Source organism: Oryx dammah, unplaced genomic scaffold (genome assembly GCF_014754425.2).
Source record: "Oryx dammah isolate SB20612 unplaced genomic scaffold, SCBI_Odam_1.1 HiC_scaffold_26, whole genome shotgun sequence".
NCBI classification, from domain to species: Eukaryota; Metazoa; Chordata; class Mammalia; order Artiodactyla; family Bovidae; genus Oryx; species Oryx dammah.
In genome coordinates this window covers 84,533,819-84,669,741 of record NW_024070210.1, presented here as the reverse complement: position 1 = coordinate 84,669,741, position 135,923 = coordinate 84,533,819, and the positions used below count along the sequence as shown (strand labels likewise).

The window sequence follows — 135,923 nt, the reverse complement described above, 5'->3', positions numbered from 1 at the left end:
CAGACTTTGCAGTTTAAGCACAATGTGCACATGTTAGTTTTATATACAGCAAAACTTGATTTTTTGCAGATGGAAAGGTATTTTGTTTCTATACAAAGTAAATGGATTGTTTGTGCTTAATGTAAAGCTGCTTTATATAATTGTAAAATAAAGTTTTTATCTTAAAAGGACTATACCTGGATGTTTCTCTTCTCTGTTTATTCTAAGATTACTTGAGCCCAGCAAGCAGATTTCTGACCATTTTCAGTTCGGCTGGAGGCAACTAGTCACACAATAAATGTTCGTGAAAGGTGTATGAGACCCTTAAAGACAAATTGGGGAATATCATATGGGCTTTCACCCTAAGGAGGTTTAGTCCTGGGTGGGGCAGTGGAGAACACAGTATCCACAAAGAGTTTCAGAAAAATAAAATGCCAAATGATATAATCAGTCAGGGAGGGTGTTACAGAGGAGATGGAGCTAAGCAGGGGCTTTAGGTCTGGGTACCAGCTGGAAGAAGAAGAGGTAATGTGAGTGAAAGCAGGGTGCCATGACAGTGGTGAGGATTCCTTTTCCCATGCTAATTCAGGCTGGTAATCATTTTTGACTCATTCTGATTTAATTGAAAATTTGTTCTTGTATTTTCCATGTTACCCTCTTCTCCAGAACAAAAAGCGTTACTTAATCTTTTCCCCTCTTCCTTTCAGAGAGTAATGATTTAGGCTCCCAAGTATGTATGAAATCAGAGACCAGTCTGGCTTTCTGTTATGTTTCATTGCACATTATTTTTTAGATTATAAATATTCTGCACCATTTGTATATTGGAATTCCAGTTGATCACCAGTCAACTTTTTCTAGCTGATGAGTGTGTATCCTTTGACAGGCTGCTAATCAGCATTGTTGGCATTTCTTCCTTCTCTGTCATCCTTAGTTGGCAAACAGCCATCAGGATGCAAGCAGTCCTTGGTCTGAATGAGGTCTCAGGCTGCTCTTGCCTTAATTTTGCTATTTGTAGCCAAACTGTTAATACATCAACCGTTCCACTTCAGCATACTGAGCATCACATATTAGCCTCCCTATAGCCCTTGAGGTGGGTCAGACCCTCCATGCTACAGAGAACCTATTTCATGGTCTGGTGAGCTCTGCTTTCCTGAGAATGCTTCCTCTGTCTCCAGAGGGCTCTGATGGCCACTGTGTGCCTGTAATTCTGCCTCTTCTGGCATGACTGTAGACAGGGTGAGTCCCTCACTCAATCTGGGCCAGTCAATCTCTTCCCAGGAACTGGAAATTGGGATGAATTGAAAAAACTGAAGCAGATACACGATGAAAAGCAGAGATGAGAACAGAATCTTGGCCACGCTCCAGGCCCTGGACCCAGTGCACTTCTGAGGCCTGCTGGCTTCTGCTCTGGTTCCATAAGCTACCACTGTATCCTTAAGATAAATGAATCCTTCTTAACAACATAGTGTTTCTATTACAAACAAAAACAGAATGTGAGTTCTGCATTTTCCTTTGGTCTGGACCACTGTATTTGCTCGGGCTGCCATTTTTTAAAATGCCACAGAAATGTGTGGCTTAAATAGTGGGGGTTTACTTCTTTGCAGTTCTGGAGGCTGTAAGTCCAAAATCCAGATGTCATCAGGGGTGGTTTCTTCTGAGGCCTCTTCCCTTGGCATGCAGATGGCCACCTTCTTGCTGTGTCCTCACGTGGTAGTACCTGTGTTCTAACCTGTCATACTAAATCGGGGCCCATTAATTCACAAACCTCATTTTACCTTAGCTACCTCTGTAAGAGGCTTCCCTCAAAGCTCAATTGGTAAAGAATCTGCCTGCAATGCAGGAGACATGGGTTCAATCCCTGGGTCAGGAAGATCTGCTGGAGAGGGAAATGGCAACCCACTCCAGTATTCTTGCCAGGAGAATCCCATGGACAGAGGAGCCTGGCAGGCTACAGTCCATGGGGTTACAAGAGTTGGACAGGACTTAGCGACAAAACCATCACCACCTCTTGAAAGGTCCTCTCTCCAAATACAGTCACAATCTGAGGTCCTAGTGGTTAGGACTTCACCATGGAATTGGGACACAATTCAGCCCATTAGCAACCACTTTACTCATTAAGTGCGCTAAAACCGAACTAGCCAGAGTTGCCATTTAATTTGTTGACCCCAGCTAAGGCCAAAACTCAAGAGATCTTTAGGGCATGTTCAATGAGCTGAAATCTAGACCTGAGACTCAGAAAACAGGGCTCTCTGGCTCTGCTGTTATCATGTCAGGAACTTACTCCACCCCTGGGCATCAGCTGCTTCATAATATAGTCCAGTAAGAGAGAACTGGTTGATCTTAAAGTTTTTTAAATAAACTACCAAAAAGTAATCACTAAACTTAAGCAGTGGTGCTAGAAAAATATATGGACACCATCATCAGCTGCTAGGTTTTTATCCTTCCTGCCATGTGCTATTTCTATTAGCCCATTCTGAATATAGAACTCTGAAGTGTTGCAAAAAGTATATTCAGATGCAGAATATATCAAAATTGTAGGTTATGGTGAGATTTTTTTCATGACAATTTAAAAAATATCAAGTCTGCATTATTGTAGCTATTACAAATAGTGAACAATATAGGGATAAAATACTGGCTTCCATTATACCAGCTTATTAAGGATGTCAAATCAAAAATGGGTGTGAATTTAAATGTACTAGTGATGAGTTTCAGTATTTGCTGCTCACTTTCTGGTGGAAAAGATACAGTTACCATCTGGTAAGTATGATTGGTAACTTGTGTGTGGATGCTGCGTTTCCTGAATGTTAAGTAGCAGCCACACTGTGTAATTTTGCTAATCCTTTTTCAGGAGTAGGATTTTGTGAAATGACAGGACTGCAAAGTAAACCATCAAGGAGGAGCTGTAGCCAAGAAAACAGCAAAAGAAGAAAAAAGTCCTGTGAAGGATCAGAAATAGAGCAACCCACAAACTGGGTAAACACACAGTTCAGGTAGGATATTATCAGGCAACCCCACACACATTGCCTCTAAGCCGAGCACCTGGAAGAGCCAGTGCCTTCCTGGGATTTTGCTCTGTTCTTATCGGCACCCGGAGGTAAGAATGACTGCTCCGTTTCAGTTTAGAAAATCTAGTAGTGTTAATTTTGGGTGGGACTAGTGTGCTTAGTTGCTCAGTTGTGTCCGACCGACTCTGCAACTCCACGGGCTGTAGCCCACCAAGCTCCTCTGTCCATGGAATTCTCCAGGCAAGAATACTGGAGTGGGTTGCCATTTCCTCCTCTAGAGGATCTTCCCGACCCAAGGATCAAACCTGGGTCTCCTGTGTCTCTTGCATTGAAGGTGGATTCTTTACTCAAAGTTCCTGAGATCCGGTGGGGGTGGAGGGGTCTTTGGCAAAAGTGCCTGATCTTAATTTAATGCCTGTTATTCTGCCTTTGCATTTTTAATACCGGTGAAGTGAAATCTCGGCAATTCAATGGAATATAGGGTGGGAGGCCCCAAACTCATTCCCAAATTCCATCGATGGTGTGGCAAGGTAATCAGGAGAAGAGCGCATCATCTCCACTCTTGTGCGCACAAAAAGAGATACTGCCTCCATCTGGAAACACCCACCAGAAGGTGTTACCCAGGTAGCTTATCAGCTAGAGTAAATATTCAGAGCTCTGAGCGTCAGGGTACAGCAAACCATGGTTCTGGATTGGTGTTTCTAGATCATTTTTGCTCGGGAATAAGTACCACTGTTGTCCCCCAAACTCAGCCTCGTGTACAGCCCAGCCTAACTCGGATGGTGGATGAGAAAACAGAACACTGCTTAAGCAGCTCTCTCAAGGCCATGCAGCTCTTTTCACGTGTTCCCAGTCTCAGGGCAGCAAAGGCAAGAAGATGCTGTGCCTGCCCTGAGCCACAGCTGGAGGTGCTCTTCCTCCGATGGGCTGTGCGTGGCCTCCCCCTCCCCACATCAGAGCCAAGCAGTCGTGGGCTCAGGCAAAAAGACTCCATGTGCGCGCCTTTTAAGTCTTTTGTCAGTCTCAGGAGGAAGTACTATGTGAGCTTCACAGATGAAAAAACGCACTCGCAGAAGTCAAACAATTTGCCAGAAGTCACTCAGTAATTTAACGCTGTGGTACGTCTGCCCCCAGGTTCCATGGTCCAAACCATCACCCCCAGGCAATAGCCATGATCCACTATCTCCTGACTCCACCCCAGGGGGCTCGACTAGGGATGCAGGTCACGGCCCCAGAGTTGGCCCAAGATGGGGAAATGAGCCCATTTCATCTGTGGATGCTATCAGAACTGCTGTAATGGATACTTGCTCTACTAAATGATTAGAAGAGCCCAGAAAAAGGAGGTTTCTTCAGCGATCAGGTCTCCTTGATATGTGCCCTGCTTATTTTGCATCCCTGGACTATTTACATTAGATTTTAGATGACAGCATTGCAGCCCTTCCAAGCCTCTCCAACACTCTCCTGCTGTTTACTGTCTTCCATAATGGACTTTCAAAACTCTATATGCTACAGAGTAAGATCTAAGTAGAGTGTGTTTGTGTGTGCATGTGCACACACACATATGAAAATGCACAGGAGACATCTGAAAGGATTCATAGCAGCCAGTTACCAGGCACTGCCAGCTGCTGGGGAGACAGTGATGAGTGAGAATGTGTCCCTGCCCTCTATAATCAGTGAGGTAATAGATTCAGGAGGCACACGTATTGTATTGTCTGCTATGAAAACAAAATAATTTAAAATATTACAAATTCCAAATCAGAATTCGCATTAATGAAATTCTAAAGCAATTTGCTACATTTAACTTTTTAGCATCTTTCCATTCATTTAGTTTATCCTTAGGGTGGTCCTAGGGGACCAGTGGAGTGGGTATCCCCTTTAACGGCAGAATGCAGGCCTCCCTGCAGCTTCTCATTTACTCCATCCCCTAAAACAAACCAGTTCCCCAGAGTCCTCAGCACTGAATTCTCTGGGAGATGGGTCAGGGTCACAGTGAGCCCCAGACCCATGTGTGTGAGCGTGTACACACAAACACACACGCAGTGCAGCCTGCCCACCGCGTTGGGAAATTCAGAAAGCCCAGGCCTGGTGGGCCCAGCAGATCCTGAGGGCAAAAGCTACAGAGAAATAAGGTTAACAGAAAACCCAAAGAAGTCAGGGAAACCACACACAGCTGCTGTCTTTTCAGTGGGAAGGAGACTCTCTCCCCACGCTGGAACCACCCAGAAGAAATGCCCCGGCTGTCTTGTGGTTCAAAGAATAATTGCAATTCTCAGTTTAGGAAAAGGAGTTTAAGGCCAGGACCCCTTGCCCATTCCCCTAAGCCCCACCTCACAGACACCTCCCCAAAGTTATCTCCCACCCTTCTCTCACCCCCAGCAAGCTACCCTTGAAATCAGAGACTTGGGCTAAACTGTGATTCCTGTCAAAATGTAAACTAAATTGTAAGCTGTTAGTTACATCAGGTATACCTTGTTATAAATGGAGTGACCACATCCTTTTTAAGAGTGTTTTGCTGGGGGCTTCTCTGGTGGTCCAGTGGTTGGGAATCCACATGCCAGTGCAAGGGACATGGGTTCAATTCCTGGGACCTGGAAGATTCCACATGCCTCAGGGCAACTAAGCCTGTGTGCCACAGCCACTGAAGGCCATGCAAATAGAGTCCACGCTCCACAGCAAGAGAAGCCCCCACACACAACCAGAGAGTAGCCCCCACCGGCTGCAACTAGAGAAAGCCCACACTCAGCGACAGAGATCCAGCACAGCCAAAAAATAACTTTTTAAAAAAGGAAAAAAACCTTAATTTTTTACTAGATGAACCAAACAGAACACATGTTTAAACTAGATTTAACTCATGGGTGACCAAACGTATTGGGCTCCTGCCCAGGAGGAGACACCAGGAGACACTGGTTTGATCCCTGGGTGGGGAAGATTCCCTGGAGAAGAAAATGACAACCCACTCCAGTATTCTTGCCTGGGAAATCCCATGGACAGAGGAGCCTGGTGGGCTACAGTCCATGGGGGTTACAAAGAGTTAGACACGAGTTGGCAACTAAACAGTAACTAAACCTGGCATTATCTTAGGATTTCCTAAGTATTTATACAGGCCTTTACCCCCAGTTGATAATGAGATCTACCCATTATCTAACCCCCATTGTTCCTACTGGAGCATTAGCATTTCTCAATTTTACATGATAAGAGTTATCTCAGTTCTCCTCTGTGCTGTGACAGTTCTTCCAAGGCTCTGCTCAGCTCCAAGATCCAAAGTAAAGCCGCACTTCAGCCATGAAGCATCTCTGACAGCCTGAACTGCATCCCTCTTCCCTCCAGCTCCTGTGGGCATTCTGAAGGGACACATGATGAGCTATATTGTAATGCCTGAGCCCTTTGACTCAGTTGTCAACACCCATTCTCTAAACCAGTGGTTCTCAGTAGGGCAATGTCTGCCCCCTAGGGGACATTTGGCATTGTCGGGAGATATTTGGGGCTTTCCAGGTGGCGCTAGTGGTAAAGAACCTGCCTGCCAATGCAGGAGACCTAAGAGATACTAGTTTGATTCCTCGGTTGGGAAGATCCCCTGGAGGACAGCATAGCAATCCACTCCAGTATTCTTGCCTGGAGAATCCCATGGACCAAGGAACCTGGTGGTAGATATTTTCATGGCCAAAGTTTGGGGGAGGCATCTAGTGCGTAGAGGCTAGGAGTTTACTGAACATCCTACAACACATGGGATGGCCACCCACAACAAAGAATTATCCAGCCCAGATGTCAATAGTCCTGAGGCTGAGAAAAACTGCCCTCAGCTGGCCCTGAATAAGCTGCTTGAGGTCAGGTCTATGACTTGTTTAATGCTGTGCCTGAGGGTCTATGCCCCAGGGGCTGGCAGGCAGGAGGTACTCAAGTACTCAAGAGGGTCTAAAGAGAAAGAGACAGTCTCAGCGCAGGAACACACAGCTGAGTCAAGGAAGAGACCACGTGGTCACTGGCTTTCCTCCGCACTGACAATTCAACTGGGGCAGGACAACCATGACATGGATTGCTTCATGAGAGTGGGGAGAGGGCCTTAGAATTGTTTAGTTGGGCTCTTAAGGTTGCAAGAACAGAAATCCAGGGAGACAGATGAAACATTCACTGTGGAGATAAGTGAATGGAAACCAAGCCTTGAGAAAAACAGAGCAGCTGCAAGAAGGCTGGGCTGGGAGCTGTCACACTGGCAACTTCCGTGAAGATGAAAGTAAAGCCCCGTCTCCTACACCCAGGCTCATCCAGACTTTCCTGCTTACCCTTGACCAGGGCCCCTACCACAGCCAACTTATCCAGTAGCCACAGTGCCTAAGGCTCACCGTGCTTTTTAGGAACCCACACAAGTGCTTTAATATTAATTTCTTCTAATATCAAAAGAAAAAATGAATAGAATAATAGTGAATATAAAACAGCGAATCCAGTCTGGATTATATTTGTCTTAATACCAACGCAGTACATTTTTATGGAGAAAAGGCTCTGCCCACACTCTCCAAGTCCCTCTACACCTACGCTGTGACCTCTCAAGTGCAACCTCCGTGGGCCACCTGTTCTAGTCTCTAAATGAAAATTCCACAGAGAATCTACTGGAGACATTTTAAATACAAAGATATAGCAAGGAAGTACACTGACTTTGATGAATTTTCCTTGGGAAAGGGCTTTCCGGAAAGGACTCCATTAAGTCAATTTAATTCCTTGATCAATTTTCTATAAAGCCCAGTTAAGCCATTTCCAATTTTTTCGCTTTTTTCATTTCGAGTTGACTGAAACTATTTTCATGAGGACTAATTCTTTTTCACACAAGTTTCATGTCAGAAATTTGGTTCATAGATCACAATTTGGTCAGCACTAGATTTCACTGATGATAGATTCTGTCACGGCAAGTTCACTTCTGTGACCTTATTTCTACCAAGTCCACTTTCCAGGGTCAAATTTTGTTCTAAATTTGATCAGGAATATTTGATTCTTTCATGTAGAAGATAACAACCTGTCTAATTTAGCCATCTTGGTTTTTCTCTGTGTTAGATAAAAGACTTACAAGTCTCTAACGATTTCTTAGCTTATGCCACAGACAGTTGAGACTACATTTATGAGATAGAGAGTTAGGGTGGGGCCAGAGAGGAGGCAGAGTAGAGAGAATTAGCAGTCCTCCTGAGTTGCTGAGTGCACACGGGATGTCCTGGGGAGGGGAGAGAATTGATGGGAGGATGGAAATATTCTCTGATCCGGCTCATCTTTGTCTACTCTTAAGTTGTAGGTCACCTGAACACCCTTGGATCAACTGGGCATAAGAGGAAGAAGCCTGTGGTATTAAATACCATGGCCTAGATCTTTCACTGAGTCAACTGCTGGGACAAGCCAGTCCATAGGAAGGAGGTAAGGCATGAAACCAGTGCTCTTGGGCAAAAGTTTCCACCTGGAGAATTGTCTCCGTGTCAAGAAGCACTTCCACTTATAATTATGTCCCATGATTTCTAAACAGCGCTGTGAGGCAGCCCGTGTTGCTGCTGATTCATGAATCAGGAATGAAAATAAGTCCAGTAAGGTGGGTCCTCTGGTTCTGCACTCAGGAGCTCCCTGTTATGCCTTACAGCCTCTCTGAAGAAGGATCTTCAGGAGGTCTCCTAACCTTTCTGGGGCCTGGAACACGAGTGCAAATGGAGGCCCACCTATCACATGACTAAATCTTTGAAAGTCCTCAATCAGGCACACAGGTTCTTTAAAGAAAATTGTTTTCAACTCCTACCTTAACAAATATACCTTAATAATGGCAAAATTGAAAAACAGTGTTTTTCATGGGACTGAAAACTGGTTGTTTTTTTCTTAACTTTTTATTTTATATTGGAGTATAGTTGATTAACAATGTTGTGCTGGGAAAGCTGGTTTTTATATGGCTGAAAGTCAGTAAAATATCAAAGGTGACTGAATTTAATCATTACCATGTACATCTGGGGCTTCCCTGGTGGCGCAGTGGTAAAGAACCTGCCTGTAATGCAATAGATGTAAGAGATGCTCGTTCGATCCCTGGGTTGGGAAGATCCCCCGGAGAAGGAAATGGCAACCTACCCCAGTATTCTGCCTGGAGAATCTTATGGACAGGGAGCCTGGCGGGCTACAGTCCAGAGGGTCACAAAGAGTCAGACACAAGTCAGGCAACTTAGCACACATGTACATCTGAGTGTTCTGTTAATGGGCTAATAATATGTGAAAGACTGTTGAGGGCAGGAGGAGAAGAGGGCAACAGAGGATGAAATGGTTGGCTGGCATCGTCGACTCAATGGACGTGAGTTTGAGCAAACTCTGGGAGATGGTGAAGTACAGGGAAGCCTGGCATGCTGCACTCCAGGGGGTCGCAAAGGGTCAGACATGACTGAGCGACTGGACAACAACAACAAATACATTATTCATTTAGTGCATAAATTTTCTCTTCTTTTATTTCAGCAAAATCAGTATGTTAAATAATTGGTAACAAAATCGTGTTCTACTGCCAGAAATGACAAGCTAGACAACCTTTCTTTGAGTTCTTAGTTTTTCTTTAAGTTCTGTGTGGAGACACTCAATTTTCTGAGACAACAGCTACTGGAATTAGTTGTATATTCCTTAAAGTAGTCCTTAGATTCAGAAGTGACTCATAAATTTTACATGTTTGAATCATGTAACAAGCTTATTCAGTTCTGTTCAGTCACTCAGTCATGTCCGACTCTTTGCAGCCCCATGGACTGCAGCACGCCAGGCCTCCCTGTCTATCACCAACTCCCGGAGCCTACTCAAACTCATCTCCATTGTGTTGGTGGTGCCATCCAACCATCTCATCCTCTGTTGTTCCCTTCTCCTCCTCCCTTCAACCTTTCCCAGCATCAGGGTCTTTTCAAATGAGTCAGTTCTTCACATCAGGTGGCCAAACTGGAGTTTCAGCATCAGCATCAGTTCTTCCAGTGAATATTCAGGACTAATTTCCTTCAATATTGACTAGTTGGATCTCCTTGCAGTCCAAGGGACTCTCAAGAGTGTTCTCCAACACCACAGTTCAAAAGCATCAATTCTTTGACACTCAGCCTTCTTTATAGTCCAGCTCTCACATCCATATATGACTAATGGGAAAACTGTAGCTTTGACTAGACAGACCATTCATTGTTGGTAAAGTAATGTCTCTGCTTTTTAATATGCTGTCTAGGTTGGTCATAACTTTTCTTCTAAGGAGCAAGCATCTTTTAATTTCATGGCTGCAGTCACCATCTAAAGTGATCTTAGAGCCCCCAAAATTAAAGTTTCTCACTGTTTCCATTGTTTCCCCATCTATTTGCCATGAAGTAATGGGACCAGATGCCATGATCTTAGTTTTGTGAATGTTGAGTTTTAAGCCAACTTTTTCACTCATCTATTATAACAGGAAATAATGATGATAATAATATTTTATATAATATTCTAATTTTCCCCTATAAATTTCTCTCATTATAGATTTCAACATCTCTTGGGGACTTCTTGACTGTCCAGTGGTTAAGACTCTGAGCTTCCAATGCAGGGGCGTCACAGTTCAATTCCCGATCAGGAACTAAGATCCCACATGCCATGCAGCATGGTCAAAAAATATGTATATACGTTTCAACACCTCCTAAATCAGTATCTAGTTTGGTGCTGCCCCAAATGCCAGACCATAAAGAATTTGTTGCAGGTCTGTGATGAGGCACGGAGGTTGTGATAGACTGTGCCCAAGCACACTCTTAAATTGCGCTGGTATTTTTTCATAGACAAGTTTCTGATAAAGGCAGCAGTATGTTAATTTACATTCCTTGATTAGCATGAAGAATCCATGCAGTATTTCTTAAGTTCTTTTATATTTTTCAACACTGGGACATTATAAAGAAAGCAAAAAATACCAGTATTTTGCTCATTTGTCTAAATCTCACAGTTGAGATTCTGCCTTAATGCACAATGGCCAGAAAATAGACTCTATAAACTGGATTTTGTGGATGTGAATCTTCTCTTTTACAGTCATATGAGTGTTTTATTTCTGCCTTCTAGTTTCCTTACATTTTATTAGTTTTATTACATATTGTATATGAAGGTTCTACTTACAAAAACTTTTTTCTCTAAACACTTAAAAATATTTTTAGTCCTTTAAAATATGACACAGCCAATTTAAATTTGTTTGTTTTTTAAAAATAACCTTTTGCTAACATTATTAGTGGCAAGTACATAATTAACAAACTTTTAAAGATACCTTCATATTCTGCCAAAGTCCGTGGTTTGCTCTTTATTTGAGGATCATCTGGTGTTTCATTGAATTCTTCCAGTGACGGCTGCATTTTGTCCAGATTATAAGACAAGTTTAAAAACAGCTTGTTGGCATTCCCACCAAGTCTGTGAGTCAAATAGGTGTTTCATCAAGATGTTCTACCTTGGGACAGATACATAAAATGTCATATATTATTGTTGAATTGACCAAAGAATGCTATGCACTGGCACAGTTGAAACCACACGCTCTCCAATGAATTGAAACCGTGAGCTGTACATAACACAAAGCTTGCTTCGCATTTTGGGTGAAAATTCTGGCTCAGACCCCTTTTTTCTTTATGATCATGTCAGTGGCATCATTGTAGATTTACCCTTGACAATTTTTAAAAAGCCATGCCTAATTTGAAGGCAGTTTATTCAGTTTGTTACTTTAATCAAAAGCTTTACTCTTGGGAACTCCCTGGTGGTCTTTCTATAAAAGGTGTAAAATCAATGAAATTCTCCTTAATTTTTACTTTGTTTTGTTTTGCTGTAGATCACAATTCACATAATAGGGACTTCTCTGGTGGTCCAGTGGTTAAGAATCCACTTTGCAATGCAGGGGACATGGGTTTGATCCCTGGTCGGGGAACTGAGATCCCAAGTGCCATGGAGCAACTAAGCCCACACACCACAAGTACTGAGCCCTCGTGCTCCGGAATCCATGCTGCTGCTGCTAAGTCACTTCAGTAGTGTCTGACTCTGTGCAACCCCATAGACGGCAGCCCACCAGGCTCCCCCGTCCCTGGGATTCTCCAGGCAAGAACACTGGAGTGGGATGCCATTTCCTTCTCCAATGAATGAAAGTGAAAAGGGAAAGTGAAGTCGCTCAGTCGTGCCCGACTCTCAGCGACCCCATGGACTCCAGCCTGCCAGGCTCCTCTGTCCATGGGATTTTCCAGGCAAGAGTACTGGAGTGGGGTGCCATTGCCTTCTCCCCAGAATCCATGAGCCACAACTAAACCGTCTGTGTGCCACAAGGAGAGACGCTGCCTGCAGCCGCTGAGACCCAACACAGCCAAATAAACAATATTTAAAAAAAACTCACACAGTGAATGTTAGTCATTCAAATGTGACCTTTTCCCTGATACAGTCTAATGGAGCTGAGTAATAATTACTTCAAAAAAGTATGTTCAATTTCATTTTTCATTTCTTACCCTCCAAGTTAATGATTTCATTTTGAATTTGATGTCCTAGGTAATTATTTTGCCTTATTTTTTAAAAAATCCATCTTACCTGTCTATTTTGGCATCAAGATTCTAGTCATTTCTACTAAACCTAGACTTTATTATTTTGGTCTCTATATATACTAGTGGCTTTCTCCACCCCGAATAAAACATGATGTTTGGCTGAATATAAGCACATAAGTTTATTCTTTTAGGAACATCCCATCCACTTTTCTTATTATCTTTATTGAAAACTATCCACGGTTGGCAGCTTACTCCTCTCCTTTTTCATTTCTAGTGTTATAAGTGGGTTTGTTTGGGAGGAGGGGTACAGTGAAATCTGCTCACTTGATTTTGGCAATGTTTTACATTTTGAGCAGACTGTCTCTTTCAAGATTTTTCTGTTTCTTTGTGCCTTTTTGGGTCTGAGTTCCACTTCCGTAATTGCTCTTTCTATCATAATGTCTATTTGCACTCCTTCTCAATGATCCAAAGGATTAAAAAGAAGATGAATTACACCCAGAGTATAAAATTTGAATACATTTTCATCATAGAAATGTAAATTAAGTCAGTTGTAAAAATTAACTTTTTAAAAAATGTATGTGAAAAATTTATTTTTTCTAAAATATTAAAACATATCTATTAAACTTTAAAGGCCAAATGCAAATGATAACTAATGGATATCAAAGCTTAAAATCAAAGTTACTTAAACCTGGAATTTCCAATTTAGTTTTGAGATTGTAATTAAATTTTCTTTAATATTTTCTAAAACTAAGACCACTGTGATTCTATCATTCAGGATCCATCTAGTTGGCAGTATAACCTTTCCTGAAGCTTTGATACATCATGTCTGTTGAATAACAACATTGCTAACATCTGTTAAGTGCTTATTAGGTGTTCTGACAGCCTAACGAAGGAGGAGGGGTCATTTGCCTCTTCGGGCGGGAAACAGACACTAAGGGAGCGCCTGAGTGTCCTCAGGCGGCGAGGGGCAGAGTGAAGGTTTGTGCTGGGTTTTCCCAAGTCAGCACACACTTTGTGCTACTCTAGCAGAGGCACACAGGATGGGGCCCCTGAGCTGTTTTGGGCAGATCAGCAGCCCCAAACCCAGAGTTTTCTCCTTCTTCACATTGAAGCCACAGCAGCTACTTCTGGTTCACTCAGGCCTGAGGCCTGGGGTTCTGCAACCCCTAGCCTGAGGCCCCGTGGGCACAAGGTGGGGACCACACTGGCAGATGGGGGACCTCGTGCGTGACCGCCTTACTGCCAAATTCAGACTTAAATTGAAGAAAGAAGGTAAAACCGACCATTCAGGTATGACCTAAATCAGATCCCTTATGATTATACTGTGGAAGTGACAAACAGATTCAAGGGATTAGATCTGATAGACAGAGTACCTGAAGAAATATGGACGGAGGTCGTGACATTGTACAGGAGGCAGGAATCAAGACCATCCCCAAAGAAAAGAAATGCAAAAAGGCAAAATGGTTGTCTGAGGAGGCCTTACAAATAGCTGTGAATAGAAGAGAAGTGAAAGGCAAAGGAGAAAAGGAAAGATATACCCATCTGAATGCAGAGTTCCAAAGAATAGCAAGGAGAGATAAGAAAGCCTTCCTCAGTAATCAATGCAAAGAAATCAAAAAGAAAACAATAGAATGAAAAAGACTAGAGATCTCTTCAAGAAAATTAGAGATACCAAGGGAACATTTCATGCAAAGATGGTCTCAATAAAGGACAGAAATGGCATGGACCTAACAGAAGCAGAAGATATTAAAAAGAGGTGGCAAGAATACACAGAAGAACGTACAAAAAGGATCTTCACAACCCAGATAATCACGATGGTGTGATCACTCACCTAGAGCCAGACATCCTGAAATGCGAAGTCAAGTGGGCCTTAGGAAGCATCACTACAAACAAAGCTAGTGGAGGTGATGGAATTCCAGTTGAGCTATTTCAAATCCTAAAAGATGATGCTGTGAAAGTGCTGCACTCAATATGCCAGCCAATTGGGAAAACTCAGCAGTGGCCACAGGACTGGAAAAGGTGTTTTCATTCCAACACCAAAGAAAGGCAATGCCAAAGAATGCTCAAACTACTGCATTTTCATTAGAGATGCTGTTAACTTATATTAAGTGTGTATACATACATGCCCAAATCCCCAGTGTGGGATTGGACCAACATAGTCCAATATAGAATTGGACTATAAAGAAAGCTGAGTCCTGAAGAATTGATGCTTCTGCAGTGTGGTGTTGGAGAAGACTCTTGTTGGAGAAGTCCCTTGGACTGCAAGGAGATCCAACTAGTCCATCCTAAAGGAAATCAGTCCCGAATATTCATTGGAAGGACTGATGCTGAAGCTGAAACTCCAGTACTTTGGCCACATGATGCGAAGAACTGACTCATTTGAAAAGACCCTGATGCTGGGAAAGATTGGAGGAGGAGAAGGGGACGACAGAGGATAAGATGGTTGGATGGCATCACCGATTCAATGGACATAAGTTTGAGTAAACTCCGGGAGATGGTGATGGACAGGGAGGCCTGGCGTGCTGCAGTCCATGGGGTCACAAAGAGTCGGACAGGACTGAGCCACTGAACTGAACTAAACTGAAGCAGAGCTGGGTACTTGCTCGGCCAGCACAAGGGCGCCACCTGCAGGGCAGCAAGACCTTTCTCCAGCAAACTGCCTGCATCAGAAGTAGTGAAGTGAAGTCGCTCAGTCGTGTCCGACTCTTTGCGACCCCATAGACGGTAGCCTACCAGGCTCCTCCGTCCATGGGACTTTCCAGGCAAGAGTACTGGAGTGGACTGCCATTTCGCAAGACCCAAACATGAAGAGGCCTTGCTGGATCCCACAAGGAAGGAAGTCTGGAGAGATGCAATCAGGAAAGACCCATGCTACTCCCCACACCATTAACTCAGTTACCCATTTTCACTTTTTCCTCTGTTGGAGGGAAACTTCTTCCTGATGGTTAACCTCAATCCCTCAGACTGCAGTGGAAGCCCTTTTCACTATAGGAAAACAAAGAATAGAGCAAACTCCAGGCAGTTTTTTGTAGCTGCTTCTCAGGGTTTGCTGAGATAATGGCTCACTAGAAATCTATCAAGAATTCTTGTCCCACGTGATTGATGGGAATGTAAATTGGTACAGCCACTATGGAGAACAGTATAGAGATTCCTTAAAAAACTGAAGATAGAACTACCATATGATCCAACAATCTCACTCCTGGGCATATATATCTGGAGAAAACTCTAATTCAAAAAGAGATATGCACCCCAATGTTCATAGCATCACTATTTACCATAACCAAGACATGAAACCAACCTAAGTGTCCACTGACAGATGAATGGGTAAAGAAGGTGTGGTACAGACACATAATGGAACAGCTGCTGCTGCTGCTGCTAAGTCGCTTCAGTCGTGTCCGACTCTTAGCGACCCCATCCCTGGGATTTTCCAGGCAAGAGAACTGGAGTGGGGTGCCATTGCCCTCTCTGAATGGAATAGCACTCAGCCATAAAAAAGAATGAACTATTGTCGTTTTCAGCAACACGGATGGACGTAGAGACAATCAACTAAGTGAAGGAAGTCAGACCGAGAAAGAGAAAGACCATGTTATCACTTATAGGTGAGACTTTTTTAAATGATACAAGTGAACTTATTTACAAAACAAAAATAGACTCACAGACATAGAAAACAAACTATGTTGCCAAAGTGGGTAGAGTGAGGGGAGAGATAAATTAGGAGTTTGGGATTATCGTACAGGCACTGCTGCTGCTAAGTCACTTCAGTCGTGTCTGACTCTGTGCGACCCCATAGACTATATGTAAAATAGATAAACAGCAAGGACCTACTGTGTAGCACAAGGAACAATATCATAATCAATATTGGAAAAGAATCTGAAAAAAATATATGTGTGTGTGTGTGAGACTGAATCACTTTGCTGCATACTTGAAACTAACACATGTAAATTAACTATATTTCAATTTTAAAATGCATAAAAATGGATTTAAAAAAGAACACCTGTCCCATTCAAGCCAACCCTGTCCCTCCACCCCAAACTGTCACTCAGACCCATCTTCTTGCCTGATAAAGTTCCTCAGTGTGTGTGTGTGTGTCTAGAATCCTGCTTCCAAGTCATACCTCCACAGCCTCACAACAACCCAGTGAGGTCAGGATTGTTACTGCCATGTTCAGATGGTAAGACCCAGGCCCAGGAAGATGGTGTAACTTCTTTTCCAGAGTCGGGAGGCTGGAAACACAGTACAGATCTGATCCCAACCTGAGGGCACTTCTTGCGAAGCGCAGTCTCCCCTGATGTGGGAGTGGGGTGCAAAGGCAACTTCCTGTGTCCATGCTGTGTGTAAACGGGAATACGTCAGCCCCAGGTTGCATACTCATGTGCTTTGTATGAATGCATGAGTGATTGAGACAATTCGACATATATTGGCAAGATAAAAAGAGAAGAGAGACCTCACATACTCTGTATCATATACAACGTTAACTACAAAATGAATCATAGTTCTAAATGTAAAATGCAAACCTATAGAACTTGTAGAAGATACGGGAGAAAACATTTGTGACCTTGGGTTAGGTAAAGAGTTCTCAGATATCAAAAGCATAATCTTTAAAAGAAAAAAGAATTGATAAATTGTACTTCATCAGGTCATCATTAAAACCCATTGCTCTTATACAGAGTGAAGTAAGTCAGAAAGAAAAACACCAATGCAGTATATTAACGCATATACATGGAATTTAGAAAGACGGTAACAATGACCTTATACGCGAGGCAGCAAAAGAGACACAGATGTAAAGAACAGACTTTTGGACTCTGTGGGAGAAGGCGAGGGTGGGATGATTTGAGAGAATAGCACTGAAACATGTATATTACCATATGTGAAACAGATCACCAGTCCAGGTTCGATGCATGAAACAGGGCACTCAAAGCCAGGGCACTGGGACAACCCAGAGGGATGGGATGAGGAGGGAGGTGGGAGGGGGTTTCGGTAATGCGGACACGTGTACAACCTTGGCTGATTCATGTCAATGTATGGCAAAAACCACCACAATATTGTAAATTAAAATAATTAAAATTAATTAATTTTTTAAAATTAAAAAAAAAAAACACTGCTCTACAAAAGACACTGAATATGAAAACACAGACTTGGAGGAAATATTTACAAATCACATCTGTGACAAAGGACTTATGCTCAGAATATATAAAGGACTCAGCAATAGGAAAAGAAATAATCCAATCCAAAAACAGGCAAAAGATTTCAGCAGACGCTTTGCCAAAGAAGAAATAAGGCAAATAAACACATGAAAGATGCTGAGCCTTCTTTGCCTTAAGGTGATTCAAATGTAAACCACAGTGCAGCAACTTAGAAACTCAAAAACAAGGGTACGATTAGGTTACAGAGCATATGTGCCAAGGCATTATATCCACTCTTCAAAATTATATTTTCCTCTTCCAAATAACATGGGAAATACTTATGGGACAATGTATTAAGTAAAAGAAACAGGATTTAAACATACAAACAGTCTATATCCCAATGTGAAGGAAAAGTGTGTGTGTTACGTACATGTATTTGATAAAGATGGAAATGCAAAAAAATGTGACCAGGGCTCATTTCTGAGTATGACAGTGATAAGAGATTTCAGTTTTTTTTATTTACTTGGCTTAGCTGTGGGACTCGGGATCTTCGTTACTGCAACGTGGAATCTTTCGTTTTGGCCCACTCACTCTCTAGTTGTGGTGAGCCAGCTCTGGAGGACTGGGGTTCAGGAGTTGGGGCATGTGGGCTTAGATGCTCTGCGCACATGGGGTCTTAGTACCACAGATCAAACACGCGTCACCTGCGTTGCAAAGCTGATTCTTTGCAATGGACCACCAAGGAAGAAGTCCCCTGTCCTCCAGGCACTCCCCTTCCACTGTGGATACTCGTGCTACCCTCTCCTATGATGGGGTCCTCACAGACCCCTCCCACCCGCTTTTCCTTCCTGATCTTCATTCTGTCCCCCTAGGGTTTCATTCACCCCGTGGCAACAGCAAGGGCACCCAGGACACCTACATCACCATGTCTGGCCTAAACTGCTCCGGTGAGCTCCAAACCCTTGCTCACCCACCCATCCTAACAGCAGATGTTTATCACATAGCTCTTAGCAGGCCCTGCTCTAACAGCAGCGGTAGAGGTGCTGCTTCTACAGATCTACATTCTAAAGAGTTCAGGCAATAGACATAGCAACAGACAGATGAGCAAATTAACTTCAGAACCTGCAGTGTTAACGAGGTCCCCAGGACAGCTGAATGCACATTAAAACCTGAGGACGTCTGTTGTACACCAGAGGTCCTCAAAGTGTGTTTCCCTAGCCAGGGGCCTCAGCATCTCCTGGGAGCTTGTCAGAGTGCAAACTCTCACTACACCCCACAGTGTAGTGGGGTGATTTCAGTGATTTCTACTGAATCAGGAACTCTGTGAGTAGGGCCCAGGAACTGTGTTTAACAAGCCCTCCAACTTTACTTCCTTACCTCCTCTGCCTCTCTGTACCATCAAAGACACCTGCATCCAGACCCTGATTAGATGGCACTCTAGGACTCTAAGTGCAAGTGAAAGTCACTCAGTCATGTCCGACTCTGCCATAGCATAGACTGTAGCCCCCCAGGCTCCTCTGTCCATGGGGTTCTCCAGGCAAGAATACAGGAGCGGGCTGCCTTTCCATTCTCCAGGGGATCTTCCCAACCAAGAGATCGAATCCTGGAAAGGAACCCAGGCCTCCTCCTATGCAGGCAGATTCTTTACCATCTGACCCTTCTCCAATCTGCCATCTTCTCAGATGCCCAACTTTCTGAATAAAGTCACTATTCCTGCCTCAAAACAAAACAAACAAACAAAAACAAGCCCTGCGGGGGATTCTGCACAGCCCCATAAAGGACTCCTAGAGGTAAGGGACCACATCTCATTTAGCTTGGTATCTATATTAGTTTCCTAATGCAGCCATAGGGCTTCCTGAGTGGCTCAATGGTAAAGAACCATCTGCCAAGCAGGAGAGTTGGGTTCGATCCTTGAGTTGGGAAGATCCCCTGGAGGAGGGTATGGCAACCCCTTCCAGTATTCTTACCTGGAGAATCCCCATGAACAGAGGAGCCTGGTGGGCTACAGTCTACAGGGTCGCAAAGAGCTGGATACAACTGAGGAACTAAACACAGTAACGACAGGGCAGCTAAAACAAATCTCCACAAACACAAAGGCTTAGAACAATTCAGAGTTATTGTCTTATGGTTCTGGAGATCAGAAGTCCAAAAGCAGTCTCCTGGGCTAAGATCAGAGTGTTGGGACAGATGTGCTCTTTCTGGAGGCTCTAGAGAATAACCACTTTCCTTGCCTTCTCTGGCTTTCAGAGGCTGCTCACATTCCTCGGCTTGTGGCTGCATTCCCTCTGACCTCTAGTTTCACTGTCACACTCTTCCTCTGACCTCTGACCCTCCTGCCTCCCGCTTGTAAGACCCCTTGCGATTACAAGGGACCCGCTCTGATAATCCAGGACAATCTTCCCATCTTGAGATCCTTAACTTAATCACATCTACAAAATCCTTTTCACTGTGCAAGGTAAACATATCCGCAGGATCTGGGACCAGGACAGGAGCATCTTTGAGGTACCATTGTTCAGCCTCCCACACCATCTCTCCCAGAGCAGATGGTCAGCAAGGATCTGAAGAAAGAATAAATAAAGCATCTGACCTGGTCCCAAGATGATGCGACCTCACAGTGATTCACAGCACCTGGAGATGGACAGGTGCAGTGTATGCTGGGCAGGGGAGGCTCAGATTTGAGGATGGAGCCCGGCCGGCCGCCCTCACCAAATGCTGGGGAAAGCAGACCTACGATCCAAAGGAGGGCTATTAGAGGAAGACTGGGGGCCATCTCGGAGAAGGCAATGGCACCCCACTCCAGTACTCTTGCCTGGAGAATCCCAGGGATGAGGGAGCCTGCTGGGCTGCCGTCTATGGGGTCGCACAGAATCAGACACGACTGAAGCGACTTGCAGCAGCAGCAGCAGCAGCAGCAGCAGCAGCAGCAGCAGCAGGGGGCCATCTGGAGAGCTTGGCGTCTGCAGAACATGCTCTTTGGGGTCAAGTCCTGACTCAGTCACCTGTCAAGTGTGTAACCTTGACCGAGCCACCTCCCCACTCTGCGCCTCCCCAGTGACTTGATCTGCACCGTGGGCTGGCAAAGCCAGCCTTACCAGGTTGTCGGGCTGTCAGGCTGTCATGAGAGAACCAGCGGTAAGGCATGAAGTTCCAGGCCCTGGAGGGGTGAGTGAGGGCAGGGGTGGATGGTGTGGGAGGGGAGCTGCCGCCAGGGCCTGGGCTGCAGGGGCGGGCCAGTGCTGACTGTCTGATTGCCTGGCACTTACCCAAAGGGCCCTGGCCCCAGCCCTGGCAGTCCTGGGTGAGGCTTTAGGTCTTACAGGGCCCTTTCTCTCTGTGCAATTTGCTGACTTGATTTAGTCATTCATTACAGGGAATGGAACTCAGAGAGGGGAGGAGTTGTGGAGACCCCAGGGGTCTCGGGGGCCTCACTATGGGCCCGAGGTAGAAGCAGAAAAAACTCAGGATCTGGGTGAGAAGACCTGAGCTCTCTCAGCTTCCCTGAGCCTTTAAGCCTCACTTTCCCCATCTGTAAGCAGAGGTTCAATCCATCCCATTTGGCCCTGGGTGGGGAGGACATGCCAGGAAGGTGGAGGTTAACACTGGCCAGGGCTAGGAGGATGGAGGGGATGGAGCATGCAAGTAACAGGAAGTGGCTTTGCCTGGTGTCTTCTGACCAGGGTCTTGAAGTGAGCCTGAGAAAGGGCTGTTTGTCATTAGCTAGACTTGGGAATATTATGATAAACACATCGATGTTCTGTAATTAAGGATACCAGTTTGGGGCTAAATTAAATATTTACACAGCCCTCAGTGATCTTCTCCCTCTCTTTAGCAGCTCCCTCCCCATGCTAAAATATTGAGCAGGGGTTCCAGGAGTATTTGCAAACCCAACTGTGGTGCAGAAAGTTACTTGAGAGGGAGGGCGTAGGTGACCACTTGCTTTTAGCAGATTCCCAGATTGCCATGTTAAAAGATGTTGCACTTAAACCTTTAAAAGGCAAACACAACAAATGATGCAGGATAGGTCTGACGCAGGCTGGACCCAAATGGACCTTTAAGTATTTATTCAGAAACCACCTCAAAAATAGTTGTACAACAACCTCTGAGGAGGAAGCTCCAGCAGGGCAGATGGCAATCTAATGCAGATTCAGCCTTATTTCATGGAAGTAACTTGCCCTCTTGGGAGCTCACTGTTCCTACAACAGTTAATAGATCCCTACAGCTCTGTTTTCTAATGTAGGAAACTGACTCCAATACACCCTATTTCCTGTAAGTGGACCATTTCCCAAAGGCTTGATCCTGTGAAAGCCTCAAGATTGGTTGGCTAGTGTGAATAAGTCGTATTTTCAGTGTACCTGTAGGGTACATGCTGTGATGAACCTCAGAGCTGACATGTTCCAGGAAAAATGGTACATATATTTCGTTTCTGGAAATTGAAATGCACCCTCTGATCCTCAAGGAAGACAGTGTAGCACAGAAATTGATGGCACAAACTTTGGACCAGTCCTGAGTCCCAGCTGTGCGACCTTGTATAAGTCACTACCTTAACTTTCCAGTCCACGAAATGGGGACAAAGATAGTCATGGCTCTTAGTGAGCATTAAATGAGATTCCATGTCTATAGAGCTCTGGGTACCTAGTCTGTATTAAGAGCTTGGTAAACAGTGGTTATGACTATCTCTTGAAATCCTCCTGTCATATCCCCTCCCTCTTGAATCTCCCTCCCTCACCAACTCCATCCCTCCCCCACCAACTCCATCCCTCCCCTCTGGGTCATCACAGAGGACTGAGCTGATCTCCCTGTGCTATAGAGCAACTTCCCACTGGCTGTTTTACGCATGGCAGTACATTTCTTTTATAACCAGACATACACACTGATTTAGAAAGTTGGGATTACGTTAGTATTATCTATTTCAACCTGTTTGCTTAAAGATAGTATTGTATGATCATTATTTCACATCATTAAAAATTCTAAACACTTGGGGTGGGGGGGAAGTCCTCCTGTCAAAGTAAAGACTTTTTGCTCTGCTGAATGTTTTGTGTAAACCTGGATGTCCAGGCCTTGAGTGGCAGGGTACTTCACAGGGCTCATCAGCTGTCTGGCGCCGCCCTGCCCAGCTTCAAGCCCCAGGAGAACACAGGGGAACTTTTCTGCCCCCACCTCTCACTGCTCCTGAGCTGGGTGGGGACAGAGGACACAGCAAGGCTTCTCTGGCCTTTCCTGAGAACAGACTTCAAAAGGCCCACACCCAGACTTGAAGAAAGCCTCGGGCCCAGGGCCAACTCCCCTCCTCCCCCGGGTCAGCCCTCTGTCCCAGTCCTACTCCCACAAGTGTCCCTGCCCATCCAGGCTGCTGGTGGCTCTAGATAGCCCTGGGTCCCCTCCCCTCCTCAGGGGAAGACCTGGAAGTGGAGGGGAGGAGGCCCCTTGCCCTTGGCTGAGACCCACCTGGGCTCAGCTCTCCCACTAGCTTTGAACCTAGCCAGGGTGTTCCTGTTTGACCCCACAGTTATTCTTATTGTTGTGCAGAGCAGGTAAAGCTCAGAGGCTGGGTAACTTGTAAGTTCTTCCTTCTCCCATTGCCCCATAAAGGGGGCACACTGACTGAGAAGGCTGCCTACCTGTGAGAGTGGGTGTTCGATCACAGGTGAGGGCTGTGGGGCCTTGCCCTGCCTGTAAAATAGCTCTGCCGCCCCAGGCTGAAGACTACTGTTTGCCTGAAACTTCAGCTTCTTTCAAATGCAAATATGCCACAGAGGCAGCCCACGTGAGGACCTGTGCTCATTTACACCTGCTTTGAATAAGCGCCTTCAGAAGCCTTTCCTGAACTCAAGACTAATAATAAGTATTATTATTATATACTCATATTTTTTGCACAAACAATATTACAACAGTACTAGAAGTCAGAAAAAGAATCATCCAGAATCCCAAACCTAGTAAGTGGGTGTTTCGGTTTTCTTTTTTCCCCCCAATTCCTCTCCAGCCCTCTACAGGCACATAAAACAACATTTGCACAGCTGGTCTCCTGCCCAGTGCGATTTTGCGTGCAACACGGCTTTCGCATGTTGCAACGATCTACCCAAATAGCTCTTAAAAGGGGTGTGCTGCTTACCACTGCTCAAGAGCTAGATTCGTAGGTTCCTTCATTTCCTGCTGTTAGATAGAACGCAGAAACTTTTGTTCAAGAGCTTTTTCATTCTTTGAGGTTTATTCCCTTAGGATGCATTCTCAGGTATGGGATTGTGGGGTTAAAGGTGATGTATATTTGTGTGACTCTTGAAGGAGAGCTGAGTCCAGGTTTTGCCCAGAGCCTGCAGACAGCTAGTGCCTGGGAGGCTGAGAGAGAGCAGGAGTCAGGGAGGGGGTCTCTGGGTTCACTGGGGCAGTCAACATTTTGTTTTAATATATATATTTTATTGAAGTACAGTTGACTTACAACGTTTCAGGTGCACACCAAAGTGGTTCAGTTATACATATACACATACATTATTTTAAACATTATTTTCCATTATAGGTTATTACAACATATTGACTATTATTCCCTGTGCTATACAGTAAACTTTTGTTGCTTATTGCATATCTATTTTTTAAAATTAGAAATCTAGCATTCTATTCATACTAAGTCAAACACGTGAAATCAAAATGTCATAAATTTTTTCATTAGGCAAAAATTCATGTTTCTAAAATATATATATTATATATACTATCTATATATATGTATACAAAAGCTTTTCTACTATGCTTGATAAAGGCTTGAGAAAGAACATCAAAAAGAAAAGAGATGGAGAAATTGGAAAACATAAACTAAATAAAATGGGAGTACTGAATATGAAAAAGAAAAAGTGAAACAAACTAGTTAAAAGTAAGAAATCATCATATTGTCCAGTTGTTTTTAAACATGGCTGGAGAAGGCAATGGCTCCCCACTCCAGTACTCTTGCCTGGAAAATCCCATGGATGGAAGAGCCTGGTGGGCTGCAGTCCATGGAGTCGCTAGGAGTCGGACACGACTGAGCAGCTTCACTTTCACTTTTCACTTTCATGCATTGGAGAAGGAAATGGCAACCCACTCCAGTGTTCTTGCCTGGAGAATCCCAGGGATGGGGGAGCCTGGTGGGCTTCCGTCTATGGGGTCACACAGAGTCGGACACGACTGAAGCAACTTAGCAGCAGCAGCAGCAGCAGTTCATTAGAAACATATCTGGAGCTTTGGAGAAGAAAAAGCAATACCTAGACATTTGTATTTTTCAAAAAAAAATCCAAGATAATTCTGATATACATCTGGATTTTTAAAAATGATTACAGGTTTGTTTGTTTATTAAATGGTAGTTTTGATGATATAGAATTCTATTACTTTTCTGCTGACCGTTCCTGATACAATGGTATTAAGTGAGTAATAATTACATAATCACAATTGTAAAAAATGTTTGTCAGCTTTACAATCAGTAACCAGACAAAAAAATAAAGATAATTGTAATTGCAAGCCATAATGGGACTAGGATTAATGTAACAATATAAAATAATTACATACAGTTTGGAGGGTCAAGCAGAATGATGTGGTAAGTGGAAGTGCATAAATGCACGTGTTTTCATCTGCCCAGCCAGTCTATATCTTTTGGTTGGTGCATTTAATCCATTTATATTTAAGGTAATTATTGATATGTCTGGGCTTCCCTGGTGGCTCAGGCGGAAGAATCCACCTGCAATGTGGGAGGCCTGGGTTCGATCCCTAGGTTGGGAAGATCCCCTGGAGGAGGGCTTGGTAACCCACTCCAGTGTTCTGGCCTGGAGAATTCCATGGACAGAGGAGCCTGGTGGGCTGCAGTCCATGAGGTTGCAAAGAATTAGACACTACTGAGTGACTTAAACTTTCACCTTTCATTGATATGTATGATCCTATTGCCATTTTCTTAATTATTGTGGGTTTATTTTCTGTAGATCTTTTCCTTCTCTTGTGTTTCCTACCTAGAGAAGTTCCTTTAGCATTTGGTGTGGAGCTGGTTTGGTGGTGCTGAATCCTCTTAACTTTTGCTTGCCTGGAAAGCTTTGATTTTGATTTTCCCATCAAATCTGAATAAGAGTCTCGCTGGGTAGAGTATTCTTGGTTGTGGGTTCTTCCCTTTCATCATTTTAAATATATCGTGCCATTCCCTTCTGGTTTATGGAGTTTCTGTTGAGAAATCAGCTGATACCCTGATGGGACTTCCCTTGTATATTATTTGTCATTTTTCCCTTGTTGGTTTTAATATTTTATCTTTGCCTTTAATTTCTGTCAGTTGGATTACTATGAGTCTCAGTGTGTTCCTCTTGGGGTTTATCCTGCCTAGGACTCTCTGTGCTTCCTGGACTTGACTATTTCCTTTCCCATGTTAGAGAACTTTTTAGCTATTACCTCTTCAAATATTTTCTCAGGTCCTTTTTCTCTCTCTTCTCTTTCTGGAACCCCTAGAGTGCAAATGTCCGTGTGTTTAATGTTGTCCCAGAGGTCTCTTAGGCTGTCTTTTTTTTCCTCTCCATTCTTTTTTCTGTATTCTGTTCTGCATTCTGTCCTCTAGGTTATTTATCTGTACTTCTGCCTCAGTTATTCTGCTATTGATTCCTTCTAGTATATTATTCATCTCTGTCTGGCCAGGGTTCAGAACCACTGGACCACGTGTTACATTTCCTTATTAGGGCATTTTTGGATGCAGTCACAGAGAACCTTGGAGGATAGGTGGGGAACAGGGGTAACTTGGGGCCTGCAGGGGGAGGGTGGGCTAAACCCCGTTCATAATCTCTGATTGCCCATCCCCAGGCCACCCCAAATAAAGCCCCACTCAACAAAAACAGTGCACTTCTTTGCTAACAAAGCTTGAAGACCAGTTCTCTAGCTCTCCCCTAGCAAGCAGGGGGCTCCCTCAAGCCCCGTGTGGAGGCCTTCAGCTACTGTAAAGATACTGCCTGGGCCTGGGAAGCTGGCATCCAAAGCAGAGTTGGCTTCTGGACACCACGAGTCTGCTGACCCCTCTCACAACATCTCTGTTTCAATCTGAGCATCTTTACTTGGGTCAAATGACCTTGAAGGCCTTTCTGGATTCTCTGGATCTTGATGTAGACCATCCTCATGAGGAGCCCATCTGGCACAAGGCGGGCCTGTGGCTTCCTTCAGGTCCTTGGGATAACAGACTCATCAGTTTTCATTCCAATCCCAAAGAAGGGCAATGCCAAAGAATGTTCAAACTACCACACGATTGCACTCACATGCTAGCAAGGTAATACTCAAAATCCTTCAAGCTAGGCTTCAACAGTATATGAACCAAGAACTTTCAGATCTACAAGCTGGATTTAGAAAAGGCAGAAGAACCAGAGATCAAATTGGTAACATCCGTTGGATCACAGAAAAAGCAAGAGAATTCCAGACCAACATTTCCTTCTGTTTCATTGACTACATTAAAGCCTTTAACTGTGTAGATCAAAAAAACTGGAAAATTCAAAGAGATGGGAATACCAGACCAGCTTACCTGCCTCCTGAGAAACCTGTATGCAGGTCAAGAAGCAACAATAAGAACCAGACATGGAACAACAGACTGTTACAGAATTGGGAAAAGAATACATCAAGGCTGTATATTGTCACCCTGCTTATTTAACATCTATGCAGAGAACATGGTGTGAAATGCCAGACTTGATGAAGCAGAAGTCGAATCAAGATTGCTGGGAGAAATATCGATAACCTCAGATATGCAGATAACACCACCCTTATGGCAGAAAGCAAAGAACTAAAGAGCCTCTTGATAAAGGTGAAAGAGGAGAGTGAAAAAGGTGGCTTAAAATTCAACAGGAAACAATGGAAGTAGTGACAGACTTTATTTTCTTGGACTCCAAAACCACTGCAGATAGTGACTGCAATCATGGAGTTAAAAGACACTTGCTCTTTGAAAGAATAGCTATGACAAACCTAGACAGCGTATTAAAAAGCAGAGACATAACTTTGCCAACAAAGGCCCATCTAGTCAAAGCTATGGTTTTTCCAGTAGTCGTGTATGGATTTAGAGTTGGACCATAACGAAGGCTAAGCACCAAAGAATTGATGCTTTCAAACTGTGGTGTTGGAGAAGATGCTTGAGAGTCTCTTGGACTGTAAAGAGACCAAAGTAGTCAATGCTAAAGGAAATCAATGCTAAATATTCACTGGAAGGACTGATGCTAAAGCTGCAGCTCCAATACTTTGGTCACCTGATGCAAAGAACTGACTCATTGGAAAAGACCCTGATGCTGGGAAAGACTGAAGGCAGGAGGAGAAGTAGACGGCAGAGGATGAGATGGTTGGATGGCATCACTGACTCAGTGGACATGAGTTTGAGCAAACTCTTGGAGATGGTGATGGACAGGGAAGCCTGACACGCTGCAGTCCATGGGGTCACAATAAGTTGGACATGACTGAGTGACTGAACAACAACATATCTCTCCCTAGGGAGGCTCTCTGACCTAGCCTTGACCAAGGTGAGTGCCAGACAAGGTGGGTCCCCTTCGCTCTCAGCATCTTACCTGCTTCACACATATTCTTCATGGTTCAGCCTTTCATGTTCCACTCTCCTCAATCCTGCTCTGAAGACAGCATCCACACCTGGAGAGAGATGGTGCAGACCCTAGGGTGGTCTGCCTGGGAGTCTGTGCTCTCTGCTCAGAATGCCAAATTTTGTTGCTTCCTGGCAATGGGCTGTCAGCTCCTGGGTATCAGAAGAGGAGCTGAGGCTCAGGGTTGGGTGAGCACATGTCCCCCGTGATGAAAAGGTGTTAGAGGAAGCAGCTCAGAGGGTGCTGTTGAAACACCACAGTCAGACTAAGAGGTGGTGGGGAGGAAGTGAAAAGAAAGTGAGCCCCCCAGCTGCATACTCCCAGCAAGTCCCCTTTCTCCTTTTAACATGACCAGATCGGAGAAGATGCTGTAGGAGGGGGTGAGATGAGGTAGAAATTGAAGGAAGAAGGAAAAGAGACTGATCTCAAGGGGCTACCAGGTGCCAGCAGTGGGAGGAAAGACAATTCAAGTGGGTTGAATTGTGTCCCCTAAAAAGATGAGTCCACATCCTAACCTCCAGTCACTGTGACTGTGACTTTATTTGGAAAGGGGTCTTTGTATATGTAATTAGGGATCTCTCAAGATGAGGTCTGGAGAAGGCAATGGCACCCTATTCCAGTACTCTTGCCTGGAAAAATCCCAGGGACGGAGGAGCCTGGTAGGCTGCAGTCCATGGGGTCGCAAAGAGTCAGACACGACTGAGCAACTTCACTTTCACTTTTCACTTTCATGCACTGGAGAAGGAAAGGACAACCCACTCCAGTGTTCTTGCCTGGAGAATCCCAGGGACAGGGGAGCCTGATGGGCTGCCATCTATGGGGTTGCACAGAGTCGGACACGACTGAAGCGACTTAGCAGCAGCATGGGAACTTACTGAAGCAATTTAGCAGCAGCAGCAAGATGAGGTCATCCTGAATGCAATGGCTGGTGTCCTTACACAAGGAAGAGAGGACACAGAGACGGAGGAGAGGGCCATGGGAAGATGCAGGCAGAGGCTGGAGCGATGCCGCCACAGGCCAGGAACTCCAAGAGCCACCAGAAGCTGGCAGGGACGTGGACACAGCCTCCCATGGAAGCTTCAGAGGAAGCGTGGTTCTGCTGACACCTGAATTCAGGGCTTCCAGCCTCCAGGGCTGTGGGGAAATAAGCTTGTGTTTTTTTGTGGTTGTTTGTTGCAGCAGCCTCGGGAAACTAATACTGGGGCTGCCCACTTGTGTGAACACAGTGACTGAAAGGAAAGCTCTTTTAGAAGTTCCCGTCAACCACATGCTCTCCCTGATTGGCCATTTCTGCCTCTGTAAAAGGAGGCAAGTGTTTCCAGCCCTGATGAGATGATGGCTGGAAAAGGGCCTTGTCAGCAGGGCGGCTCTGGTGGGATGGGGGAGGAGCTGTTACAGATCCCCACGGCTGGTTGAATCCTGGCACCTCTCCCGGCCTCAGTTTTCTCAAAGCGGAGCTGGAAGCCCTGCCCTCATTAGAAGGGGGAGGGCTCTGATGGGTAAAGTTAGGGATGCATGCAAGAGAGCTGAGAACACACAAGGGCCCTGAGTACTGCTATTAAGTGGAGGTGAGAGTTTCTTTTGCACTGTTGTTTTTTTTTAATGGTTTTATTTATTTTTAAGTGGAGTATAATTGCTTTACAATATTGTGTCCATTTCTACTGTACAACAACGTGAATCACCTATATGTATACATATATCCCCTCCTGTTTGGATCTCCCTCCCAGCCCTGCCAATCCCACCCATCTATGTCACTCACAAGAGAGCACCAAGCTGAGCTCCCTGTTCCATACAGCAGCTTCCCACCAGCTATCTATTTTATGTATGGTACTATATATATGTCACCCGACCCTCTCCTTCCCCTGCTATGTCCACAGGTCCATTTTCTACATTTGTATCTCTATTCTTGCCCTACAAATAGGCTCTCTGTACCATTTTTCTAGATTCCATACTGACTGATATATATGCATTAATATATGATATTTGTTTTTCTCTTTCTGACTTACTTCACTCTGTATGACAGAGTCTAGAACCATCCCTGTCACTACAAATGACCTCTTTTGCACTCTTCAGCCATTGGACAGCCTTTTGATCAAAGAGGATGGTCTGGGCCCACCCAGAAGGAGCTAGCTGGCTCCCTGAGAAATAGGCATCTGGTTGGGAAAAGTAAGTTCCTATACCTGCACCCTAAAAGTGCAGGCTCCAGGGAGGGACAGAGGGAGAGAAGCGAGACTCCAGGTCATATGGATGGGGTGGAGCTAGGTTCCCAAAAAGGATGATTTGACTTATGGTTTACAAGGCGTCTGAAAGAGAAGTGACATTTATGACTGTCCTCTCCTTTCTTTCTGGTCTCCCTTTTATCCACCTGTTGCCACAGAGAGACATGCTGAGCGAAATCCAACATGGGCAATTCCACAAATGGAGGCACTTGAAAAGAAACAAAAAAACCCAAAACATCATGTTCAGTCTACATTCTGCAGGTTACAGACCACTTCCAAATGTACTTGTGGTCACCACAATACTTGGAAAGGAAAGAGGTTATCATCCTGGCTCTGTAGATAAAAAAACAAGAGTCAGAGAGGAGAAGCAACTGCTCAGGGCCATTTGACTCCTGGCGCTCTTTTTCTCTTCTTTTTTTTGTGTGGGAGGTGGGGGGCTCAAGTCACATGGCTTGTGGGACCTTTCCCTGACTGGTTGGTGAAAGCAGAGTCTTAACCCTTGGACTTCCAGGGAATTCCCTGCTTGTGCTCTTTCCATGATTCCTCATGCCTTCCTGCTGCTTCACTGGGTAAATGGGGGCCTGTGTATCTCCAGGAACACCCCACGGCTCACAGAGCCCAACAGATGTGCCCTCAAAATCCTCCAAGGTCTCCAGGTGTCAGCCAGGCTTTCCAGCCCCTCCTCTCTGCTTGTCCCCACCTCTGCAACTGGGTGCAGCTTCTCTTCCTGCCTAGAATGCTTGTCCTAGGCACTAGTGCACGTCCGTGTCCTTCCCAGGCTTCCCATTTCCTTGGGAGGCCCAAACCCAGTACAGAGTCCTGAGGTCCTTGTTCAAGTTCCAGCTCTGCTAACTCATTGCTGTGTGACATTGGGCAGGTCACTTCCCCTCTCTGGGCCTCCATTTCCTCGCTTATGAAACAGGGGAATTGAACCCAATATTTCCTAAGTTCTTCATATGGTCTAAGTCTAAGCCTTCTAGCCCCTCTCCCCCTGCTCTGCTCTCCCAGAGTCTCACCATCCCCAGGAGCCTCTCATTCCTCCACATCCTTCTCCAAAGGGCTCCCGTTTAATCATTCAGCTAGACCTTAATCTCCCTAACAGCAGAGGTGGGAATTTGTGGCATTTGCTGCCCAGCTCTTCTGCCAAGACATTCTGATTGATTAATCAGTAATCCACTGACCATGTCTGTTTACCTTAGTAAACTCTTATTATTCATCTTCCCTCTTTAGTTTCCCAAGCTGTAAACCAGAGGCCTGCAGTGACTGGGAGTCTGGTGGGTCACTGCATCTCTATTCACCCTTCCTGCTGTCTATGTATGACTGTGGGGTGGGGTGGGGTGGGTGCCTGTGCCTGCTGCAGTGTCTACAGGGTGGGGATGAGGCCAGCTCTAGGCTTCAAATGCCTCATAACCCATTCTGTCTGTGAAGCCCATCACTGCCATGGCCATCCAAACAAAACAGCACACACCCTGTGCCTTCCCCCTTCAAAGAACTTCATATCTCTTTTGGTCCCTTTGTAAGGCAAAGCCAGGATTGTTTACAAGGGACCTGTTCGAGGCCACTCTGAATTCAACAAAAGCTAGGACTGGCTCTTTGTCAAGCTCTGGTTTGTACAGGATGACTGCCTGCCTGGTTGTACAGTCACATCACTTTCCCTTCAAGAACTTAAGTCTGAGAGGCCAAGTTAGTACACATCCACCCACCCCCCCACCCTCTTACAATGTATGTAGCCACAGGAAAACCTAATAAGCCAGATGATCAATAGTGTGGTTAAGGATCCATAAAATGGGCCTTGAGCTTCCCGGGTAGCTCAGTTCGTAAAGTATCCACCTGCAGGAGACCTCAGTTCCATTTCTGGGTCAGGAAGTTCCCCTGGAGAAGGAATAGGCTACCCATGCCAGTATTCTTGGGCTTCCCTGGTGGCTCAGATGGTGAAGAATCCGCCTGCAGTACCAGAGACTTGAACGATCCCTGTGTTGGGAAGATCCCCTGGAAGAGGGCATGGCAACCCACTCCAGTATTCTTGCCTGGAGAATCCCCATGGACAGAGGAGCCTGGTGGGCTACAGTCCATGGGGTTGCAAAGAGTCAGACACAACTGAGAGATGAAGCACAAAAAAGGCCTTAGAGACCATCAACTGCAACCCACTCACCATAAACTGAGACTCAGAAAGGACAGCAACTTGCCCCAGGTTACAGAGCTAAAAGGAGGCTAGAGCCCAGGTCTCTGGACTCCAGGTCCAGTGCTCTTGCCGCTGCTTGCACAGTTAGCAAGCATGGCAAGGAAGGGAGCAGAAGGAGCTCGGAGAGCCTGGGGCCACAGGTGGGCTGCTCCTCCTCATTAGTCTGGAGTTCAGAGCTCCTCTGGGAGGAGGAGGGCTGAGGCCGGAAGTGGCTGCAACCTGGGACCAGCCAGGGAGTCTGGGTGGTGAAGGTGGTCATGGGATGGGTGGTGTGTGTGGCTCTGTGTTGTTTTTTCTCTGCCCTGTGTGTCCCTTTTGGAGAAGGAAATGGCACCCCACTCCAGTGTTCTTGCCTGGAGAATCCCAGGGACGGCGGAGCCTGGTGGGCTGCCCTCCCTGGGGTCGCGCAGAGTCGGACACGACTGAAGCGACTCAGCAGCAGCAGCATGTGTCCCTTTGACTCCTCTCACCGTGTCCGCTGAGTGGCAGAGGTCCAGGTCGAACACCTCCCAGACCTGAGAAATGGGGGCCTGGGGAAAGGGTGAGGGTGGCAACCCCCCTCTCGCTCGGGCACTCCTAAGACAGCTGGGTGGAACTGACCACAGGGGCTGCGAACGGCCCAGAAACCCTCCCACGGGGGAGAGGACATTGGTGGGGTGGGGCTGCGGATGCCCAGTTGTTTTTTCCCTGTGCTCCACCCCATGCATTCTTCTGAAGGGCAGGCTCAGTGGCTCTGCCCTCCAGGAGGCCTCGGGGCTCCCAGGCCTCTGTTCCTAGAAGTGGAGGTGGGCGTGGAAGCGGCAGGGGAGATGGGGCCCATGGACACCTCCGACTCCACTTGGGTGCGGGGCTTGGCTCGCACCTCAGGCTGGCGAGTGGCGGGGCGACCCCTGGGAGGTCACGGAGTCCGGCGCGGGTGGCTCGCTCTTAGGTGCAGGCCCGGAGATGCCAGCGGTGCCCCGCCTCGGCTCCGCCCCCGCCCGCCCGGCCCGGCCTGGCCCGGCGCGGGCGGGGTGGGCGGGGCCCGCGGGGAGGCGCGCCGACAGCCCAGCCAGGTGCAGCGAGCCGGCGGTCCAGCGGCACACGCGGCCGCGAGGACTCCAGGTCTCCTCCTGCGAGTGCTGCGTCCCTGCGCCCTTTCTGCCGGATGCCCGGGACCCTCGGAGCCCAGGTAACCCAGGGCAGGACTGCCCCCACGACGCGCGTCCTTCCGCCTCCCCGTCCACGCGCACCCCACTTCGGCCGCCGCCCCCTGGGGCTCCCTGGAGCCCGGCGGCGGCTCCCCGGGCGGCTCTTGAAAAGTTTACTCCGGGACGGCCCTGCACCAGGCGGCCGTGAAATGCAGCCTCTTTTGCCCCCACTCCTCCGCCCAGGAGCCGATGCCAAGGTGGGACGGCCGCTACCCTGTCACAGGGTCCCTGCTAAGATCCGAGTGAAGTTTGCTTTCTAGCTTTTCCCATCTCTCGCTCTTCTGAGCGTTTGAGTCCCTCCCCCTTGTCCCTCGATTCCTTAAGAAAAATATATACCCTTAGATGGGAACGGCAGAGTTGGCGATTTCTTAAGGGATGTTTACGTTTGTGCTTCCCGCCTCCCCCGGCCAAGATGTATGATAGGAGACTCGGCTGAGCCAGACCCGGTGCGGGTGAGGGGGCAGCCCTCTGCCCGGTTAGGGTGGGGTGGGGGTCACCGTCAGGGCCCTGAATAACTGGGTGCCCAGCCACGAGGAGTTCCGGGCTTCTATCTTGCCTCCCTCAGGCCACAGCCCTCCTGGGCATCCTCCACGGCCCTCCTCCCCCACCCCTCCCTTCCCCCCCCCCCCACCCGGCTCCTCAAGATGATCACTAAGGAGAGAGGGTAGGCAGAGGGATAGAGGGTGGACAGAGGCAGGGATTAAAGCGAGCTCTATAACCCTTGACGATTTGAACAGAATGGGCTTCCTCTTGCTTAGGCTTCGAGGGGCGCTCAGCTGTGTGTGAGGAAGAGGGTGAAAGATGGTCCTAACTATGCGGAGGCAGAGAGAACAGGTGCAGGCGGCCAGAGGATCAGAGAGGAGCTAACAGCACTCACATGGGCGCTTCCCTGAATTCACACACCCCCACCACCCCCGCCCCTTTAACCAGTGAGGAAGTAGGTCTTTTTCCATTGTCAGATGAGCAAAAATGGAGGCTCCAAGAGGTTAAGTAATTTGCTGGAGAAAAGTGGTGGACTTGGACCACAAACCACAGTCAGATTGTTAGTTCTCCATTTTGCTGGGCCCCTGATCAACAAGGGTTCATTTCTTCTCTCCCTCCCTTGATGTTCTTCCCCTGAAAGGGGTAGGCCCAGAGAAGCACACCTCCAGGAAGAAATAAAATCCGGTCGGGAAGCTCTTCCAAGAGAGGGCAAGCTCCTTGCTAAGCTACAAGGTCTGCAGGAGGCAGAGACCTGTTTTGCTCACAGCTATAGCCGGGGTGGCGCTAGTGGTAAAGAACCCACCTGCCAGTGCAGGAGACTTAAGAAAGCGGGTTGGATCCCTGGTTCGGGAAGATCCCCTGGAGGAGGGCATGGCAACCCACTGCAGTATTCTTGCCTGGAGAATCCCATGAACAGAGGAGTCTGGCAGGCTACAGTCCATGGGGTCACAAAGAGTCAGACATGACTAAAGTGACTTAGCATCCACACACAGCCATACCTGAAAGGTGCCCCCACAAGAATGGAATGAATTAACCTGAAATAGCAAAGACTCTTTTCCAGCTGATGGATCTTTGCCCTTGTGGAACAGAAAGGGCATTCTGATAAGTCAGACCAGAAAGGTGTCCAGTGCCCTTCCTGAAGGCCCTTGAAATCTTTACCCAACTTGTTTTTTTTTAAAAAAAAACCAGGGAGCATGTCCATAATCCCATCTGTCTTTCCAGACAGCTGGGCTTTCACTTTACCCTCTGTCCACTTCTGTTTAGGCTAGGAGAAGTAGCAGGTGGTGGGATACATGTCCAACATAGCCTTGCTCTAGGTCGGAGGCAGAGGGCCTTTGGCCCATCTATACCAAATCTTACCCATTTCTCCAGGAAATCTTATTTGGAAATGCTAGTCTTCATTCCCTTCTTCCTCTCCTTGCCATTCCATGGGGCAACCATGTATTTAGGGAAGAGGATTCAATTTCTTCATCTGTAAAATGGGAACAATAGACTCTGCATGGTTTCATGCAAGAGTATGTAGTCCAAATGGCTCTGTGAGCTGCAGATCAAACAGGTATTTCCTCACGTTTGCCTTTTAGCCTGACCTCCGCGGGTGGACTGTAAATTCTTTCTGGGAAGTGATCACTCATCTTGATGTCCCTCTAAGAGCACTCCTCATAATGAGCACACAGTAGGTTCTCATGAAGTACTTATCAATCAAAAATAATCTCTAGAGGAAGAGAAATGGCTAAAAATTGGTGAAAAATCACCCCTCTCTAGCCATGTAAGGAGAAGGGATACTCTACAACACAGGGGAGAGTCTAGGAGGGACAGGAGGGGTCTGAGATCCAAGTCTAGCATCGAGTGGAAAGGCAGGGTGTAGCAGACTTTCTATCGCAGTGCCCTGAAGACATGTGAAGCTCTGCCAGGAACCCTATAACCTTGGATTCCTTAGCAGATGTGGTGTCCGCTTTGGCCTGAGAACAGACCAGAATACCCAGAGCTGGCCAGTTCTGCTCCTTGGAGAAGGCCACTGAGAGCATAGCTGGGATTCAAGGCCCCGCACTTGGCCTCCCCCCCACCCACCCTTCACACACACACACCAGTGGTTCCTACACTCATAGGCCCTGCCGGCTTCCTACTGCCATTCCTGGCTCTTAATGAGAACCCAATGGAGTAAGAGCCTCAGACCCAGAATATCTCAGCTGGAATAAGCCTTAGATTTCACGGTCTTACACCTCTTCTGTGTTTTCCTTTCCACAGCACTTATTACCGTCTAATATCCTGTATGTTGTTCATTGTTATTTGCTAAGTCGTGTCTGACTCTTTGTGACCCCATGAACTGCAGCACCCCAAGCTTCCCTGTCCTTCACTATCTCCCAGAGGTTGCTAAAACTCACGTCCATTGAGTCAGTGCTGCCATCCAACCATCTCATCCTCTGTCACCCCCTTGTCCTCTTGCCCTCAACCTTTCCCAGCATCAGGGTCTTTTCCAATGAGTCAGCTCTTTGAATCAGGTGGCCAAAGTATTGGCACTTCAGCACCAGTCCTTCCAGTGAATGTTCAGGGTTGATTTCCTTTAGAATCGACTGATTTGATATCCTGTATATTTCACCTAAAAATCTTGTTCATCAGCTGTCTTCCCTGTTAGATGATCGGTTCCATGAGGGCAGGGCTTTTAGGCTGTTTTATTCACTGCGCTCTTTCCAGGAGCGAGAGCAGTACCCTGTGTGCCGTGGGTGCTTATTTCATATATGTTGAATAAATGAACCCAGCCAGGCTGCCCTTCTTCATTGTACAGCTGGGGAGACTGAGGCCCAGAGATGCGTGACCTCTTTTTCTTTTTAATTTTTTATTGGAGTAGAGTTGCTTTTCAATGTTGTGTTAACTTCTGCCATACAGCAAAGTGAATCAGCTATAGTTTTATATATATCCCCTCTTTTTTGGATTTCCTTCCCATTTAGGTCACCACAGAGCAGGGTTTCCTGTACCACACAGTAGGTTCTCAGTACTTACCTATTTTATACCTGTGTGTGTGCTAAGTCACTTCAGTCTTGTTTGACTTTTTGTGACCCCATGGACTGTAGCCTGCGAGGCTCCTCTGTCCATGGGATTCTCCAGGCAAGCCATGCTCTCGTCCAGGAGATCTTCCCCACCCAGGGATCGAATCTCCACGTCTCCTGCATTGGCAGGTAGGTTCTTTACCACTAGTACCACCTGGGAAGCCCATTTTATACATAGTAGTGTGTATATGTCCGGAGAAGGAAATGGCACCCCACTCCAGTACTCTTGCCTGGAAAATCCCATGGACGGAGGAGCCTGGTGGGCTGCTGTCTATGGGGTCGCACAGAGTCGGACATGACTGAAGCGACTTAGCAACAGCAGCAGCAGTGTATATATGTCAATCTCAGTCTCCCAATTCATCCCAGCCTCCCCCTTCCTCCCATACATTTGTTCTCTATATCTGTGTCTCTCTTTCTGCTTTGCAAAATAAGATTGTCTAATACCATTTTCCTAAATTCTCTCTATATATGCATTAATATGTGGTTTGTTTTCCTGACTTCACTCTGTGTGATGTCTCTAGGTTCATCCACATCTCTGCAAATGGCACAATTGTGTTCCTTTTTATGGCTGCGTAATATTCCATCGTGTATATGTACCACATCTTCTTTATCCATTCCTCTGTTGACGGATAAGGAGTGACCTCTTGAAGGCAGAAGTGGAGCTTTTCTTGGTTGGATTCGAGTCTATTCTAAGTTGGGTCTCTGTCCCAGGCACCAGGTTGCTAGAGGTGCTTAGGAGCTGCCTCAGCAAGAACCTTCAGGCCAACTGCCTCCAGTTACTCAGAGGGGAGCTCCTAGCCAAATATATCACCATTCATATAGAGTGATTCGAGAGAGCCAGATGGGGAGCACTCCCCATCAGACCCCCATCCCCAAAAGAAACTGCTGCTCTCCAGAGGTAGGCTATGGCTCTGTTAGTGGTGAAAGCAGTACCCTTTCCAGGCAACCTTTTCAAATTCCCCAGGGCCCTAGAGAACCCAAGAGGACCAAAGTCAAGTCCCTGATGGCCCTGGGGAAAGAGATGAAGCCTCAGGTCTGCTGGGGAAGGCTCACAGACCAGTCTGAGAAGGTGCAACCAGACACGTGGGCCCGGAAGAGTGAGGACATCGTTCTGCTCAGGGCGCCTGGCTCCAAGGCCTCCCTTAGGAATCCAATGAGTGGTTTGCCGGAGGCTCCAAGAGCTTGAATTTCCAGGATACTGTGTTGGGACAAGCAGGTTGGAGAAGCTTGGGTGTGTGTGGGTGGGGGTGGGTAGGGTGGAAGCTGGAACTTTTTATGGGATAGAAAATATGGGAGATACACCACACATTCACAAGCACCGAGCAATTTAAACGTCCTGTGCCCCGCCTCATTCTTCCAGCCACTGTTGTTTCTGCAAAGGACTTTGTCTGTGTTCTAAGGGAAGACTCAAGGCCATGTGGTATTTATTGGAGGAAAAGACACGGATGGCGAGAAACCCTCCCAGAGAGGTTATTGCAGGAACAGGAGATGAGGTACCTAGAGGTGGCTCTCCTCTGCACACTCACTGGAAATGTAGACCCTGCCTTTCCTAACTGCTTGGACAAGCAGGGCTGCATTTTTAGTAATAAGCATTCACTAAATGCTATTTGGGTGCCAGACACCCAACTAGTTCTAAGTGTTCCAAGTGCTTGTCCTAGGTAATCCTTACAACAACCATGAGGTTGAAACTATATCATCTCCATTTTATAGATGAGGAAACTGAGCCTCAGCAAGGAGATATAACTTTGGCTAAGATGACAGTTGCTGGGATCGGGGACTGTTGACACTATGGACCGCATACTTCTATGCTGCCAGGCTGTCCCGTGCTTTGAGAGCAGCCTCTACCTTCTAGATGCCGGTAACCACCTCTCGCTTCTTTCTTGACAAACGTAAATGTCTCCAGATGTTGCCAATTGACCCCTGGCAGCAGAATCACCTCTAATTGAGAACCATGGGGTTAGATGATCTCTGAAGACCCTCCCAATGATTACCCTCAGGACCAGGAGGACACCGTTCTCTTTCAGCCCCGTTCTGAAAGTGAGGACTGTGTGTATGTGAGGAACCTGTGTGTGGGGTCTCCAAGGCTTATGGGGGCCGTGTGAGCTCTGAGAGCAGGAAAGGCGCTGGGCCCACTGGTCCTCTTGCTGGGATCCAAGGCCAAGGTCTCTTTGCCTCCCAGACCTTGGGCTCCATAAGGAGGCAGGGGTGGGAGAAGAAGGCCTATGGTCGGTCCAGGTACTAAGGTCAGCAGCCTTCCAGCCAGTGACTAATCATCTCTGCATGCCCTGAGGAGTTGGCTCCTCCACGTCCCCTTTCCTGCTGCCCTGGAAGGGGTCACAGGAAGTGAATCAGTGGCCACCCGCTGTGCAGAGGAGGGAAAGGCAGAGCACCGGGTGTCAGACCCAAGGTTCCATGCACTCTTACCCCAACCCAGCCCTGGTTTTATTTTGTTTATTCCTCCTGAGTTAGTTGTTTATTAACCGTCCATGGAAGCCCCTTCTGACCTTTTTGCTTCATGGAAGGGTGAAGATTTATCTTCTCTAGGAACGGGAGGAGTTTGTCAATGAGCCTTAGCAGTAAATCACTGTTCTGAGGGCAACAGGCTGTGAAATTTGGGGTAGTATGAACCCAGAATGATCGGTTTGGGTTGTTCATTCTTCTAATTCTCACTGAAGGATGAGAGACTGCTCTAGATACTGCAGAAGGAGCAGGGAGTCCGACACAGCCCTCTGCAGCAGAAGCCTTCAGTCTGGGAGGGCAGAGGTCAGTCTGTAATTGCAGTGCACAAAGGAGGGTCTGGTCAGCTCCACCCAGGGTGTGAGGTAGGGAATCGGGGATGCTGGGTGGGGCTGTGCCTGGATTTGGGGAGTTAATGGTGGCGTACAGGGGATTTCAACAAGAAGAGCTTGGGTGTGAGTTTTGGTTTTTGCCTTTTTTGTGTGTGGTAAAATATACACAACATACAGCTTAATTTACCATTTTAATCATTTCAAAGTGTGCAGTTCAATGTCATTAAATACATTCACATTATTGTACAATCCTCATCATCATCCAACTCCAGAACTCTTTTCACTTTACAGAATCAAAACTCTGTACCTGGTAAGCACTAACCACCCTTTCCCTCCTCCCACTCTGCCTCTGGTAACCACCATGCTGCTTTCTGGGTACCTCATGTAAGTAGAGTCTTTTTATTTTTTTTTTTTTAGCAGAATCTTACAACATAAGGGGTTTGTGTCTGGCTTCTTTCACTTAGTATTGTGTTTTAAGGTTTATTGGTGTGGTATACATCAGATTTTCTTTCCTTTTGAAGGTAGAATGAGATTCCAGTGTTCAATATACCATATTTTGTTTATCAAAAGACATGGGTCGCTTCCACCTTTAGGCTCTTGACAGTACAGCTGCCATAAACATGAGCAGACAAATATCTGTTTGGGTCCCTGCTTTTAGTTCTTTGAGGTATGTCCCCAGAAGTGGAATTGCTCGATTCAATGGAAGTGGTACATTTCATTTTTTAAGGAACCACCATACCATTGAGGAAGAAGAGTTAGAACTAGATCTTAAGGATGAACATGAGCTTTTCAGGCATCTAAGTAGAGGAAGAGGAAGGGAGGGGGACAGGAAGGGGAAGAGGGAGGGGAGGGGGAAGGGCCTGGACTGCAGCAGGAGACAAGAGGCGCAGCGGTGTTTGTGCTCGGGGCTGGATACGGACCGCGGAGGGTGAAGGGTCTGGGACCAGGCAAGAAACTTGGGCTCCACGCTGTGGGTCGCGAGAAGCACTGAAGGGGGTTTCAATCAGGAAGTGATACAGGTCTGTTGTCATCTGAGAAGGGCAGAGCTGAAAGTGATGTCACAGAGGGCCTGGCAGTGAAGGAGGCTCAAGGCAAGCACTGGAGCCTGGTGATTGAGCTGGGTGGAGGGAGCAGGTCTGGAGAGTGGGTGGGCTACACAGGGCACCTGGGTCTGTGCTGGGTGAGTAGTGGTGAGGCTGCTAGATGAACTTAACAGGAGGCACGCCTGGTTTGACAGGATGATGAGGGCATATCCATTGGCTTGAAGGGGCCTGTGGAACCACGTGGGTGGAGACAGGATTTGAGGGGTGTGCAAAGCTATGCAGAGCTAGGTGCTGCAGCAAAGTGGCAGAAGCTGGTCCAGGGCAGGGAAAGGACTACCATCAGGTGGCACAGAGGATCCCACGAAGTTGGAGGCCAAGACACGGGGAGAGTGCTCTGCTCAGTACTGCCCATCCCTGCCCTGAGTATTTCATATCTCTCCATAGGTTTTCTCTACCAAACTCAAGGCTCTGAGCTTGAGGCTGGGCATGGGAGTTGGAGACATAGTGATAAACCCAAGCCAGTGACTTTATTTATTCCTCTCATAAGGCTTAGAAGATGGAACTTGGCCAATACCTTTGCACAGTTAAATATTGACACGATGGTGATAGGCACTCTTTAAAAGAAATGGAGCATGCTATGAAAGTATGTCATGGGGACATGATTTAACCTAGGGCAGGAGCTCTCACATCTCCACTCCCAACATTCTGGATCTGATAACTCTTTGTTGTGGGGACCGTCCGGAGTGTTGTAAGATGTTTAGCAGCATCCCTGGCCTCTCCCCACATACCCCAACCCCAGCTGTGATCATCAAAAACATCTCTAGACGTTGCCAAATGTCCCCTGGAAAAAATCACCCTCATTCGAGAGTCATTGGCCTAGGGACTAGGAAAGGCCTCTTGAAGAAGTGGTGTTAATCTGAGTTCTAGAAGATAGATAAGAATCAAGATAGAGCAGGGATGAGGAGTGGAGGAGAATATTCAAGGCAGAGGTAACTGGAGTGCAGAGGCCCTGAGGGGGGATGGCTTCCATTAGATGGACGGGAGTAGAGGAGGTGAAGAGGGGCCAGGTTCAAGGGGTATGCAGGAGGGAACACAGGCAAGGAACCCATCCAGGTGTGGAGGATGAAACTTGCTGGAAGCTGGTGAGTTACATTTGGGGCCTGTTGTGTGGGAAACCCCAGGGAGTCATCCAAATGGGGCCCTGAGCTCAGAAGACAGGTCCAGCTGGAGATGCATGTTTGGGAGTGACAAGCTTAGCCTTGGGTAGACCAGGTGCCCCAGGGGGAGCTTGGCCCACAAAGAGCAGAGCAGAGAGGAGGACCTAGAAGTGAGCTCCAGGGGTGCTGGCATTCAGAGACTGGGCCTGGGGAGGCAGCCCAGAGACAGAGCAGGGGCCTGGGGAGTGGGGTGCTGGGGGAGCCCGAGGATGAAGAAGATGGGACCTGGCCTGCATTGAGTCTCTGGAGCCTTCAAGTAAGGTGAGGACTGGGGCACGGCCACTGGATTTAGGGACCAGTGACTCGGTCATTCTGGGGTCACGGAGGATGGGCCAGGAGGGGACAGCTGGCAGACAGCCTTTCCAAACGTGTCAGCAGAAGGTGAGGAGAGAGCATAAAAACCAGAAGGAAAGTGCGATAAGGGAGGGTTTTGTTTTATTTCTTGAATCTTGCTTGTTTTGCTCCCATACCCACCTTTTTTTTTTGAAGAAAAATATACATGGTTCAGAATTCAAAAACTGTAAAGATTTTAGAGTGAAAAGTCTCCACACCCATCTCCTTTGGCCTCCCAGCGCCCTCCACTCCTCAGAGGCAACTCCACCAGTTTTTTACATATTCTTCCAGAGACATTTCACGTGCAGATCAGTAAATGCATGTATGATCTTTCCTCAAAGAAGGTAGCAACACTGTATGCATTCTTCTGTCCCTTATTTGGTCTTTTTCCACTTAGCTTGCTCTCTGTTTTTTTAAAACTTTATTTCTCATTTATTTCTTATTTTTGGCTGCACTGGGTCTTTGATGCAGCGCACGGGCTTTCTCTAGTTGCAGTGAGTGAAGGCTCCTCATGGTTGTGGTGCGTGGGCCTCTCTTTGCAGTGTCTTCTCTTATTGTAGAGCACAGGCTCGAGGAGCTTGGGCTCAGTAGTTATAGCTTGCAGGCTTAGTTATCCCCCAGTCTGTGGGATCTTCCTGGACCAGGGATTGAACCCGAGTCCCCTGCATTGGCAGGCAGATTCTTAGCCACTACCACTATGGAAATCCTCCACTTAGCTCTTTTGAGAAGCTTCCAGATGAGTTCATGGAGAGCTTCTTCATCCTCCTTTACAGCTATGTAACGTTCCATGGCATGTAGTTAACAAATCTCCTGTTTGGGGACATCACAAACAATGTCCCTCTGAATCTCCTTGTGCTTTGGTCATTTCGCAGTGTTAGTGAGTGCATGTGGGAAAAAGTCTCAGAAGTGGCGTGGATGAGTCAGAAGCTTTGTGTGGTTTGTGTTTTGAAAGCTATCAGCAGATTGCTCTCCATAGAATTTATAAGAATGTTCGCTCTTATCAGTAGAACACGAGGATACTCATTTCTCTATACCTTCCAACACAGTGTTACCAGCTTACTGATATTTGCCAGTCTGGAAGACGAAGATAGTTTTTCACGTCGTTTTAATTTGCATCTTTCTTGCTCTGAATAAGGGTGAACATGTTTTCATAGACGAGAGCTATGTGCATTTCCATTTCTATGAACTGTCTATTTGCATGTTTTACCCATTTTCTGTGAGGTTATTGGTCCTCTTCTCACTGAATTAGAGGTGATCCTTGTGTATAGGAGAAACTAGTCTTTTGTCTGGAATATAAAATACAAGCATTCTGCCCCCCCACACTCCCCCTACACACACAGTTGATCAGGGAAGTTTTTTTTTTTGCTGCTATGTTTTCAGAATTGTGATATTCACTGGGGTTGGGGGGTGGTCTCTGGCTCAGGGGTCCCTGAGGAAGTGTTGGAGTAGGTTCGACATTAGGACCAGGACTGGAAACATCTCTGCTGTGTAACAGGCAGAAGGGCAGGTAGGATGAGGGTGCCGGGGCCAGGAACTTGGTGGCAGCAAGTTTTGAGAGAAAAGGCAGATGTTTGAGTCCACCGATGCATGGGATTGTGTTAACAAGGTATAAGAAAGTTAAAGAACAGGAGAGCAACTGTACTAGCAAAGCATGGATGAACAAATGCTGGAACCTGAGCTAGATGAGGGAAGTGAGGGGATGGGTATTCTGTGTTTCCTTAGATAGTGTTTTTTTCTGTTTGGCACATGCTAATCAGTGGGCCGAGCTGATGGCCAACACGGTTGCGTTTCCCCTGTGATCAGACTCCATACTCTGAATCCCCTACTTATCTTACTGTCACATGTACCGTATGTTTCCCCTGCCCTAAACCAACCCAGTGCCAGGTCCCAGGCAAGTAGAGACAGCCCCAGTGCCCCCATTCTGCTGGAACTATTCAAACCAGCCAATCCTGAGCTGCCCTGCCTGCCTTTCCCATGGAAACCCCAGGAGAGGCTCTGGCGGTAGGCCTCCCCTCACTTCTGCCTCTTGACCAAAGCCTGGCGCTCCCCTGAGGGCCTGTGTGCTGTGCTGTGCCCCCATTCTCTTGGGAAATGTAAGTAAAGCATTCTTTCGATGTCATTAGCCTCCCTATGTGCCGTGCAGACACCGTAAATTAAAATCCTGTGGGTACAGTTAAGACAAGAGGGACCCTTGGAAGGACAGAGTGTGAGGATGATTAAACTGCAGGTCTTGGGGAGCCTGCAGAGCTGTCCGTGTGAGCGCTTAAATAAACAGGCTCTCGGTGTGGTCTTCCTAAAGGAGGTGTCTCAAGACGAGGATAGCCTTCATGGAAGGGCAGGAACACAGATAGGGAGGCACAGAGAACCGTGTAGGTGTAGGTGGGTGGGGGGTGATCAGAACTGGGAGGCTTGAGGGCAGTATATTGAGAAGGTGAATCTGACTGCGTATGGGGAAGGAGGAAGACATGGGGCCAAAGATGCAGGCTGGGTCCTGTGGGTACTTCTTGGAAGATCGTTTTTAAATTCCCAGGAGCAATCTGACCTTACGTTAATTCCCTTTGTGAGTTCCGGGAAGGGCTCTGGAGCAGCGGATGAGGAAAGCCCTGGAAATGACATGCGTCCAGCTCTGGCCTTTAAGTGTCAGGTTAAGAAACACCTGTCCCTGGATGAACTCAACTGTCTGCCTTCGCTCCTGAGACTTGCTGCCACCACCTCCTGGCACCGCCACCCTCCTCCCGCCTTTCTGCCTGTTCCGCTGCAGAGGTGTTCCCTCCTGTCTCTCGTCCCCCCGCCCTCGTGGTGCTTTCTGACACCACCCCCCCCCCCCCGCCATGAAAGCCCCGTCATCCTTGCCAGAGCCTCCCTCCACTGGGATCAGAAGCCCATCCGGTTCTTCCAGTGGCACTGGATTTGAGAGAAGAATTCTTGAAGACCAGAAAGGCTTCACAACATGGAGAAGAGAGAAGTAATGATAGAAGGATGAGGAACAGCCCTGCTGCACTGGAGCTGGGGGCTGCAGTCCGCAATGTCTCAGATCACACAGAGTGTGTGTGTGCGTGCGTGTGCACCAGGGGAGGATTTGCCTATTCTAGTCATGCTGGTCCACCTCCCAGACCTGTGCTTTAAGTCAGTAAATCCACTGGAAGTTCACAAACACGCTCACACTTGGTCATCACTGAAGCTACCTGGCGATCTTTCTCTTATTGTTGCCTCGAGAGTTATTGACCTTTTGAGAGTGGAATTTGTGGGGAAATAACCTCATGTTCAGCTCGTGTTTACCTTGCAGCCAGGAACTCTGACCTGGGCTGGGTGTCGTAGGTCTTACAAGTCTGTTGCATCTGTTCTGCTTCCCCAGCAAAGACACCACGTGCCCCTTCTCCAGTAGGCTCGATCGCCCCAGACGCCAGTGCAGAGAATGAAGGGAAGCCAGCTGGGCTGTGGTTGGCAGAGACCACTTCTAGAAGCAGGAAGAGCTCGAGCAGACCATGGGTCTCCTCAAGGGGGAAAGAAGGGGCGGGAGCCCCACAAGACCAGAAAGCGGAGCTTGTGCATCAGGACCCCCAGGGTGCAGGAAGATGGTGATGGCTGCTTTGGGGGTGACAGGTGAGCTGTTGGCAAGGGATGGGGCAGGAGACAGGGAGCTCCTGTGGGCTTTATCAACAGTGTTTCAGCCTCTTTGACAGGCCAGGGGAACCTTGGGGGGCTGCTAGTTGGATGAACTGTGGTTTTGCACTTCTGTGAGGGATGATGAGGCTTTGAAAATGCTTCCAACTGGGCAGTTGTTGTCCCTCGAGTATCCTTCAGTGGCCCTCGGGGCAGGAAACAAGTGTTTGTTTCCCCAGAGCAGGGCCCAATAATGCTTCTCGCTGGGGTCCGTCCTTATGACGGGCATTGCTGGGGAGCAGTGGCTCTGGGGAGGGCACCAAGAAGGGAGGGCATCTCTTTCTGAAATATGGGGCACCAGCAGTTGAGTTCTTTGATGGTTTTGGTATGCATCCTCCCTGGGACCCGAGAGGTTTTCAATGGTTTGAAACCATTGTTTTCAATGGTTTGAAAACAAATTGTAAATAATTTTTAAAAAAGATTGTGTGAAGGAGGATGAAACGTTTGACTTAAACGTGAGGCTGGGGGAGGATTTGGAGGAAGGGGAAGCGGCTGTTGTCTTTGTCCCTCCTCCCTCTTGGACTGGTTTGCTTTAATCTTCACTGTCCTCCCAGAGACAGTCCTTTGAGTCCAGCAGATGCCCAGTTTCTGGAATCTTGCTTCTAGGTTGTCCCCTAGCAAGACTGGGGGCTTCTGTGCTTACCCTAAGACCAGCTTGCTGGGTGACCTTGAGCAGGCCTCCTGACATCTCTGGGTCCCGGCTTTATACCTTGTTCTCTTCTGGAAGCATCAGTTTTGTTCTTTGGGTTTTGTGTGTGCGTGCGTGTGTGTGTGTGCATGCGCACGCGTGCACTTGTTAAGTTGCTTCAGTCATAGCCAACTCTATGTGACCCCATGGACTGCAGCCCCCCAGGCTCCTCTGTCCATGGGATTCTCCAGGCAAGAATACTGGAGTGGGCTGCCACGCCCTCCTCCAGGGGATCGTCCTGACCCCGGGATTGAACCTGTGACTCTTATATCTCCTGCACTGGCAGGTGGGTTCTTTACCACTAATGCCTCTTGGGAAGTCCCTTGGGTACTTTATGGTCTCCTGTTAATGATCAAATCTGCTTATCACCCTCCAGATTTCCTTCAGGGCCTGAAAAGAACAGAAAGGGAGTCTGAAGAAGTGAAGTCCAGTGGTCAAGCTCTCAGGGGCAGAGGGCCAAGGGAGGGAGGGGTCAGGGGACACAGTCTCTGCCCTGCCTGGGCCTCCATCCTGCCAGCCTGGGTGTGCTGTGAACACCCTTTCTTGTGCAAAGGCCTCAGATTTGACTTTCAAAGAGAAAACACCTGTCCTGATAGAGAGGGCCTTGTTCCATTCCAGTTGGCTTTGTTCAGGCCCCTGGGCTCAGTTCATGTGTCCTGCTGGTGTGGGGAGGACAGAGGCTGGGCAGGGTCTCTGGGGGGTTGATCAAAGCAGACGATCCCTGCTTTGGGAGGGCTGACGTGTTTTGCACACCTGGTGGTGCCCAGTGTGTGTTCGTGCTGGTCTCTGAGCGCCTGCTGGTGCTGGCAAGCCTCACCTCCTCAGCGTTCTCACTCTAGGATGTGGAGACTGAGGTGCAGGTGGAGACTGAGGTGCAGATGGTTATGCAGCTCGTGGGGCCACCTGGGCCTCCCAGGAACACTCAGTCAGCCGTGACAAGGTCCCCTAACTCCTTGCCCAGTGCTCTCTTCCCACAAAGATGGGCCTTTGTTTACGATGGGCCTTAATGGAGCTGGGTTCTCTGCCCTGTGCTCCACCCCTCCTGCTCAGATGTATCCCCCAGCCAACATAAGTTACTGTGGAAATGAATTCTCTATGTGCTGAAAGGAAGACCTGGGCCTCGGCATGAAAAGTAAGAGGGAAAAAAATTCCTCTGATGATTTTCGCTACTCCCATGACACCTCTCCTCTCCCCAGAGTATCAGCATGTTCCTTAGGGCCTTCTTTAAAGAAAGAAGTGAATCTCTAATGGTGAAATTCCTAGCCTCACAGTGTGGAGGGTAGGCCCTGACTCACACTGCAGAGGTGACCCCACCTTACACAGATACCAGCCCTGTGTGACGTTCCTAGGCCAAGAGATAAGGGACCTGTCTTCAAGCATGTTTCCACCTCCTGCTTCCCAGTACTCTGTGACACTGTGGGGACACGTGATGGGAAGAGACATGTTACCCCTGGACGTGATTTTTCCTTTCTCACTTTTCATTCAGTCTGCCTGAAGTGCAGGAGACCTGGGTTCAATCCCTGGGTCGGGAAGATCCCCTGGAGAAGGGAATGGCTACTCACTCCAGTATTCTTGCTTAGAGAATTCCATGGACAGAGGAACCTGGTGGGCTACAGTCCATAGGGTCGCAAAGAGTTAGACATGACTGAATGACTGAGTGACTTTCGCTTTCCCAGCTTTCCACCCCTGGGCAGAGTGCATCACTGTCCACAATAAGCAGAGGCTGTCGGGACTTTGGGGGCAGACAGGGATGGCCGGGGATGGCTGCAGCCAGAACCCACACCCACTGTCGCCAGCCCGGCTGATCCAGCACTGCTGGCCTCTGGCAGGTCCTGCCGGGTTCTAGGCTGGCCTCCAGACACCGTGCAAGGCCAGCCTGCAGCCTCAGGGGCCTCTGGCAGCAGAGGTCAGGCAGGGCAAGACTTAACTATTTACACCTTCCCAGCTCTGGCTGTACCTTCTTGGGGGCTGATTTGAAGGCATCTATTATTATTCTCATTCTTCCTGGTATTTTGAATAATTCATTTTTCCTCTGTCCTTAAAAAAAAAAAAGAAAGAAAACCTGTGCTTAATAATACTAGAATAATGACCTTGTGTCACATTTTGCCACTGGGGCTCTTAATCTACTGCCGCAGTCAAATATTGTGAAATGTGTTGCTTTTGACATTGGGTGAGCAGGAAAAATAGTGTCCTTGTGAGGAGGAAGGAGGATCTGTTTTGTGGTTTCCCTTGTAGCCTGCGACAGCCCAGCCAGGAACATCGTCCGTCATAATAATGTCATACAGGCAGGCGACTTTATGGACACTTACTGTGCACCTTGGCCTTAACACAGGCTCTTGTTAATGCTTGAAACAGGCCAATGCCATAATCACTCTGAGGATTATAAAGAGCCTATGCAATGTAGGAGAGCCAAGTTCGATCGTTGGATCAGGAAGATCCCCGGGAGCAGGAACTCCCTAGGGGACTTTCTCATCCCTGCTTTAGTATTCTTGCCTGGAAAATTCCACAGATAGAGGAGCCTGGTGGTTGACAGTCCATGGAGTCTATAAGAGTTGGATACAACTGAGTGACTAACACACACATACCTGGAGGCTGATTGTGAAAATTCATTGGAGTGTAAAATGCCCATAAAAGTCTTGGAATAGACCAAGTAAGTGCTCAGTAAGTAGAATTTCACCATCAACATTGTCATCCCCGTTTACAGAGGAGGAAAGTAGGGCCTAGAGAGACCTCAGGACTCAAAGCCACGTCCCCCTCACTCCAGGGCCCAGACTCTTTCATCACTGATGGGAATAATTGTATATTACAGAGGTTCCTGCCATCTGGGCTTCTCATTGTCGGTGGGGCCACTTGTAAAGTCACGTGGGCCCTTTGTTCTTCCCCTCCCCCTGGGCCCCATGTCCTTCTCTGATCCCCAATGTCCTCTAGTCTCCGTTGAAGGTCTGGGCACATGCCAGTCCCCTGCCTGGTGCATGTGACTTCCTCCTGCCAGTTACACCTCCCTGGCTGCCCATGACCATTTCCCCCTTGCTTATGGGCTGTGTTCCCTGGGTAATAATTACATGAAATGGCTCACTTGCCAGCTTGATCAGTAAATAATTCCCCCCCCCCCACCCCAGTCCCAATGGGTGGAGCTCAGAGTTAATGATTGCCAAGGAAAGCTGCTCAGAATGCAAGTCATCTGAGGAGGGAGGCAGGAGGGAATGCTGAGCTCCATGACCAGGAGGAGGGGCGCACCCGGGGGCTCCCTGTGCCCTGCCCCCACCCCCAGCTGTCCTCCCATCTCTTGTCTCTGAGTTCAGCAGCAGCAAACCTCCCTGCTGTGGCTGGCCCGTTTCCCCTCTCTGGGCCTTTGCTCGCAAGCTCCTCTCCCTTCCTTCCTCTCTGCCAAAGCAAGTGCTCCCCCTCATTTGCGGTCCGCCGCCAGTGCTGCCTCCCCCTGGGAGCCTTCCCTGACTGCTCCCACATCCTTGCTCTGGGCTCCTTCTCAGGACTCCTCGGCCACAGCACAGGTCTTTTCTGAGTGCTCCCCAACATGTCAGATGCAGTGCTTGGTTCTGGACACCCATCATGGAGCAAGGCAGAGTCAGACGTACTCCCAGAGCACCCGTGTAGCTTGGAGCACAGCAGGGAGGCCCAGAGGACCCAGGAACAGAGGGCAAGTCAGGGGCACTGGAGCCTGATGGAGTGGGGCTTGGGCGGACACTGGAGGTGCAGTGGAATTTTCCAGGCAGACATGGAAGGAGGGCAGAGGCATCTCGGAGCAGAGGGACCAGTGCGTACAAAGTACAGAGTTATGATTTGGTGGTTGGATGATGCCTCAGTTGTGGAGGGGAGTCACCTAGGAATCACCCAGCTGGGTGTGTCCAGGAGGCAGGCAGCCACTCGGAGAAGTCTGCCTCCTGCCCTCCATGGCTCCCTCACAGTTTCACTACTGGGCAGAAAGAAGGGATTCTTCTCTGTGAGGGTGGCCGTGCTTTCCTGTACCACCTGCTCACCGAGCGACGTGGATTCCAACCTAAAGTCCTGCAGTGTGTGGCGGATTCTGGGCCATGCGAAGGCGACCGATCTCAGAAGCTCAAGGCAGTTGCTTCCCCACTGGGGCTTGATACTGGAAACGCCTCCCAGGTTCCCCGACTGGGGCATCTGATTGAAAAAGCGTGCAATGGACTGGCCCAGTAGGCTCATGTGCTCACAGCCCTTGGGTTATTTGAGTGCACGGGTGAGTTTGGGACTTACCACTAGAGTGCTTTTCTAGGCTCCTGCCTCTAACTTCACCCCCTCTCCAGAGTGAGCACCCCAGGCCCCACCTGGACATTTTCCCGTGGGGGCATGGAGTGGCCCACCGCTGGAGAGCAGTGCCTCTGTGGCTTGAGCTGACACCTGCCTCCCGGAAGCTACCTCTCCGTGGGTAGGGGGAGGGTGCCTTGGTTCTGCCCTCGGGGGCTGCATGGCCTCTTACAGGCTTCCAGGGCTGCCCCCTCCTCACCCCATGTCCTCCCTGAGTCTCCCTGCTTTCCTTCCTCCTGTGATCTGGGCTCCATCCCACAGGCTGACAGCCTTATCTCAGACTTCAAGTTTCTGATCAGATTAGCAGCCTGGGAGGAGAGTGCAGATAGGATCGTGCTGCCCCAGAAGCCTGACACTTCCTGTTGGGGTGAGGGGAACCCCAGCAGTCAGGGCCTAGTTCACCTGCCATCAAGTCGGCAGGGACTCACTCTTCTCCACCCTTGGGGGACGGACCTGCCTGCTGCACTCACCCTGGAAGCCAACAAGCTGTGTAGACTAGGCACCCTGGTCCTGATTCTCCAGGGCGCAGTGGTGGACCAGCTCAGCTCTCACCTTGGCCTAGAATCTGAGCATTCTCACCCTGGGTCAGGGTCAGCTGGGCTCCTCCTCCTTTCTCTGACCTTCGGAGGGCCTTGCTTAAGTGAGCAGTGGGTCCAGGCATCAGTGCACCATAAAACTCCCTGGGTAGTTTTAGGGCTTCTCAGGTCGCTCAGTGGTAAAGAATCTGCCTGCCAGTGCAGGAGACATGGGTTTGTTCCCTGAGTCGGGAAGATCCCCTGGAGAAGGAGATGGCAACCCACTCCAGTATTCTTGCCTGGAGAATCCCATGGACAGAGGAGCCTGCAGTTCATGGGGTCACAGAGTCAGACACGACTGAGTGTGCACACACACTCAGGTAGTTTTAAGGTGTGTCCAGAGCTGAGGACCACTGGGCTAGATGCCTGAGACCCACCTGTTCAGCTCAACCGTGTGGAAACAGTTTCACTTGAGTAAAGCAGCCAAGGCCGTCTTCTTGTGTATATCACTGAATTCTAGAGTACATCTTTGTATTTTATAAGAAGGTATTTAAAAATTTAAATCAGTAAAAGCAAATATGTAATGATTTTAAAGACAAGAAATGTGTAATATTTTGGAATCTCAAGTAAATGTAAACAGGAAAACAGACCCTGTCAGGTAATGAAAATGACATATTCAAAATATTGAAATCTGTATATGTTAAAAACACAAAATCTAGTCATGAGAAAATGGAAGATGAGCTATTATTTTATTCCTTTTAGAGCAGAATCTTAACATCAAAGTTGGCAGACTTATTAGGTCACAAGTATCTTTTGCTATAAAATTTTCTAGAAAAAGCTTTTCCTGACTCTCCCCTAGTTGAGGAATGGTAGGAAGATGTATCTGTGAGATATCTTCGAATATTTTCCGCTGACAAGGCCTTTGGGCTTTTTTTTTTTTTTTTCTGGGACTGCAGTCTTTTATTTATAAGGAGCCATAGTTTTTGTTTCTAAAGCGTTTCCGGTTTGTCCTTCAGTTCTTTAGTTTTATCTTGTTCAGATGGCAATTCTGACGCAACATTTCCTGTATCAGTTTCAAAACTGTCATGTTGATATTCCACATGTTAGGAAAGTCTGTGAACAGAGTAATAATTATTTTTGCAAGAGCATTTTGCTTTGTCTGCTGCCATACAACGTCTGAGAAGGACTCAAGACGTGTTTCACGTTTCAGCAGGATTATTTTTAAATGTTGTAATTGTCTCCTTTTAAAAACATAGATTTTGAGTGATTGGTATAATGAACTATCATGCTTGGCCTCAACAATGGTCAACTCATGGCCAATCTTGTTTCTCTGTGCCCACACCCATCCACCCTGCTCCTGCCAGCTTCTCTTGAAGCTGATTCAGACATCATCTCACCTCTGTGATTACTTCAGTGTATATCTCTAAGTTAAAAGGGCCCTGTAAAAAAATGTAACCATCATACTATTATTACATCTTAATAATTGATCATTTCTTGTTATCATGAATTTCTTTTATCGGCATTCAGATTTTCCCAATTGTCACATGTATTTTTTTTTTTTACAGTTGGTTTGAGATTTCAGATCTTAAAAATTTTTAAATAAAAATGTTAGACCAAGTAAAATAGACCATTTGGGCTTGGAAGTGCAGGATTCATGAAGAGAGCATGCAACCACTGGGTGAAAGTTTCTAGGCAAATGGACCAGACCCTAGTTGTAGGTTTCAGAGTGTGGTAGATGGCAGAATTGTTCAGTTGTTCGGTAAACATGTGTTCATTCCACAGTGGCAGTGTGCCCAGTGCTGGGCGGGACACCTCAGACATAGCAGTGAACAAGCCAGGCTCCACCAGCCTTGACTCAGGGGAGCCCAGAGCACAAGCATTTCAGTGTGAGGTTTACAAAGGGAGCAATACAACCCTTGCAGGTGATACTGGGGGTAGCCTGGAGCCACTGCTGGATTTCATCAAAAAGAGAAAGTGGAGGAAGGAGTGTCTCTCCCTGAGTAAACAGCAAGTGCAAAAACATGGGAGTGTGAACGTCCAGTGCATTCAAGGACAGTGATGGGTAGTGGGGCATCGGGGGTGTGGCAAGGCTGCTGAGAAGTGAGGCTGCTGTTGGCTTGAGGATGTCTTATAAGGAGTGGGGTTCTCTGAGACCTTCCAGAAGGGACCCCAGAGTTTTGTTGTAGGAACATAAAGTGTGCACTGTGAGTCAGGGAGCCTTGCAGGAACTCTGAGGAGTTATTTGGATTTCCCAGCCCTTCCTGGGTTCCTGCCTCCGCTAGACTGGAGTCCCACTGGGACAGGCCTGTATCAACCTGGAACTCTACATACCTCCAGCGCCAGGCACACAGAGCAGATTCACTCTGTGTCCACTGCCCATGATCTTACTGTGCTCCCAGCGCAGGACACCCATGTTCCCCACCCTGTTCACTGCACCTGGGACAGAGGGAGCCCCCTTAGGTCTTCAGCTTGGGGAAGGGCAGCTGCATCTCCAAAATGTGTGGTTTTGGAAACTGAACCCCAGTGCTGTGAATGGGGGACGCGAGGCCAGTGTTGCCCTGGGCCAGCAGGAAGGCTGATACCAGAGTCTGATACAAGAGCTTCTCAGGTGGGTGTGTAAGGAAATGCCAATGTGTACAACCCGTGGGTTGGCCCACATAGCTAATTCCTCCAAGACTGGCCAGCAGTTGGAGGATTCTTCATTTATTTCCTTATAATAGCACTGTTACTTTGGTTTAAAAAAAAATGAATGAATGAATGAATGAATACATAAATAGTAACACACATGCTCTAGTGTAATACACAAAGTCTAGTGTTATGGAAAAGTAGAAAGAAGAGAATAAAGCAAATCTCAAGAGGTAAACCCTACCGTCTAGAGAGAACCACTGTGAACACTTTGAGAAACAGCCTTTCAAACACTTTTATGTCCATAAATACAAGCAGTTAAATGTAACACAGTTTTATATAGATGCCGTTGCAAGATTTATGCTGTTCCATAACCTGCTTTTTTCATTTAACAGCATGTCATGACACCGTTTCCTGTCCATAACTGTAGATCTGTAACATTTTTATAGCCCACCGTACAATTTTACATGGATGTACGGTAACTTATGCAGACAGTTCTCTATTGCCAGAAATTTGGATTGTTTCCAATTTTTCTCTACAAAGATGCTAAAGAGTATTATTCAGCCTTTTTTTTTTTTTTAAGATGTGCAATAATTGCCTAGTGGTAAATATCTAGAATAGCTGGAACAAAGGAAATGTTCCTTTCACCCAGAGTCCTAAAGCCAAGCAGGCAGGTCACCATGGCAACCCCGCCTCACTTGTGGCATGCCCATTAGCCTCAGCTCCAGCCGGGGAGGTGGGTCAGAGCTAAGGGGAAACCATCCGTTTTCAAGCAAAATTATAAACCAAGATGGAAGAAGCATGCAAGAACATTAAAGCAAAATTGAGATGGTTTAGGATGCAGTTGTATTCTCTAGTAGATGCCGTAGCTTTTCACTCTCACAAGTCATCGATGATACTTTTCTTATCTTCATTTAGCTGATGTGTGTGCTCAGTTTCTCCGTCGTGTCATACTCTTGGAGACCCCATGGTCACCAGGCTCCTCTGTCCATGGGGTTTCCCAGGCAAGAATACCCAGGAGTGGGTTCCCATTTCCTTCTCCAGAGGATCCTTTCAACCCAGGGATCAAACCCGTATCTCTTGCATTGGCAGGCACATTCTTTACAGCTGAGCCACAAGGGAAGCCCTCATTTAGCTGATAGGAGAGTTCAGATTGAAGAGATTAAGTAATCTCCCCAAGAGCAGACAGGAGAGATGATGAAGTCAGGGTTTGAAATTGGTCTGCATCCACTCCTCATGATTCTCCTAACCCGACCTAGGGTCACCGGCCACCCTCTCTCCTGTCACCATCCCTGAGACTTCCAGTCCGAACTCCCAGCTCTCTAGTGCATTCACTCCCACTGCATCAGACGGGGTCCACACTGGGTCTTCCTCTGGGCTGTTTCCAGGCTGCACCCTGGCCACCTGCCGCCGCACATCCTGTGCCGCCTCCACACTGAACTATGGGGAGCTCTCCCTCCCTCCACCCTTGGCTCCCCCTGTGCCCTCAGCTTAGAGTGCCTGCTCCTCCATGGCTAATGGGCTACCTCAAGGTTTAGCCCAAGCTTTGTTTTTTCAAGAAGTCTTTCCCGACTCCCTGGTGTGTCTCTCCTCTGTGTTCCTCTGGAAGCACCTGGTTCTAACTGCAGTTTGGCCATCAGATGTGTCCGTCATCAGTGCCGATCTCCTAAATGTGAGCTCGTCGTATTTCTCTCTCCATCCCCATATCCTACCGTAGCCTTGGACACAGAGTGGGTATTCAGTAAGTGTATGCCGAGGAAACGAACAAATGACAAGGCATCTTCCTGTTCACTCTCCATTTCTGCTCCCAGCCTCAGGGACGGCTTTAACCCAAGCAGATTGAATGAGCACCCTGCCCACCAGGAGCTGCTCTCTGGTTCTCTGCCTTGCTCGTGACAGTTCCCCACCATTGCCCCACCACACCTGCTGCTAACCTCCATCCTCCTTAAGCCCCAGGCACCGCCTTTCCTACCCTTGCCTTGCCAGGGGAACTGAGGTCCCGGAGAATCACTTACATCACCGCACCTGGCCCACCTTCCTGCACATCCCAACTTGGTCAGTTTTGCCCCATTAGTCCTGGGGCCCCTTTTCTCATTCCTTGGGCTCCTCGGTCTATGCTCCTCTCCCTTGAGAAACTTCAGATAGTTTGAAAGTCACTTCTCTCTGCCTCCTAAATTGATCTCTAGCCTTGACTTCTCTTCCAAAATGTGGTCACACTTTTAAATTACAATCTGTGCAAATCCAACTTGACCAAAAACAGCCCAGGTCTTCCTCTCTCTCTCCATGGGTGTCACCATTTCCCAGCCCTTGGGAGATGATGCTCTGAGACCATGCAGATCTCCTGACCAGGCCTGACTGGAACAAGGGGGCTCATTTTCCCCATGGAGAGGGACAAGCAGCTGCTGCTGTGGGCGAATTTGGCCTCGGTCTGTAGATGTTCAGATTTGTCAAGAGAAACTGGCGTCCAGGTTTTTATGGGAAGTCCCTTGATCCTTTTTCTGGCTGCATCGCATGGCATGTGGGATTTCAGTTCGCAGACCAGGGGTGGAGCCAGTGCCCCCTGCAGTGGAAGTGCAGAGGAAGTCCCCAGGGAAGTCCCCCAGTTTTAGGTTTTTAGGGAAAAGTGTGCAGCAAATAGAGCGTCCCATTTGCCCTTCCCTCCCCTCACAGTTTCCCCTGTGACTAATGTCTTGCATCAGTGTGGCACATCCGTTATAGCTGATGAACCACACTGACACGCGATTACCATCAGTAATGTCAGGGTTCACTCTGTGTTGTATACTCTGCGGGCCTTAGTAAGGACAACTGTCATGCATTGGTCACGGCAGCGTCAGGCTCCTTGAGTCTGCTTCCCACGCTCTTCTCCCTCTGCACCCCTCTGCACCGTCTCTACCTCGCCCTGTGTGCCTGTTTTATCACGTCTCTGGGCTCATTGGAGCGCCCTATCTCTGGCCATGGTCCGTCTCCTGTCCCTCTCGCCTCTCCACCAGACTGTCAGCTCCTTGAGGCCCTCCGAGAAGGCTCTGAGGTCTAAGAGACCCCCAGCACCTGGGGCAGGGGCTTGAATGCTTTGGGTTCTCACTGTAGCCTGAGTTAGTGCTTGCTTGTGGACCAGGTCTTGGGCTTCCATGGAAGATGCTTTGGGGGTAGTTAGCAACAGGGAGAGGGCAGGTGGCAAGGGGCAGAGACAAGGCATATCTCAAGTTTCAGTGGCTTCGAGGAGTGGGGGAGAAGGGGTATCCCAGTAAGTCTGGTTGTATTTATTTGTTTTACAATATTTCTTCATTTAGTGGCATTGGGTCTTCACTGTGGCACGTGGGATCTTCATTGTGTCATGCAGGGTCTTTCATTTCGCTGTGGAAGCTCTCCAGTTATGGTGCTCAGGCTTCGTTGCCCTGCAGCATATGGGATCTTAGTTCCCCGACCAGGGATCGAACTTGTGTCCCATGCGTTGCAAGGTGATTTCTTAACCTCTGGACCACGGGGAAGTCCCAGTCCAGTTTTAGAGAAGGGAGCGATGAGAACAGACCCGGCTCTGGGTGGTGCAGTGCTTGACTCCTTAGCAGGAGTGAGTGGAGGTCTCCAGAGCTCAGGGCCAGAGCCACCCGCTGAGGATGCCCCCTGCTCCCCACGTCTTCCCTTCCCCTCTTGCCCAAGCAGCTGCCTCCTGTGGGAAAGTGGATGAGCGAGCAAGTGTGGGGAAAGAAGTTAGGAACACCTCCCTAGTGGGCTGATCTTCCTTCTGATCTCCAGTCCCTGTGGTAATCCTGGGCTCCTTCCTCCTGGCACACCCAACTCTGCCCCTATTTAGGCAGAAGAGGACACTCACCTCGCAGTCTGCTGAAGGAGCCCAGAGCGGTGACTTCCTGTAACGCGCCTCTCGGCCTTTGCACGCACTGTCCCTTCTCCCAGCCATGCCCTCTCCAGACAGACAGATCCTCTCTGACCTCTTATGCAGCGAATACGTGTCACCTTCTCTGTAAAGCTGACCTAAACTTTCCCCTCAAACCCGAGGGCACCCCCTTCCCGCAGATGCCACCACAGAACTGCTCCTGTCATCCACACAGTGTCTGACCCACTGGGCCTCCTGTTGGTGCGACTCCCTTGTTCTGTATAAGCAACGCTATGGTTTTCCCCTGATGCTGGGAAAGATTGAGGGCAGGAGGAGTAGAGGGCAACAGAGGATGAGATGGTCGGATGGCATCACCGACTCAGTGGACATGAGTTTGAGCAGACTCAGGGAGAGACAGGGAAGCCTGGCGTGCTGCACTCCATGGGCCCACAAAAGGTTGGACACGACTGAGTGACGGAACAGCAACACTTTACTCTGCTTGTTGCTCCCCCGAGGCACAGCTCGTGGTGACACCACGTGCCCAGCTCTCGGTGGAGTGCCAGCCCCTGGTAGCCTCACCTTGCGGGTGATCGGTAGAGTCGTGAATGAGTGGGCCACCTCTGAGCAGAACAGTCAATGTTCTTTTATTGAGTCTCTTATATAAAAACAGATCCAGGGCCTGTCTTCAAGGAATCTAATGGCAGCTGCCGAAACAACCACACCTGAAAGAATCAGCGAACAATATATAACCAAACTAGGTATAGTAATTGCCATTTACTGAGGTGCCTGCTGCAGGCCTGGCTTGATGTAAAGAGCTCGTGCACATTGCTCTGCTCATTCCTCCCCTCATGAGCGAGGGATGGGACCAGTACTGAGGTTAGGGGACGTGACCCAGGGATGCTAACTAGTGAGCAGAGGGGCTGGGACTGCAGCCCAGGTCTGTCTGACTCCAAAGTCCATGCTCCTCACCCGCTCACTGCGTCTAGAGGTGCTCAGGGAAAGGAACGAGGGGCGGAGGGTGTGCCTGGGGAAGACTTCTTCCTGGAGGAGGATTGCTGCACCCTGGGCCTGGAAGGCAGTCAGAGCATGAGGATACTAGGGGGGTACTCGGAGGCTGGCCAGCGTGGAGGCTCCGGGAGTTCCAAGGCCTGGGGTTGGGGCAGCCGCCACTCCTGCCTGGGGCACTCTGGGTGTCCCACAGAGATAGCTCTTTCCTGCTAGGCCCCTGTAGCCCTTCCCCTGCCCCCGGAGAGCTGCTGAGTCTGCCTGAGAACCACACTTGCCACATCTGTGGGTTAGGGCTGTGGGTGTGGATGGTCGCGGTCAGAGGCTGCAGAGCTGGCTCCTCCTGAGGGGCTGCCCCACCCAGCCTGTGGGACCAGTTTCCAGGGGGCAGGAACAGGTTTCTGAAAAGTACACTGCCCTCATTCCCCAGACTGGTAGACACACCCAGAGGACCCTGAGGATCTGCTGTTTCCCCCAGCTGGGAGTCCGCTCCCGGCCTGCAGTTGCGGGGTGGCCAGGGGGAGGTGTCCTCTGGGCTCCATGTTTGCTGGGGGTGTGGCTTTACCCCAGGTGCTGGTGGCTCTGAACCTTCTTGGCTCACTGAAATTCGATGGCAAGCCTTGGAATCCCTATCCCCAGCGCTTTACATACACATATGTTCCTGTACACACACACATGTGTGTGCACACACACACTTTTACCTGTAATTTTATGAACTTCCTAAGGCTGGGGGATGTTCTTGGACCTCAGTTGCAGCTGATGCTCGCGCTCTCCTGAATGTGGTGACGTTTATAGTAAATAGTAGCAGCCTGGTACTACTAATAGTAATAAAGTCACCAATCTTTACTTATAATTTGTGGCTAGGAAGTATGTTCACATCCATGATCTCGTTTTAGCTTCCCATAGCCCTGGCCCAGTGGGAATTAACAAGCGAGAGTCGGGAGAATTACTCAGTCTAGCCAAGGTCATACCTCGGAAATGGCCAAGGGGAGTCTCAACCTCAGGGAGCTTCTCTAGTGGCTCAGATGGTAAAGAATCCACCTGCAGTTTGGGAGACCCGGGTTCGATCCCTGGGTTGGGAAGATCCTCTGGAGAAGCAACTAGCAACCCACTCCAGTATTCTTGCCTGGAGAATTCCATGGACAGAAGAGCCTGGCGGGGTCCAGGGGTCTCAAAGAGTCAGAGACAACTGAACGATTAGGCATGCAGGTACAGGGAATCATCAAATTCTACACCTTGAATATATATAATTTTTAATTGTTAATTATGCCTCAGTAAAACTAGAGAAATAATTTTAAAAAGAAATACCCTTTATGTTGTGACCAAGGACACGCATATGGTCATGTGTAGCAAAACAAATATAATAACATACATAACAGGTATCACAAGTAATACTTATCTGGACTCTATAAATGCTAGTCATGATCCACTAAACTGACTTTGTGATCTGCTGACAGATTGTGAACTGCAGTTTGGAAAACACTGCATTAATAGACACAGTAATCGTGGTTTTAATTACTAGTGAGCTGTCTGGAAATTATGTGTATTTTGCTGAGGTTAGGTGTTTGACCCTGGCTGTGGACAGGCTGCAGTTCAGGTGCAAGCCATTCAGCTAAGGAGAGACCCATTCACTCTCCTGGGCTTTGGTTCTTCTCTCCCTGTGGTAAGTTTAAGGACTGGCACTGGGACTACTGGTCTTTCAATCCTGTTGCTCATCTATTCATATATTCCCACTGTTCAGTACAGATCTCGTTTCATTCTGACTGTGTCAAGCCACCGCTAAGTGACCTCAGACAAGCCGTCTCCTGTCTGAGGTCTTCATCTACAGAATAGGAATAGAGGTGGGTTGAACTAGTGTTGCTTCTAAAGGAGGGATTTTGCAGCAGTAAGTGGCGCATGATTGATGTGTATGTTATATGTACATGCTGTCATCTGAGTGTTTGCATCCCCTGCCCCAGGATTCATATGTTGAAGTCCTAATGCCAGTCAGTGCGTTGGTATTAGGAGGTGGGCATTTGGGAGGCAATCGGGCAGAACCTTCATGAGTGGGATTAGTGCCTTTGCATAGAAGAGGCCTGAGAGAGCCCCCTTGCCCTTCCTGCCATGCGAGGGTCCAGCAGGAAGTTGGCAGCCTGCAGCCCACAAGAGAGCCTTCCCCAGGGTCCAGCCATCCTGGTGCCTAGTCTTGGACTTCCAGCCTCTAGAGCCATGAGGAATAAATATTTGTTGTTTATAAGCTACCCAGTTTATGGTGTTTTGTTAAAGCAACCTGTAGGGACTAAGACAGTGTCTATATATTTATGATTTATACTTTTTTCCGGAAGATTTGGAGAAAATGAAATTTTATATTAATACAAGCATAGCTAACTTATGGAGCAGACTATAAAACTCAACAATGCTTTTTTAATATATACTTCTTTTTGTTGTGGTAAAATATATATTACATAAAATTTAGCATTTGAACGATTGTCGAGTGCCTGATTCAGTGACACGCAGTACACTCACAGTGTTGTGCAGCCATCACCACTGCCCATTTCCAGAGCTCCTTCGTCATCCCAAACAGAACTCTGTACCCAGTAAACAGTAACCCCCTGTCTCCTCCTCCCCCTAACCTCTGGGAACCACCATTCTACTTTCTCTCTGTATAGATTTGAATTTGTACCTGATACAAGTGAAATCAACAACGTTTGTCCTTCGGTGTCTGGCTTACTTCACTTAGGATGCTTTCAAAGTTCAGCCATGTTGCTGTATGTGTCAGAATTTCACTCTTTTTTGAGGCTGAATAATATTCCATTGTATGTATATTCCATGTTTTGTTTACCCGTTTATCTGTTGATAGACAGTTGGATCATCTCCACCTTTTGGCTGTTGTGACTAATGATGCTATGAACACAGGTGTACATGCATCTGTTTACTGCCTGCTTTCAGTTCTTTTGGGTATATGAGGATTGGCCTTTTCATACCATTCATAGGGTTCTCAAGGCAAGAATACTGAAGTGGTTTGCCATTCCCTTCTCCAGTGGACCACGTTTTGTCCTTATTGCAAAATTCAGACTTAACTTGAAGAAAGTAGGGAAAACCACTAGACCATTCAGGTATGACCTAAATCAAATCCCTTATGATTATACAGTGGAAGTACAAATCGATTCAAGGGATTAGATCTGATAGACAGAGTGCCTGAAGAACTGTGGACAGAGGTTCGTGACACTCTACAGGAGACAGTGATCAAGACCATGCCCTCAAAAAAGAAATGCAAAAAGGCAAAATGGTTGTTGGAGGAGGTCTTACAAATAGCTGGGAAAAGAGGAGAAGCTAAAGGCAAAGGAGAAAAGGAAAGATATACCCATCTGAATGCAGAGTTCCAAAGAATAGCAAGGAGAGATAAGAAAGCCTTCCTAACTGATCAATGCAAAGAAATAGAGGAAAACAATAGAATGGGAAAGACTAGAGATCTCTTCAAGAAAATCAGAGAAACCAAGGGAACATTTAATGCAAAGATGGGCACAATAAAAGACAGAAATGATATGGACCTAACAGAAGCAGAAGATATTAAGAAGAGATGGCAAGAATACACAGAAAACCATACAAAAAAGATCTTAATGACCTAGATAACCACAGTGCTGTGATCACTCACCTAAAGCCAAACATCCTGGAGTCCCAAGTCAAGTGGGCCTTAGGAAGCATCACTACGAACAAAGCTAGTGGAGGTGATGGAATTCCAGCTGAACTATTTCAAGTCCTAAAAGATGATATTAAAGTGCTGCACACAATATGCCAGCAAATTTGGAAAACTCAGCAGTGGCCACAGGACTGGAAAAGGTCAGTTTTCATTTCAATCCCAAAGAAAGGCAGTGCCAAAAGTGTTCAAATACCGCACAATTGCACTCATCTCACATGCTAGTAAAGTAATGCTCAAAATTCTCCAAGCCAGGCTTCAGCTGAACTAAGGACTTCAGATGTTCAAGCTGGATTTAGAAAAGGCAGAGGAACCAGAGATCAAATTGCCAACATCTGAAAAAAGCAAGAGAGTTCCAGAAAAGCATCTACTTCTGTTTATTGATTATACCAAAACCTCTGACTGTGTGGATCACAACAAACTATGGACAATTCTGAAAGAGATGGGAATACCAGACCACCTTACCTGCCTCCTGAGAAATCTGTGTGCAGGTCAAGAAGCAGCAGTTAGAACCAGACATGGAACAAGAGACTGGTTCCAAGATGAAGCTCCAGTACTTTGGCCACCTGGCGTGAAGAGCTGACTCATTGGAAAAGACCCTGATGCTGGGAGAGATTAAGGGCAGGAGGAGAAGGCGACGACAGAGGATGAGATGGTTGGATGGCATCACAGACTCGATGGACACGAGTCTGAGCAAGCTACAGGAGTTGGTGATGGACAGGGAAGTCTGATGTGCTGCAGTCCACGGGGTCGAAGAGTCAGACACGACTGAGCCACTGAACTGAGCTGAATCTCTTATCGGTCATATTTTTTGCAAATATTTTTCTCTCATTCTGTGGGCTATCAGTATTTTCTTGATAGTGTCCTTTAATGCTCAAAAGATTTTAATTTTCATGTCTGAAGGTGTTGTGGGGCTGCGCCTAGACTCTGCCTCGCACCCCCTTCCGCAAGTGCAAATTCAGTCCTCTGTGATAGTGAGTACCTTTGTTGATCCTCTGGCACAGTGATGGGATGCAAACGCTGAGCTGTTTTCTCTTTACCATGAAGGACATCTAGACAAGAGCCCTGGAGGAGGCAGAGGATCAGAAAGGTGACTAGGACACTGCTCTTCTGTCCTCAGCCAGCTCAGGCCCCAAGCCTCACCAGCAGCAGCCCCTTAGCCAGCAGCTTCCTACCATGCCCATGAATGTGGGGCCTTACCTGGACCAACCTGTGTTCAGACACCTCTGAGGCCTGCCCAGCCTAGGACAGGCCAATGAGTAGGGGAAAAGGTGACTCTGGTTCCCTCTCCAGGTACACTGCACTGGTTTCTCACGGTAACTGAACTCCTGTTATTAACCTTGCTTCTTTTGATCAATGAATGTGATCATGCATCCCACGGTACTTTGGACAGATGACCTCTCTGAGCTTTCTGATCTCATTTTTCCAATTTTTCTAAAAGCAAGCTATGGAGAAATTCCCTACCAAACAGCATTCTTTGTCTTTGCTATATATGCCCAATGAGAAATTTTATGTTTTCCAACATGATATTTTTCAGAAAAGAGGGAATTTGGCCCATCCAGAGTTCTTCCTATTCGGAGTCCGTCTGTTCCTTTATTTTGAGCAGTGGATGGGATGTTTGGGGGAAGACGTGATCACCTGAATCTTTCCCCATTAGTGTTTGTTTGGGATCCTTTCAGAAGGCACCTCACATACACGATCAATTTAAAAAAAGAGAGAGACAAAAATGTAATACAGATTGAGATTTATTCCCAGAAATCTGATCTCCAATTTACAAGTACTGGTTTTGTTACAAAGGAGCTTTTAATGATCCCTGTAAAGTAGTAGTAGGTCTGGAGAGAGTAGCCATGCAAACTAACTAGGGCCAATCACTTGTTTACCATCACTGTATTTCATCAGTTACTATGTGTACATAAAAAACAAAAAACAAAAAAACATTAAAACAGCTCTGAAATCAGGATTCATTTCCAATCAGCTCTGTCTCATGATTATAGCTGGTGATTTTTTTGTGTGTGTTATCTTAGTGGTATGCAAAGTGGTGGTGTGACTTCCAGCTGGGCACTTCTGAAGTTCCTGGAAATACAGTACTTTCGGGTCCCTGAGCGCTAGAGGAACCCCAACCTCACCACCAGGTGGCGCAGCAGAGTAAGTGTGTCGGGCTGAGTCCTGTGTCAGCTCCGCTCCCACCCTTTGCCCCTACACAAATAGCTTCCAACAAGCAAATTCATTCCTGACTGAGCCACCGGAGAAGCCCACAAAACCACTAAGATGCCCTGTTTCGTTAGCAGGTGAAGTCTCTGCAGCTTACCCTCTGCAGGGCTTTTACGCACCTTTCTTGAAAGTTCGTGTGAGGCTGATGATACGCGTCAGCTGAACTCATGGGTTCAAGCCCAGAATCCTGAAAGGGCTCATTTGGGCTCATTCAGAGGCGCAGCCACTCTGGGGCACCCTCTGCTCATGCAGGAGGGGAGGTGCCTAGGCAGCACTTCTCATCAGTGTACACATCTCTAACTCCACTCATTTTTCCAGTGAGACAGCATCCATCCGGCTAATTAGCAAACCCTCTGGTGTTGATCAAAAGCAACCCCAACTGAACCAAAGTTGTGGCCTCTGGAATGTGAGCTTATGGTTTGTCTTTCAAATGCTAATGAACCACAACCCCAGGGATATGGGTTAAAACTAACATTTTCACATCACACTGTCTGTGTGAAGTGTTTGAAAGCAATTTGCCATAGAGTGCCCTAATAGTAAATGAATACTTGTGACTTGGGATACATTTTTAGCAAGAGCATTAAACACAACTTCAAAAAATATAGCTTTCTTCCTTTCTTTTTTAAACATTTCAGCTGCATCCTCTGGCATGTGGGACTTTAGTTCCCCGACCAGGGATCAGCCCCACCCCCCATGCATTGGAAGGCAGAGTCTTAACCACTGGACTGCTAGGGAAGCCCCCAAAAGTGTAGCTTTCAAATAACTTAGCGGGAAATGAGAATATTTTTCACTTTAACTGTGTTGGGTGACTCCGAAAAGTGTTAAATGAAGATCCTTTGGTCAAAGATGCATATGGAGATTATGAATACACTTATTTCTATGAACTAGAAGTGGAAACACAATTTTTTAAAATTAATGCTATGTTAGATATGGTAAGGGATTCTAAATAGGTATGTCTAACTAAATTAATAAATTAATGTAATAAAGAGAGTGTGTACTCATTATCAGAGAAATGCAAATCAAAACCACAATGAGGTCACACCGGTCAGAATCACCGGCTGCTATCAAAAAGTCTACAAGCAATAAATGCTGGAGAGGGTGTGGAGAAAAGGGAACCCTCTTACACTGCTGGTGGGAATGCAAACTAGTATAGCCACTATGGAGAACAGGGTGGAGATTCCTTAAAAAACTGAAAATAGAACTGCCATTAGTTCAGTTCAGTTCAGTCACTCAGTCGTGTTCGACTCTTTGTGACCCCATGAATCGCAGCACGCCAGGCCTCCCTGTTCATCACCAACTCCTGGAGTTCACTCAGACTCATGTCCATCGACTGAGTGATGCCATCCAGCCATCTCATCCTCTGTCGTCCCCTTCTCCTCCTGCCCCCAATCCCTCCCAGCATCAGAGTCTTTTCCAATGAGTCAACTCCTCGCATGAGGTGGCCATACGACCCAGCAATTCCACTGCTGGGCATACACACTGAGGAAACCAGAATTGAAAGAGGCACATGTACCCCAATGTTCATCGCAGCACTGTTTAGCCAGGACATGGAAGCAACCTAGATGTCCATTGGCAGATGAATGGATAAGAAAGCTGTGGTACATACACAATGGAATATTACTCAGATATTAAAAAGAATGCATTTGAATCAGTTCTAATGAGACAGATGAAATTGGAGCCTGTTATACAGAGTGAAGTAAGTCAGAAAGAAAAACACCAGTACAGGATACTAACGCATATATATGGAATTTAGAAAGTTGGTGACGATGACCCTATATGCGAGACAGCAAAAGAGACACAGATGCATAGAACAGTCTTTTGGACTCTGTGGGAGAAGGTGAGGGTGGGATGATTTGAGAGAATAGCACTGAAACATGTATATTATCATATGTGAAAGAGATCGCCAGTCCAGGTTCAATGCATGAGACAGGGCGCTCAGGGCCGGTGCACTGGGATGACCCTGAGGGAAGGGATGGGGAGGGAGGTGGGAGGTGTGTTCAGGATGGGGAACACATGTACACCCATGGCGGATTCATGTCAATGTATGGCAAAATCCACCACAGTATTATAAAGTAATTAGCCTCCAATTGAAATAAATAAAAAAGGAAAAACAAAACAAAGAATGGCAAAGAAAAAGAGAGTATGTACTAGTTTATTTGCATCCCTAGAAGTTATCAGGCTTCCCTGGTGGCTCAGCTAGTAAAGACTCTGCCTGCAATACGGGAGACCCAGGGTTCAGTCCCTGGGTTAGGAAGATCCCCTGGAGAAGGGAATGGCAACCCACTTCATTCTTCTTGCCTAGAGAATTCCATGGACAGAGGCACCTGGTGGGCTTTTTTTTCCTTTTTGGACTCTCGTGTGGGAAGTAGGCCATCTGTTTATATTCGGCTACCTCATATGTGATGTTTTGCTGGCCTTGTCCTTTCAGGCCTGGGATACAGTGTGTAGGCTGTCTACTGGGTGGGGGCAGTGAGGGAGCGGGAGTGGGGAGACCAGGAATAAGGATGGAGCACTAGCCAGAGACAGATTGTTGCAGTGTTAATTGCTCAGTGGCATCTCACTCTGTGCCACCCCATGGACTGTAGGCTGCCAGGCTCCTCTGTCCATGGGATTCTCCAGACAAGAATCCTGGAGTGGGCTGCCATTCCCTTCTCCAGGGGATCTTCCTGACCCAGGGATCAAACCCCCGTCTCCTGCATTGCAGGCAGATTCTTTACTGTCTGAGCCACCAGGGAAGCCCAAACTTGACTCTCTTTAATCAAAATCGATTTTATTTTTTTATTTTATTTTTTGAAGGGCTTAGTTGACCCATAGTGTGAGGGATCTTAGTTTCCCAACCAGGGATCAAACCTGTGTTCCCTGCCTTGGAAGGCAGATTCTTAACCATGGGACCACAGCTGAAAGTCCCTCAGTTCTCTTTTTAAAAGGAAACTTATGCCTCTTAATGTTTTCTTTTCAAAGAGAGGACTTATGTTTCCACTATAATTCAGAAAAATTTCAATTAAGACATCTTCTTGTTCTCCTAGTTACTGGTACAACCCCCTAATCCCCAAAAAAGTGGTCCCTGAAGTTCACCTTAGGGGCCCACAGAGTGCCGTTTCAAAGTCTCCAATCTCTATGCAGCCTGTAGCCCTCAGATCAAATAACACAACTCCAGAAGCATCACCATCCCCACCCCAACCCTCCTCTACCTCCATCCACGCAAACCAGAAATCAAATGATATCTCTATCTACTATCTGTGAGATCTTCTGCAAGCCCCCTCACTTTTCAACACTTTGGTTTTCCTGCCTGTAAAATAGAAAATTAATTTTCCTATCTGAAAATTAGTAACAGGAGCAAGTGCTTATTGGCGCTTTCCCTGAGGGCAGGCCCTTTGCATGGGTTCTTCTCTCATTTAATCATAATCACCACACTAGGAAGAAAGTACCACTGTTATTTCCATTTCACAGATGGGGAAACTGAGGCATAAGGAGTTACGTTGCTTGCCTGGAATTGCACAGGAAATGGCAAACTGGTCTTGGAACTGATGTGGCTTTTGTCCAGTCTGGAGGCCCTGAACTGCTCTGCCTGGCGATATGAGCCAGGGTGGTGAGGGTGAAAGAGACCAGACAGGCGGGCAAGGTTGCCAGCACAGGCCTGATGTAGAGTGGGTGGGAGGTCCTCGCCTTCAAGGGTGACTTGTCCTGGTTAGCTGAGTTCATATCTGTCTTATCTTTTTCTTTATGCGTTTCTTGGAGACAAGGACAGTCTTTTCAACTTCATTTTTCCTGGACATCTATTTTCCTCCATTCTGTGTGTCACAAACCCATGCAATTTTTATTTCAGCTCAATTCGCATGTTTTCCCTCCAGCTGCTGCAGCTCACAGGGTGTAATCATCTTTACATTGAGCCCTTACTCTTATTCATTACATGATAAAAATGCCAGACACCTTGGCTGAATGAAGAAGAGGATGAATCATATGCTGCTTCGTATTGCCCTCCTGTCGTATGTTTCACTGGGTCAGTCTTCCTGGATGGTGTGTGCTGTGAGGGGAGGGACCATTGCTTTCCTTTTTCTTGCTCATGGCATTGAAATTCAGGGAGAACCAGGGGACCAAGGTAGGCCGGCCCATGGAGACCCAGCCTTGGTCCCATCATTGCTAGGGGTTTTTGTGGTATTCCCCTGGAACCTCCGGCTGAGACTGTCACCTCTCTTCCTGGTGCCAGGTGAGTTAGTGGTGCGTCTGGGGGTGAAAGTGGCTTGGTAATTTAGGCTGGAAATCTAGGAGAACCAAGACATGCCAGGTCCACTTACGCAGCTGCTGCTCATTTGTTTGCAAAGTATCAACTCTTCTTCTTTAACCTGGGCAAAATGTACCCAGGTAACATGTAACAATTAAAAAAAATTTATTTTCTTTATTATTTTGTCATTCAGAAATGTTCTGTAACTACTTTTTTAATGTGGTAAAAATACACAACATAAAATTTATCATTTTTAAGTGCATTTTACATTTATAGTATTGAGCAACCATCACCACTACCCCTTTTTAGAACTTTTAATCCTCCCAAACAGAAACTCGGTACCCCTTAAACAACAGCTCCGATTCCTCCCTCCCCACCAACCTCTTTTCTGGCTCTGTAAGAGCCTATGCCAGGCCCCTCATGTAATTGGAATCATACAATATTTGGCCTTTTGAGACTGGCTTATTTCACCTGGTGTAATTTTTTCAAGTTTCATCCATGCATTAGAACTTCATTCCTTTTTAAAACTGAGTAATATTCTATTGCATGCGTAGACCCCATCTTGTTTATTTGCTAGTTTATTTATCCACAAGCTGATGGGTGCTTGGGTTGTTTCTGAAGCCACACTCCTTGGATGGGATTTGAACCCATGATCACTGATTTAGGAGGGGACTCAAACCCACTCTTTTAATTGAAACCACTCGCCTGGTGTTCTTTTGATTCATTCCAAAAAGAATTTAGCATGCGGCAAAGCCATAGGCAAAGAGTGAGTTTATTAGTATAGGATGCTTGTAAGAGATATATGTGGGCAGGCAAAGGAGCTCAGCCTCTAGAACAAAGAGAGCTGCATCTTAGAATCAGAGAAAAAGTGAGGAGGGGAGAAGACCACCTCCTTCCTCATTCTTGGGCAGACATCAAGGCTTACATCATTAATTCCTCCTTTGACCCTGTGTGGTCTAACCAGGACTGTGATGGCCCTAGTAAATCACAGGTATATTAGCAAAAGGATGGTAACATTACTGAACTATGGTAATTCATCTCAGGTTTTGGTGCAATGTCCCCTTTCACCTAGGTTCTTTCCCCTTTCACATATTTCCCTCTTGACTACATGAGGAGATTCTGCTCTTCAAGGACCATTAGCTCCCTGACTTCGCATAACGAGACTCAGACCCCATATTGTCCTGTATTTTAACTGTCAGGGTTTGTGGCTTGAGTGTGCCTGGATGCGCTTGGATGCCCCTGGTCTTCTTTCAAGGTAGTGTAGATTGTTGCTAGGTTACTGGATTCTTTTCTTGAGTGGTCATTAGCTTAACAACAGTCTCCCAAACAGCCTTAAAATTCCCTCCCTGTCTTTAATCCTGTAGTGAGATTTCTAAACCAACTATTTTAATTGTTCTTCTCTATCCCTTTCATTGCCACCTTTTGACTGTGGTGAATAATTACTTACCCCAGTGTTTTTAATAAAAGCATATTTATGATGAAACATAACTACATTATATTTTGCTACATAGTTTCAGATAATATAACACAAAGAACATAACATAAAGAACTATAATAAGAAGCAAAAGTACAAGCAAAGCACAAAAGCAAAAGCACACCTTAGGTTCAAAGGGTGAACAACTTTGCATCATTAAGAAAGCATTTGCTGAAGGCCCAGGGTGAGCCAAGCACACACCCTGAGATTCCGGCCATCTCGGGATCATCCTCCCAGGTTGGTAGGGGCTAGGGATGTACAGGGGAGACAAGGCCTTGGCGGGTAGCTCCGCCTGCAGTCAGATGTGGTTGGTGCTACGAGAGAGGTACAAGCCAGGTCTTCCGGCCTTTTGGAGGCAGGGACAGAACCCCTTGGGAGCTCTAAAGAGGCGGCAGATTTTGGCCCAGTGACTATGGGAGTGGATGAGGCATTGACTGTGGTAAGTTCCTAGCTCTGCTCATTCTTTTGCTGAACCCAGCTACTAATAGTACTTTCCAGTTTCTTGGGCCTTTTCCTTGTCTTTGGGTTCCTCTAGTTTACATTACATAGAGCTGTTAATCCTGCATTTAAACAGTCCTGTTGCTTTGACTCCAAGTGCCTTAGAATTGCCTGGCCTGGTCCTTCTGTGTGTCTCAGGGCAGTCCCGCTCCCGTGAGCCTTCTGGAAAAGCTGCCTCTCTTTGGGAGGACACCTCTTGGTGGGCCAGACCTGGATGACACTCTGTCCAGGGGTAGCTCCTGATGCAGGGAGCGTGAGCAGCCCCAAGCTCTCCCTAAGCTGTGTGGCCTTGGGGAGGTTGCCCTACGCCTCTGACCCTCTTGTGTAACACGGAGGCACTGGGTGACCTCCATGGCCCTTTCCAGTGCTATAATTCTATGATTGCCCTATTGTGATTTAATTACCTTCCTCCATCACTCTCAGAGTGAATGACTCAGCAGTCTGTTTCTCTGTTGTTTTTAAGGCAGCCTGGTTATTTTGCCATCACAAGCAAAGGTCTGTGCTGTAGTTAAACAGTCTTGACCCAGCTGGAGTTAGGCTGACGCTCACTGGAGTTCTTCCCACTGTCCTCTTTCAGTGAAGCGGCTCAGACCCGGCTGGCCAGAGGTGCCCGGAGCCATGTCAGAACTTTGAGCAAGTCCTGGTGACAGGGACCGGCTGTCACCTACCGGTCTTCCCAGCCCGAATTCAAGATGCTGAGCCTGAAGCTACCCAGGCTGCTCAGCATGGAGCAGGTGCCGCAGGTATGTGCTCTCATTCCAGTGGTTGAGTTCCAGGCTGCGACCAGGGCTGGGCCTCTGCAACACGCCGACTGCTATCTCCACCCAATCTTCTCTGTATAGACCCAGCCTCTGCAAGGAGTCCCTCACGGATTCCCTTGGGGAATCCAGGCTGCCTGTTTCCCTCACCTGCACCAAACCTGAAAATGGAAGTGATCCTGAAACTGTTCTTGAGTTGTAGCGCTCGCCTGTGACATCTGTATTTTATCCTGAAACAGAGCCGTTATTGAGACTACAGAGTTAGGCTGCAGAGATGAAGCCAGCAGCACCGGCTGAGTGGCAGCTTTTTAAGTGTCGTCCCTCATGGGTGCTTGGAAGCAGGCGAGGGGCAGAGTCACCTGAGTGTGGCTTTGCTGTTCTCATTCCTTACAGGGGGCCTAAGCCAGGTGTGAGTTGAGGCAATCAGGGAGAGTCATTGCACCTCCTTTGCCTGAGTGCTCAAGGGCAGCCCCCCGAAACACCTGGAATGCAGTGAGAGTCTGTGTTTTTAGTGAGACAGGTGAGGCCATGCTCCGTGCTGCCTGTGAGCTGTGGCCAGTGGTGCAACTTTTCCTGCCCTTGCAAAGTAATGTCATCTCACTACACCCTTGTTTTGGTGTCATATTTCTCTCCTTTAAAAAAAATTTTTTTTTTTTTTTTTTGGTCATGAGGCATGTGGAATCTTAGTTCCTGAACCAGGAATCGAACCTGTGTCCCCTGCACAGAGTCTTAACCACTGGACCATCAGGGAAGTGTCCATATTTCTTTCCTTTTTGACTGAAAAAGAATAACTGTTATTTCATGGTGAGATGTTTCACCTGGAAGACGTCACGGGAAAGGTGGGTGAGAGCTCCTTTCCACCCAGCTGACTGCCCAGCCCTTATGACCCCCCAAAAAAAACAAAGTCCCAAACAATCTTGGCACCGTGAGTGGAAGACTAAGAAGAGACAGACCACTAGACCCTCTCCCTAAAAGCCTGCAAGGCTAGGTGATGCCAGCAGGCACTGGGGTGAAATCAAAAGGCTGTGGAGCTGTTGGAGGGTGGAGCTGAAGATGCAGCAGGTAACAGACACGCTGGAAATGAAGCCGGGTCCCCACAGTGCTGTCGAGCAGGGGTCCTGCCTGCATTCTCACGAGGCTGTGGGTGTCTTCCTGGTGCGTTTCCCTGGCTGGTTCTACCCACAGAGAACTAGTGGCTGAGATGAGTAGGGAAACAGAGTGATCCTTTGATTGATGCACTTGACATTTTTATTGACTGCCTACTACGTGCAAGGCGTTACTGTGTGTGGAGCCCAGAGAAGAATCACATACCAAGCCTGCCCTTAAGGGGCTCTGTGTTGGTTGGGAAGATTTAAAATCGTGCAGGAGCACTTCCACGGCCAAGTGGGTTAGGGTGTATGCTCAGAGAGGGGCACATTTGTTCAGAGGAGGGGTTGGTCGCTTGGGGGAGGAGGGGATCAGGGAAGGCTCCGTGAAGGGGATGAGCTGTAAGATGCATTTTGAGGATGGGTAGCATTTGGGAGGTGGGGAGAGCACTCCAGGTGGAAGGAAGGGTATGAGTGAAGACCTGGAGCTGGGAAACCATGGGGCAGGTGTGGGGATTCTTGGGGCAGAGGTTACAGGTATCTTCTTGGATGTCTTCCTGGGAGTTTTGGTCAAGGGTGGGTTCAAGACTGTGCCCAGGAAAGAAATACAAGAGAAAAAGGTGTTCTCACTGGGGATCTTGGGTCCCCTGCTGGGATTCTGAATGTATGGGGGTTCTGAGGATAAGGACCCAGATGGGCCCTGAGGCTGGAGATGCTGTGTCTTCTGTCCAGTTTTCCATAAATGGTGGAGACGACAGTTTTCTTTTTAGTACAATGGCATTAGTCAGAGACAGGGGCCAACATCACGTCTCACATCTGTTTCCTTCAAAACTTTCCTTTGGCTCCCACATCCACTACTTGGCTTCCCAGCATCATGTGCAAGGGTCATGCAGCCCCAGGGGGAACACAGTGGCTCTGCCTGTCTGGAGGGTGGTTTTATTTGAGGATTTAGTTGGGGAGGAGGAATGACATCTTAAAAATATTCAGATGCAACCATTTTAAGGAGAAAATGCATAATGTGCGTGAATATTTAAAATAGGAGACTTCATAGAAATGTTAAGCTTACTTTTGGTGGGCTCTTTGGGTTCCAATACTTGGTCCGCAGAGTGACCTTAATCTCCCGACCTCAGTTTCTGCATCTGTAAAATGGGGTGGTGCTAGAATCTGCTTCCTAGGGTAGTGGTGAAAATTAAGTGAGGCAACCTATGGGAAGTACACGGCATGTGATGAAGTCAGTAATGTTGGCTGTTATTATCAACTCTCCTGTGCCCTCCGCACTTGGAGGAGTGGAGTGTGTTGGGAGGAGGCATTGAACTGCCCCTCCCATAGACTCCCTCCCCAGCTCCCTGCCTGGTATTCCCTGGCCTGACCCCTATCCACCTCCTCCATTGTTTTTTATCCATTAAACCCACTTCTCCAACCACACTGGTGCTCTCTCTAGTCTCCCCACTGGATCGGACATTCACCTTTCTTGATCTCTGTTTGAAGAAGGGTTACTCCATCTCCTCCCCTCCATTTCATCCATCCTCCTTTCTGACTCCTGCGTGGAGCTGCTGGTGCCCTCTCCCTTCAGCTGTTGGTTGACACCTCTGCACGCTGCTCTGTACAGCTGCCTCTCCCTTCATATATTAGCCAGCTGTGTGGCCTAGGCCACTTCCCTACCCTCTCCGAGCTTCACCCATCCCTGGAGGGGTGGGGCACCACCTCTTGGCATCCTTTATTCCGGCGCAATCCTGCTAATGGCTTACTTACAGGAAAGGACAGTTCTCTCTTCCTGTGGAAGGTGCATGCCTCATAATTTCAAGTCTCCCTTGTGCCTAAAAAACAGACCTGGGTACATTAGGGAGCTCTGAAAGACGTGAACAAAGAGCTCAAAGAATGGAACAAATGTCTAGGTGTTGATTCCTACCCAAACCCAACCTAGAGACAAACAGGGACGTCTAGACAGCAAGTTCATGTGGAACGTGGCATGACCCTTGGCCAGGAAACAAGAGTATTTTGGGTCATATTGAGGATCTTTTGTTAATGATAGCCCTGGCCCCCAGGCTACAGGTAAACTCACCACATTGTCTGGAAGGCCTTAATTTAGGGGCACAGGCAGGAGGGTTCCTGAGGTGCTAGCTCTAGAGAGGGAAAGGAAACCTTTTCTCAGCCTTGCACCATGCTCTGCCACTTACGGTGGGAATTTGGACAAGACTCGTAATGCTAAGCCTCAGTTTCCCTGTCTGTGAAATGGAGATAATATCTATCTCACGGATATACTGTGACGATCCAAGAAAAATGAAAGAGACTGTTGGGCTAACAATGAAGGAGCAGAAGCAGAGCCAGATCAGTGGTGCTGGGTGGTGGGCTTGGGCACCTGGAAGCAAGGAGTCAGCTCATAGCAACTGGTTTTCTCCAGCCCAGGATTTCTCAGAGTGAGTGCCTAGATCACCACCGTGGGAATCAGAAGCTTTATTAAAGTGAATTGTGATTGCAGGCATTTTTGTATTGTTCTTGATTTTAATCCAAAGAAATGCTTTCAGCATTTTGTTACTTAATGTTAGCTCTTTCTCTGGGTGTGTATATTTAAATAACCTGCCTTTCTATCCCTTGTTTCCTAGGATATTTTCCCCCCTCTAATCAGTAATAAATTCTTTTTTTGTATCATATATCTTCTGAGATGGTCATATATGACTCATTTGAAAGTTGTTAATGTGGTTAATTACATTGATTGACTTACTAACGTTAAACCAACATTGCATTTAAATATTACTTGGTCATGATGGGGTATGTTTTTAATCTGTTGCTGCAATCAGCTGATATTTTTGACTAGGATCCTTCAATCTATTTATTGAGTTGGCCTGTAATTTTTCTTTCTTATACTGCCCTTGCCTGCACTGGGGATTAAGATGATGGCAACCACAGATGAGTTGGAGAGTGCTGCAATTTTATTCTATAGAAAAAATTGTGTAATATTAGAATCATGCATTCCTGACTACTTGGTAGGCTTTACCTCTAAAGCTGTTCGATCAGGACCATCATGTTGCTCACCTCAGGGGAGCATCATTTATCTCTTACTCTATGTGAATGACACGGTGGAACTGTGCAAGGGACAACTTGATGCTACAGCTGAATTTTCTGTCGAAAGTTTTTTTAAACACTTTCATTAAAATATAATTTATGGGGCTTCCTGGTGGCTGGGATGGTAAAGAATCTGCCTGCAATGTGGGAGACCCAGGTTCGATCCCTGGGTCAGGAAGATCCCCTGGAGAAGGAAATGGCAACCCATTCCAGTATTCTTGCCTGGAGAATCCCAGGGACAGAGGAGCCCAGTCCATGGGGTTGCAAAGAATTGGACAGGACTGAGTGACTAGCACTACTGCTGCTACCATAAAATACTCCCTTTAAGAGGACACAGCTCAGTGAGTTTTAATATGTTGACACACACAAAGTATATTGTACAAAACCATCACCACAATCAATTTTAGAATGTTGTCATCACCCTGGAAAGAAAATCTGTACCAAGTAGCAGGCATTTCCCACTGCCCCCACTCCTAGGCCTGTGGCAACCACTAATTTACTTCGTCTCTATGGATGTGCCTATTCTGGATATTTCATATAAATGGGATCATGCAGTGGGTGGCCTTCTGTGAATGCATTCTTTCACTTAGCATAGTGTTTTCAAGGTTCATATGTGCTATGGCGTGGATTAGTACTTTATTTGTTCTTATGGCTGAATCGTATTCCACTTATGGATATACCAGTTTGTTTGTTCATTCATCAATTGGTGAACACTTAAGTTGTTCCCATTTTTTTTTTTGGTTATTATGAGTAATGCTATGTACGAGTTATTTGTGTACAAGTTTTTGTGTGGACATATTTTCATTTCTCTAGGTACACACCTGGGAGTGGAATGGCTGGGCCACATGATAAATCTAGGAGTAACTTTTTCTTTTATTGTGGCAAAATATGCTTAACCTAAAATTTACCATCTTAACTATTTTTAAGTGCATGGTTCTGTGGTGTTAAATACAGTTACCTTATTTTGCAGCCATCACTACCATTCATCTCCATAATCCTTTTTATCTGGTAAAACTGAAACTCTGTACCCATTAAATAAGAACTCCCCATTTTCTCCTGGCTGGTCTCTGATGACTACCATTAATACATTTTGTCTTTATGATTTGACTACGTTAAGTACTTCGTGCAAGTGAAATTATACAGTATTCGTCTTTTTGTGACTGTCTTATTTTACTGAGCATAACGTCTTCAAGTTTATTGATGTTATAGCGTATATCAGAATTTCCTTCTTTTTGTAGACTGCCCCTAAATTTAGATGACTGGTATTTTCTGTTTTTTTCTCAGTAGCCATCCTAACAGATATGAGGTGAGATCTCACTGTAGTTTTGATTTGAATTTTCCTAAATATTAGTGATATTGAGCTTCTCTGCATGTGCTTATTGGCCATTTGTATACTTTCTTCAGAAAAATGTCCATTCAAGTCTTTGGCCAATGTTTAAGTTGGGTCGTTTGTCCTTGTTGCTGAGTTGTATGAGTTCTTTTTTGAATACAAGTCCTTATCAGATACATGGTTTGAAAATGTTTTCTACCATTCTATGGTTGCATTTTCATGTTAGTCATGGTATCCCTGGAAACATGAAAGTTTTAAAATTTAATATTATCTAACCCCACTCTAGCACTCTTGCCTGGAAAATCCCATGGATGGAGGATCCTGGTGGGCCACTGTCCATGGGGTCACTAAGAGTCAGACACGACTGAGTGACTTCACTTTCACTTTTCACTTTCATGCAGTGGAGAAGGAAATGGCAACCCACTCTGGTGTTCTTGCCTGGAGAATCCCAGGGACGGGGGAGCCTGGTGGGCTGCCGTCTATGGGGTCGCACAGAGTCAGACACGACTGAAGTGACTTAGCAGCAGCAGCAACAGAAAATATCATTTTTCATCTGTTGCTTATGTTTTGGGTGTTATAACTAAAAAACGTTTGGTTTATCCAAGGTCATGAAGATTTACTCCTATATTTTCTTTGAAGAGTTTTACCCCTAAAATTTAAGTCTATGATCCATTCTGTGTGTGTGTGTTAGTTATTGTGCTTGTGTGCTAAATCGCTTCAGTCGTGTCCGATTCTGGGTGACCTTATGGACTGTAGCCCACCAGGTTTTTCTGTCCATAGGGATTCTCCAGTCAAGAATACTGAAGTAGGTTGCCATGCCCTCCTCCAGGGGATCTTCCCAACCCAGGGATTGAACCCTTGTCTCTTATGTCTCTGCGTCTCCTGCATCGGCAGATGGGTTCTTTACCACTGGCGTTAGTTATTGTGGGTGGTGTGAGATAGAGGTCCAGCTTTATTCTGGTTTTTTTTTTTTTTTTTCTTAGTATGGGATATCAAGCAGTCCCAACAGCATTTGTTGAAAAGACTGTTCATTATTTCTTCAGGAATTATCTTAACACCTTTATTGAAAATTGATTGACTGTAAATGTGAAGGTTTATTTCTGGATTCTCAGTTTTATTCCATTGATCTGTTTGTCTATTCTTATGTCAGTACCTCATTGTCTTGATTACCGTGCTTTGTTGTGAGTTTTGGAATTGGGAGGTATGAGTCCTTTAACTCTGATCTTCTTTTTCAAGGTTGTTTTGACTGTTCAGGGTCCCTTGCATTTCCTTATGAATTTTAGGATCTATTTGTCAGTTTCTGCCCAAAAAAATGCAACCAGGATTTTAATAGGGGTTCCTTTGAATCTGTTGATCGATTTGGGAAGCATTACCATCTTAATATTATTAAGTAAATTAAATCCATGAACATGGGCTGCCTTTCCATTTGTTTAGGTATTCTTTAATTTCTTTCAGCAATGTTTTGTAGTTTTCAGTATGTAAAATTGTACCAGTAAAATGATTTGTTAAGTTTATATCTAAGTGTTTTGTGGTTTTTGATACTGTTGTAAGTGGAATTGCTTCCTTAAATTTATTTCAGATTTTCTTTGCTAGGATATAGAAGTAAAACCAAGTTTTGTATATATTGTATCTTACATGCTTGCTGAATTAATTTATTAACAGTATTTATAGTTCTAACAGTATTTTAGTGACTCCTTTAGAAATCCCTATATGTAAAAATTATATCATCTGCAAATGGAGATAGGTTTGCTTCTGCATTTTAATTTTGATGGTTTTTATTTCTTTTTCTTGTCCAGTTGACTTACCTAGACTCTCCACTACAATGTTGGATAGAGGTGGTGAGAGCGGATGTCCTGATGGTGGGAGGAAAGCTTTCTATTATATGTTAGCTCTGGGTTTCTCATAGACGGCCTTTTAGGTTTAAAGGAGTTCTGTATTATTTTACTGAGTATTTTCTGATCACAAAAGGGTGTTGGATTTGTGAAATACTTTTTCTGTGTCAACTGACATGAATATGTGGTCTTTGTTTTAATGTTCTCTTCTTGGTTAATCTTGCCAGTTTGTCTTTTAAAAAAAAATATTTGAAAAGAAGATGATTTGGGCTGGGTGGATTCTCTCTATAATGTATTTTATATCTCTGATGTCTCTGTTAGTTTTATTATTTTCCTTCTACTTTGGGTTTGTTTACTATTATTTCTCTAACTTCTTAAGTTAATCACTCTACCTCATAATATAAACAATTAAACATATATATATATATATATATTTCTTCCAGAGTATTGCTTTAACTGCAGTCCACATATGCAGTTCTAATTAATTTCTAACTTCCATTTTGATTTCTTATGCAACTTATGCTTGCTTAAGCTATCCATAATTGAAATGTGTTAAAATCTTCTACAGTGGTGTCATATTTGTGAATTACTCCATGTAGATAAGTCAATTTTTGCTTTATATGTTTTGAGCCTGTGTTTTTTAGGTCCATCTAAGTTCTTAATTTTATCTTCCTGGTGAAGTAAAGTTCTTATTATTTTTTAAAAGTGGTTCTCTTTATATCTAGTAATGCTTTTTGTCTTAGCATCTGTCTGATAGTCCTATAGTAACTCCAGCTTTACTGTTTTTGCTATGTGTCTGATTTATTTCTTTCCTTACTTTGGCTAATAATCTCTCCCTGTCCTTATATTTCAGTTATGTCTCATGTAAACGGTACAGTTGGATTTTATCTTGCTTGGCAACATGTGTCATTTAGAGGGATGGTTTAGTCTGTTCCTATTTATAATGAGTATTGAAATGTTTGCATTTAGTTTGATCATCTTTGTGCATTTGTCCTGTTTTCTCTGTTGTCCTCCCTTCCCTGCATTCCTTAAGTTTTACATTCTTTTCTTTTTTCCTTTTGAACATGCTCTTTTCCCTTCCCTTGTTTTGTAATTAATATGCTAGATAGATTCTCTGAATTTATCAGTTTAGTGGTTACTCCAGCTATCTTTACATGGTATTAATATGTCGTGGTCAATAATGTCTTAACAGAGCAAAGGTTGACTTCTTGCTGACATTACCCAGCTAAGTGGTCAGTGAGGAACTGTGAAGTGTCCAGGAGAATAAAAGGTTAGCCACCTTCTAGCTGTTCCATCGGGAACATGTGGCCTCCTACATCGCCACAGAAGGGGAAGAGGGAGAGATGTCTTAGGTTGGATTTCCTGGAAACAGGCTCTGAGACAAAAGAGCTGCATGTGGGAAATTCATGAGGAACAATACTTAAGTAAGAGGGGGAAGCAGGCTTGGGTAGAAGGAGAAGTCCCATCACAGGCCTCAGCTGACCCCCCAGGGAGCTCTGGAGCAGGGTTGATCCTTCAGAATTGTCCCCAAGGAGAAAAGAAAGCCAGGACTTTGTATCCATCCTTAGTTGGGGGGGGTGGGGGGTGTGCTGCCCTTTAGCAGTGAGCATAAAGTGGGCAATGTAGCCGTTTTCAGCCAAAAGTGATTTCCACTGGGGGATGAGTGGCTCAGTTCTTAAGAGTGGAAGGGTTGCATCCCAAGTCCATGACAAGAGGGCATCATTCTTTCACTGCCCTGGCCTGGAATTAATTGCAACCAGATACAGTCAACATGGACCCAATCTAATGACAAGAAGGTCTGAGACGTGTAAGAAAGCACTTAGAGTATGTGGTGAGCACCAACTGTCTTTACTCTGCCCCTCTTCTTGGATCTGAGGACTAGTGGCTTTCAGCAATTCTAGACATTTACAGGCCTAGACATGTGATGCTTTTGAATTGTGATGCTGGAGAAGACTCTTGAGAGTCTCTTGGACTTCAAGGAGATCAAACCAGTCCATCCTAAAGTCCATCCTGAATATTCATTGGAAGGACTGATGCTGAAGCTGAAACTCCAGTACTCTGGCTACCTATGCGAAGAGCCAACTCATTGGAAAAGCCCCTGATGCTGGGTAAGATTGAAAGCCAAAGGAGAAGGGGGTGGCAGAGGATGAAGTGGTTAGATAACATCACCTGCTCAGTGGACATGAATTTGGGCACACTCTGGGAGATAGTGGAAGACAGGGTAGCCTGGTGTGCTGCAGTCTATGGGGGTTGCAAAGATTCGGACTCAACTTAGCGACTGAACAACAGCTATAGACATTTACCAGTTATCTCTTCAAATATCACATCAGAATCACTGTATTTTCTCCTTCCAGAGAAATTTTCACCATGTCTCTTATTTGCTTTTTCACATCTTCTATTTTGTAATCTCTCTGACTGCATCCTGGGTAGTTTCTCTGAATGTACTTTCAGTTGGCTGATTTCCCCACCAACTTGGTGTACTATGCTATTTATCCTTTCAATGAATTTTTATTTGTTCTTGTTTTCAATTTTTTAAAGTTGCATTATCTTCTTTTCAAATCTGCTTGTTTATTGTTTCTATGTTTAGCTCTTTCTTTAAACATACTTGAACATAATTATTTTATATTTCAGTATCTGTTCTTTGGTCTTTCTGCTGTCTCCTGTTTTTGCTGTTTCTCATTCATGGCATTTTGTTTTCAGGTGTGTGCATGCTTGTATTAAAATAGAAATTCTTCAGAGAGGATTTGCATTTGTTTTGTTACTTGCCTGAGGAAACTAAAACTTTGATTTCTGTTTGTAACCATGGTAAGTTTTCCACTTGAGACTTCTCGGACCATGGTGGTGGTATGGATTTGGACCACGGACCCCCTGTGAAGATGAGCTGATGGTCCTAAATTCTTGGGAGAGATTTTTTTTTTTTTCAGAGAGACAACTTTTGTAACTGTCTTGTTCTGTCTGGTAAGATTTATTTTGCAGTCACTTATCTTTAAAGTCCTAGTTTTATTGATGAAGTCACCTATTAGATTCCCTGCTTTTGATGGGTCTTGGATTTCATCTTTTATTTGCAAAGCTTGGCAGCAGAAACTCTGATGGTGAAAGCAGTGTACCTCATAGAGTTCCTGGTTTCCTTTGTTTGAGGGCTTTATGGCTTTCTTCCTTTTGTGCCATCTTGCTAATACATTTATCCAGTACATGATTCAGACTTCATGTTGCATTTTAGTTGTTTTCTTTGAAGGATCTTCATAACATCTAATCCACCATTCTACCAGAACCAGAAGTTCCCCAGCTATTCTTCCAGGCCCTTTCTGCATCACAAGGGTCCAGCCATCCCTTCCTTCTGAAAACTTTTATAACATCTAGCATATCCATGAAATGCTTGTAGCAATCCTTGACTCCACTAGGCTGGATGTAGTGAAGCATCCTGGGCTTTTCAATCTAACTAACAAGGGTTTGCATCTTGCTTCTGGTATTTCTTCTGACTTTGGAAATTCCATTTCATAGAACTTCACTTTCCTCATCTGTAGAATGGGCTTGACAGTCGTTACCTTTCAGTGCTCTCATGATGAACAAATAAAACTGGGTTTTCCCCTGCCATGCGCTGGATCTGAATCAGAATAAATAAAGGTCACAGACTATATGTCTAAATATGTAAAAGTCAAAATGAAGCTCATAGTTACATGAATTCTACCTTGACAAAAATCCCTTCATAATGACAAAAAAACAATATGTAAAACTGTGATTCCCAGGTGGGGCTGGTGGTAAAGAACCTGCCTGCCAGTGCAGGAGACGTAAAAGATGCGGGTTCGATCCCGGGTCAGGAAGATCCCCTGGAGGAGGACATGACAACCCATACCACTATTCTTGCCTGGGAAATCCATGGGCAGAAGAGCTTAGTGGGCTACAGCCCATGGGGTTGCAAAGAGTTGGACACAACTGGAGCACCTTAGCACAATGCCAATAGAATGCCAAGACAACTGAACTTAATTATTATTGTACATGTCTGGATATGATGTTGATGAATTAGTGATGTTTGAATGAGTATAATAGCATATTACAAAGCAGAGACATTACTTTGTCAACAAAGGCTATGGTTTTTCTAGTGGTCATGTTTGGATGTGAGAGTTGGACTGTGAAGAAAGCTGAGCACTGAAGAATTGATGCTTCTGAACTGTGGTGCTGGAGAAGACTCTTGAGAGTCCCTTGGACTGCAAGGAGATCCAACCAGTCCATCCTAAAGGAAATCAGTCCTGGGTGTTCATTGGAAGGACTGATGTTGAAGCTGAAACTCCATAATTTGGCCACCTGATGCAAAGGGCTGACTCATTTGAAAAGACCCTGATGCTGGGAAAGATTGAGGGCAGGAGGAGAAGGGGACGACAGAGGATGAGATGGTTGGATGGCATCACCGACTCAATGGACATGGATTTGGGTGGACTCTGGGAGTTGGTGATGGACAGGGAGGCCTGGCGTGCTGCAGTTCATGGGGTTGCAAAGACTCGGACATGACTGAGTGACTGAACTGAATTGAACTGAATACACATAATTCATAAATTTGCATGTTTATTCTATAACATTTATTTTTCTTGCCTTCACTTCAGCAAAATTATGATAACTTTGTAATCAACATTATCACATAATTTATGTTCTATTAACAATGATGCCAAATTAGATCATTATTCATGAATCATAGTTCTTAGATATTTTTTAAAAATTTTAGTTACTTTCATTTGCAAGAAATTTCTGTTGACTTTTTACTCAACTCTGCTGAGGCAGAGGAACTGGAATTATCAAAAATATTCTTAAAGCCACCTTTAGAATCAGAAATTACTATAAATTTTGCTTGTCAGTTTCAAACATGGTAATGCAGTTTCATATAATGATTATAACTGAGCACTAGAATTATGAAATATTTTAAATTCATATGAATCATCTTATGTTGCTGTTTTCACTCTCTTAAAACAGTATCTGTATCTATAGTTACTTGATTTTTCTTTTTTTCAAGAAAAAATTATTATTAAAAAAACTGAAAGTAGTATCTTGCTCAGTTATTATACTTCAGTCAACAATGTCCAGAAAAATAATTTCTGTGGGAATCAATTTCAAGATTGTGAATCTTCTCTTTCATAGTCCACAGACGTTCTTGTGTCCTTATTTGAATTTTATTTTATTGAAATATCATTTTTCTTGAATATTTCATGTGTGGTCCCTTTAGAAAAGTTCTAGAGATATTTAAAATAATAAATATACATTTTTAATCCCTTTAAAAGTGAAATTAGCCAAATCTAGATTTTTTGGAGGCTTTTGCTAAACACATCCCATAGCAAATATCTGTGGACAGCTCAGGTTCAAAACCAGCGTCATTTCCCATAAAAAGGTGGGATTTGCTCTATTTGAGGACCTTCTGTTGTTTCACTGATTTCTTTGTCATGTTGCCTAAATTTTATCTAAGTGTGTAATGACATTTATTTGGCCTTCCCATTGCATGCGTAAGAGTAGTTTATGGTCAGATTTGATATGTGTTTCAGCAAGATGTCCCATATTGGGGAAACTTCAGAGGATGTCACATATAATCTTTGAATTGTTTCAAAGCAAGGCATCAGTTGTCCTAGTAAGAAACTGAAACCATGTGCTACCGTCTCCAGTTCTAAGAATGGTTTTGGATCTGGGGACAAATTCCACCTTGTATTAGTTTTCTCCTGTCACCATAACAAATTATGGCAAATCTGATAGCTTAAAAAGAGGATAGATTAAAAAAAAAAAAAAGAGGATAGATTATCTTACAGTGCTGTCATTTAGAAGTCTCACACGGGTCTTGCTAGACTAAAATCAAAGTGTCAGTGGAGGCTCGATGGGAGAATCTGTTTTCTTGCCTCTTCCAGCTTCTGGCGACCACCCACATTCCTTGGCTCCCGGCCCATTTCCTCCACCTTCAAAGCCAGCAGTGTTGCAGTTGTCAACCATTCCTCCATAGCCACATCTCCTCCTTTCCTCCGCTTTTAAGGACCCTCATGATTACATTAGGCCTACCTGGATAGTCCGGACAATCTCCCTATTTTAAGGTCAGCTGATTAGCCGCTTGAATGCCACCCATGACCTTAACTCCCCTTTGCCATGTAACCTAACATGCTTACAGGTGCTGGCAGTTAGGACAAGGACGTTCTTGGGAGGACATTGTTTTGCCTACTACAGATTTTCCAATCATGTTATCACAAGCTTGCCCATGGCAGATTTTTAAATCAATGCCTAGAATTTAAAATTGGTTTTCTAGTTCTTAGATCAAAGACTATATATTATACTGATGGAATGTATCATTATACTGATATTATTCTATATATGCTGCTGCTGCTGCTAAGTCGCTTCAGTCATGTCCAATTCTATGCGACCCCAGAGACAGCAGCCCACCAGGCTCCCCCGTCCCTGGGATTCTCCAGGCAAGAACACTCCAGTGCATAAAAGTGAAAAGTGAAAGAGAAGTCGTTCAGTTGTGTCCGACTCCTAGTAACCCCATGGACTTCAGCCCACCAGGCTCCTCTGTCCATGGGATTTTCCAGGCAAGAGTACTTATATAGTATATGTTATTATACTGGCGAGATGCTCCACCGTTTCTCCTTCATCACTTCTTCTATAGATCAGCACTCTGTATTATGCCCATCATTCAATGGACTTCTCACCCTGGTACACCCTACCTGCACCTTACTTTTTAAGAACGTACTATATGTCTTTTTTTTTTCACTTTATTGTTCATTAAAGTATTAATATCCTTTGGCTCCTCCATCCTAGATACAATGATCATTTCTTTTCACTACTTTGCTTCCATCTTACATGTTTGGTCAGAAGAAATTTACCATCATTTTATATAAATATGGCATTGAATGTTTGGAAAGCTACTTCATTCTTGACTGAATACTGAACACATTTTTTAAAGAACATTGCCCCCAATATTCTAAATTGACCTTTACTTGTAATTGCTTAATACCAATAATGGTTGGCTATTAATTCAGTCGATTTGCAGTTCTAGTAATTGTGCGTGGGTTGTGTACCAGTGATGTTTTATGCTCTTTAGGTTGAGAACTTCAGTGTTTTCTTTTACCAGGACCAGCCACGGTCTATTCTGCATGAGACAGTGGCTTGATGTCAGACCCAGTGTCAGGGACCTTGAGGTACTCACTAAATGACGGGTTATACTTGACATAGCAATCTGTGGCCTGCTCTCTTCCCTCCCCATTCTCTCCAGGCCTCTGCCCACCAACACCTCACCAGACTCCTTGCTGGTGTCTCACTGTGCCCTCTCTTGACTTTTCATGCCCGTGTCTTTGGTTTCATCTTAACTTATCTAAAGGGCACCTCCTCTTCGGTGATAAACTATATTCCAGGCAGGGAGGTGACAGCACGATGCTGAGCCAGGAACCTGGGCTGGAGGCCAGACATAGTGGCGATGTCTGCATGCCCTGAGAGCATGTTGGCAACGCAGATGCCCCAGCCCCACCAACCGCCCCGGTGATCTCAGACACCTGCGGAAGGACCGTGGAGAGGCGCTGGCTTAGAGACTTTGTCACTCAACCTCACCACTCACAGTTTGTCTTAGTCAGCTTGAGCTGCCATAGAAAGTAGCACAGACTGGGTGGCTTAAATTTCTGGTGAGCAGAAATTTATTTTCTCACAGTTCTGGAGGCTGGAAGTGCAAGATCAAGGTGCCAGTAGGGTTGGATTTCTCTGAGGTCCCTCTTTAGCTTGCAGAGGGCCACCTTCCTGCGGTGACCTCCCTGGGTCATCCCTCTGCCTGCGTATCCCTGGGGCCTCCCTGCATGTCCAGATTTCGTCCTCTTGTGAGGGACACCAGTTAGATTAGAGTATCCCTCTTGTTTTGACTTTATCACCTCTTTTTTTTCCCCCTTAAAAAATGTTTTTTTATTTTTAAATGAAACAAAGATGAATATTTTTAATGATAATAGGTAAAATTCACAAAAAAGATAGACATCATAAATGATTAGACACCTAACAACAAAGAAACAAAGATGCATAAAGCAAAAATCAGAAAAAATATAAGGGAAAAGAAAAAATATATAGTCATAGTAAGACATATTAATAGTTCTCTGAGAATATTTTATTAAGTGCAGAAAAAATAAGAATAGAAGCATCTTGAGTGATGTCATTAATAATTTGTATGTGATAGATTTATATTTATATTAATTTTATATCCTATACAAATGTATTTAAAATTTTGTATCTCATACATTGTAATTAGATTTCCATAGGACATTAGAAAAACTAGCTAAAAGATAAACCTTACCAAGTTTCAAAAAGTAGAATCCTGGGGTTTTTTGGTGTAATTCAGTTATACATATACACATATATTATTTTTGAAAATACTTTCAATTATAGGTTATTGTAAGATATTGACTATTGTTCCCTGTGCTATACAGTAAACCTTTGTGGCTTGTTGCATATCTATTTTTTTAAATTATAGATCTAGCATTCTATTCATACTAAGTCAAACAAGTGGAATCAAAATACCATAAATGTTTTAGTTAGGATAAAATTTTTAAGTTTTCTAAAAATATATATTATACATATTATTTCTATATATGTATATAGAAGCTTTTCTGCTCAGCTTGATAAAGACTTGAGAAAGGACATAAAAAAAAAAAAGGAGCTGGAGAAATCAGAAAACATAAACTAAGTGAAATGAGAGACTGAATATGAAATAGAAAAAGTGAAAGAAACTAGATAAAAGAGATCCTCATATAGTCCAGTTGTTTTTAAACATGGCTGCTCATTAGAAACATATCTGCAGTCTGGAGGGAAAAAAAACAATACCTGGGCATTTGTATTTTTTAGAAAATTCTAAGATAATTCTGATATGCATCTGTGTTTTAAAAAGTGATTGCAGGTTTCTCTATTAAATGGTAGTTTTGGTGATACAGAATTCTGTTATTTTTCTGTTGAACAATCCTGATACAATGGTATTAAGTGAGTAATAGCTACATAATCACAATTGTAGAGGATGTTTATCAGTTTTGACAAAAAATAAAAGATAATTGTAATTGCAAGCCATAATGAAAACGTGATTAACCTAACAATATAAAATAATTACATACACTTTGGAGGATCAAGCAGAGTGATGTGGTAAGTGGAAGTGCATATATGCACACGTTTCATCTGTTCAGCCAGTCCATGTCTGTGTTTGACGTAGTTAATCTACTTACATTTTAGATAATTATCAATATGTATGATCCTGTCACCCTGTTTGTTTAACCTATACCCTGAGCACATCATGAGAAATGCTGGGCTGGATGAGTTACAAGCTAGAATCAAGATAGGCAGGAGAAACATCAACAACCTCAGATATGTGGATGATATCACTCTAATGGCAGAAAGCAAAGAGGAACTAGAGAGCCTCTCAATGAGGGTGAAGGAGAGTGAAAGAGCCAGCTTAAGACTAAATATTAAAAAAACTAAGATCATGGCATCCGGCCCCATTACTGCATGGCAAATAGAAGGGGAAAAGTGGAAGTAGTAACAGATTTCCTCTTCTTGGGCTCTAAAATCACTGCAGATGGTGACTGCAGCCATGAAATTAGAAGACGATTGCTTCTGGGCAGGAAAGCTATGACAAACTTAGTGTGTTGAAAAGCAGAGACATGACTCTGCCGACAAAGGTCTGTATAGTCAGGGCTATGGTCTTCCAAGTGGTCATGAATGGTTGTGATAGCTGGACCATAAAGAAGGCAGAGTGCCAAAGAACTGATGCCTTTGAACTGTAATGCTGGAGAAGATTCCTCAAAGTCCTTTGGACAGCGAGGAGATCAAACCAGTCAATTTTAATGAAAATCAACCTTGAATAATCACTGGAAGGACTGATGCTGAAGCTAAAGCGCCAGTATTTTGATCATCTGATGGGAACAGATGCATTGGAAAAGTCCCTGATACTGGGAAAGATGGAGGGCAGAAGGAGAAGAGGGCATCAGAGGATGAGATGGCTGGATGGCATCTCCGATGCAATGAACATAAACTTGGGCAAGCTTAGGGAGATGGTGAGGGACAGGGAGTCCTGTCGTGCTTCAGTCCATGGGGTCGCAAAGAGCTGGACACGGCTGGGTGACGGAGCAACAACAACAATGTGATCCTATTACTGTTTTCTTAATTGTTTTGAGTATTTTCTATAGATGGGTCTTTTCCTTCTCTTGTTTTCTACCTAGAGAAGTTCCTTTAGCATTTGTTATAAAACTGGTTTGATGATGCTGAATTCTGTTATCTTTTGCTTGTCTGGAAAGCTTTTGATCACCTCATAATCACCTCTTTTAAAACTATCCCCATGGGACTTTCATGGTGGTCCAGCCGTTAAGAATCTGCCTTTCTATGCAGACACATGGGTTTGATACTTGGGGGGGAGGGAACTAGATCCCACATGCCACATTCTGCAGCTAAGACCTGGTGCAGCCAAATAAAGTATTTAAAAACACTATCTCCAAATACAGTCACATTCTGAGGTGCTAGAGGTTAGGGCTTTAATATAGGAATTTTGTTGTTGTTATTGCTCGGAAACCCAGTCGTGTCTGACTCTTTGCGACCCCATGGACTGCAGCACGCCAGGCCTCCCTGTCCCTCATGATCTCCTGAAACTTGCTCAAGTTCGTGTTCATTGCATTGGAGATGCCATCCAGCCGTCTCATCCTCTGATGCCCTCTTCTCCTCCTGCCTCCATCTTTCCCAGCATCAAGGACTTTTCTAATGAGTCATCTGTTCCCATCAGATGACCAAAATACTGGAACTTCAGCTTCAGCATCAATCCTACCAGTGACTATTCAGGGTCTGTTTCCATAAAGATTGACTGGTTTGATCTCCTCGCCATCCAAGGGACTTTCAGGAGTCCTCTCCAGCACTACAGTTCGAAGGCATCAATTCTTTGGCGCTCTGCCTTCTTCATGGTCCAGCTATCACAACCGTACGCGACCACTAGGAAGACCATAGCCTTGACTATATGGACCTTTGTCGGCAGAGTCATGTCTCTGCCTTTCAACACACTGTCTAGTGTTATGGGAGATGCGATTCAGAACAATGACACTTTAAAGAGAAACAACTAAGGTTCAGAGAAGTGTGTGACTGTCCACAATCACACTGCAGGCTGAGGAGAGAAAGCTTCATCTCCAGTGAGTCCTCCAGAGTGGCAGGGAGGATCGTGTAAAAGACCAGGACACAAGGTCTAATGTCTCAGCTTTGCCCCCACTAATTCTGGGATCTTGAATAAATGCCTTCACCTCCCTGGACCTTAGTTTCCTTTTCTGTGAAATGGGGACAGGAAAAAACTGTCCCTCACTAGGCCATGAGGATTCAGTGAGATCTAGATGAAAAATGCAGATTACCACACAGAGGCCTGTGGCCTGATAACCCCACTCTGGCAGCTTCTCCGCTTTGCCATGAAAATCCACCCTTATTTACCGCTAGCCAGGTTCGATTATTTTCCTTAGGTGATTTGCAGTTTAATAGCTGGAAACACCAAGGGTTTGAAATAGTCACAGTGGCATTTCAGGCATCAGTTGGCAGGTGCACGGGGCCTTTCTTGGAAGCCCAGTGTGTGGCAGGCACTAAGCGGAAAATCCACTGGCGTGCCCTTCCACCTGGCTCCCTGAGGGTTCTCGCTCCTAAATTATAGGCTGCACACAATTTGATTTCATTTCACTCTAAATTGGTTGGCCTGCAACCAGGGAGGCAAGGTGGAGTCGAATGAATTCTGCTGTGCAAATAAGCCAGCGTCTGCTAACTCAGGGCTGCTTAGAAATGAGGCCCATTTACAGAGCATTAAGGCAATGACTGTGGTTTGCTTTTTGGGGTCAAACTAGGCACGAATGCAGAATTGTTTTCAAATGTTTTGTTGTTCAGATTTATGAAGCATGTAAATCCTAGGGACAGAGGAGCCTTGTGGGCTACAGTCCATGGGCTCACAAGAGTTAGACGAGACTTACTGATATCTGTTCTGTGAGGATCTACTCTATGCAAAGTGCTTTGCTGAGGCTGGAGCCAGACTGCGGAGAGAACTTGTCTCCCTGTGCTTGGAGGGGTTCAGAGCTGGAGTGGACCTAACAGCGCCACCTAGTGGGTGGAAGGTCAAATTGGGGAGGCAGAGGCAGGTTGTTCAGTCACTCAGTTGTGTCCAACTCTGAGACTCCATGGACTGCAGCACGCTAGGCTTACCTGTCCTTCACCATCTCCTGGAGTTTGCTCAAACTCATGTCCATTGAGTTGGTGATGCCATCCAACCATCTCGTTCTCTGTCGTCCCCTTCTCTTCCTGCTGTCACTCTTTCCCAGCATCAGTGTCTTTTCCAGTGAGTCAGATCTTTGCATCAGGTGGCCAAAGTATTGGAGCTTCAGCATCACTCCCTCCAATGAGTATTTAGGACTGATTTCCTTTAGGATTGACTGGTTTTATCTCCTTGCAGTCCAAGGGACTCTCAAGTCTTCTCCAGCACTATAGTTCAAAAGCATCAGTTCTTCAATGCTCAGCCTTCTTTATGGTCCAACTCTTACATCCGTACATGACTCCTGGAAAAACCATAGCTTTGACTGTATGGACCTATGTCAGCAAAGTAATGGCTCTGCTTTTCAATACACTGTCTAGGTTTATCACAGCTTTTCTTCCAAGGAGCAAGCATCTTTTAATTTCATGGCTGTAGTCACCATCTGCAGTGATTTGGGAGCCCAAGAAAATAAAGTTTCTCACTGTTTCCATTGTTTCCCTATCTATTTGCCATGAAGTGATGGGACCAGATGCCATGATCTTAGTTTTTTGACTGTTGAGTTTTAAGCCAGCTTTTACACTTTCCTCTTTCTCCTTCATCAAGAGGCTCTTTAGTTCCTCTTTGCTTTCTGCCATAAGGGTAATATCATCTGGATATCTGAGGTTGTTGATATTTCTCCCAGCAATCCTGATTCCAGCTTGTGCTTTATCCAGCTTGGTATTTCGCATGATCTACTCTGCATAGAAGGTAAAATAAGCAGGGTGACAATACATGCAGCCTTGATGTACTCCTTTCCCAGTTTGGAACCAGTCCATTGTTCCACGTCCGGTTCTAACTGTTGCTTCTTGACCTGCATACAGGTTTCTCAGGAGGCAGGTAAGATGGTCTGGTATCCTCATTTCTTTAAGAATTTTCCACAGTTTATTATGACCAGTCAAAGGCTTTAGCGTAGTCAGTGAAACAGAAGTAGATGTTTTTCTGGAATTCTCTTGCTTTTTCTATGATCCAACGGATCATGCCAACGGATGTCAGTAATTTGATCTCTGGTTTCTCTGCCTTTTCTAAAACCAGCTTGAATATCTAGACGTTCTTGGTTCACATACTGTTGAAGCCTAGCTTGAAGGATTTTGAGCACTACCTTGCTAGCTTGGGAAATGAGTGCAATTGTGTAGTAGTTTGAACTTTCTTTGGCATTGCCCTTCTTAGCGATTGGAGTGAAAACTGACCTTTTCCAGTCCTGTGGCCACTGCTGAGTTTTCCAAATTTGCTGGCATATTGAATGTAGCACTTTCACAGCATCATCTTTTAGGATTTGAAATTGCTCAGCTGGAATTCCATCACCTCCACTAGCTTTGTTTGTAGTGAGGCTTCCTAAGGCCCACTTGACTTCGCATTCCAGAATGTCTGGCTGTAAGTGAGTGATGACACCATTGTGATTATCTGGATCATTAAGATCTTTTTTGTATAATTCTTCTGTGTATTCTTGTGACCTTTTCTTAATATCTTCTGCTTCTGTTAGGTCCATACCGTTTCTGTCCTTTATTGTGTCCATTTTTGCATGAAATGTTCCCTTGGTATCTCTAATTTTCTTGAAAAGATCTCTAGTCTTTTCCATTCTATTGTTTTCCTCTATTTCTTCTCATTGTTCACTTAGGAAGGCTTTCTTATCTCTTCTTGCTATTCTTTGGAATTCTGCATTCAGAAGGGCAGGTCAGATGTTGTTGTTTTTTGACAGAGTGGCTCCCTTCTTTTCTTTTTTTCATCCTGTATCCGTTTGGACTTCTTTTTTTCTTTTCTTGAGATCTGCTTTCAATCCTACCCCTATGGTGTGGTTAATGGGCTTTTCATCCATGTATGGTTACATGAATGGTAAGAGGGAAGCAGGCTTTTTTCCTTTTCTTTTTTAAAAACTGCAGTGTAGTTGATTTGCTGTGTTGTACTAATCCCAGCTATACAGCGAAGTGACTCAGCTATTCACATTTATGCATTTTTTCTATTCTTTTCCATTACGGTTTATCCCAGGAGATTATAGTTCTCTGTACTATACAGTAGGACCTTGTTTATCCATTCTAAATGTAATAATTTGTAACCACCAACCCCAGATTCCCAGTCCATCCCTTGCCCATCCCTTCCCCTTTGCAACCACAGGTCTGTACTTCTCTGTGAGTCAGTGTGTCATAGTGTAGCTTTCACATATAAGTGATATCATATGGCATTGGTCTTTCTTCTGACTTTTCACGCAGCATGGTGACCCCTGGCTCTGGCATTGTGTTGTTTTCATGGCCGAGAGATACTCCGCTGGTCTTTCTCCTTCTGACTTTTCGCGCAGCATGGTAACCCCTGGCTCTGGCGTTGTGTTGTTTTCATGGCCGAGTGATACTGTGTTCTCCTTCTGACTTTTCGCGCAGCATGGTGACCCCTGGCTCTGGCATTGTGTTGTTTTCATGGCCGAGTGATACTCCACTGGTCTTTCTCCTCCTGACTTTTCGCGCAGCGTGGTAACCCCTGGCTCTGGCGTTATGTTGTTTTCATGGCCGAGAGATACTCCGTTGGTCTTTCTCCTTCTTACTTTTCGCGCAGCATGGTAACCCCTGGCTCTGGCGTTATGTTGTTTTCAATGCCGAGTGATACTCCATTGTGTGTCTGCGCCACATCTTCCGTATCTGCTCCCCACTCATCTGCCAGTGGACATGTAGCTTGTCTCCATGTTTTGGCTTTTGTGAGTAGTGGGAAGCAGGTTCTTTTAATCTGGGCCTAACCCTAGCCTTGCTGTAAGGCATCTTCGCCAGGTCTGGGGCCAGATGCTTAAATATGGTCAAGTTGTCGAATGTGTGAATTTCCCAGCCCTTCTGTTCCTCTCTGGCTTTTGACTCTGTGGGCATCCTCTCTTGTCTCCTAGAATGCAGGGTCCAAAGAGAGAAGGACAATAGTGTACCCTGAGTCACTGTGGACAAAGTATAGGTGGGCTCCCCTCTGGGTCTCGTAGCCACCATCCAGCTGCAGCCATCACTGTGTCTAAGCTGTCCCACAGACCTGCCTTCCTTCCGCCCTGTGAGCCACCCCTCTTGCCCAAGGTTCCGCAGGCCCCTTGTCATAAGATCGCCTCCTGTATGAGATCTGCTAAACTTAGTCATATGAAGGAGTGAGTAATGAGTATCAATTGCTCCTTTCTGGAGCCCTTGTATTTCAACAAGCGGCCATTGCTTTAATTAAAAAAAATTAAGGAAGAAAGCAAGAAACATAAGTAGACTGATACACATAGTTTCTGCTGGGGGCCTTCCACATGCTCACCAAGCGGGTGCTGTCCTCACATGGATCAAAGGCTGAGGCCATTGGCCCATCTGCCCCCTTGTCAGCATGCATGTCACCAGATGGCCCACACTGAAATCAGATTGATTATATTCTTTACAGCCAAAGATGGAGAAGCTCTATGCTGCTGCTGCTAAGTTGCTTCAGTCATGTCCAACTCTGTGCAACCCCACAGATGGCAGCCCACCAGGCTCCCCCATCCCTGGGATTTTCCAGGCAAGAATACTGGAGTGGGTTGCCATTGCCTTCTCCCAGACAAGCTCTATACAGTCAGCAAAAACAAGACTGGGAGCTGACTGTGGCTCAGATCATGAACTCCTTATTGCCAAATTCAGACTGAAATCGAAGAAAGTGGGGAAAACCACTAGTCCATTCAGGTATGACCTAAATCAAATCGCTTATGACTATACAGTAGAAATGAGAAATAGATTTAAGGGACTAGATCTGACAGACAGAGTGCCTGATGAACTATGGACAGAGGTTCGTGACATTGTACAGGACACAGGGATCAAGTCCATCCCCAAGAAAAAGAAATGCAAAAAAGCAAAATGGCTGTCTGAGGAGGCCTTACAAACAGCTGTGAAAAGAAGAGAAGCAAAAAGCAATGGAGAAAAGGAAAGATATACCCATTTGAATGCAGAGTTCCAAAGGATAGCAAGGAGAGATTAAAAAAAAAAAAAAAAAAAGCCTTCCTCAGTGATCAGTGCAAAGAAATAGAGGAAAACAATAGAATGGGAAAGAGTAGAGATCTCTTCAAGAAAATAGGAGATACCAAGGGAACATTTCATGCAAAGATGGGCTCAATAAAGGACAGAAATTGTAGGGACCTAACAAAAGCAGAAGATATTAAGGAGAGGTGGCAAGAATACACAGAAGAACTGTACAAAAAAAGATCTTCACGATGGTGTGATCACTCACCTAGAGCCAGATATCCTGGAATGTGAAGTCAAGTGGGCCTTAGGAAGCCTCACTACAAACAAAGCTAGTGGAGGTGATGGAATTCCAGTTGAGCTATTTCAAATCCTAAAAGGTGATGCTGTGAAAGTGCTGCACTCAATATGTCGGCAAATTTGAAAAACTCAGCAGTGGCCACAGGACTGGAAATGGTCAGTTTTCATTCCAATGCCAAAGAATGCTCAAACTACCGTACAATTGCCCTCATCTCACATGCTAGTAAAGTAATGCTCAAAATTCTCCAAGCCAGGCTTCAGCAATACGTGAACTGTGAACTTCCAGATGTTCAAGCTGGTTTTAGAAAAGGCAGAGGAACTAGAGATCAAATTGCTAACATCCACTGGATCATGTAAAAAGGAAGAGAGTTCCAGAAAAACATCTGTTTCTGCTTTATTGACTATGCCAAAGCCTTTGACTGTGTGCATCACAATAAACTATGGAAAATTATTAAAGAGATGGGAATACCAGACCACCTGACCTGCCTCTTAAGAAATCTATATGCAGGTTAGGAAGCAACAGTTAGAACTGGACATGGAACAACAGACTAGTTCCAAATAGGAAAAGGAGTATGTCAAGGCTGTATATTGTCACCCTGCTTATTTAAGTTATATGCAGAATACATCATGAGAAATGCTGGGCTAGATGAAGCACAGCTGGAACCAGGATTGCAGGGAGAAATATCAAAAACCTCAGATATGCAGATGACACCACCCTTATGGCAGAAAGTGAAGAACTAAAGAGCCTCTTGATGAAAGCGAAAGAGGAGAGTGAAAAGATTGGCTTAAAGCTCAACATTCAGAAAACGAAGATCATGGCATCTGGTCCCATCACTTCACGGCAAGTAGATGGGGAAACAGTGGCAGACTTTATTTTGGGGGGCTCCAAAATCACTGCAGATGGTGACTGCAGCCATGAAATTAAAAGATGCTTACTCCTTGGAAGGAAAGCTATGACCAACCTAGACAGCATATTAAAAAGCAGAGACATTACTAATAAAGGTCCATCTCATCAAGGCTATGGTTTTTCCAGTAGTCATATATGGATGTGAGAGTTGGACTATAAAGAAAGCTGAGCACTGAAGAATTAACGCTTTTGAACTGTGGTGTTGGAGAAGACTCTTGAGAGTCCCTTGGACTGCAAGGAGATCCAACTAGTCCATCCTAAAGGAAATCAGTCCTGGGTGCTCACTGGAAGGACTGATGGTGAAGCTGAAACTCCAATACTTTAGCCACCTGATGTGAAGAATTGACTCATTTGAAAAGACCCTGATGCTGGGAAGGATTGAAGGCAGGAGGAGAAGGGGACAGCAGAGGATGAGATGGTTGGATGGCATCACCAACTCAATGGAGATGAGTTTGAGTAGACTCTGGGAGTTGGTGATGGACATGGAGGCCTGGCATGCTGTGGTCCCTAGGGTCATGAAGAGTCGGACTCAACTGAGCAACTGAACTGAACTGAACAGCAGCCCTGGTGGGCAGACCGTTGCAAGCTGAGACTCTGCTGCCCATTAGAGAAGGCTGTCCACTGTAATCTGGGAATGTCAGCAGAAACCATGGTGAATCAAAACCTAAATTTTTTTGATTTTAGCTAATCAAAAAATAAGCTAAAACCCAGACCTAATTCAAACAGTACTTCTTCACTGGACCTTCAACCAACTTCGTTTGTCCCCTCCCCCTAGTTGACCAGTTTCACCCAGAAGTGAATCAAGAAGGGAATGCCCTCGCCATCCGGTAAGCTAATGTCACCCATTTCATAGATGAGGACACTGAACGCGGAGAGCTGTGGCCCAGCTTAAAGTCATTTAGCACGTCACTGGCCCAGATTCGACTCTTTCTCTGATATCTCCCTGCTTTCTCCACTCCTCCAAGAGACCATGTGACTCAGAATCAAGAGGTAGTATACGTTATAATACATTGTTTATTCTTGTATTTTTTTAAAAAAAATTCTTTATTATTTTTTAAGCCATTTTGAAAAATAGAAGTATAGTTGATTTATAGTGTTGTCGTGTTTCAGGTGTATAACAAATTGTATAAGCAAGTATAAAGCAAAGGTATAAAACAAAATATGAAGCAAGGTGTGCACTTTGCTGTACACCTGAAACATACATCTAGATTTACATACGTATATATTCTTTTCCATATTCTTTTCCACTATCAGTTCAGTTCAGTTGCTCAGTCGTGTCTGACTCTTTGTGACCCCATGAATTGCAGCACACCAGGCCTCCCTGTCCATCACCAACTCCCGGAGTTCACTCAGACTCACGTCCATCGAGTCGGTGATGCCATCCAGCCATCTCATCCTCTGTTGTCCCCTTCTCCTCCTGCCCCCAATCCCTCCCAGCATCAGAGTCTTTTCCAATGAGTCAACTCTTCACATGAGGTGTCCAAAGTACTGGAGTTTCAGCTTCAGCATCATTCCCTCCAACAAAATCCCAGGGCTGATCTCCTTCAGAATGGATTGGCTGGATCTCCTTGCAGTCCAAGGGACTCTCAAGAGTCTTCTCCAATACCACAGTTCAAAAGCATCAATTCTTTGGCACTCAGCCTTCTTCACAGTCCAACTCTCACATCCATACGTGACTACTGGAAAAACCATAGCCTTGACTAGACGGACCTTTGTTGGCAAAGTAATGTCTCTGCTTTTCCATATGCTATCTAGGTTGGTCCTAACTTTTCTTCCAAGGAGTAAGCGTCTTTTAATTTCATGGCTGCAATCACCATCTGCAGTGATTTTGGAGCACCCCAAAATAAAGTCTGACACTGTTTCCACTGTTTCCCCATCTATTTGCCATGAAGTGATGGGACCAGATGCCATGATCTTTGTTTTCTGAATGTTGAGCTTTAAGCCAACTTTTTCACTCTCCACTTTCACTTTCATCAAGAGGCTTTTTAGTTCCTCTTCACTTTCTGCCATAGGTCATTACAAATATTGTATATTTTTGAATCAAGATTCTCTCTTAAACTGAGAAGTTGGTAACCCAGATGGGAAATGAATGTCTAGGTTGGAATTCTCCCAGCCTTCCATTCCTCCCACAGCCCTAGAAAACCATATGGAAACCTTTAAAATTTATCATGACTCGATTTATAATTGGTTCAGTTCAGTCGCTCAGTCGTGTCTGACTTTTTGCGACCCTGTGAACTGTAGCACGCCAGGTCTCCCTGTTCATCACCAACTCCCGGAGTCTACTCAAACTCATCTCCATTGAGTCGGTGATGCCATCCAACCATCTCATCCTCTGTCATCCCCTTCTCCTCCTGCCTTCAATCTTTCCCAGCATCAGGGTCTTTTCAAATGAGTCAATTCTTCACATCAGGTGGCTAAAGTATTGGAGTTTCAGCTTCACCATCAGTCCTTCCAGTGAGCACCCAGGACTGATTTCCTTTAGGATGGACTAGTTGGATCTCCTTGCAGTCCAAGGGACTCTCAAGAGTCTTCTCCAACACCAGTTCAAAAGCATCAATTCTTCGGTGCTCAGCTTTCTTTATAGTCCTACTCTCACATCCATACATGACCACTGGAAAAACTATAGCCTTGACTAGACAGACCTTTGTTGGCAAAGTAATGTCTCTGCTTTTTAATATGTTGTCTAGGTTGGTCATATAATTGATTTACATTATATAAATTTAAATGTAAAATTTACATTATGATTACTAATATTGTCATTATTATTTGTCTCAATCTACTCATTTTTATTTACCTTTCAAAGATTATAGCAGCATTCAGCTAAATCAGTGGTTCTTAACTAAGGGAGGTTTTGCCCCAGGGGACATGCCAACTTTGGGAGACATTTTTGGTTGTCAGTTTGGAAGAGGGGCATGGTGGGTGCTATTGGCATCTCGTAGGGAGAGGCCACAGATACTACTGCCAATGCATAGGACAGCATCCCCAACAACAAAGAATTGGCCCCAAATGTCAGCATTGTCAAGACTGAGAAACCCTGATCTGATAACGCAGATGTTGCTACTTCAACAAATGAAGTTCTTTCCTTTTCCGTGTTCCTCTCAGCCGCCATCCCACCATGTGTACTTAAATTTCTGTAGTTCTTAGCATCATGGCAGGCATACAGTTGACATTCCACTTTTGTTTCACTTAATGTTACATCCTGAGCTTTTGTTCCTCATGCCTCATCATCTCCACAATTACTGTTTCGTTTTTTTTTAAATTAGTTTATTTACTTACTTTGGGCTTCATCAGGTCTCAGCTGCGGCACACAAGCTTCTTTCTAGTCATGGCGCTGGCTCCAGAGCGGTGGGCTCTGTAGCTGCAGAACACAGGCTTAGTTGCACCACAGCATATGGTGGTAAAGAACCCACCTGCCAGTGCAGGAGACATAAGAGACGCAGGTTCGATCCCTGGCTTAGGAATATCCTCTGGAGGAGAGCTTGGTAACCCACTCCAGTATTCTTGCCTGGAGAATCCCATGGACAGAGGATCTTGGTGGGCTATGGTTCGTAGGGTCACATAGAGCCAGACATGATTGAAGCGACTTTAGCAAGCATGTGGGATCTTAGTTCCCTGACCAGGAATCGAACCCATATCCCCTGCATTGGAAGACGGATTGTTAACTACTAGACTTCCAGGGCTTCCCTGGTGGCTTAGAGGTTAAAAGCGTCTGCCTGCAATCCGGGAGACCTTGGTTCGATCCCTAGGTCAGGAAGATCCCCTGGAGAAGGAAATGGCAACCCACTCCAGTATTCTTGCCTGGAGAATCCCATGGGTGGAGGAGCCTGGTGGGCTACAGTCCACAGGGTCACAAAGAGTTGGACACGACTGAGCAACTTCACTTTCAGAATTCCAGGGAGGGCCCCACAATTACCATTTTAAATGGCTGTAATGCAGTCCTCCAAGCAGGTTGACACCTCGTATTTTATCTGACCAGTCCAAGTTTCTCATCCAGGGTGAGGTGGTTGCCAAGAGCCTTGCCAGGTGGGCTGCCTGAGGTGGGGGGTGTTTGTGTGGGCCTTCTCCTCCACCTGCAGCCCAGGCTGATGCCATCATAGTCTTCATCAAAAGGCCTTTGTGAAGCACTCTGGTGAATATACCCTGGGCCCCGGGGGGATCTCCTGCAGAGATCATCCCACCAGCCCCTGACATGCAGGGCTTGTCGGCTCGGACAGGCAGCATATATGTCAACCATCTGAAGACCGGGCTGTAGGCCCCAGGCAGAGGGTGCAAAACCAGAATCTTAAGCAACATTCATGACAGAAGTAAGTGCCTCTGGGAATGGACAGACAGGCTGGATTCCCAGAGAAAGCTGGGGCCTTGAATCTGCTCCTCCAGCCAACTGCAGGCTCCTGGGAGGACACAAGATTTTAGAAACCATGGGAAGGAAGCGGGAAGCAGCTTGACAGAACAAGGACCCGGGGTCAGGTGTTCCAGGCTCCAGTGGACAAGCGCACAGCCTGGGAGAAAGCTGGATGCTCCAGGGACGTTCCCCTGAGACCTTCTGGCCACGCTCTTGTGTAACCTCAGCGTCCCTTTCTCCTCCCCCACAGGCGTTCCACGAGCAGGGCATCCTCTTCGGCTACCGACATCCACAGAGTTCCGCCACTGCCTGCCTCCTCAGCCTTTTTCAAATGACCAATGAGACCCTCAACATCTGGACGCACTTGCTGCCCTTCTGGTACCTCCCGGCCCCCTTGTCCAGCCGTCTCATGCAGAGCCTGGGAACTGGGGCTTCATTAAACACAGCTGGGGTGGGGCAAGCTGAGGTTCCGTGCTGGAATGTGGGGGACTCCCCTGGTGCGTGAGTGTGGAGCCAGAGGGCATGGGTGAGCTCCAGGGCATGGGTTGCCATAGAATTTGAGGGGTTCCTGCAGCTCCCCAGTCTTCCCCGCTCCCTGCTTCAGGGCCTGATTTCAGAGCATTGTCTTATTCAGTCTTGGAGGCTGTCCGGGTCTGCTAGAAGCCCTGGCTGACACTCCCTAGCTTGAACAAGTCACCTCTCTGGGCTTCGCATGTTCCCATCTGCAGAGCAGGAACAATAAGCAGCACTTTTCCCAGGGCTGCCCCGAGGATTATCATTATCAGAGGAGACGTGGGAAAAGGCATCGGGCAGGGAAAAGGCATCGGGCACAGAGCTGTGGATGCTCATAGTCATTCTGGGGCCACAGCCACTGTGAGGCACTTGGTCAGGCAGCACTTTAACAGAGCCAGCCAAGAGAATGAATGCTTTGGCAAGCGCTTGCGCACAGATGGGAACTGCCAGGCAGGTGAGGAGGGACCTGGTTTAGAAAAATGGGGGCCGAAGACCAGCTTCGCACACCCGGTGCCTGGGCATAGTGAGTGGAGGGTAGAGATGGGATCATAGTATGTGAGAGTTGGAAGGACCTCGGAGGTCACACAGGCCACCAGCCCCCTCACACCACCACCAGCTGGCATAGGTGCGGCCCAGAGAAGGACGTGGCTTGCTTATATCTCATGGCAAGTTCTAGCCTGTTCCAGAAACAAGCTAGTTTCTGGACTCCCCCTTCCAATTGTATGGAGGACCAGAGAGAGCAGGAAGGACCCCAGGGTGTGCTGCAGGTGGAGAAGGGCCCGAGGAAGGAGGCCTGCCCAGCCAGCAGTCAGACCCAGGCCAAAATGTGCAGAAGGCTGCTTGAGCCAGATGCATCAAGGGCAGAGAAGAGAGAGTTCAGGCTTGCTGTGGGATGGGACCACCTGCAATGAAGCCCTAGGGCCTGCAGCCTGGCTAGGGAGGCAGCAAGATCTGCTCAAGGAGGCTCTTTGTCATTTTAAATTTAAGTAAAGGCAATGGCACCCCACTCCAATACTCTTGACTGGAAAATCCCATGGACAGAGGAGCCTGGTGGGCTGTAGTCCATGGGGTCGCTAAGAGTCGGACACAACTGAGTGACTTCACTTTCACTTTTCACTTTCATGCACTGGAGAAGGAAATGGCAACCCATTCCAGTGTTTTTGCCTGGAGGATCCCAGGGACAGGGGAGCCTGGTGGGCTGCTGTCTATGGGGTCACACGGAGTTGGACAAGACTGAAGTGACTTAGCAGCAGCAGCAGCAGCAAACTTACGTAAGGGTTTCCTGGAGGCTCAGTGGTAAAATCTGCTTGCCAATGTAGGAAGCACTGTTTCGATACCTGGGTCTGGAAGATCCCCTGGAATAGGAAATGGCAACCCACTCCAGGATTCTTGCCTGAGAAATCCCATCATGGACGGAGCAGCCTGGCGGGCTACAGTCCATAGGGTCACGCAGAATCGGACATGACTGAAGTGACTAAACAACGACAAAATTTAAGTTAAAAGTCTAAATGCTAATACATTGTAGCCCTGCAGAAGGGAATAGAGTTGGTGTCTTCCCGTGGCCCTGCTTGCCCTCTCTGGAGTGGTTGGGGTGACCTGCTGCTTGTGATCTCCCAGGACGCTTTTCTAGAGACTGGAGCATCTGTGATGAGTGTGTGCACCCAGCGCCTACTTCTCCCCTCCCTCTGCTCCTCCCTTGCTTCTGCCTCGAGATCTCTGTCTGACCCCCACGCAAGCCTCTCCGGCTTTTGTACAGCTGTGCGGTGTTCCATTTTCTGGATAAACCAGAGGTGACTTCAGGGCTGTTTTGAAGTTTGTGTCACTACGAAGGACCAGCCTGACCCTCCCTGTTGGTGGGGCTTGCGTTGCTGTACGCACGTGCCTTCATAGCCCATCCACAGCTGAGCCACGCTGGCCAGAGCCCCCCACAGGGCCTGGCCCCCCTGCACTGCCAGGGCCCTGAGACCACAACGCGGAGCAGCAGGAAGGGCTTGAGGAGTAGGAGAAAGATGCCCCAGGGCAGTAGCACTTGGGGATAATCCCGAGCTGGTAAAAGGATACGTTTTGAAGAACAGCAGAGGGAACAGCTCGCGAGTGTGGACACAGATCACAAGTGTAGCCAGAGGATTGAGCGATGCTCCCGCCATTCCCCGGTGAAAAGCGTTTAGTCCCTTCCCTGGGGGAGTTCATGGGAAAGGAGCCTGACTCTCTAGGTTCGTGGAAGTGAACAGCTTCTGCAGGGAAGACCCCCTCACCTGGGTTATGGGTTGGACAGATCTGATGTGATCTGTGCTGTGTTTCTGTAAGAGACGAATCTGGAGGTCCAGGCTTGGCTGAGACTGAGCCTTGTGACCAGGCCCCTCAGTGAAAGAGATGGTGATATTAGTGGAAGAGTAGCATGGAAGAAGGGGGAGAAAATAGTCCCGTTGCCTTCTAGGCTTTCCAGACAGAGGGGTTGTTTCTCTTTGAGGGGTCTTCCACAAGGGGGGAGCCTGACCAACCATGGAGAGAATGACGAGGCCAAAGCTGGATCCTATGAGGAATGGTTGAATGCACTGAGGTTCTTTAATGTGAAGTTCAGAGAGGTGGGGAGGGATTATGAAGACAGCTGTGAGATACTTGATGGGTTTGTTGTCTGTGGTTCTGATAGGAAGAACTAGGACTGATTCCAGGGAGAGAGATGTCAGCTCAGTGAAACTTTCAGACACTCAGAACAGTCTTGGGAGGTGGTGAGCTCCCTGTCCCTGGAAGCATGCAAACATAAAGTGGAGAGTCACCTGGGCAAGAAGCTGTTAAGAGGGATCTGTCACCACATGCTGAGTATGCAGACTGGACCATTTCCCTTCCTGTATATGTCCAAACAATAAAGGACCCCGCTCACTCTTCCTTGCTCCTGGCATGTCAGCAAAGTGAGACCATGTAGAGGCTGGTCATCCCAGGGGAGGGGAAGGCAGGCGACGGTCAGGTGAGGCCTGTAAGAGGAGCCGTCACCCCCAAGGTTGAGGGTGCACCCCTGCGTTCCAGGTTCTTCTCGTGGAGGTTTGTGAGCACCCTGCAAGTGACGGACATCCTGCGTGACAACTACTCCTGGCCTCTGCTCGTGTACATGGGCGCCAGCTGCTTGTTCCCCCTGGCGTCCAGCTGTGCACACACCTTCAGCTCCATGTCCAGGAACGCCCGCCACATCTGCTACTTCCTGGACTACGGCGCCGTCAACCTCTTCAGCCTGGGTACGTGAGGCCCTGCCCTCGCCTTCCGTCCCCCGCGACCGAGCCACCTGCCCCTTCACCTGGGAGCTGGGGTCGCCGCGAGGCTCTGGTGCGCTTGCAGAAGGGTCGCCCCTGCCCAGGCGCCTGATGAGGGTTTTAAAAGAAACATGTCCAGAGGTGTGCTGGTGAATACCGAACAACCGGCTCCCTGGGGACAGAAGTCCCAGTCTGCGGTGATGGCAGATAGCTATGGTATATGTACTCCCGCCATGGTGGGCTTCCAGCCACCCACCCTGACAGCAGGGCCCTGAGCTGCGGAGTATCATTATACCCATGCTCTAGGTGAGTTACCCAGGTCACGTGGCTTGTAAATGGCAGAGCCAGGGCCTGGGAGCCTCAGGGCCCCTGCCTGTGGCTTCCTCAAGTCCCCGGGCCTGGACCCACCTCCTTGGAGTTCCTTCAGTGATTCCCTCATTGCCACTCCACACTGGGAACAGCTCCCTAGGGACAGTTCGTACATCTTCCTCGTCTGGTTTTCCAGTCCGTAGCTGAGAGTCTGACTTGGGTTTGTTCAGTAAACCTGAGAGAAAGGTCTAGTCAGCCGAGAGAGGCTGGGGGTCCACCTGGGACTCCCTTGTCTGCAGTCACCTCTCCTCCTCCGTGACCCCACTGGAAACCCCCAATCCCTGGCGGGCGGCGTTTGCTCAGCTTCCTCCCTGGTGTCCAGCTCTTCCCCTCCTGCTCAGCCCTGCTGTGCTTTTACTAGGCTCTGGCCATTTTAACCCCTGCTTAAAATCCTTTGGTGGCCCCCACTGCCTGAAAGGGGATGTTCACGTTTGTTGGTCTGGCGTCCGACGCTGCATCCTGCTCCTCTTCCCTGGAGAGCCCCCTCTGCCCTCACACACCTATCGGAACCTCCAAAGGGCCAGTGCCTTTGCCGCGCCCACCCATCCTCCGGACCCACCTCACCCTGGAGCCTGGAGGCTCTCGTCAGTTCTGCTTCCCACTGCAGCTCTGGCAGGTGCTGGGGCTCCCCCACTTTCCTGTCACCCACAGAACTTGGCCCCGGTCAGTATACACAGACCACGTGCCTCCTGGGCCACGTGGGAGCCTTGGCACGGTATCAGGCTGAGAGAAGGGTCTGTCTGTTCTCCTGGGGGCAGTTCCCAGCTGGAATCGTGCAGCAACCTGCAGCAGGGGGAGCTCTGTCCCAGGACGTGGCCATCCTTGGCCCTTTCTGCCTGTGGGACCCTGGGCACATCCCTCAGCTTCCCTAGATTTCAACGGCCAAATAGGATCAAAGGCAGAGGCTGAGCTTGCGTGGTTTGAGGCCTGCTTCAGCTTTGAACTCGGATTCCAAGTTCTCTTTATCTTTGGATAACAGGTGACCTTAGCCCTGACCTTAGGCCCTAAGCTGACAGATCTGTGGCTGCCTCTCCCAGAGGGACCTCGGCCTGGAGAGGCCCTCTGGTCCAGGCCCCTGGACACACCTGTCCCCTTTGAAAAGGACAATGCTAGTCCCTGTTGTTTCAAATAAAAGCTGCAGCAGGCAGGTGTCTAAAAGGTCCTTCAGTAACCCTTCTCTCACAAACTCCAAAACCTAAAACCACACAAAAAGCCGAGGCTAGCATCTCATGCTTGGCCTCTTAGCTGGCCTGTCCCTCGGCCCCCTGATGTGGCAGCCCTCCCCTCAGCAAGGGCTCTCCCTCCCCGCACTTTCTCCCCCACACCATTGATTATTCCACAAGGAACACCCGTATCATCATCTCCGGGCAAAGCTGAGCACACTGGGGTGTCATCGTGGACCACAGCGTGTGGTTAAAAGCAGGGACTGGTGCTGCACTGCCTGTGTTTGAAGCTTGGCTTTGCTGCTTTCTAGCTGTGTGCCCCTGGGAGGGTTACCAAACCTCTCTGTGCCTCCATTTCCTCATCTGTAAAATGAGGATCAGTGCAGGACTGATGTCCAAGGGTGGCTGTAAAGATTATGTGAGTTAATACCTGTCAAGCCCTTGGAGCAGCACTGGGCTCCCAGAACAATTCTCAGGGTGGGATCTGGGTGGGTAGAGAAGAGAGACGGGGACATACAGGCTTGGAAGGGTGATGGCATAGCAAGGGTGGGGTGCAGGACTGCTCATGGTCTGTGGGGGTGATGGGGCTCAGCCAGATGCAGGGCGGGGTGGTCTTCCCAGGGAGTCCAGACACTGCTGAGTCCTGGCTTCTTGCCCAAGGCTGGCTTTGCTCCTCCAGGCTGTGCCATCGCCTACTCTGCCTATGTCTTCCCGGACATGCTGGTGAGCACCACCTTCCATGACTACTACCTGGCCCTGGCTGTGCTGAATACCATCGTTAGCATCTGGCTCTCCTGCTACTCCAGGTACCAGGCTGCTCTGCCACGGATGGGACGGGGCGAGGGGACAGGTGGTGGTGGAGCACGCGGCTCTCTGGACTGTCGGAGGGGACAGGGAGAGAGGTGCTCGGGAGCCTGGGGCTCAGTTCCGGATGGACTTCCAGTGGCCGGGCGGGGCCAGCTTCACAGGCACACAACCTGCGCAGGTGCTCAGGCCCCATGATCAAGAGGGCTTCAAACTTGTCTAATGCCCTGCTGTTGTTGTTTTGAAATACTTAATGATTTTTGAACAAGGGGGTTCCGTACTCTGCCCTGCAAATGATACAGCTGGTCCTGTTGCTGAACGAGTCACTTACCCTCCTCGAACCTCAGTTTGCTTATATATAAAATGGGGTCAAGGGAGTTCCCTGGCAGTTCAGTGGCTAAAACGTGGCCCTTTCACTTCTGTGGACTGGGCTCAATTCCTGGTTGCGGAACTAAGATCCTACAAACCATGTGGCTGTGGCCAAAAAGAGAAAGAAAAATGGGGTCAATACAGCAACCCTGTGAGATGGGTGTAATATGTCCAGAACACTTGGCACAAGCCTGGCCCAGAGGAGACACTCCATAAACGGGTGGTCTGCTAATAGGAGCTGAGAGGGGCCTGCCTCTGGACACGGGCACACCTCAGAGACATTGCAAAGAGATCAGCTTCGCAGTAGGCAAGTCATTGAAGTTTCTGGTCTCCCAGTGCATGTAAAAGTGATATTTATCCTATAGTCTATTAAGTCTGCAATAGCATTATGTCTAAGGAAACAATGTACACATCTTAGTTTAAAAATACGCTATTGCTAAAAAAAAATGCTATCATCTGTCAACACGGGGTTACCACAAGCCTTCACTTTGCAAAAAGCCACAATAAAGCAAAGTACAGCAAGATATGCGTGTGTGTGATGCACGACAGATGACATTCAACCTTCTGACACATGCCCAGGGGAAGCCTGATGGCCATGAATCATGCCCAGCTCACTGGCTCTAATTCTTTTTTTTTTTTTTTTCTTTCACTCAAGGAAGCTCACTGGGGTGTGAGTACAACGGGCATATTTTAGGATAACTACTCTTGATTATTCAGCTCTTGGTAAAAAAACAAAATGACTTACGAAACCTCTCAAATGACAGTGCTGGGGTAACATTCCTGTGTAGATGGTGCCAGGTGCTGGGGGCCTTCCGTGGTGGGTTAGCAAGAGAGCCAAGGAAGGCTGGTGGTCCTGACCATACCATCCATGCCCCCAGCCTGTGCCTCTCCTGAGCCCGTGCCCTTGTAGCATTCTTACTCCTGGCAGCCATAGCTCTTCCCTCCCCACAGGGCTCGGGGTGGCGAGGTATGCTTCTGCAACTTCTCCACAATGATTTTGGCTCCAGCTTTCTTTGGGGGACACTGGGTTTTGTGGGACCCAAAGGTAGGCAGATTTTCCAAACTTGACAAGCTGCTTTTCTTTAAAAGTCAAAGAGTAGAGCCTTAAACAGCATCGGGAGTGCTTGCCCCCAACTTACCTTCCCTCACCTGTCCGGAGGCAGGCGGGCAGCATGGAGCTGCTTTCCATGGGGGTGAGTCTCGTTTGCAGGCTCAGTCTCAAGACTGGATGTTGTGTTGCTTCATCTCGCGGGCAGGCCTGGGGTGTGCGGGGGGGTGGGGGGTAAACCTTCTCTGGGGGAGTGTGGAGATGAGGGCGGCTCCGTCCTTGTCCTCATAGAGTGCCCCATGCAGTGTGAGCAGCGGCCTGCAGACCTCCAGAACGTCTAGACTGAGTCATCATTTCCTTTAAGGGCCAGAGAAAAAGGCTTTAAAAAGAAAAAAACATGTAGCATTACAGAATATAACATAAGCAAATAATAATACAAAACGACACCTGCTTGGATCGCCAGGGTTCTGTGAAGCAGCCTTAGAATCGAGCATTGAGGAAGGTTGAACACTTTAGCTGGAGAAGAGGGAAGGGCGTTTTGGACAGAGCCGAGAGCGTGAACAAGGGTGAGGGCCTGCCGAGGATGGGACGGCACTGGGAGACAGCAAGGAGCTTCAGAGTTGCCAGAGCCTGTGCAGCTGGCAGGGGAGGGGGATAGAGGCTGGAAGAGCGCTCCAGAGGTGGGGGATTGGAGGCTCCTCGCATGTCCTACAGAGGACTGGCCTTGTGCTCAGGAAGGACAGTAAACTTCATAGAAGACAGTTCTGTGGACTTGGGTACTGTGCCCTGTGGGGCTCAGTGGGGGCTCGGGGAACAGGAAGGGAGAAAGAAGCAAACGCCACATGCCTGGAGCCAAGGATGGAGTGGGATGTCCCCCTGTGGGCCCGTCCAGCTTCCTTCGTGTCTCGTCCTCTGTCCTTCCCGTGTGCTGGGGGTTCCCTGCTCTTACAAGACCTCTCCCCTTTGTTTTCATTCTCTGTCTTTGTCTTCGGTGTCTGAGGAGGAGGGCTCCTGTGTGTGTGGGGAGAGACTTGGCCCTGACTAACTGCAAGGGAGGCAGTGGAGGCAGGCGAGGGCCGTCTGGAGGCCCAGCTTCACAGGCTTGCTGTGTGGCCTTGGGCCAATCATGGCCCTTAAGCAGGGGTCCCTGAGACGAAGTTCCCTGGGTTCCTTCTGTTTAGGCATCAATGATGCCAGCTTCAGTGCCTTTTCCAAGGTTTCTCTCCTTGCCTTCTCCCCTGCATCCCTCAGGCCCACCCCTGCCTCTCCCTCCTGCTGTATCAATCTGTGACATGGCTAGGAGTCCAAGAACCACCTCTTTTCCTGAGCACAAAAGGAGACCATGAAGCTCATGAGTTGTGCTTTAGTTATCCACATGCTTCCCAGAGTAGTGTGGTCCGAATGGCCTTTGTTCCCACATAATACATGTCCTTTAGGTAAATTCCACATAGAGAGCTGGGAGCTTCCCATGTGGCTCAGTGATAAAGAATCCACCTGCAATGCAGGAGATGCGGGTTTGATCCCTGGGTCAGGAAGATCTCCTGGAGAAGGAATGGCAACCCACTCCAGTATTCTTGTCTGGAGAATCCCATGGACAGAGGGGCCTGGCAGGCTACAGTCCATGGGGGTGCATAGAGTCGCAGACGGCTTAGCAACTAAACAACAATCATGGAATTTAGTTCAAAGGAACACGTTCTGGAAAACTGCCTTCTTGTTCTGTAGTGTTTATGGGGAAATGACAGAACATATGACCTCTCCGTGGCTCGTGGAGCCAGGTGGGTGTGGCAGAGACCCTGCTGGCTCATACCTGCTGACCACCTGCCGGCTCAGGAAGCTTCACCTGCACTCGCTCAGGAGTGGTAGTTACACGTTTGCTGTGCATCACGAGTCACTGTGGGTCCTTTTCCATTCATCTATCCAGAGCACCCAGCAGTTGCTTTTTTAGACACATGCTCGCTCTGTGGAACACCGTGTGGTCAGTGCTGTGAGGGAGGGATGGGTTTTCATCCCTGGAGAAATGTGAGCTGTGCTGTGAGAGCCGTGTTTTGGCAGTGGTGCTTCGGCAGCTCAGAGCGGTCTGAGGCAGGCCTGGAAGAGGGTTTGGAGGTCAGAGCTGGAGACAGAAGGCTTAGCAAACAGTGGTTCCCACACATCCAGAGGTCAGAGGGCTCAGCCAGATGATAGACTGCTGCTGGGGCCAAGGGTCAGCAGGTGGAAATGTCCACATTCCTGTTATGTCATCCACACAACAACAAAACAGCCATAATACCACCCCACCCTCACCCCCGCTGTGTGCACGCAGGCGCGCACACACACGCCCCTCAGCAATAGGATAATGTTTCCAAAGGCTCACTTGTTTCAAGCATAGTTCTGGAATTCACTTGCACATCTCTCTAGCTTTGTTGCAACAGGATTTATCAGTTTTTGAATAGACTGGTATTGTATCAGCGCTTTCTTGGTAGAGGCTTCTCCCGAAATCCAATGTTTCCTGCCCACCTGGCTTTAGGCAGAGGAAGCCTGACTTCCTGACTCCCAGCCCTGAGGGACAGGCGTTGCCTTGCCAGGCAAGGCTTTGGAGACTCGGGCGTGGTGCGCTTTGGAGAATGCCATGGCTCCTTCCCCTCCCTCTGGCTGTGGCGACACCCTGTGGCCTGATTTGGAATTGCACTTTGGTGATAGGCCCACCGTCTTTGTGGCTGCTGGCCCTTCTGCCTCTTGTTCTCTGTTGCTCTCTTCTGTTCTGCTTTGTCTCCTTTTTCCCTCTGTAGACTCGGCTTGGCAGCTGGAGAGGCTGGTTCGTTTGCCCTTGGGGAAGTACTTTATCAGGCCGGGCGCCATGTCTCAAGTCGCAGGAAATCCGTGTTTTGGGGGATGGCCCTCGCCAACCAGAGCCATCTTTCTTCCTGTGTAAGTGGCCACAGAGATAGCGTGCTTTAAGAGCAAGTCTCTTTGCACCCAGAGGTGATAGGCGGTGGTGGAGCATGGGGAGGGAGGGAGGGAGGGAGCAGGCTTGCGCAGTTGGGCAGGGTCGGCCAGCATAGACTGAGAAGGCCCTGGGAAAGATGGGCTCTGACTCTTGGGGCAGTGAAAGTGTGTTCTGTTCGCCTCCTGGCACAGAGGGGTGTCCGTAAGAGCAGAGTTTGGGGAGTGGTCTGAGACCTGCCCAAGGGGGAGAGGGTGGGAAGGCAACCAGACGGCCTGGCTGTAAATCCTAGCTGTGCCTCTTATTAGCTCAGCTGATTTTAGGCAAATCACCCAGAACTTGTCTGTTCCCTCCTGTCCTATTTTCTGGTACCATGTGGCTACAAGATGGGGAGAGGGAGAGGATGGGTCCTACAACACACATTTTTTTTTAAATTCTGCTATTTCGTGAGTGTTACTCTGTGCTCTGCACAGCTGTAAGCTGCTAGTGAGCATCATTTGATTAAACCCTTGCAACAAGCCCATAAGGGATTCTGTAGTCATCCCCGTGGTACATGTGAGGATTCTGGGGCATGGGAGGGTTACATCACGCACTGGATGAGATGGTCACAAAGGTCAGGGACTGGGCCAGACTCAGGGTGTCTAAGACAAACACTGTTGTCAGATCGTGACCCTGTGCAGCCTCACCTATCCCAGGGTTTGTGGTTTCCTCCAAGGCTGGGGTTCTGTTCTGGGGGATGATGAGTTGAGGTCCCTTATTTCTCCTCCTCCTCTTTGAGCTTCTCTTCTTTCTCTGCCCAGTGTCCCAGCGTCAGAAAAGAAGAAGGGACATGCCCATGGGCTTGAGTGAAGTTGAAGCTCATCTCTGAAGGTTATGGGGCTTCTCGGGGTCCATGGTGAACAGGGGTCCCCAGGCTGGGCTGCCAAGCACATGTCCACATCCCCAGGCACACTTCTGAGCTGGATGCTGGGGATGGAGAGCTGAGCAGACCCAGCCCCACCCTGACCACCCTGGAGGCAGATGAGGGTGTCTCTGCCGTATTCTATGGCAGAGGATGTGGGCACAGTGGGGCTCATAGAGGATGTGAAGATCCTGCTGGAAGAGATGGACCCGGGCTGGGGGAACAGCAGACCCTGTTTGGTGGAGAAGGGGCAGGCGAGTGGGCTGGGACAGGGCACCTGGGGAACAGAGGTGAGGAGCAGACCTTACCCCCACCGGAGAGTGTGATGAGGGACAGAACTGTCAAGAAGGGCTGGAGGGCCCCAGTGCCCCCATCATCTTCCAGGCTTCCCCATAACAGCCACCCTACAAGCCTCAACACCCTGGCTCTGCATATCACCTTTGCCGGGGGAGGCTCTGGCCTCACAGTCCTGTGGGTCCCAAGGGAGAACCCAGCCAGCACAGTACGATGTGTTTTTGAAGCAGGTACCTGCCCTGCCACAGGGCCCAGCCTGGGACTGTGAGCTCTTTCTTGCCCGAGCCCCAGCTCAGGGCTGTGGTTTAGTATGGAGCCTCTCCTTCAACTCCCTTGCCTGGTGTCTAGCCTGCCGTCTGTGCTCCTCACTGCCCCCCGCCCCCCAACCCTCAGCTGCTGCCCACTCCGCAGGCTTGGCCCGAGCCGGCTGAGGTCCCATGGTGTTCCATCCCGAAGGACCTGCCCGTCTTGGCGACTTTCGCACCGCTCATTTTAATGCTGGCTTCCTCTGTCTTTGAACGAGGGGCAGGTGGGGGTGGTGATGACAGAGAGAAGGAAGGACCATGCTTTCTCAGTTTCCCCAGCCCAGGATTCCTGTGTGTGATTAAATAGTCCAGAAATCTCTTGTCGTTAAACACCTAATTGTACCCAGGGCTTTTGCATGGTAATCAGCTGGCGACTCTGACTAGCTGAGCATCTCAACCTTTGCAGAGGTGCTGGCCCCAGGAGTGTGTTTGGACCCGCCCGTGCCCCACAGTCTCCCTCTCCTGGTGGCTACTGGTCTGACTTCTGGAAGGCTCTGTGGCAGTTAGATAACTTGTCCCTCAAAGGTTTTTTGCTCCACGCCTCCTCCCTGATTTTGGATACCATTGCTTCTTATGGTGCCAGGAGATGGTGCCTCTGAACTCTTTTCACATCTGAGATGGAGCCCTTCCCAGGGGGGCTGGTGGGAGAAGTGGAGAGGACTGGTGGGGAAGCTGCTGGCCGAGGGAGGAGTTTGTGCACAAATGGTTGCTTTCTGTGGGTTACTCGGCCTTGGTTATTTTTAGTGTGTGTGTTATTGACTGAAACTGCTTTTCATTCTCATTTCTCCCCCATTTCCTTTCCTGATTTAGGTTTTTTGAGATACAGAAGCCCGGGCTCTGTAAGATGCTTCGCGTCCTGGCCTTTGCTTTTCCCTACACCTGGGACTCCCTTCCCATCTTATTCAGGGTAAGGGCCCTGCTCTGACCCCTTTGTCTGTTGGCAACACCAGGGAATCGATTGTGTCCTGAGCTCTGGGGGTCAGACGCTGTCCTGGTTGTGGGAGCAGAGCCGCACGTGCCCCCTTAATGGCACTCGCAGGCCAGTTAGGTGGCATGCACAGAGGCCCTAACGGGCATGGGCAGCCACCACCCACCACGGGCACTAGGTAGGTGGTGCCAGGAGATGCATCAGTGGCTAGTGCTACCCGCAGGCTCTGGAGCAATCTCGGAGGGCTGGGCAGGGGAGGCAGCCTGGGGTTTAGTAGAGTGAGCAGGAGAGTGGGCTCTGGAGGCAAAATCTCTAATATTCACTCACTGCAAGACTTCGGGCAGGTTTTCTACCATCTCTGTGTCTTGACTTCCCTCACCTGTAAAATGGCCTGGTAATAACACCTCCTTGTGTCAGGCTATGGGGAGGATTACATGAGATAATGTGTACAGTACTAGCTGGTGGTGAGAGTCCCATAAATGCATTAGTATATATTATCATCAATTAACATAGATGTAGTAGGGAAGGAAAGCGTATGACTGAAGGTCTTAAAGGATAGATGGTGAACACAAAGGAAGAGGGTATAGGAGGGAAGACAAGAAGAGGGAAAGTTCATGCACTCTCAGATGGCTGTGCGTTCAAATCCCAGTCCCACTGCTCACTGGCTGTGTGACATTAGGCAATGAACAAAACCTCTCTGAGCCTCAGTTTCCTTATCTTTAAATGAGGCTGACACCCCCTCCTTCCCAGAGGGGTAGAGGAGGAGTTATCAAATAAACAGACCTGATGGGCTCAGCCGTTCCAGGCCCAGGCCCCGTGGGTGGAGGCAGGGTAAGAGTCTGGTGCATGAGGCCAAGATGGCAGCGCCCAGGGCTGAAGGGGAGGGGTCAAGCTGGCTCCACCAGCTGAGACACTGAGCCTGTGCTCCATGCTCAGCCCGCGTGGGTCTGGGGAGACCCAGAAGAGGGGATGCAGCCCACTCCGTCGAATCCTCTCTGGAGGACACAGACCACACCCAGGAAACCAGCGCAGAGAGAACAAGCCAGCCCCACAGGCCACCCTTGCAGACAGCACAGCTTCTTGTCAGGATGGGTGCTGGACGCTCCTGGTACTCGGCCGCATCAGACTCTGGGCAGTGGGGGAGGAAGGGTCTTACCCTGTACGGTGCTGTGGCTGAGCACTCAGGCTCTGCAAATCAGCCTGACTTCTCTACTAATTAGTGGTTGGGAAGTCACCTTCCAGCCCAGTACTCTCATCTGCAAAATGGGGGAAGTGGAGTCTGCCGTGTGGTCATTGTTGAGGCTCCGATGAAGTGGTGTACACAGAAGGCCTGGCCTGGTGCCCTCGGTAGGTGGTGGCTGCAGCTATTTTTAACAGTCCTACAAAAGCCATTACCAAACCCAAACCAGGATAATGTCCATAATTAATAGCTTTTGATGACTCAGAAGGCCTTCCAGGAATTCCTAGGCCTTAAAGCCTTAATTAAGAGCATCAGTTCAAGGGATGTGCTGGTTAAAAGTGAGTTCAAGTGTGAATGGGCCATTTTTTAACTATACTTATATTTTAGCCCCAGGGGTGGGGTTGGGGCAGAATAGTGATATATCTAGCAGAATTTTTTTTTTCCTTTCCTTTTCTCTTTACTTCTGTTGTTTTCCTTTCCTTCCTTCCTTTCTTCATTTTTTTTTTGTAACTAAATAACCCAAAGGCTCTCATGAGCATGTAGGGGGTTAAAATACAGTTACCTTAGGTCTCTGTCGATCACACTCAGAACAGGAAGCCTGCTCACACAGGCCCTGTGAGGTCCTTTTCCAAGCACAGACCCCAGGAGGGAACGGCTTTGGCGCACGGAGTCCACTCATGTGTGTGGGGAGGTCTACAGACCTCCTCTCGAGACCTGTGTTTCTCTCTTTCTTTAAGCTTTTCATTTTACGTTGGAGTAGAGTTGATTTACAATGTTGTGTTTGTTTCAGGTGTACAGGAAAGTGACTCAGTGATACATAAACAGCTATCTGTTCTTTTTCAAATTCTTTTCCCGTTTTGGTTTTTACAGTATGTTGAGCAGAGTTCCCTGCGGTATACAACAGGTCCTTGTAGGTTATCCATTTTAAGGCTTGGCGTTTCTTTAAATACCTGCAGGTATTCCTGTTTGCCGGGGAAAGTGCGGAGAACGAAGCCACCTTGTACCACCAGAAGCACGTGGCCATGACCCTCCTGGCCTCTTTCTTCTACTCTGCGCACCTGCCAGAGCGCCTGGCCCCTGGACGCTTCGACTACATTGGTGAGCACGTGGTGGCCCCACTGCCCAGGGGGAGGCGGGGGCAGGGCGAGAAGCAAATCCTCGGGAAGTTCTCCAGGCCCAGGCCAAGGTGAGTGAGATTGTCAAGTGGCAGAGACCGGGAAGTACACAGACCGTGGAGGCCCAGGGAGGGTGGCAGAGGATGGAGAGAAGTGGGTCTAGGATTCTAAAGCATTTCTGGCGGGTATGGGGACAGGAGAGTCCCATTATTACCTCGAACGTGAAATCCCATTATTAAGTGACCATGGAAGGCAGCTGTAAAGAGGAAGAGGAAAGACAGGGTACAGAAGGCTCTGAGGTTACCAGCCGGCGGGGGGCAGTGCCAAGGAGAGGAAAGAGTGTCTCATTCAGGTGGGTGTGATGGTGCCAGGAATCGTGGTAGAGCAGTGGTTCCTAGCCTCAGCAGTTTCCAGTCTGGACGAGTAGTCTCAGCCTCACCTGGGAACGTGCGGATCTCAGCCCCCACCCCCGAGACATCCCGTTGGGCTGGGCCCAGCACTCTCAGAAGCCGAGTGATTCTCCAGGTGAGCCTGAACGTGCTCAAGCCAGAGAAGCCATGTGGTGAAGAGGAGGCATCAGAGCTACAGGGGTTTATACCTGCTGGCAGAGTTCCTTCCCCTCTGTCGAGGGACGAGGGAAGCGCTGTGGAACGTGTCTCCTCCACCCTGGCTCTGGGACTGGCTGGAGGAGGCAGCCTTGGGCCACTTCTGGTGAGGCTGAGGGGTCCTGGGATGGGAGCTCCTTGGATAAGGAGAGCTCCGTGGACATCTAGGTCCTCATCCCCAGGTGGCAAGCAGGAACCTCGGTTCTCCCCAGGCCCATTTTGTCCATGAGTTTCCATCTTCTACCCAAGAAACATGGCCACATTTTGCTTTGACAAGTGTTTCATCTCCTTTATTCCTTCTCCTCTGCCAGAAGGGATCACAGTGAGCAAAATGGTTAGAGGGCAGATTTCAAACAAGGAGGGAGATGAGAGGGCCAGGGGATTGGAACCTGCCCAAGGAGCCTGCCCAGCACGTCCACCTCCCTAGCCCCAGCCCAGCTGGAGGAAATAGAGCTGATCATGTACAAAGTCTGGGGTCAGCAGGAAAAACATAAATAGACACTGGGCCTTATTTTGCCAACTCTGGCTTCTTAATAACATTTTATTTACTTACCTCTATCCTGTCCTTTTGGGCCTAGAGCAGAAAGATACTCCAGTGGGGGGACATGGCAGAGATGGCAGATAACGACAACATCTTAAACAAGGGCTTTGGAAAGATCTCTGTCCTTAAGTAACAGAGTCAGCCAGCTTTTGAACTTCCTCCCCAGTGCCCACAGGAAGCTCCTCCCTATTCCTGCCAGACGGGTTGTTGACATCACTTTTCCCGCTGCAGGCACATTTCACATCCTTCCAGTGCTCTTGGCTCTTCCATCTGTTTGTCTCCTGCTCTGATGGAGACAGGTTTGTGCCTCAGTCGGTGAGCGCAGCTGGTCACTTCCTACTGCTTGGCCCTGTGTCCTTGGAGAGTACGGTTCTCAGCTGGATAAGGAACCACTTCTGCCACAAAACACACAGATTTGGAAATTGTGCACAGCCCAGTAGTATGGCTTGAGTGAGGCAGGGTGGCCCCTCCAGGCACAGTGTCTCCCTGGGGGATGCAGGCTGGGGTGCTGGCAGCTCCTTGCCCTAAGGAAATCGTTGGTCTCTCATTCAACTTTCCTGCATCTTCATTCACGACCTGGCTCTGGCTCATTGGGGCAGATGGCCAGTCTGGTCCCTTCTGTGGACACATTTATTGAATACTTACTATAGGATAAATCCTGGGGGTAAAACACTGAATTCTTTTTTGTTTTTTTAACTGAAGGAGGGTCCTTATTTAACTCTTGTATTAGTCTGCTAGTGCTGCCATAACAAAGAACCACAGACTGCATGGCTGATACAAAAGAAGTTTATTTTCTCATAATGCCGAGGTTAGAAGCCCAAGATCAAGGGGATGGCAGGGTTGGTTTCTCCCAAGTCCTCTCTCCTTGGCTTGCCAGGGGCCATCTCCATTTCTTTTCACATGATCTCTCCTCTGGGTACGTGTACACCCTAATCTCCTCTTCTTATAAAGATACCAGAGCGGGTCCCATGCTAGTGACCTCGTTTTAACTTCCTTGTCTTTTAAAACCCTATCTCCAAATATGGTCACATTCTCAGGTACTGGGAGTTAAGACTTTCGACCTGTGAATTTGGGAGGGGGAGATACAATCAGCCCATGAAACAGGTAGGGCTCTCATCTCACTCCTGGTTTCTGTGGACTGTCCCCCCCAGGCAATCCCCAGCCCTGGGCAATGGATTCCTTTTCTCACCAACTACCAAGTCAGCCACCCTCCACTGGGCTCCCACCCTCTGGGGAGGCATACATGCTGACCGGGGGCCTGTGAGCTATCAGAGAGAAGGAGCCCCTCATTGTGTCTGGGATTAACCAGCAGTAGGGAGCGGAGCATTTCACAAGTGGTCAGCAGAAAATCTGGCTGGCTTCCCCTTTGGTATTGAAGTCAGGATCAGAACTGACCAGTGACAGCTCTCAAGAGGTAAACTTTAGTAGAACTTTCTCATGTGAAAAGCGGGACTGGTGGATAAGTTGTTTTAAAAATGGATTTGGTTTTCTCTGATGGCCTTTTTATTTTTCTCACATGATATTAAAAAAAAAAAACTTTATATATCATACATGGGCTTCCCAGGTGGCGCTAGGGGTAAAGAATCCACCTGCCAGTGCGGGAGACACAGGACTCACGGGTTTGATCCCTGAGTTGGGAAGATCCCCTGGAGGAAGGCGTGGAAACCCACTCCATTATTCTTGCCTGGAAAATTCCATGGACAGAGGAGCCTGGCAGACTGCAGTCCGTGGGGTCGCAAAGAGTCAGACACAACTGAGCAACTGAGCCTGCACACACACACGTTATATATAACATAATACCCTAATTTCAAGTGTACAATCTTTTTATTTTTTAGCAAATTTACTACATTGTGTAACTATCACCATATCTGAGTTTTAGAACACCCCAGTAAGATCCTTCCTGCCCATGTACTGTTAATCTCAGCTCCCACCCCCTACCCAAAACAACCACTCATCTATTTTCTGTCTCTCTGGATCTGCCTTTTCCGGACAGTGGGTATCTTGTATCTAGCTTCTTTCACTCCACGTAGTGTTTTTAGCTCACGAGCCATAGGATGTTACAGGAGGCCATTCCTCTTTTATTGCTGACTTTGGGGCCTTTTGTGTGCTCGCTTTAGGTCACAGCCACCAGCTGTTCCACGTGTGTGTGATCCTGGCCACACACATGCAGATGGAAGCCATCCTTCTGGACAAGACACTGAGGAAGGAATGGCTGCTGGCCCACGGCAGGCCCCTGTTGTTTGCCCAGATAGCCGGAGCCATGCTTCTGTGCCTCATCTTCAGCCTCAGCAACATAGTTTATTTCTCAGCTGCTCTGTATCGGATTCCCGAGCCGGAATTACATAAAAAGAAAACCTGATTCATACCATAAGCTTTTCGTACCAAATGTCAGCATTAAGCTACAACATCCTAACTACCATAAGCCAATGGCATGGTCCCAGTTTACAGTGGCCTAAAATATTTAGAATGCTTGATACCTTGGCATTTTTGAGCGGGTTCAGGTCAATAAGGTATTTAACTGGGGACATTTCTCTAGATGTGCACTGGATTCTGTAAGTACGATTTTAAAAGGGGGACGTGGGTTCAAGTCAGTCCTCATTCATGCAAATCGTTATTTCATTTAGCTTTTAATTTATTTAAAGTATGTTCTCCAATTCTATTTAAACAGCTGGATTAGGCATACCATCCTTGTAGCTTTACTATTAAATAGTTGGATTAAGCTTTACTACCCTTGAAGTGTTACTTTTGGAAAATGGAACATGCTTCATTTGATGAGTTTTATGTAGCAAAGCCTTTCCTTCCACAGTGGAAGATGAGCTGGGAAGGTCAGTCGGGGAACCTGAGAAAGCAGAAATTGAGTCTGTGGGAGCTGTGGGGACTGGGAAGGCATTCCAGAATGAAGAAACCTGGTTTGGGGAGGGGCCTTCTTCCTTTCCCCACCTAGTGAAGGATATGAATTGAAAGAGCGCCCTCTTTTCCCACAAGTCCATTCTGCTTCACCATGCAAGGTTCCCATGCCATTATGGACTTGGATTTTGTTGAAAGTTCACAGCCTGTGGCTGGGTGTCATATGCTCTGTTTTGCTCTGTTTTCTTGTTGCCGGTTTGATGCTGTGAAGTATTATGCAGCACAGGTAAAGTGTGTTACCCAGAGGGCACCAACTGAATTAATCCCAATTGGTTGTACTCATCTATCACCTTTTAACCAATGACGTCACAATATTTGGGGAGGTTATACATTTAATGTTGCTTCAGCATTTCATATGTGCTGCAGAATTTAACGTTCATATGCAGAGGACACTAAAGGCTTTGCCAAAGGAATGGAAACACTTGGTGAGCTTGTGATAACTATAGGTCCCCCAGGCGAATCAGGAGACGCTGCTTTATTAAAGTGTTGGTTTCCTGCAGAAGGTCCGTACTGGAACAAGTTCCCCAGGTGATTGCCAGGAGGGCCATGGGCCAAACTTGCAGAAATGATGGAGTCACTAATTCCAGAATGCACAGGGCCTATCAGCTGTGTTTTGCTTGGTCTAACTTTCAGCAGCTCACCACCTAAGGCTGTGTCCTCTGCTTTCTACTCTGTGGAGTACTAAAACACTGAATATTTTCTCGTCTGTTGCATCACTCATGAAAAGTTCAGTATTTCATGGTGTTTTCATAGAGTACAGAAATGCTGATGCAAAACAGTTTTTAACAGAGGCCCATCACTCCCTGACATGGACTTGCTAACGACTTAAGGGGCCATGCATCGCAATGCAGGACCCTCTTCTGCTGACTCAGGAACACCCCAGTTTCTTAGAACACTGCCTCTGTGGTTAACTGGCCCAGACATTTGAATGACCTTGTAAATAGCTCATCAGCTAATACTCTGAAGACAAGTAGCAATTTACATCAGATATGAGTGGTCAACAAATATGATTTCATTAGTTTTATTGTCTGTTTACTTCCTCTGGGAAGGCAGACTGATAAAATTATATAGGCTGGTAAATTTTTGGTACATTAATTGTAAGCTGCAACACAAAATTTGTTTTTTTGGCATGAGGTTGACACTATTACTGGAATTGTACTCCAGCAGGGGTTCTGGGCTTTCATTTCATCTTACTGTAACTTTAGTTTTATGGTGGACAGAGGTACTAAGTTTACATACTCCATTTTAGTAATGCCAAAGGCATGAAGTCTTCTTAATTCTCTTGTTTATAGAAAGTAACATAAGGTTCTTCGTTTAGCTCAGAAGTAGTTGAAAGATCACAGGTGACTAATCTGAAGGACTTTTAGAATACTTAATCTTTGGTTACATGGCTTTTTCAGCATTGCTTAATGATGAAAATGAAATGTTAAATAAGGCCAAGTGTTTCATAATGTTTTTATACATTTGATAAACTTAGACCCATTGTATACTTTTGAACAGTGTTACAATTAAAGTTTATAACAGTTTGCAGTACACTGATTTGGAAACTTCTAATGCTGAATGAGAATGTGTTCAAATATATTCATTATCATTAAGTACTATGAAGTCTAATGTGAATATAGTTTTGCTAAGCCATTCCAGAAATTAAAAAGATTGGCAGTGGGTCAGTTGAAAACTGCACTGGGAGGATGTCATTTAATATGTGTATGTATGCTCAGTTGTGTCTGACTCTTTGCAAGCCCATGGACAGTAACCTGCCAGGCTCCTCTCCATGGGATTTCCCAGGCAAGAGTACTGGAGTGGGTTGCCATCTCCTCCTCCAGGGGATCTTCCCGACCCAGGGATGAACCCAGGTCTCTTGCGGCTCCTGCATTGGCAGGCGAGTTCTTTACCACTGAACCACCTGGGAAGCCTTGTCTTTTAAGGTAGCAGTTTTCAATTTCTTATTTTTTAACATCTCAGTACACTTTGGAGAGATGCCATATTCCCACTGGTAGCGATTGCTCAGCAAGGCCCTGTCTCCTAAGGGGAGAGGGGGAGCGGGCACAGTCCTAAAAGAATGTACCTCTTCCCCCTCCCTGGGCTTGAGAAACACTACTCTAGAATTTACCAATCATTGTGATAAAACTCAGGTATGCTTGGATGAGGCCATTTAGTCACTTGCCTCTTCCTTCAGTCACAGATGGAGAGTTTCATTTTCCTTGCCCAGTCTTTGGAGAGGAACGCTCCTTCTTTCCTAAAGACATGAATTAGTCAGACTTCCCTGGTGGTCCAGTGGCTGAGAATCCACTGCCAGTGTAGGGGACACAGTGTGATCCCTGGTCCAGGAAGATCCCACATGCCTCAGAGCAATTAAGCCTGTGCACCACAGCTGCTGAGTCTGAGCTCTAAGAGCCTAGGAGTTGCAGCTACTGAACCGCTGAGCCTGAGTGCCCTGGGGCCCTTGCTCCACGATAAGGGAAGCCACTGCTATGAGACGCCTGCGCGTCGCATCGGAGAGTAGCCTGCACGCAGCCACGAAGATGCAATGCAGCCCCAAATAAATAAAATGTATTTTTAAAAAAGACAAGAATAGGTCCTTGGTGATTAGAATTAGAAGTGGGATGTTTAGAAGGCTTTTGAATGCAAAGTGATTGAGATATTTGGTCTGCGGCAATCTTTCTCAAAGTGTTTTTTGGAGAAGGAACTCAGTTCCCAGGAGATATACTGAGGAAGGCAGGATGCTGTTCTGGAAAAGAATGCTTTTGTCAGATGCATCAGAGAAACCTTTCATTCCCATCTGCTTTGTCCTGAATTTGGTTTGGCCATGGTACCCTTTATATATGAAACAGCCCTTAACCCTGTATATCAACGCTTTGTAACATACTGTTGAATGTCAGCCTCTGATTTACCAGTCAACAATCCATTATGAATGAAAAGGCAGAGACCTATTTCCAGACTCAGAGATGTTCTTCCAGCTTATACTAATGTCTGGTTTTCTTAAACTATGGTAGGAAAAATAAAATTTATTATAGTAAAGTTCTGTTTCTCCTTTGACTTAGTTATGTTTCACCTACTATGCTGAAAACATGTTCACTCATCATGAAAAATAGATTCCTGTATATGTATAGATTGTGAAATCATTCAGTGAATGTTTATTTAGTGCCAGGTATATATAAAACAAACACTGTCCTCAGAGTTGGGAATATAGAAGTGAAGAAAACCCAAACTGTCCTTCCCTCATGGAGATGATAACACTGGTCAGCCAGTAGGACAGGAGATATAGATAAATTCAGACAATGGCAAGTGCTGGTGGCTTAGATGGTAAAGAATCCGCATCCAATGTGGGAGACCTGGGCTTGATCCCTGCGTTGGGAGGATCCCCTGGAGGAGGACATGGCCACCCACTCCAATATTGTTGCCTGGTGAATCCCCACGGACAGAGAAGCCTGGTGGGCTACAGTCCATGGGGTTGCCAAGAGTCAACTGAGTGGCTAAGCACAGCACATCAAGAAAATAAGCCTGGGGACTTCCCTGGTGGTCCAATGAGTTAGACTCCACCCTTCTACTTGAGAGTCCCTTGAACTGCAAGGAGATCCAACCAGTCCCTCCTAAAGGATATCAGTCCTGGGTGTTCATTGGAAGGACTGATGTTGAAGCTGAAACTCCAATACAATATTTTGGCCACCTGATGTGAAGAATTGACTCATTTGAAAAGACCCGGATGCTGGGAAAGATTGAGGGCAGGAAGATAAGGGGACGACAGAGGATGAGATGGTTGGATGGCATCACTGACTCAATGGACACGAGTTTGGGTAACCTGGGAGTTGGTGATGGACAGGGAGGCCTGGTGTGCTGGAGTTCATGGGGTTGCAAAGAGTCGGACATGACTGAGTGAGTGAACTGAACTTCCACTGCAGGAGTTTGATCCCTGGTCCAGGGAACTAAGACCCTGTTCCCACTTGGTGTGGCCAAAAAAAAAAAAAAAGAAGCCTGGTGAGGGAATAGGAAGGGGTGGGGTGAGGCCACTGAGACTGGATAGCCACTCTGATAACCCGACATTTGAGGAGAAACTTAATGGAGCACTAGATCATTCAGGTATGACCGAAATCAAACCCTTTATGATTAGACAAATAGATTCAAGGGATTGGATCTGATAGAGTGCCTGAAGAACTATGGATGGAGGTTCCTAACATTGTAGAGGAGGCGGTGATCAAGACCATCCTCAAGAAGAAGAAATGCAAACAGGCACAATGGTTGTTTGAGGAGCCCTTACAAATCGCTGAGAAAAGAGAAATGAAAGGCAAAGGAGAAAAGGAGAGAGATATCCATCTGAATGCAGAGTTCCAAAGAATACCAAGGAGAGATATGAAAGCTTTCCTAAATGAGCAAATAAATAGAGAAAACAATAGAATGTGAAAGACTAGAGATCTCTGAGAAAATTGGAGATACTAAAGGAATATTTCATGCAAAGATGGGCACATAAAGTATAGAAACAGTCTGGACCTAATGGAAGCACAGTTCAGTTCGGTCGCTCAGTCGTGTCCGACTCTGCGACCCCATGAACCGCAGCACGCCAGGCCTCCCTGTCCATCACCAACTACCTGAGTTCTCCCAAACCCATGTCTGTCAAGTTGGTGATGCCATCCAACCATCTCATCCTCTGTCATCCCCTTCTCCTCGGCCTTCAATCTTTCCCAGCATCAGGGTCTTTTCAAATGAATCAGCTCTTTGCATCAGGTGGCCAAAGTATTGGAGTTTCAGCTTCAGCATCAGTCCTTTCAATGAACACCCAGGACCCATCTCCTTTAGAATGGACTGGTTGGATCTCCTTGCAGTCCAAGGGACTCTCAAGAGTCTTCTCCAACACCACAGTTCAAAAGCATCGATTCTTCAGTACTCAGCTTTCTTCACAGTCCAATTCTCACTTCCATACATGACTGCTGGAAAAATCATAGCCTTGACTAAACGGACCTTTGTTGGCAAAGTAATATCTCTGCTTTTGAATATACGATCTAGGTTGGTCATAACTTTTCTTCCAAGGAGTAAGCGTCTTTTAATTTCATGGCTGCAATCACCATCTGCAGAGATTTTGGAGCCCAGAAAAATAAAGTCTGACACTGTTTCCACTGTTTCCCCACCTATTTGCCATGAAGTGATGGGACCAGATGCCATGATCTTCGTTTTCTGAATGTTGAGCTTTAAGCCAACTTTTTCACTCTCCTCTTTCACTTTCACCAAGAGGCTTTTTAGTTCCTCTTCACTTTCTGCCATAAGGGTGGTGTCATCTGCATATCTGAGGTTATTGATACTTCTCCCAGCAATCTTGATTTCAGCATGTGCTTCTTCCAGCCCAGCATTTCTCATGATGTACTCTGCATATAAGTTAAATAAGCAGGGTGACAATATACAGCTTTGACATACTCCTTTTCCTATTTGGAACCAGTCTGTTGCTCCATGTCCTAACTGTTGCTTCCTGACCTGCATGCAGATTTCTGAAGAGGCAGGTCAGGTGGTCTGGTATTCCCATCTCTTTCATAATTTTCCACAGTTTATTGTGATCCACAATCAAAGGCTTTGGCATAGTCAATAAAGCAGAAATAGATGTTTTCCTGGAACTCTCTTCCTTTTTCAAAGATCCAGCAGATGTTGGCAATTTGATCTCTGGTTCCTCTGCCTTTTCTAAAACCAGCTTGAACATCTGGAAGTTCAGGGTCCATGTATTGCTGAAGCCTGGCTTGGAGAATTTTGAGCATTACTAGCGTTTGAGAGTACAATCATGCAGTAGTTTGAGCATTCTTTTGCATTGCCTTTCTTTGGGATGGAATGAAAACTGACCTTTTCCAGTCCTGTGGCCACTGCTGAGTTTTCCAAATTTGCTGGCATATTGAGTGCAGCACTTTCACAGCATCATCTTTCAGGATTCAAAACAGCTCAACTGGTATTCCATCACCTCCACTAGCTTTGTTCGTAGTGATGCTTCCTAAGGCCTACTTGACTTCACATTCCAGGATGTCTTGCTCTAGGTGAGTGATTACACCTTTGTGATTATCTGGGTCATGGAGATCTTTTTTGTACAGTTCTTCTGTGTATTCTTGCCACCTCTTCTTAATATCTTCTGCTTCTGTTAGGTCCATACCATTTCTGTCCTTTATTGTGCCCTTCTTTGCATGAAATGTTCCCTTGGTGTCTCTAATTTTCTTGACGAGATCTCTAGTCATTCCCATTCTGTTTTCCTCTATTTCTTTGCATTGATCGCTGAGGAAGGCTTTCTTATCTCTTCTTGCTATTCTTTGGAACTCAGCATTCAGATGCTTATATCTTTCCTTTTCTCCTTTGCTTTTTGCTTCCCTTCTTTTCACAGCTATTTGTAAGGCCTCCCCAGACAGCCATTTTGCTTTTTTTGCATTTCTTTTTCTTGGGGATGGTCTTGATTCCTGTCTCCTGTACAGTGTCATGAACCTTCATCCATAGTTCATCAGGCACTCTGTCTGTCAGATCTAATCCCTTAAATCTATTTCTCACTTCCACTGTATAGTCGTAAGGGATTTGATTTAGGTCATTCCTGAATGGTCTAGTGGTTTTCTCTACTTTCTTCAATTTCAGTCTGAATTTGGCAATAAGGAGTTCATGATCTGAGCCACAGTCAGCTCCCAGTCTTGCTTTTGCTGACTGTATAGAGCTTCTCCATCTTTGGCTGCAAAGAATATAATCAATCTGATTTTGGTGTCGACCATCTGTTGATGTCCATGTGTAGAGTCTTCTCTTGTGTTGTTGGGAGAGGGTGTTTGCTATGACCAGTGCATTCTCTTGGCAGAACTCTATTAGCCTTTGCCCTGCTTCATTTTGGATTCCAAGGCCAAATTTGCCTGTTACTCCAGGTGTTTCTTAACTTCCTACTTTTGCATTCCAGTCCCCTATAATGAAAAGGACATCTTTTTTGGGTGTTAGTTCTAGAAGGTTTTGTAGGTCTTCATAGAACTGTTCAACTTCAGCTTCTTCAGTGTTTCTGGTTGGGGCATAGACTTGGATTACCGTGATATTGAATGGTTTGCCTTGGAAACGAACAGAGATCATTCTGTCATTTTTGAGATTGCATCCAAGTAGTGCATTTTGGACTCTTTTGTTGACTATGATGGCTACTCCATTTCTTCTGAGGGATTCCTGCCTGCAGTAGTAGATATAATGGTCATCTGAGTTAAATTCACCCATTCCAGTCCATTTTAGTTCGCTGATTCCTAGAATGTCAACGTTCACTCTTGCCATCTCCTGTTTGACCACTTCCAATTTGCCTTGATTCATGGACCTGACATTCCAGGTTCCTATGCAATATTGCTCTTTACAGCATTGGACCTTGCTTCTATCACCAGTCACATCCACAGCTGCGTATTGTTTTTGCTTTGGCTCCATCCCTTCATTCTTTCTGGAGTTATTTCTCCACTGATCTCCAGTAGCATATTGGGCACCTCCCGCCTGTGGAGTTCCTCTTTCAGTGTCCTATCTTTTTGCCTTTTTATACTGATCATGGGGTTCTCAAGGCAAGAATACTGAAGTGGTTTGCCATTTCCTTCTCCAGGGGACCACATTCTGTCAGACCTCTCCACCATGACCCATCCGTCTTGGGTGGCCCCACACGGCCTGGCTTAGTTTCATTGAGTTAGACAAGGCTGTGGTCCATGTGGTCAGATTGGCCTGTTGTCTGTGACTGTGGTTTCCATCTTTCTGCCCCCTGATGCCCTCTCTCAGTGCCTACCTCTTACTTGAGTTTCTCTTACCTTCGATGTGGGGACTCTCTTCATGGCTGCTCCAGCAAAGTGCAGAAGCACAAGATATTAAGAAAAGGTGGCAAGAATACACAGAAGAACTATACAAAAAAGATCTTAATGACCCAGATAACCAGGATGGTGTGATTACTCACCTAGAACCACACAGCCTGGAGTGTGAAGTCAAGTGGGCCTTAGGAAACATCACTAGGAACAAAGCTAGTGGAGGTGATGGAATTCCAGCTGAGCTGTTTCAAATCCTAAAAGATCATGCTGTGAAAGTGCTGCACTCAATATGCCATCAAATTTGGAAAACTCAGCAGTGGCCACGGGACTGGAAATGGTCAGTTTTCATTCTAATCCCAAAGAAAGGCAATGCCAAAGAATGTCCAGACTACCACACAATTGCATTTATCTCACATGCTAGCAAAGGAATGCTCAAAAATTTCCAAGCTAGGCTTCAGCAGTCTGTGAACTGAGAACTTCCAGATGTTCAAGCTGGATTTAGAAAAGGCAGGGGAACTAGAGATCAAATTGGCAACATCTGTTGGATCATAGAAAAAGCAAGAGAATTCCAGAAAAATATCTGCTTCATTGACTATGTGGGTCACAAAACACTGAGGAAAATTCAAGAGATAGGAAGAGCAGACCACCTTACCTGCCTCCTGAGAAATCTGTATGCAGGTCAAGAAGCAACTGTTAGAACCAGACATGGAACACCGGTGTTAGTCACTCAGTTGTGTCTGACTCTTTGCAACTCCATGGACTGTAGACCACCAGGCTCCTCTGTCCATGGGATTCTCCAGACAAGAATACTGGAGTGGGTCACCATTTCTTTCTCCAGAGGATCTTTCCAACCCAGGGGTCGAACTTCTGTGTTGCTGCTGCTAAGTTGCTTCAGTTGTGTCTGACTCTGTGTGACCCCATAGATGGCAGCCCACCAGGCTCCCCCGTCCCTGGGATTCTCCAGGCAAGAACACTGGAGTGGGTTGCCTGTTCCTTCTCCAACTTCTGTGTTGCAGCCAGATTCTTTACTGTCTGAGCTACAGGGAAGTCCTGGAAGTCCTAACACCGGACTGGTTCCATACTGGGAAAGGAGTACATCAAGGCTGTATATTGTCACCTTGCTTATTTAACTTATATGCCGAGTACATCATGTGAATGCTGGATTAGATGAAGCACAAGCTGGAATCAAGATTGCTGGGAGAAATATCAATAACCTCAGATATGCAGATGACACCACCCTTATGGCAGAAAGCAAAGAGGAACTAAAGAGCTTCTTGATGAAAGTGAAAGAGGAGAGTGAAAAAGCTGGCTTAAAATGCAACAGTCAAAAAACTAAGATCATGGCATCTGGTCCCATCACCTCATGGCAAGTAGATGGTGAAACAATGGAAACAGTGACAGACTTTATTTTCTTGGGCTCTAAATTCACTGTGGATGGTGTTGCAGCCATGAAATTAAAAGGTGCTTGCCCCTTGGAAGAAAAGCTGTGACAAACCTAGACAGCATATTAAAAATAACTTGGCTGACATAGGTCCATATAGCCAAAGCTATGGTTTTTTTCAATAGTCATGTATGGATGTGAGAGCTGGATCTCAAAGAAAGCTGAGCACTGAAAAATTGATGCTTTTTAACTGTGGTGTTGGAGAAGACTCTTGAGAGTCCCTTGGACTGCAAGGAGATCCAACCAGTCAATCCTAAGGAAATCTGTCCTGAATACTCACTGGAAGGACTGATGCTGAAGCTGAGGCTTCAATACTTTGGCCACCTGATGGGAAGAACTGACTCATTGGAAAAAACCCTGATGCTGGGAAAGATTGAAAGCAGGAGGAGACGGGGATGACGGAGATGGTTGGATGGCATCACCAACTCAATGGACATGAGTTTGAGCAAGCTCCAGGATGATGACAGGGTGATGGTGATGACAGGGAGGGCTGGCATGTTGCAGTCCATGAGGTTGCAAAGAGCTGGACTGACGACTGAGCAACTGAACTGAGTTTAATGGACTAAGGGCTTACCGGGTAGCTCAGATGGTAGAGAATCTACTTGTAATGCAGGAGACCAGAGTTTGATCCCTGGTCGGGAATATCCCCTGGAGAAGGGAATGGCAAACCCCTCCAGTATTGCTGCCTGGGAAAGCCATGGTCAGAGCAGCCTGGCGGGCTGCAGTCCATGGGATGGCAAGAGTAGGACACGACTTAGTGACTAACACTTGACTTCTTTGATAGGCTATAAGACCCTGACTTTGCCAGCAGGTGGGGGAAAGGATTTCAAGTCCAGAGAGCTGTAAGTGCAAAGGCCCTAAGGCCAGAAGATGTTTGTCTTTTTGGCAGAATAGAAATCAGGCCACTCATTCCTGAGATAACCCCAGAAGACACTGGCAAGACTTGACTTGAATTCTGAAATTTCTCCTCAACATTCCTCCTGGGAGATTGCCGAAGGGACTTTACAATGGCCCCTTGGTATTTGTACGAATTCTTTAACTCTATAATAAATGTTCTTCAACAAATAGTTGTCACACTCATTCTCTCCATGTCAAGAAACAGGTTTCTAAATCTCGCTTTACGTTTTGCCTCCTCCAGAGTGTGGAACCACTAATCTCAAAGATAATTTAACCCAGCCTTAAAAAAATATGTTTGATGATGTGAAATGCACATTTCCAGAGCCCAGATGCACAGATGCAGAAGACCCAGAGTGCATGCTGGAGGTGAGCATGGTTCTGGAGTTTTGAAGTTTTTATCAAAAACCCCAGTGATTTTTAATACTATAAGAGAGTTTAAGAAGCATTGATATAGTCCAACTATCCCTCCCTCTTTTGGACATAATTTCATACTTAAGAAACACGTTGCCAAATAGTAAAAAGAATTCTTAGGTACTTTTCACTTCCCCCCTTTTGGTGTTTATATTACTCTCTAACAGTGAGAAACTTGGCTCCCTTTATTTGCAATATATTTAATGTTGTTTCAGAACTGCTAATCCACATCTTCAAAAAGGCCAACTAATTAGAATTCAATGTTTCAAGTTCTTTTTGTCTTGAGCCTGAGGGCATACGTGAAGTCACTCAGTGTCTGACTCTTTGTGACCCGTGGACTGTAGCCCACCAAGCTCCTCTGTCCATGGGATTCTCCAGGCAAGAATACTGGAGTGGGTTGCCATTTCCTTCTCCAGGGGATCTTCCTGACCCAGGGATCGAACCCAGGTCTCCCACATTGCAGGCAGACGTTTTAACCTCTGCACCACCAGGGAAGCCCTTAAATAGAATACAGTCTCTCAGAAAACCTCCTATAGAGACACAGAACTTCAGATTGAAGTACTAACATCAAAGATTTCAAGGGAGGAAAGGAAGCCAGGTTGAAAGAAGAAGGGGGAGGAGGCGGGGGAGGGGGGCGAAAGGGGTGGCCTTACAGACGTCTCCTGCCACCTGCAGATACCCAGGCGTTACGGGACTTTTCCCCGGGCCTCCAGAGAAGGGAGGACTGGAACTCGGCCCTATCAGAAATCAGACCAGACCAGAGCCAGAATTCAGGTTCTCTGCCGAGAGGAGGTGATCAGTCTCCAATCCTCAGCTCAGGCTGAGGGCCCTTTGACCAGATTCCTGCATCCAGGACTGGGGGACTAGAAAAACGGGGAAGGACAGGAAGGGTTAAGGAGAGGAAAGAAGAGAGGGAAGGGCAGAGAGGTCAATAAAGTCTCTTGTTCCTTACCGGACGGGGCACTCTGGCCAGTTGTCCGTGTCAGGAGGAGACCAGGGACAAAAGGGTCCCAGTTGCGGCTGCTGGGTCTGGTCCATTGGCAGGCAAGCTGGCCCCTGAGTACCCCGAGTGGTCAGGATGTCAGTCTCAGCTAAGAAGAGTCCCACCAGAGTTGCCATTTGTTGCAGGAAGGAGGACCCCTTCCAGGGCCCGAAACTGGGCTCTTGTCTAACACTCGGAAATGAATTGTCTGAAGAGACACATGTGCTCACAAAGCAAGAGATTTTATTGGGAAAGGGCACCCAGGTGGAGAGCAGCAGGGTAAGGGAACCCAGGATGTTTCAAGTTCTTTTTGTCTTGAGCCTGAGGGCATATACTGTAGTCTAAATAGTCCAACTTGGGTAAGTGATAGCTCCCTTTCTGTGTGAGTATGTTATTCATTTGAAATATGGTTCTGCTCAGATCATCTGTATTTTTGTATCAATGTTACACCCTCCCCCAAGTTTGTTGATTTTATTGTTTTTTGAGTAGGTAAGACATTAACATCCCACTCATTCATTTTACAGATGGCCTGGGGATGTGAGATTATGTTGGCAAGGCCACTGAAGCCTTTGGTGAGCTGTATGTTGGGTGCTCAGGGCACCTGGTCTCCACCTTACCGCCTTTCATCAAACACTCCAGGCTTTGGTGTTTTCCGGTGCTTACTGGTTACTAGGTTCCCATAGCTGGACTTGTTTAGCTAGGAGCTTGGATTAATTATGGTTTCAAATGTCTGTAGTATCAACCCCTTTTCAGTGATTTACATAAAAGCCTCCCAGTCCGGTTTGGCAGTTTCTTATCAAGTTAAACTTACATTGAACACAGGACCAGCAATCCCACCCAAGAGAAATGAGAATATCTATTTCTACATAAATAACTTTACACAAATAACTATGCCAGTTTTAAAAAATGGAAACAGCTTAAATGTTCATCAGCCAGTGAATGGGTAGATTGTCATACAATGGAATACTAATCAGCAATAAAAAGGGAAAATATTCCTGATAGATGCAACACATGGATGAATCTCAAAAAGGTTATGCTGAGTTAAAGAAGAGACATTCAGGAAAAGACAGAAATCTAAGGAAAGAAATCAGAAAAGTGGTTGCCAAGGGCTGGGAATAGGGAAAGGTGATTGCAGAGGGGCAGCACAAGCAGTTTTTGGTGTGATGGGAATATTATACATTTGACTGTGCCAGTCATTACAAGATGGTGTATGTTTTGTCAAATATTTAGATGGTACAAATAAAAAGGTGAATTTTATTATAGGTAAAGGGTACTGCAGTAAACCTGACCTTCTAAATTTTTATTTATTTGTCTTCAGCTGCGGCTGTGCTGGCTCTTCGTTGCCATGCTTGGGCTTCCTCTAGTTGTGGTGAGGGGTGCCACTCTCTAGTTGTGGTGCAAGGCCTTCTCACTGCAGTGGCCTCTCTTGTCGGTGAGCACAGCCTCTAGGGCGTGTGGGCTTCCATAGTTGCAGCATGAGGGCTCAGTAGTTGCAGCTCCTGAGCTCTAAAGCACAGACCCAATAGTTGTGGCACAGGGCTTAGTTGCTCTGCAGCATGTGGGATCTTCCCAGATCAGGGATCGAACCCATGTCTCCTGCAATGCCAGGAGGATTTTTTTTTTTTTTTACCACTGAGCTACTAGGGAACCCCAAACCTTATCTTTTAAAAAGCCTCCCAGTTCTACCCGCTACCCTTCTTCTACCTGCTTCTCCTGAACTCCGCCCCTGCTTGGCGCTCTAATTCTAGGGGGGAAATGCAAATCTTTAACCAGCTATGGGGAGTGCCTGACCATTTTTGAACAGAGAAATAAGATAATGAATTGGCATTAAAAACATTGTCAGTGAACTTTGATAGGAATATAAATGAGTGAGAAAGAAGAAACTGGCCTGAAGAAAAGCTGGGGGTGATAAATTATAATTGGGTCTTCCATGGGATGTTCTGTGAAGGGATGGGCTCATCCATTCCTTCAAACCCATATGGAGTATCTTCATTGCTGGGCACGGGGGACACGATTGTGTCGTCTAGTCAGGATCTGGGGATAAGCTGGTGGTGGTGGTTTAGTCGCTTAGTTGTGTCTGACTCTTTGCGACCCTATGGACTGCAGTCCCCCAGGCTCCTCTGTCCATGGGATTCTCCAGGCAAGGATACTGGATGGAGTAGGTTGCTATTTCCTCCTCCAGGGGATCTTCCCTACCCAGGGATTGAACCTGCATCTCGTGCATTTGCAGGTGGATTCTTTACCACTGAGGGAGTAGCAATCACAAATTGGGATGTGAGCTCTGAAGCAAATCAGAGGGAATGACTTGGAGGTGGTATGCCGAGGACTGTGGATAGAGAGCAGGGATCCAGCATCCAGAGTAGGGTCGTGGGCAGATCTGCTGAGACCTGAGGGTAAGGAGGCATTGTCAGAGGAAGGAAGGGAGAAGAGCTTGACAGCAGAGGGAAAGCTGTGTGAGCCCAGTGTGTTCAGGCATCATGGCTGGAGGGAGGCAAGGGGAAATGATAGGTGATGAGCTTGGAAAGGAAGAACCCCAGAGCCTGTTGAGGGTGTCCAGCAGTGGGAACTACTGTAGTATTACATATAGGAAAATGACATGATCAGATCTGTGATTAGTGGTGAGCTGGCTGCAAAATGGAACCAGGCTTGAAAGATGGCAGCAGGGAAGCCTGTTAGGATACTATTTCAGTTATCCAGACAAGAGATGGTAGTGGTTGAGGGGATGGAGAGGAGGGTTTTAAAAGCTATTTTAGTTGATAGAAATGTCAAGATTTGGTGACTGATTGTTGGAACAGAAGGAGAGGCAAAAGTCAAAGGTGGTACCTTGCACTTGGGTGGGTGGATAGATGGTGATGCTTGAGGGAGAACAGATTCAGGAGAAGAGATTAGGATGGTGTTCAATGTGAGGTGCCTGTGAGGCACCCAAGTGAATTCAGCAGGCTGTTGGACATATGGCTCTGGAACTCAGAGGAGCAAATATGAGTGGTATGGAATGGTTGGGAGTGCCTGCAGAGAGGGCATAGCTAGTGAACACCAGGTGAAAACCTTAAGCCATAATACTTAAGGCAGAAAAAAGAACTCACAATTGAGGCTGAGAAAGAGGGGCTAGAAAACTAGGAATAAAAACAAAGACATGAGAAGAGAGGAAATATTTTTTAATCTGTTAAGAGGTCAAGTAAGGTAAGGGTCAAATAGTTTTGGCATCAATGAAACATTGATCTTGGTGAGAAGAATTCCAATGGAAAGACTGAGGCCAAAGCCAGGCTACAATGTAATTAAGAGGTAATTGGCCAGCAGCCCAGGCCAATTCCTAAATAACAAAAATCCCAACCTCACACCAGGCTTCCCTGGTGATTCAGATGGTAAAGAGTCTACCTGCAGTGCAGGAGACCCAGGTTCGATCCCTGGGTTGGGAAGATCCCCTGGAGAAGGAAATGGCAACCCACTCCAGTATTCTTGCCTGGAAAATGCCATGGATGGAGGAGCCTGATAGGTTACAGTCCAGGGGGTTGCAAACAGTTGGACACGACTGAGCGACTTTACTTCTTACTTCTCAATCTCACACTTGACAACAAAGTTCAATGGTTCAAAGACTTAAACATAAAAAAAGCAATAGGAAAAATATAAGATTAAAAACATTTTTTTAATGTTAGAGTACAAAAGACTTTTTTTCTGGTGTGACACAAAACAGAAGCCACAAAAGAGAAGGCTGATAAATATGCCTACCTTAGAATTTTTCCTAAGCAGTCACAAAGCAACATAAGCAAAATTATGAACTATAAAAAATTTGAACTCAAATTTTGGATGAGGACTAGTTTCCTTAATATGTGAAGGAAGAGCTTTTACAAAAAATCAACAAAATCAACAAAAAACTAAACCCAACAGAACAAGGAGGCAAAGGATATGAACACAATTCTTAGAGAAGGAAATACAAATGGCTGTTGAACACAGGCACACCCAATCTCATTTACCATAAGAGAAAATTTAAATTTGTGATTTTTATTTTTCACCTATTAGATCAACATCCACAGAAAAGTTTGGTAACACTTTGCTGTCTGAGAAATGTGGAAAAACAGGTCCTC

General features: G+C 46.8%; 1 protein-coding gene across 1 annotated transcript; it reads left to right on the top strand.

The window, feature by feature from the left end:
* Nucleotides 1-33,602: 33,602 nt before the first annotated feature.
* Nucleotides 33,603-123,380, top strand: LOC120852501 (membrane progestin receptor gamma). Its single transcript, XM_040225775.1, has 8 exons — nt 33,603-33,711; nt 71,916-72,081; nt 101,403-101,530; nt 104,690-104,895; nt 107,122-107,248; nt 113,897-113,993; nt 116,151-116,292; nt 119,573-123,380. The coding sequence occupies exons 2-8, from the start codon at nt 72,031-72,033 to the stop codon at nt 119,812-119,814; spliced, it is 993 nt and encodes a 330-aa protein (XP_040081709.1). The 5' UTR covers nt 33,603-33,711; nt 71,916-72,030; the 3' UTR covers nt 119,815-123,380.
* The last annotated feature ends 12,543 nt before the right edge of the window (nt 123,381-135,923 follow it).

Bases quoted from the DNA above. Each gene is read 5' to 3' on its own strand.
- LOC120852501 (XM_040225775.1), top strand. From the start codon at position 72,031: ATGCTGAGCCTGAAGCTACCCAGGCTGCTCAGCATGGAGCAGGTGCCG. The intron at 107,249-113,896 runs GTACCAGGCTGC...TTCCTGATTTAG, and splicing joins TGGCTCTCCTGCTACTCCAG to GTTTTTTGAGATACAGAAGC. The intron at 116,293-119,572 runs GTGAGCACGTGG...TGCTCGCTTTAG, and splicing joins TGGACGCTTCGACTACATTG to GTCACAGCCACCAGCTGTTC.